The 136,903-nt window shown below is 55.2% G+C and overlaps 10 protein-coding genes across 13 annotated transcripts in view; 8 read left to right on the top strand and 2 right to left on the bottom strand.

Moving 5' to 3' along the window:
* The window catches only part of CFDP1 (craniofacial development protein 1), a gene marked incomplete at its 5' end in the record, with an annotated part of 65,701 nt that extends 54,925 nt beyond the window's left edge, over positions 1-10,776 (top strand). Inside the window, 2 exons of the mRNA XM_082005729.1 lie at positions 4,983-5,141; positions 10,593-10,776. Of these exons, the coding sequence (XP_081861855.1) occupies positions 4,983-5,141; positions 10,593-10,683 (250 nt within the window). The 3' untranslated portion in view covers positions 10,684-10,776. The remainder of the gene's footprint in view (positions 1-4,982; positions 5,142-10,592) is intronic.
* Positions 10,777-17,845: 7,069 nt separating this feature from the next.
* BCAR1 (BCAR1 scaffold protein, Cas family member) lies at positions 17,846-24,080 on the top strand (the record flags this gene model as incomplete). Of its 2 annotated transcripts, XM_082005925.1 has the most annotated exons (7): positions 17,846-17,857; positions 18,811-19,500; positions 20,775-20,936; positions 21,149-21,253; positions 21,709-22,857; positions 23,090-23,179; positions 23,565-24,080. In XM_082005925.1, 7 exons carry the CDS (start codon positions 17,846-17,848, stop codon positions 24,078-24,080), a joined length of 2,724 nt encoding a protein of 907 aa, XP_081862051.1. The 2 variants fall into 2 exon arrangements, with proteins under 2 accessions (XP_081862051.1, XP_081862050.1); XM_082005924.1 differs by lacking the exon at positions 17,846-17,857 and having other exon boundaries at positions 18,751-19,500.
* A 1,625-nt stretch (positions 24,081-25,705) lies between these two features.
* On the bottom strand, positions 25,706-28,902 carry LOC309409659 (chymotrypsinogen 2-like). Its single transcript, XM_082005857.1, has 7 exons — positions 28,625-28,902; positions 28,409-28,512; positions 28,213-28,292; positions 28,028-28,106; positions 26,889-27,069; positions 26,387-26,520; positions 25,706-26,311 (listed from the first exon to the last, which is right to left on the bottom strand). The coding sequence occupies exons 1-7, from the start codon at positions 28,692-28,694 to the stop codon at positions 26,150-26,152; spliced, it is 810 nt and encodes a 269-aa protein (XP_081861983.1). The 5' UTR covers positions 28,695-28,902; the 3' UTR covers positions 25,706-26,149.
* Positions 28,903-31,825: 2,923 nt separating this feature from the next.
* LOC309409702 (chymotrypsinogen 2-like) lies at positions 31,826-34,726 on the top strand. The gene is made up of 6 exons (XM_082005908.1): positions 31,826-32,103; positions 32,216-32,319; positions 32,436-32,515; positions 32,622-32,700; positions 33,659-33,839; positions 34,208-34,726. The coding sequence occupies exons 1-6, from the start codon at positions 32,034-32,036 to the stop codon at positions 34,576-34,578; spliced, it is 885 nt and encodes a 294-aa protein (XP_081862034.1). The 5' UTR covers positions 31,826-32,033; the 3' UTR covers positions 34,579-34,726.
* Positions 34,727-35,413: 687 nt separating this feature from the next.
* LDHD (lactate dehydrogenase D) lies at positions 35,414-38,971 on the top strand (the record flags this gene model as incomplete). The annotated part of the gene is made up of 11 exons (XM_082005671.1): positions 35,414-35,476; positions 35,596-35,708; positions 35,982-36,123; positions 36,233-36,374; positions 36,798-36,957; positions 37,025-37,224; positions 37,314-37,442; positions 38,220-38,347; positions 38,433-38,523; positions 38,614-38,725; positions 38,806-38,971. 11 exons carry the CDS (start codon positions 35,414-35,416, stop codon positions 38,969-38,971), a joined length of 1,446 nt encoding a protein of 481 aa, XP_081861797.1.
* A 1,954-nt stretch (positions 38,972-40,925) lies between these two features.
* Positions 40,926-59,367, bottom strand: ZNRF1 (zinc and ring finger 1; the record flags this gene model as incomplete). The annotated part of the gene is made up of 4 exons (XM_082005596.1): positions 40,926-40,983; positions 41,088-41,193; positions 41,879-41,974; positions 58,923-59,367. 4 exons carry the CDS (start codon positions 59,365-59,367, stop codon positions 40,926-40,928), a joined length of 705 nt encoding a protein of 234 aa, XP_081861722.1.
* A 950-nt stretch (positions 59,368-60,317) lies between these two features.
* On the top strand, positions 60,318-107,968 carry WDR59 (WD repeat domain 59; the record flags this gene model as incomplete). Of its 3 annotated transcripts, none has more annotated exons than XM_082005905.1 (27): positions 60,318-60,371; positions 64,404-64,453; positions 66,345-66,480; positions 69,998-70,083; positions 70,988-71,068; positions 73,001-73,038; positions 75,081-75,169; positions 75,633-75,749; positions 76,721-76,798; positions 77,845-78,001; positions 79,704-79,783; positions 81,952-82,084; positions 84,512-84,636; positions 85,529-85,693; positions 86,518-86,613; positions 88,002-88,158; positions 89,441-89,510; positions 89,785-89,938; positions 93,331-93,387; positions 99,311-99,444; positions 100,912-100,993; positions 102,857-102,969; positions 104,060-104,207; positions 104,300-104,372; positions 105,933-106,059; positions 106,478-106,620; positions 107,733-107,968. In XM_082005905.1, 27 exons carry the CDS (start codon positions 60,318-60,320, stop codon positions 107,966-107,968), a joined length of 2,979 nt encoding a protein of 992 aa, XP_081862031.1. The 3 variants fall into 3 exon arrangements, with proteins under 3 accessions (XP_081862031.1, XP_081862032.1, XP_081862033.1); XM_082005906.1 differs by having other exon boundaries at positions 104,300-104,389; positions 105,953-106,059; XM_082005907.1 differs by lacking the exon at positions 93,331-93,387.
* Positions 107,969-114,044: 6,076 nt separating this feature from the next.
* FA2H (fatty acid 2-hydroxylase) lies at positions 114,045-125,899 on the top strand (the record flags this gene model as incomplete). Its single annotated transcript, XM_082005595.1, has 7 exons — positions 114,045-114,333; positions 120,688-120,783; positions 122,492-122,634; positions 122,745-122,851; positions 124,169-124,341; positions 124,829-125,081; positions 125,820-125,899. Exons 1-7 carry the CDS (start codon positions 114,073-114,075, stop codon positions 125,897-125,899), a joined length of 1,113 nt encoding a protein of 370 aa, XP_081861721.1. The 5' UTR covers positions 114,045-114,072.
* Positions 125,900-128,434: 2,535 nt separating this feature from the next.
* On the top strand, positions 128,435-133,219 carry MLKL (mixed lineage kinase domain like pseudokinase). The gene is made up of 10 exons (XM_082005487.1): positions 128,435-128,906; positions 129,096-129,209; positions 129,313-129,487; positions 129,596-129,693; positions 129,812-129,947; positions 130,462-130,546; positions 130,966-131,114; positions 131,306-131,355; positions 131,824-131,964; positions 133,115-133,219. Exons 1-10 carry the CDS (start codon positions 128,450-128,452, stop codon positions 133,165-133,167), a joined length of 1,458 nt encoding a protein of 485 aa, XP_081861613.1. The 5' UTR covers positions 128,435-128,449; the 3' UTR covers positions 133,168-133,219.
* A 3,046-nt stretch (positions 133,220-136,265) lies between these two features.
* Positions 136,266-136,903, top strand: part of RFWD3 (ring finger and WD repeat domain 3) — a gene marked incomplete at both ends in the record, with an annotated part of 21,081 nt that continues 20,443 nt past the window's right edge. The window contains one exon of the mRNA XM_082005923.1: positions 136,266-136,642. Coding sequence (XP_081862049.1) covers positions 136,266-136,642 — 377 coding nt within the window. The remainder of the gene's footprint in view (positions 136,643-136,903) is intronic.

Here is a 136,903-nt window from a genome sequence, read left to right as displayed (position 1 = left end):
TTCAACAGCTGCGCCATGGGTGTTGTGAATAGGAGAGGCCGATTTGCAAAGACATGCGAGGTCTTGCTGTGTTGAGGGAAACGTGAGGGCAAACAGGAGGGACAGCGCAGAAGGACCAGTGCAAAGCTCTGCCTTGGAGTAGCAGTAATCACCAGTTGAGGAAGGAAAGAACTGCTTGGCAGCAGTGGAGCAGACAAAAGTCTCAGTGAATCAAGGCTCGACATGAGTCAGTGCTGTCAATGGCTGTGAAAAAGGCACACGTCATAGGAGGCCGCGTAAGGAGTTGCATGCTTCACAAGGCATCTGAAGCATTCCTCCTGCTCCTGGTGCTGGTAAAGCCGTGGCTGGAGCCCTTTCTTTCCTGTTTTGGATGCTACATTTGAGGAAGATGTGGGCCAAGAGCAGAGAGTCTGGGGAGAGCAGCGAGAGTGGTCAGAGGGCTGGAAACCGTGAGGAATGAGAAAAGCTTGAAAGGACCTGGGATTGTTTAGTCTAGGAAAGAGCAAGCTAGGGGGAGGGGGGAGTATAAAAAGCTTTCAAAGACATAAAAGGCTGCTGCAAAAAGTGAGGGAATGATCTGTTCTTAGTAGCTAATAGGAAGAAGATAACAAGTCGTAGGCTGAGCAAGGAAATGTAGTCATTGGGGAAAACTGACATAAGTGAAAGGCTGATGAAGTACTGAAACCTCTAAGTGCATGTGGGCTTGATGTCAGGAGGCCTTCAGAGCACCCATCTCTGGGTAGGTGAGAGAGGAACTCATCTTGCTTTGGCTGGTGGGGTGCACCATGAGATCTTCGTAGCCTTGTTTTCCTGTTGTGTGAAGATGATTTTATAAGGCTTGTGATGAAATCTGCCTCTTTGGAGGCAGGCCTGCATTTCCCAGATACTGCCAACCTTCATGTTACAAGGCAGCAGGGATTACACGTGACAGTGCCACTTTATCATTGGTATAGCAGCAATTCCTCAAGGTCCTGGCTGGGCTGCAGGCTCACACCGAGGTGGGAGGAAGCCTCGTTATTAAGGACAGGAATACAGAACATGTTTGCCTGTAGTGCGACAGCAAGGGAGCCCTTGGCTTGCTGTTTGTCCCTCTGTGTGACCGTGCTGGGTGATGCACAGGCACAGTCCTTGTCCTGAAGACACTAGGTGGGTGCAGGGGAATCCCCCTGCCAAGGCAGAGCTCACCAGCGTGCTTATTTGCTGGTTTAGGGGCTGAGTTGGGCTGTGCTTTTTAATCGTGGAAAGCAAGAGCCTGTCTTTGTGTCCTAAATAGGCGATTGTCCTGATTCTCATCCCCAGGATCCATTATGTCTTAGCAAATTACTTTCTCTTTTTTTAAATGCCTTAGTGATTAAAGATGCCACAGCAGATACCCTTAATGAGTACAAAAAGGGTAATAATAATTTCTCTTGTTGGCACCAAATGCAATTAATCAGGCCCCTTCACATGCTTTTTAAACAGATGAGGCATTTAAGGCCAAGCAAGTTTTTAATTGGACTTTAATGTTTCTCATTTACTTCATTTTGGCACAAGCATAGGAATTCCCACCCCCAGGTTTGCTGTTGGATTTGTTCAGGGTGATGAAAGGCTCACTGCAAAGTGAAGACTCAGCAGCAGACTCGAAACATGTCCTTCAGCCTGTGCCTGGCTCCATCTCGTTGCCTGGCTCAGGCTTGGTCCTGCTGCAAACAGCACAGAATTGTGCAGGCAGGAGCAGAGCCAAGTGTCATCCAGCCCAGGGCCTGCCTCCAGCGTGGGGCTGACAACAGATATTAGCAGTATTTTTTGAGTAGTCGTCAACGCAAGAGTGCAACATAGCCTGCCCTGTTCCGTTAGGTTCCCTTGCCTTGAAGGGACCGTTGACTTGCAGGTATCCTTGCAGCTATGTGGAAGCCCTTGATGGAGGTCCATCTTCATAACCTAAACTCTGTAGCTTCAAACATGGGGTGAGTTGTATCTTTTAAGGGATATTCCTGAGATCCACGGCCAAGAGGAGATACAGAGGCCTTGTGCACTGCTACAGATGGATGTGTGCATGTAGAGGTTGTTAATTTATGCTAGGAATTCCTGTGGGGGAAAAGATGTGTGACAACTGACCTTCACCTAGCCTGCAGCCCCTGCTCCCTGCTGTGAAGCCAGCACAGCGTCTGCTTCCACCTCTGGCCACGAACCATCTTGCCTTTGGTTCCCTTTGTTCATGAATATCCTCCACTGTGGTTTGGGGATGGCAGTTGCCAGTCAGCATGTCCCAGCCTGTGTTTCATGCAGGGACATGTGCTGCCACCCAGCCAGGCCGATTGGCCCCTGTCCCAACTCAGCTCTTCCCCACCGTCAGCTGGCAGCTTGAGGTTCAGCCGAAAAGACATCGATCTTGACATGTGCGAGCCTGCCTCTGAACCTGTTTGTCACTCTTCCCCAAAAACCATTTAGGAGACATGTAGGGACAAGGGACAACACCCTCCATTTCTGCATCACTGCTTCTCCCACTTCAAAGGTAGGCAGGATTGTAAGCACAAGTGAGTCTGGAAAGCTAAGTGTATTGCAAGAAATATGTAGTTGAATACCTTGTGTTAATTTAAATACCTTCTGCCTGCCACGTGGGGGGAGAAGAGTGTTGCCAGCTGGACCAGCATCATCAGACCATAGCACTTCTCTAGGTCTGTCTCAGAGCATCTTTGCTTTAAGCCTCTTGCTAAAACCCAAGGCCTCCCAGTGCAGCGTGAGGAACTGCCATGCATGAGCACCATGCATGGATGGTGCTCATCATCATGCATCATCGTGCTCATCATCGCCATGGACGGCTCTGCCATCCAGGCGGTTGCTCAGCAGGGACTGCCACAGGGGATGCTTGCTCAATATTTTGTTTGGTTTTGCCTTCTTACTTGTCATATCTCCTCCCACTCCCTTGCAACTTGAACACGCGTCTGATGCTGGGTTTGGTGGTTGTGCAAAGCTCACATGTAGTCCTGGATAGCCAGACGTGGGAACCAAACCCCTCCAGTTTTATCTTGTGCTGAGAACATCTTTGCACGTTTTGCGCCCTTGCACCACTTTCCTGCTACCTGCAGATCAGGATACTCAGAGCCATCACGTCTTGAAAAATAAGGAAGAATCGGAAGCTGAGCGAGTATCAAGGTTTTATTGCGTGATCATGATGTGAGGGCTGTAGACATCTTGATGAGACGTTCAGGGATAAAGATGAATAAAAGAGCATCCAGCTTGCTTTGTGTCCCCGCAGAGTGAAAAGTGTGGGCTGTTGGCACGTTCTCCAGCAGTGGGCAGGGACTGAAAGTAATAAGAGGGCCAGATCCTAGGATATTTCTGCTCCTCTGGGTGGGCAGTATTAGGAGGGGCAGGCAGCTCTGTCCTGTGGCTATGGAGCCTGCCAAGATGCCTGTAATCCAGGGTTTGTAGCCTAGATATATCTATGTCAGGAAGCTGCAACCCCAGGTGACCATGGCCAGCCATTCTTGCATTGAGAATCTTCTGGCTGAGGCTTACAAAGGTGTCATTTTCTTTGATTTAATTCCATATAAACTGCAGAATTATTTTCCTTTAGAGGCTTGCAAATTATGGAAGCATAAACCATGCTAATGATCCGATAAGGACAGCTTTGGATGCGTTCCTGAGAACAGCTACCCCTGGGGCAGGATGTGCTTGGAGAGAACTGATGGAGAGCAGTCTGCCATGCTCACCTGGCTGCCTTCCTTGCTCCGCGCCTCCCACCCCCCGCCAAATTCCTCAATCTCTCAGGAACGAGAATCATTTCCTCTCCGGCTTCTTGCAGAGGCAAGGGCCCTGCAGACCTGAAGTTATTTCTGGAATGTGTGTAAACACCGAGTTCAATGGGATGCTGTTTGCCCCCCTCTCCTGGGAGGGTTTAAGAAGGGGTTAATATGAGTTTGTTTTACGGGTTCCTAGCTCTGAGAATTGTCTTCCTCAGAGGGTGACCCAGCTGACCCGAGTCCCTGTGTGTGCATTTCCTAGCATAAAGGGGAGATTCGGGGGCCTCACCACGCGGGTGGGATTTTGGTCCTCTAAGAACAACGAGATGAAAGACCAAGGTGTTCTTCGTGCTAAACGGGGACCTGGGAGATGGTGTAGGATCACAGTGCACGTGCGCTGGGATGGTGTAACTAACAGCATTTAGGCAATCCTTGGACAGAAACAGATTTGCAGTCAGGAGAAGGGTGGGGGTTACTCGTGGTTCTCGTGTCCCCATCTTCAAAGACTGTTGAATGTAAGCAGGGGGACAAAACCTGAGAAATGGCGTACGGGCTGGGACAAAATGCATTTCAGCGAGAGGCAAAAAGAGCTGCATCTGTTCGTCAAAAAAAAAGAAAAAAAAAATCAGATGTAAGTTCGTTATGGTGTACAAGTATGTTACTAATGAGACCACCTGGGCACCAAATTACTCTTAAATTTAGAATAAGCATTGGCAACCACAACCTAAAGCTAGACAAAATCAAGTTAAAAACAGGCATACTGATACCAGTGAAATGGTTAATTCCTAGATGTGTTGTCAGCGCTGGTGACGCACTGAGGCTGGATCCCTTCCAGAAAACACCACTTTAAACCGAAGACAAAGAACCGGGCTTAGCACAGAGGTGATCAGTGGAATGGCTTGGGCTGGTATATACAAGGGGTCAAACTAGATGATTTAATGATCTCTTTTGGCCTGAAAGCTTTCTGTTCTCTTAAGAGGATAAATGAAAAAGCCCTTTCACAAAAAGCGAGCACTTGAGATATGTGTGTAATGAACTCTGCTGCTTCCAGGGGAACAGCGGAGCAGGATCTGCAGGAAGCATGACCTTGCTGCCTGCAGGCTGCCCGAAGTTGGTGGCCATCTGTTTAGTGGAGGTGGCTCACCACCATCAAGGCCACCACTCTCACACATGATGTTTCTCAGCTCCATTTTTAATTGCGAACTGACACTGTCTCCCTGCATTTAAGTAACGTTTGCTCTCTTATCTCTCCGTCAGGGTGAAGAGGCCAAGCGGCATGAGCAGCCTCCTGGGGAAGATAGGCTCTAAAAAGCAGAAGATGAGCACACTGGAGAAATCTAAACTGGACTGGGAGAACTTCAAGGAGGAGGAGGGGATTGTGGAGGAGCTGGCGATCCATAACCGAGGGAAAGACGGGTAAGAGGGCCTTTACCTAGTAGGAGTCCAGCATTTCCCACCACTTCCTATATATGTAGGAACCCCTCACTTGCTACAGAGTGTTCAGCAAACCCATGGGATTTCTTAAGGATTTATTCTAGGGATGTACAAAGCCAGTAGCTGGTCTAGGCATCACAGAGAGACAGGTAAGTCTGCAAGCACCTATCGCTCTCCGTTAACAACCTCGTGAGTTCTTCAAGTCCAGCTAAAGTAGAGTCTGGCTGGGCTTTATCTTCTCTCCTACTAGTGGCACAGATGCAGCGTGAACAGGTCTAATGCAGCACTTCCATGAGGAAACACAATTGCCTTTGCCCAGTTTTCCTTTGTTTAAAAAAAAAAACTTCAAAATGGGAGGTAGGTTTTTTGTCCGTTCTTCAAATGACATGTTCCAGCTGCGTCTGCCCTCCCTCCTCCTGTGTAAAGATGTATGCAAACCCAAAACAGCTGGCAAGGTGCATTAAAGATTATGGCAGCACTGGGTGTTGATTGTGTGCATCAAGCAATGTTCAGTCCAATGAAGTTAATGGAAGTATCGTAAAAGTAAATGGCGATGCTGTAAATAAAACAGAAAGTTAATAACACACACTGCAGGGAAAAGATCAGAAGCGGCGTTTCCACTACAAGTGCTTTGCTAAGCTATGGGAAAATGTAACTGGCTTAGTGGACAGCTCATAAAAAATATTTTTGTTGTAAGCTGCTCTTCTACTCTGCAGGAGAAACTCAGAGTTTCTGCATTCCATCAGATTGGATTTTGTATTTCAAATAGATACTTTATAACTAGGTTTTTTCCATTTGGTCTTGCACCCTTCCACAGCAGTCCTTTTCCATCAGATCTGCCCTGATCTGTTTCTGGACACTTGCCCTTGAAAAAGTAGAGCAATCCAGCAGGAGTGCTAGAGGGGGGCAGGTGTTCCTCTGAGATCCCTGAATCCAAGGAGGTGAGTGATTTACATCGCGTACAAGTGTGGCAGAGCACATGTGCACCAGATCATTGCTGATGCTGTCTGCGGCATGGCGAACGCTACGGTCAGAGCCCCGTACGCAAGGCTCCCCATTGAAACGGCCTGCGCCAGGAGCCTGGAGGCAGAGCCAGGCCGTGTACCAGGCTCTGTCTGAGATGGAGGAGCAGGGTGAGCTTGTCCCATGAAGCCCCATCAGGAGCTGCAGGCTGCTTTGGGAGAAAACAGGGAGAGGTCCTGTTTCTGTCTGTGACACCTGGCAGGTTTGTCCTGAGGGGATGTGGAGTGAGAATTTGCTCTATGCAGATGTCCTGAGTGTCTGCCAAGTGTGGTAACAGATTTGGGCTGTTTGCTGTGGACTGGGCTGATGGTGGTAGTACCACCATTAAAAGCCGGACCATCTCCTGCCAATTGCTGGGACACACTGTTTATTTCCACAGTTGGTGGAATCAGCCTGAATCAGGGTCCGTCACTCTCAGCTGGACTGTACACACCGCAGACAGGCCAGGGTGCCCTGCATGCATGTTTTGTGGCATCTCTTGCTTGTTCAAACCTAGTATATTGACCTTTCTTGGACAGTGCTGTTTCCCATCCCATACAAGCAGGACAGCTTGCTCTTCATGCCTGGCAAACCTTTCCGGAGACACTAACGTAATGGTCCTTGAAGGCTGAAGAAGGGATCAGCACATTGAAAAGATGAGCAAAGCAGAGCAGCAATTTTAAGAGCATCTGTAAGCTTGGACAGTTTTGGGTTTTGCTGCCTGTCACATCCCAGGCTAGAAAATCCAGGGGGATATATTGGCAAGTGATTTTTTTCATTAAACAAACAAGAAACATGATTAGATGCTCCCTCTGAATCTGTTTGTGCTAGTCAGGCACGTAGTGTGAGGGGATTGACCGAATATCTGCTCGCCATGAATAACATCCACCTTCAAGGTAAAGGAAGGGAGAAGGGAGGACCACCGATGGTTGTGCAGTCCACTGCATTTCTGCTTACAGGCCTCCTGTAAACGCCCATGGTGTGAAGCATACCGCACCATTAGGGAGCAGCCAGCCTGCTCGGGGGGCAGATCACGCAGACACAGCTGCCGCCTCTTCTCCTTTAATAATGTAGGCTCTGCTCACCCTTCAGTGGGCAATCATTTACACTTCTCTATAAAAATCGTAATGAGCGGTTGTTAACCCTTCAACCCAGGTAGGAGGGAGCGGGGCACTGCCTTTATCCCCGGTGCTGATGTGCTGTACGTTAGAAACCTTTGCTCCTCGTGTGTCCTGCTTTTTAATTGTAAATGCCTGATGAGGAAAGCCACAACTCGCTCCTGGAAGCGTCTGCCCAACGCCATGCCTGCCTGTGCGCTGCGGAGGAAAGCAGGAGGTGTTTCTTTTTATTCAGAAGGGAAGGCAGGATGAATTTCTCTTTTTTGTGGTAACCTTGCGGAATTCACTGTTAACAGCCCAGAGCTCCTTGTGCCTTGGACCTCCCCGGCCCTTCTCCAGCAGCAACATGTGCTTGGCCAGCATGCTGGTGGCCAATTGAGTAACGAGGCCATGGTGTCTTTCTGCTCCTGATGCCGGTTATCAGCCAGCTGCAGCCTGGCCCCAGGATTCCCGAGGCAGAGGGGACACGTGTGCCCCATGGCTGCGTCCACCCTTGCCTCTGATTTTCCACCCCTCATATCACCAGCCCCAGACGGTGATTTGCATTTCCCCAGCAGCAGGATACAGGCTTGTGCAGTCTGGTTGTGGCAGATCCTGAGGGCCTGTCCTGGATTTGACAGGAGGGGCTGAAGTAAGGAGCAGAGGCAGCTATCCCCTTTGCTGTCGCTCTCTCTGATGTGCTTTATAAATGGAAATGTGTAGCAGCCTCTTAAGTGGGACGCATTTGTAGGGCAGGCCCAGTAGGGGAGCAGCCCTGCTCCGGGTGCGGGGCCTGACCCGTGCGCTCATGCACTGGGTGACCGATGGTGACTGGCAGGGGACAGGCAGCACTAATGAAACCCTCCCCAGAGCAGTTTGCAGCTGCCCTCGTTAGCAGAGACAGCCTCTTCTCCCAGCAAGTTTACCTTCCTCTGCTGTGGATCACAGCTGCCCTGTTTCCACGCGGGCTGATAATTTACAGGAAGGTATTGATTCAGGTAGCAAAGGTTATTTAGACAAGCCCAGGACGGGTGTTTTTGCCTTGCTCACGCACTTTGTACCAGCGTTTGGCAGCACCTTGCTGTCAGCTGCACGGAGCCAGGTTAGGAACCAGAAACAGAGCCGTAGCTTGGGCACAGGGTTTGGGGTGCCGGGGGGCTTACGCCGACCCTGGAGACCTGCTGCTTTCCTGCTTATGTCCGTCAGCACCTCCAGCCCTCATGTGCATGCAGTACAAGCGGGACAGACTTGTTCCCAGGCTGCCTGCCCCACAAACCCCATGCGTGCACAGGGAATGCCTTGCAGGGTCTGCTCTGGCCCCTGCAGCGCTTTCCTGTGGCCGGCCAAGGACAACGCCACGGGGTAACGTCATGGTTCCTCCTCCATGCAAAGCCGCTGGCTGTGGCCGTGGGACCGCATTCCTGGTTCATGATCCGTATCGATCCCCCAGGAGCTAGTCCCTGCCTGCCAGAGAGGCACAGCAGCCATGGAGGAGGAGGAAGGCACTGACTCCTTGCTGGGGTCTGGGAGAAGGGAGGTGCAGAGGGGACGAAGGAGCTTCAAATTTGGTAGCTTGGGCTGTTGCTGCCTGAGCGGTTGGCGTGTTCCCAGGCTACCAGCGGTAACCCCTGTCCCTTGTCTTCCCAGCTGTGGTTGCGGTGGATGTTTAGCAGTGGATGGGGGAGGAAAACCACACGCCCAGCAATGTGACACGATGTAATATACAGCGTGACCCCCCCCGACTTCCTTCCCGTGGCCTCTCTGAGCCCGCCCCAGGAGTGGGTCACCTCCCTGCTTGCGGGGATGAAGGGAAGCGACACTCCCCTGCCCGCCTTTCCTGAGCCAGTGTGGGGCGGGGGCCTCAGCACACAGCCCTCCTCCAACGGCAAGGGGCAGGGGGCCAGAAAAATACCTCCTCAAGGCCAGCATGTCCTCTGTGTTTCGCCGCGCTGGGCCCCTGCCCCTCGCGGCTGGTGGAGATGAGCTGACCCAGTTGTGTCAGCGCAAGACGGGCTCGGGCTGCAATGGGAGTGGGGTGGCAGCAGGGGTGCGTGGGGCTGTTCATCGCTTGCTGAAATGAATTTGGATTAATTCATTTCCAAAGATGGTGAGGTGGGCAGGAGTGTCAGGGCTGTCCCTCACAGCAAGGATGAAAGCACCCTGGTGCTGGCAGCACACTCGGCACCCGTTCGATAGTTGTAGCATAAAGCAGAGACCTCATCACCAAAGGCAGTGGAGACCCTCTGTCCTGCAGTATGCAGGACCTTCCCATGCGGTATGGTCTTAGACACCTTTGTGCATGCTGCCAGCCACCCGGGAGCCTGGAAAACCCACAGCCTGGGGTACTCATCTTTTCGTTTAGCCTTCAGTTTTGCTTTCAAGCTGTGGGCTTCTCTGGTTAGCAGGTACCAGCTGCGGTGCAGGAAAAGCAGTGACCAGCAGAGAGAAGCCGAACGCAGCGGCTCGTGTATCTTGCACTGGTGCCCAAGCATAATGACCTTGTCATGACAGCCCAGTGTTTGCCACCCTGGAACAAATGCAAAACAATTGTGATGATTCAATTACAGCTCCTGTTTTGAATTGCAATTTCGCTCCCTCTGTAGGTTAATTAGTAGCACAGCCCTGGGCTATTTGTGGCAAGGGTTTGCAGCAAAGTACATTAAAAGTCAGCTGCATGCCATTAATGAGCAGCAAGGTGTTTTTCCAGGCACATGTGAGTTTGCCTTCTTCCTTGCAACACTTGGGTGCCTCGCTGAGAGGGAGAAGTAAATACTCAGTGGTAGTTAAGAGCTGGTCTGTGGCTGGGAAGCCCCCGAGCTGCCGCAGGCGTGCTGGGTGATGCTGTTTGCATCCCTAATGCTCCCTGTGCTGTTATCAGCTCGTGTCGTGGGTCGTGCTGCTGTGGTTGGGTTTGAGATGCTTTGCTGGGGGGCTGTGTGGGCAGGGTCACCTGAGCAGCCAGGGAGGAGCATCAGAGCTGCCTCTCCTGCCAAGGACCTGCCCTGAGCCTGTTCAAGTTGTTTGTGAAGGTCATTTCTCAGCTGTAAGAGAAGAGCTGGAACCAGAAGCAGCCAGCCCGTATCTCCAGCCTTTGGGGGCCCTTTGCCCCAGACCTCTGTGAGTCCCCCAGCAGACACCCAGCAGGCCATGGAGCAGTTTTGGTGTCCATAGGAGAAGCTCAGTGCAGTGATCAGCTCCTGGAGAGAGAGAGGGAGGGAGGCAGATGATGCCTTCTCTCGCCGCTTATCCCTTCGGATCGGCTTTTCCCTGGCTGGGGGCAGTGCTGGCTGCTGCGGACACTGCTTACAGCCTGTGCCTTTCTGCTTCCCTGCAGGTACATCGAGAGGAAAGCGTTCCTGGAGCGCGTGGACCACAGGCAGTTTGAAATCGAACGAGACATCAGACTGAGCAGGATGAAGCCCTGATGTGCCAGTGGTGGCCGCAGGGGATCCTGCTCCCTTCTGTGCCCGAGCGCTGGCTGGGGGCTGCCAGCCACTGCCGGATCACCAGGCATGGAAGCCATTCTCTACCCAAGACTCAGCCTGTATGTCTCAATGTACAGGTTTTTCCTTTTACTGTAATAGTTTGGGGAGGGTATTTGTCAGTGGGCAGGGGACACTTTGAGGGTTAAATGGCCCAGCAGGTGACAGAAGAGACCGGCGTGATTCTGGCAGGCAGCTTTCCAAGGAGAAGAGATGGTGGCACCCATCCTTTGCCAACCCGGGGTACTTCTGACAGCAGGAGGAGCCGCGAAGGCTGGGAGGGTGCTGGAGCCTGGCTTAAGGCTTGGCTGGTTGTGAGAGGAGAGCTGTGGGAAGGTTTCGTGGCTGCTGTGCCTGTGCAAGCCATGGGGTTTGGGGCTGGAGCCCTTCTCCCTGCTTTGCCAGCCCTGCAGCACTCCCTGCCTCTCCATGCTGGGCTCTTGCCTGGACAAAGCTGAACTGTCTGTACTTGTTTGTGGGGTCTGATGATGCTGGGGGTGGGTTTTAAGCAAGTCGAAGAAATCCTTCCTTGTTCATGCTGTCAAGAAAATGGGAGCAGCTGCAGCAGGCAGGACAGACCAGGATACGAGCGTTCACATAAATAAAATATTCCATCCCGACACTTGCATGCTGGCAGCGTGGTTTGTGCAGGAAGCGGAGGGCAAAGAAATTAAGGGTCACATGCAGTAACGAGCGTCTGACTGCGATCGTGAAAATCAGTGCCCGGTGTCTGTCTTGACAGCAGCCTGAGGGTCAGAGCAAGTGCTTGGATCGCTTTCCCTCTGCAGTACTGGGCTGCTGGTCGGATTAAATCCAGAATTGGGGGGGGTCATGAGAACAATATAGTCCTTCTGTAGCAGCGCTGCAGGAGTAAGGAAACACACCCAAGGCACGGCCACACAGGGACATTCAGCAAGTGAAGCTGCCTGATTGGGCTGACTGAGGCACCCGGGCACGGAACGAGCGGCCAGAGCTGGAAGCCGGCAATGCACTGTCATCTCGGCCGTCCCTCCTGCACTGCCTGGCTGAGTTTGGCAGCTCCCGATGTTTGGTCCGTGCATGTCCTCGAAGCAGAGGCTCACCAGCCTTTCCCTGGGGGATGCTCTGAGCCCGCTCAGCGGGGCAGCTTTGACCATCTCCTGTGCCGGTGCTGCGCTGGGGGGAAAGTGGCACAAGCCCCATCCTTCCTGCTAACAGGGTAAGCGATGCTGCCGCTGGCCCCTTGCCTGTGGCTCTGAGCGTGGTCTCAGCTTCGGACTCACGTGTCAGCTGCTGAGTCAGCCCTTGCTCTGTGGCTGCGTTGCAGGATAGACGAGAATAAAACACCATGTGCTCAGGGGGAGCTGCAGCCTTTGGCACCTTGTTATGTACAGAATCAGCTGTTACGGACCTGCTTAAACGAGCCTAGAATTGGACAGAAAGATCAAAAGGGGTGATGACATGTTTCCATCTCCACACACTTCCAAGCCAAGTTGCTGCTTTGGTTTTGGTTGCAAAAATAACTGGGAGTCCCTGTCTAGGACACTGTTGTGGGGACGTTTGAGCTCGGGACTCCTGGCTGGCAGCAAGCAGCCCTGGGCTGGACCTCGGAGGCGGCTGCGGTGTAAGGCAGGGGCTGCTCCAGTAGCTGGGCTGCCGTCCTGCTTAGGGTGGTGGTGCGGGACCACCTCTGGCCCCTTCTCTCTTCCCCATGTGCTGGGCTGGGGAGGCAGCTGGGTCCTGCCCTGCTCGCAGGGACCCTCCCAGCAGGGACCCCAGCGCAAACCGAGCTTGCCTTGCAGCAGGTCCTGGCTGCGGGCGAGATGCATGGGCAGCAGCTCAGCCAGGGTGGCTGCAAGCGTCAAGCAGGCAGAAGGGACATTATTTGCCTTTTGCTATACTTTGCTCTGCTGGGGCCTTGGAGGAGAAGAGGGGACATTGGGGATCTTCTCTGCGCTACGTTCCCTCATGACTGTGGTCCTGGGTCCTCGCACGCTGGACAGAGGTGGGGAAGGGCCATGTCAGCCCCACACAGGCTGGGTCCCCGTGGCATCTTGGCTCCCTGGGGGCTGCCTGCCATGTCGGGCCTCCGATGTGGCTGCATTTTAGGGCTCATTCTGCTCCAGCAGCTTGGCAGCATCTTGGGGTCTATAAGTGGAAGATTATCCCATGTGTTGTGTTGTGTTGTGGTGTTGTGTTGTGGTGTTGTGTTGTGGTGTTGTGTTGTGTTGTGTTGTAAGCAAGAGCTGAATGGAGATGCAACAGGGGAACCTTTGGAGATCTCGGAGTCAGCAAACCCAACCCTGATCTTAAAAGCCTTAAAGAGCTCCAGGCTGTGTCCAGAGAGAGCTCTGCAGCAGCATCAGGCTCCGGACGGCTCGGGCGGGATGGCTTTGGATTTACATGTCTCCCTCCCTGTATGCTAATGGTGTGTTAGTGGGATCTGGCCAGCACAGCCTCCATTGGCGCGCTGGTAAATTGGGAAAATCTGTGAGCCCAGTGTGAGGGATCCTGCCTGCCAGCCCAGCACTGCTCTCCAAAAGTGCTCCGGCCTCTCTTCGGGGTTTTTTCCTTCCCTTCAGCTGAGCAAACGTGGAAAATTTTGAAATCTTGGAAGCAACCTGACTTGCTGGAAAAGTGCAGTTTAACAGCGGTGGCTGGGAGCCCTGACTCCCCTCTCTGCGGTAGCATGGCGTGCCCAGCGCGGCTTGGAGAATGCCGGGCTGCGGTGCCAGCTCCTGACCCAGCAAGCTGGGACAGGCTCAGCGGGATGGCCGGGAGGCAGCCGCCAGCCTGGGGCTGATTCCTGGCTTCCTCCACGTGCGCTCCCAAGCGTCCTGCGTTTTTGCTTGGTTGGATCATGTATTCCTCGCCTCTCTTTCCTGAAGATGAGGAGTGATTTACAGGTCTCCAGAAAACAGCTTGCCTGCTTAAGAAGGAAAAAAACCCCAACAAAACCCACTCTGCTTGCTATTTCCATCGCCCGACTGCCTTCCCACGAAGCGGGGTGGCCCCGGTATCCGCCAGCCCCCAGCATCCCCCCCAGCCCTGAGCTTTCTGGAAGAAGCAAAGCTCCCCGGAGATGTGGGTCCCTCTTTTGAGACATTCCCACCTTTGAGCCGTCTTCTCCGGGAAGCTCACTTATCCGCCATGGGTCAGGACCCACCCAGGTCATTTGCTCGGGATAATTTTGGCCCTCCAAGGAGCCTCCATGGCCTGAGCATCACCTCACCCCGAGGAGCTCCCACTTCCCTGGCCGCCTGAAGGGGCCCCTTGTGTGGCTGGGCCCCAAACAAGGCAGCAATTGTGTCTGCGTGCCCGGATGGTTGGGGCTTCTGCCGCGGCGGCCACGCTCCGGAGCCGTGGTAAAACCAACTGCGTCCAACCAGCACCCGCGGGCTCGCCTTTCTTGAGCTGTTCGGTGGGGTTTGGGGAGGCTGCCCAGGGGAGGCTGTTACGGGACCGCGGAGGTAACATCATGCGTTTAAAGCGGCTTCGGCAACGGGGATGTGGGAATAAACGTCCGGCTCTCGGCGTGGGAGGAGGTTGAGAGCTGGCTGCATGCCACGGGCTGTCCTAAGGACCGCAAGGGGATTCGGGGCTGGCTGAGCTGCCATGGGGCAAAGTGTGACGGTGTGCTGTGCCGCAGCTGGCAGGTGAGAGAAGGAGGGAGCAGAGCGTGGGGCTGGCCCCGGCGGGCATCTCACCACAGCCGGGGCAGCAGTTCCCCGTGGTGACCAGGACCGGGAAGAGCTGATGCCCGGGAGGTGAGCCGAGCAGCGAGCCCCGGCCGAGGGCGAGAATCAGCGCCAGCCCTCGCCCGGGGATGAACGAGGAGATGAAGAGAGCAACTACTGTCGGGGCAGCCCGAGGCCCGCACTCCGCTTTGGCTCTTCTGGAGGCGCAGGGGATACCCCACCATCCCGCTCTCCGGAAAGGTGAGCAGTCTCCGCCACCGTCTCCTCTCCGCAGCTGAAAACCGGCCCAGCGCCACGGAAAGGGATAGGGACAAATCCTTGTTGTGATCCTGTTGGGTCCCGTGATACGACAAGCCAAGAGAAATGTCCTCATTATTTCCAGAATATTGAAGTCTAATAAATCCCGTCCTGCCTTATAGGATTTATTTCTCCGTTCATTGCTAGGAGACTCAGTCCCGTGTAATCCTATTGCCGCTCCAGGAGGTGGGAGGCAGCTTCCCGAAGCACAGCACTGTCAGGACCGCAGGCAGGTGCTGCGGGCAGGAGCAGGCAGCCCTGTCCGGAGCTGCTGGTCCCCCCTGGGGATGGCTCCAGCCCCACAAGTGTCCCAGTGCCAGACCCTCTCCTGGGATGCCCCACTGTCCCGGAGCTGTGCCCTGCCGTGAGTTCACCGAAATGCATCCTATCCGACGGCTGGGGCATGGCTGTGCCAATGGGGCATTAATCAGCAATTAGCCAATTAACATGGCATGGCACGGCACAGCCTGCTCCCCTGGCCCCATGCATGCCTGCTGTGCTCCCCCAAGACCACCATTTGGGGTCCTCCGACACCTTCCCATGCCAGAACGCCAGAGGAGAAGCCAGGAAAAGCCGGGCCCGGCACAGACAGTCCCCCGCAGACGCAGTGGCAGCCTGCCCGGTGCAGAGCTGGCCGTGCCTGGCTCGCCAGACGCTGGAGACTCTGCCGAAGACAATGAGGGACACATAAATATGGCTGGAAATTTTGCCGCCGAAGAGTTTTCCATAGCAACCGTTGCTGCAGCAACCTGCATCCCACGCAGCATCCATCCTGAAACGCCCAGCCCTGCGTCCGCTGGAGCCGGTGAAGAACTACGGTGCGGTACTGGTGGGGCCCTCGCCGTACCCCACTGCCAGCGGCACAGGGATGCTCCAGCTGCACCAACCTGGCTCTGAGCACCCCCCGTGCCGCAGGGCCCCCAAAATGCTCCACTTTTGATCTTCTTTTTGGCATTTCGTTTTCTTAGAGGTGGGAGAAGCTAAGGGAGACCTGTTGGTGCCTGTTGCCCCCCCCGGGCGCTTGGCTGCGGAAGCTGCTGCCAGCTCAGGGCGCTCAGCAGATGCAAGCAGCTATTTTGGCTCCGATGCACCAAAAATGGCCAGGATCGAGTATCGACAGGAGATGCTTTGATCCCAGTATCCCCACAGGGAGGGAGGGGAATAAAATCTCCGCTGCTTTTAAGTACCGAAGCGAGGAGCTCGTGGCCCCTCAGGGTCCACCCGAAGCCTTGCGATGGCAGGTTCCCGCTGGGGATGCCCCAAGGATCCCAGGAGAGACCCTCGCTGCCGGCCGCGCAGACTCTCGCGGGGCTCAGGGTCTCCGAAGCAAACACTCCATGGCCTCGTGGGATAGGCTGCGGTGGCAGGAGAGGGGCCAGGGAGCTCGGAGCTTGTCCTGGGAATGCCCGTGGGGCTCAGCCCCTGTGCTGTCACTGCTGTCTCCGCTGCCACTGGCAAGAGGAAACCACAGTCCTCCCACTGCGCCTGCCGGGGCGGCTGCGGTTTGTGGGCGCGACCGCAGCCCCTGCCGCCAGATATCTCCTACCCTCGGCCGTGCCTCAGTTTCCCTGTCCGCCAGCGATGCGCGGGGGAACCTGCCTCTGAGCCCTGGGGACGGTGCGGAGGGGTTGCTGGTGCCAGGGGACGGCGGTGGTGGTTCTCGGGGAGCAGAATGAGCCCCGCTTTTCAGGGAAGGGCACGTGTTTCGCAATCTGGCCTCAACTCTGCCGCTGCACACCAGCGTGGCCCAAAGGTAACCCCCGAGGGCGAGCACGGCCAAGAGGAAATGCCATGGCAGGGGAACGCGGCCGGGAGGCATGTGCACAGGCAGGGGTGCATTCCTGGCCTGCCTCCGCAAGCGCCGCTCGCTCGCAGGCCCCGCGGCTCTCACGCAAGCTCGCTCGCCGCCGGCTCACACATGCGCCCACGTGGCCCTGGGCACCCTTCGCACGCTCCCTGCACATGCACGTGCTTTGCGTGCTCACTGGGCACCCCCACATCCCGTCTGCTGTCCGTGCTCACATGCAGCCCCGTGCTCCCCGCTGCCGGCGCACACCCGGCTCTTGCACGCCACCGCACCGGGCCACGCTCGCTTTGGTGAGCAGCGTGCACAGCCGTGCAACTCGCACACGTGCCTCCCACGAGCTCCCAGCTCGCAGGGAGCCCCCCAGCCTGCTCCCGGCTCCGTGCAGATGCTGGCAGCACCGGGGCTGTGGGCAGGGACTGCGGCTTAGCGTGCAGCGGCGGCAAGCCCGGTCTTGCTGCCCGTCGAGGTGCCTGCAGGCCATGTGGCCGGGCCGTTGGAAGCGGCTGGGTGGGCAGCGTGCCAGCTGCCGCGGTGTGCCGTGTGTGCCGTGGCGTGCCATGGTGTGCCACCACCCCAGAGCAGCACCTGGGCTGACGTGGGACGTGCGGCCGTGGGAACACAAACGAGAGGGGAGAAGGGTTTAAACCCAAGGGGTTCATTTCCGATGCCACCCCCAGGCGGGACTGAGGCGACCCTGCCTTACACACCCATTACACACTCTCCCTTACACACCCATTGCACCTGCGCCCACCCATTACCTGCCCCTTACACACGCACCCCTACACCTCCCATTACACACCCATTACCTGCCCAGAACCCTCTCAGCTACACACTCGCTGGCATGCCTGTTGCACGCCTGTTGCACACCCTTTGCAGCCCTGTTGCACCCCCGTTACCCTTTGCACACCCGTTGCACACCCACTGCACACCCGTTACCCTCTGCACAGCCTTTGCACACCCTTTACCCTTTGCACACCCTGTGCGCACCCTTGGCATGCCCGCCACACACCCGTTCCCCTTTGCACGCCCGTTGCACCCCCGTTGCACCCCGTTCATCCCTTGCACCCCTCCGTGACACCCGGGCCGTCCCCCGCCGCCCCCGGTGCCCCGCCCACCCCGCCGCGGCCCCGCCCCCGGGCCTGGACCCGCCCCCGTCGGGCGGGCGCAGCCAATGGGGCGGGGGGGCGGGGCGGCCGGGCCGCGCGCGGTGATGATCCCCCCCGGCGCCGCCGCCGCCGCCGCGCCGCCCGCTCGCCCCGCCGCCCCTGGCCCGGCCCCGGCCCCCGGCCGCCCGGCGCTAGGGCCGGAGCCGCCCCGCGGGAAGATGAACTACCTGGTGAGCGGCCGCCGAAGCGGCGGGGAGGGGAGGAGGGGAGCTTCCCCGCGGGGCCTGGGGACGCGCGGGGCGGGGCGGGGACGCGCGGTAACGGCTCACGGCGGGGGCCCCCCCGGCCCTCGTCCCGGCATGGAGGAGGAGGAGGAGGAGGAGGAAGGCCGCAGCCTGGCCGAGCCGAGCCCCCTCGCGTGACTTTGGCCCAGCCCCACCGTGCCGGAGGCAGTGAGGCCTCGCCCCACGACCCGCCTGCCCGGCGGGCGACGGCTCTCCGGGGCCACGGGCCTCCCCGGGCCGCGGTGTCCCGGCCAGGCGGGGTGGGTGCTGGCAGCAAGCAGGGAAACACGGCAGCAGCGGGCAGCCCGAGCCTCCCTGTCCGGCTGCTGTGGGGAGGCGGGAGAGCCGGCGGGTCCGGTCCCGCCGTTCCGGGCGGTGGCGGGAGCCCGGCGCAGGCTGCGGCCTGTCCCACGGCCGCCATGGCACCGGTAAGTCCCGGCGGAGGCCCGAGAGCTCTGTCAGGTGCCTCCGTGCCGTGGCACAGACGAAGCGTCGTGGCACAGCCCGTGTCTGCCGTGGGGATGGCCGGCACCGTGGGCTGGAAGGGGCCTGGGCCCAGCGGTGGCTGGCGTGGGGATGGCTACGGCTGACTCACCACCCTGGCACTTCCTCCCCGGCGGCGGCGGGAAGGGGAGGGAAAGGCAGAGGAGGTCCCCCCGAAACCAGGGAGGCGGAAGGGCCCGGCCCCTTCCTAGCACCACCTCCGGGAAGGATGGGTTGAACTCCAGCGGGGAAGGAAAAGGCAGCTGGAGCGGGGAGATCCAGCCATTGGGCCCCGCTCAGCAAAGCCCCTGGCCCGTGGGGCTCCGTCCTGGTGCTGCGCACCGTCATCTGCCGGGATGACTCCCCACCGGCCGGCGGGGCCCAGCTCACCGTCCCGGCGCGGGGCTCTCTTGCAGAACGTGCTGGCCAAGGCTCTGTACGACAACGTGGCTGAGTCCCCGGACGAGCTCTCCTTCCGCAAGGGCGACATCATGACGGTGCTGGAGCGCAACACGCAGGGGCTGGATGGCTGGTGGCTCTGCTCGCTCCATGGCCGTCAGGGCATTGTCCCCGGGAACCGCCTCAAGATCCTGGTGGGGATGTACGACAAGAAGCAGCAGCAGCAGCAAGCTCCCGGCTCGGCACAGGGACAGGCGCCACCACAGCCGCCGGTGCTCCAGCCTGCTCTGCCTTACCACCACCCAGGGGGTTACACCCCGCTGTCGCCCGCCTCGCAGTACACACCCATGCACCCCGCTTATGCCCCCCAAGGGGACAATGTCTACCTGATGCCGGTCCCCAGCAAGGGACAGCAGGGTCTCTACCCGGGCTCGGCGCCCACTGGACAGTTTCCACCTGCCCCGGCTAAGCAGCTGCCCGCCTACCCGAAGCAGACGCCTCCCCACGCCTTCCCCAGCCCCGGCCAGGAGATCTACCAGGTGCCCCCCTCCCTGGGCCAAGTGGCGGAGGCATACCCCGGGGGCTCTGCCAGTCCCCCTCAGGACGTCTACCAGGTTCCTCCCTCAGCCGGTCAGGCTCAAGATATCTACCAGGTGCCCCCGTCTTTGGACGCAAGGAGCTGGGAAGGGCACAAGCCGCAGGGAAAGGTAGGATGGGGGTCCTGGGGGGTGGCAGCGCTGTTGCAGGGTGCTCTGCGGTTCGTGGTGGCGAGTGGGTGCCAGGGCTGTCGGGCTTCAGCTTATCTACCTGCCGCTGTCTCTTGAAGTGGGACGTCCTTGTGCCCGTTGCGGGGGCTGTATGGGCATCCTCCCCCATGCCACTGGCAGGCGTGGGCATGCCAGGGAGGTCCCTGCAGTGGCTGAGGTGCACCCATTGGCGTTGCCTCCCCAGCTCAGGGCTGGCACAGCGTTCAGCGCTTGCATCTCCTTGGTCTGTTGTGTGGGCTCTGCTGGTGTCACTGAGGGCACAGCAGTTGTGCCTGGGGTGGGCACGGGGTGCTGGTGGTCCAAGAGTCACTTGGAGGTGCCCGTTGGCCGGATCCTGCAGCTATGGAGGTAGCTGTGGCACTCAGCGTGCTGTTGTGATGTTTTCTTCCTCCCTGCAGTACATGCAGGGGCAGGCAGCTGGTGCCAGCGTGTCCTGGCCGTGCGAGGGAGCCTGCCAGCGCTTGCTGGCTGGGTTTCCTGGTGAGGCAAGGACAGACACCAATCTGTCCCCAACACGGAGATCCCAGTGTGGTGGCCCTAACAGCTACATCCTGGACGCTGGGCTCCTCCCAGTTCTGCCCCTTCCCTGGCATGTCACCCCGCTTTCAGCGTCGTGTTTTCCGGGAAGGCTACCCTGACTCATGCCCCTGGGAAGCAGCCAGTGAGGGTTGGGGGGGCTACCAAATCATGCCTAGGGTATGGGGAGCATCTTAAAACAGAGAACCTGCCCAGCACCTCTGCCAGTTGCTCAGCCCTTCTTGCCCCCTGGCACCGGCTGGACAGGATGCCATGACCCTCTGGGTTTGGTTATTTGCTGCTCGTTGTGTCCCCATGGTACAGCAAGGTGGGCACTGAGCTGCGGGCAGGGATCTGCCGACATCCTGCAGGCGCTGGCAAATCCCTGCCCACGGCTCGGTGCCTGAATCGGCCATTCCCTTCTGCACGCTGCGGCTCTGCCAGTTGGGCTTTGTCTCTCGCTGAGGCTCGCCGCTATAAATAACCGGTGATATCATCTCCCCCGTCCCCGGCGTCACCGTGAGAAGCGTGCACGCCCGGCTGGGGAGCGCCCTCCCGTGGGCACTGGTTTGTCCGGTGCCGGATGGTCTGATACAGGATTCATCGTCCATTCTGTCTCCAGCCCCATCGCTGGCGAGGTTGATGTAGGGTGGGGGGATGCTCAACGGTGCCCACCTCTGCCCTTTCCTTCTTTCCAGGTGCTGGTGCCCACCCGCGTGGGGCAGGTGTACGTCTATGACTCCCCCAAGGGCGAGCAGGATGAGTACGATTTCCCTCGCCACCTCCTCTCCGTGGGCTCCCAGGAGATCTACGACGTGCCGCCTGTCCGAGGCGGGGTCCCGAGCCAGTTCAGCCAGGAGGTGAGGCTGGGGGGGCGGGTCACTGGCTCCATCCCTCAGCCCAGGTGATGCTCCGGCACAGCCTGGGATCCAAACCTGGGCAAATTACACTCAAAGCTGGGCATGTTATGGGCCTTGGGGCTTCTTCTCGTGCCTTCATCCTTCCCGGTCCCTGGGAGGAGTTGGAAGCCCACGCTATCCCTGAGACTATGTCGTGTGTCCCCTGGCTCCAGGTCTATGACATGCCCCCCATGGCAGTGAAGGGTCCTAATGGGCAGGACCCAGGGCAGGAGATCTACGACGTGCCCCCCAGTGTGGAGAAGAACCTGCACCAAACTGTAAGTGCTGCTGGGAAGCTCCCAGCTTCTTCATATGAGACAGACACATTTTACAGTGAGAACAATCATTCACTGGAACAACCTCCCCTGGGACGTGGTGGTGTTCCTGGTGCTGGAGGCTTTCAAGATGCAAGGGGACAGGGGGCTAGATGACATCATCTAGGGGACAAGGTAGGACCAGATGATCTTTTGAGGTCCCTTCCAACCTGGGCTGCTCTAGGATTTTGTGATTCCCACCCCAAAAGGGACATGGGAGGCCGGGGGTGCTGCAGCAGGGCTGTGCCAGCCTCCCCGGAGGCTGGGGTGCCCATGGGGGTGGCACGGCTCCATCCGGGTGTGCATGCGGGGCTGGTGCTTACATGCACCACGGCATGGTGCAGCCTACCTGTGCGTCTACTCGTGACCCGGGCTGGCTCTCCCGGTGATGCTGACGGTGCCTGCCACTGCCCTTGCAGGTGTACGACGTCCCCCCCTCGGTGAGCAAAGACGTGCCAGACGGCCCGGTGCGGGAGGAGACCTACGACGTGCCCCCCGCCTTCGCCAAGCAGAAAGCCTTCGACCCCTCCCGCCACCCCCTCATCCTGGCCCAGCAGGAGCCCTACTTGCCAGAGGATGTCTACGACGTGCCGCCAGCGGCTGGGAAAGGCGCCCCCGAACTGCCACTCTCCCACGAGATCTATGATGTGCCCCCCAGCCTCAAGAAGTTGGGGGGGTTGGCCTTCCCCTCCCAGGAGGTGTACGACGTGCCCCGGGACCTGCACGCCCCAGGCAAGGGCTCCCTGGACACGGAGGGCGAGTACATCTATGACGTACCACCGCAAGTGGACCGTGAGGCCAAGGGTGCCGATGCCAAGCGCCTCTCGGCCTCCAGCACGGGCAGCACCCGCAGCAACATCTCCACGTCCTCGCTGGACGTGGTGCCCATGAAGGAGCCAGGCAAGGGAGCCGGCAAGGAGTTCTCCCTGGACTTGGACGCCGCCATGGAGACGCTGGCAAAGCTCCAGCATGGCATCAGCGGTGCTGTCTCCTACCTCATGTCCTTCATCAGTGCCAACTGGCGCAGCCCTGAGTACATGGAGGCCAACGCCGCCAGCATCCATGGGGCAGCCGAGGGTGTCCGAACAGCGCTCTGGGACCTGCTGGAGTTTGCCCGGGGGGCGGTGGGCAATGCTGCCCAGGCCTCTGACCGTTCCCTCTACACCAAGCTCAGCAAGCAGCTGCAGAAGATGGAGGAGGTCTACCAGGCTCTGGCACGGCATGGCCAAGCGCTGGACGCTTGCCACTGGGCCCCGAGTGCCCTGGCTAGCGGCAAGGCGGGCACGGATGACTTGGAGCACTTCGTCATGCACTCGCGCGGCGTCCCCGATGACACCAAGCAGTTGGCCTCCTTCCTGCACGGCAATGCCTCCCTCCTCTTCAAACGGACAAAACTGGTGGCGGAGAGTGGTGGCCACGGGCCCCCTCACCCCTCCGACAAAGCCAGCAGCATCCAGTCACGGCCCCTGCCCTCCCCACCCAAGCTGCTGGCCCAGGAGTCACCTGATGGGCCCTACGAGAACAGCGAGAGCGGCTGGATGGAGGACTATGACTATGTCCATCTCCAGGTGGGCGCGGGCAGGGGGGCTGCTCCCCACGGGTGGGTTTTGTGCCTGCAGCTCCCCGGCACCGGGGGATCGGGCTGCTCTGACTGTGGTGGTGCCTCTGCCACCCACGTCTTGCTTTTACCCTCTGGCTTGAGGACTGCGGGGACCAGGGGTGTCCCAAGGCAGGTGGGGGCTCGCTCCCAGCAAGGGTGGTGTTGCTGATCCCCATGTCACACCCCTTCCTTCCGTGCAGGGCAAGGAGGAGTTTGAGAAGACCCAGAAGGAGCTGCTGGAGAAAGGCAACATCATCCGCCAGAGCAAGGACCAGCTGGAGCACCAGCAGGTAACAGAGCTGGGGTGGGTGGGTGCTGCTGGGCACAGCTCTCGGGGCAAGCAGGTCTTTGGCTCCTGCTTCCCCTGTGCCCTCGCTGCTGGTCTGGACCCCTGTGGCTCTCGCCTGGCTGTCCTCATGGTGGGTTCTGGTTCGCCTTCCGTGCCAGCGCTGTGCCAGCAGAGATGAGCATTGGCACCTTGCTCCTGGAGAGGAGCCTGGTACGGCCATCCTTGTCCTGGGGCTGGCACTGGTTTTGCCAGTCCTGTTGGCTGTTTTTCCTGGGGCAGAGCTATCACCTGGGCCAGTGGCCACAGCCACCTGCGCTGGTGGCTCCAGGGAGGGAGGAGGGCCTGGGCTCAATGGCCGTCCTGCCTCACACCCCTCCCTCCCGCAGCTGAAGCAGTTCGAGCGGCTGGAGCAGGAGGTGACGCGCCCCATTGACAATGACCTGTCCAACTGGAGCCCCCCCCAGCACTATGGACCGGCGCGAGGCAGCGGGGCTCTGTGTCCTGCTGACCGCCAGCTCCTCCTCTTCTACCTGGAGCAGTGCGAGGCCAACCTCACCACGCTCACCAATGCCGTCGACGCGTTCTTCACCGCTGTCAGCACCAACCAACCCCCCAAGATCTTTGTGGCCCACAGCAAGTTCGTCATCCTTAGCGCGCACAAGCTAGTCTTCATTGGGGACACGCTGTCCCGCCAGGCCAAGGCCCAGGACATCCAGCACAAGGTGATGCACTACAGCAACCTCCTCTGTGAGATGCTCAAAGAGATCGTGGTGACCACCAAGGCGGCTGCCCTCCACTACCCTTCTCCCGCTGCCTCTAAGGACATGGTGGAGCGTGTCAAGGACCTTGCCAACAGCACGCAGCAGTTCAGGATGGTGCTGGGCCAGTTGGCAGCCATGTGATGGGGTTGCTGGGTTGCTGTCCCCTCCCCACAGCCCCCACCCCGTACCCAGACATGCATCCCCCTCCATGAGAGCCCTCTCTGCCCGGTGTAAGCAGACATGTACATAGAGACTCCCACGTGCACTGGGGACCTGGGGCTCCCCTGGTAGAGGGATGAGGGGCTGCGGCCATCATCCCCCTTCCTCTTCTTTCTCCCTCCGGCCAGAGGCCAAGGTTGGGGTTTGGAGCTGTGCCCATGAGGAAGCAAAGCTGGGAGGTGGATTCATGTCTGCTCCCTCCCCGCTGTCCTCTCTCTGTACCGAACCGGCGGGTGTTCCTGGCCTGGAGGCCATGGGGCCATGTCCCCATTGGATGGCAATTTGGGGCAATGCTGGGGCTGTTCCCCTTTGGGGGGGCTTCCTAAGGAGTCTCCTGCAACCAGTGGATTTTAATGGCGCGGAAGCCACCCTTTGCAGTGGGACAGGGGCAGGGAGAGGTTGTGCTGTCCCCCTGTGGGGCCGGGGCTGTGGATAAGGGTCCCCAAGGGGCTAAGGGGTGATGGGGGCAGGAGGAGTCTGACCTGTGCGTTCATGTGTCTCGGGTTTTGCTACCCTACCAGCTGTAACTGAACCGCAAACTGAAATTGGTGCCTTTTGAACACGCGGAAGCTTCCACTGGTTCCCGGAGCTACAGAGTCGCAGCCCCACAAAACAGCCCCCAGCAGCATAAAGATTTACCTAGAGATGCCCCCAGCTTCTGGGTAGCTGCCTGTGCCTGCCGTGGGGTGGGGCCCCTGGCGAGGAGCTGGCTTGTTCTGTCCCTGCAAAAGACATCATGGTGCATGGAGGCTGTGGGTGCCAAGGGGTTTATTGAGGGGGTTGGGATCCCTGACCCACAGGGGTGGGCACAGGGGCATTTGGGGGAACATGGGCCACCCCAGCCCTGACTTGGAGGCTGCTGTCCCCCCGCCAGCTCAGCGCCGGTGCCCCCTTCAGAGCGCCATGCCGGGGTTCAGGAGGTTGTGGGGGTCCAGTGCAGCCTTGATGCGGTGCAGGGTGTCCAGCCCCTCCTGGCCCAGCTCCTCCAGCAGCAGTGCCCGCTTGCCCAGCCCCACGCCGTGCTCCCTGGCTTCTCCCTATCTGCCCATCTAGGGTGTCCCCATCCCCACCTGCCCAGGTGCTGGGCGATGGCGTGGGCACACCGGGCCTTGCTGGGTCCTGGGGGTCGAAGACAAGGAAGCAGTGGAAGTTGCCAGGAGCCATGGTGCACCTGGAGGAGTGTGGCCCCCGCGGCCAGCCCCAGACTACTGAAGCAGCTGCAGGTGATGGCTATCACCTTGCCCAGGAACGTTGGGCAGGAGGAGGTGGCACTGAGCCCCTGATCCCTGGCCCCACGGCCAGCCCCAGAACTCCCTGATGTGACCATACCTGGCCTTGGCCCCACATGTCCACGCAGGTGTTCCCCATGTCAGGCCACATGCCCCCAAGCCTGGCCAGGTGTCCCACTCCCTGGCCAGGTGTCCCTGTGGGAGGCCACATGCCCCCACATCTGGCCATGTGTCCGCACACCCAGTGTACAGCCAGGTGTCCCTGAGCCCGCTCAGCTGTCCCTGCACCTGGCCACGTGTCCCCACCTCTTGCAGGTGTCCCCAGGGGCTGTCCCCCAGCCTCCTGCCCTCCTTGGCCAACGGACGTGTCCTTCCTAAGCCCAGCCAGGTGTCCACAGCACGCTCTGTGTCCCTGCACTCGGCCACGTGTCCCCCCGCACCTGGCCACGGTGTCCCTGACCCCACGGGAAGCTATGCGTCATCATACTCCCAGCCTTCCCGGCCAGGGTCCCCGTGTCCCCCAGCCTTGTGTCCCCCAGCCTCATGTCGCCGTGCCCATCCACACGTCCCCACCAGCCAGGTGTCCCCATGCCTCCAGCCATGCCAGCCAGGTGCCCCCATGCCCAGAGACGTGTCCCCATGACCGCTGCATGCCCGGCCACGTGTCCCCCAGCCGCCTGGCTGCCCTGCGCCCCTCCCCGCCCGTCCCGGTGACGCAGCGAGGACGCAGCATGGTGGGGGTGTCAGCATTTATTGCCGCGCTCAGTTGGCCGCCAGGACGGAGTTGATCCAGTCGCGGAGCATGGTGACGCGGGCGTAGACGCCGGGCACGTTGGGGTCGCAGGTGCTGCTGCCCCAGGAGACGATGCCCACCAGGGTCCAGGCGCCGTCCTTCTGGCACACCAGCGGGCCCCCGGAATCGCCCTGCGGGCAGCAGGTGAGCGCAGGGACCGGGGTTGGGGGGGGGCTGGGGAGCAGGGGGGGCGCGGGGGCACTTACCATGCAGGAGGAGGCACCGTCGGCGCCGGCGCACACCATCACGTCAGCGATGCGGTACCCCCAGAACTGCTTGCACTGTGCGTTGGTGAGCAGGGGCAGGGCCACCTGCTGCAGCACCGTTGGCGTCGCCGAGGCTGTGGGGGAGCGGGGCCGCGTCAGCGCCCGCATGGCCCCCGGGGGCCCAGGGGACGGGCATCAGGATGGGAATGGGGACAGGGATGAGGAGGAGGATGGGACTTGGGATGGGGTTGGGGCTGGCGCCGGGTCTGAGTATTAGGATGAGCTCTGAGGGTGAGGATGGAGGATTGGGATGGGGATGAGGATGAGGATGGGGAAGGGGATGGGGATTGGAGATGGGCATGAGGATAGGGATGGGCATGAGGATGGGGAAAGGCAAGGGGATGGGGATGCGGATGAGGGCGGGGATGGGGAAGGGAGAAGGGGTGGGGATGAGCATGCGGATGAGGAGAGGGATGGGAATGGGGACGGGGAGGTGCGGTACCGTTGGGGTCAGTGAGCCCCCAGCCAGTGGTGACACAGGTCAGGCCCCCGAGGAAGTCATCGGCGGCCTGGGGCAGGCAGACAGGGGACACACGCGCCGACAGCCGTGCCGGGGTGGCCAGTTTGAGCAGGGTGATGTCGTTGCGGATGGTCAGCATGTTGAACTTGGGGTTCTTGAAGACCTGGAGCAGGCGGCACCGCTCCCAGCGCCCGCACCCCTGGCTGGCCAGGGTGCTGGGCACTGGGGACTCCACAAGGACTGATGGGACCCCAGGGACTGGTGGGGACCCGGGGGAATGGCCCCGTGGGTCCCCGGCTGACTGGGTCCCTGCGGTGCAGATCCCAGCTCCTGGGGCCCAAGGGAATCACAGGGACCCCAGGGAGCAGACCCCAACCCTGGGGCAGATGGGTGGCAGGGACACCCCAGGGACAAAGGATACCAGCAGGGACCAGGGACCCCCCAGGAACACCCCCCAGGGACACCAACAGGGAACAGACCCCAAGTCCTGGGCTGATGAGGACCCAGGGAGCAGACCCCAGCCCCTGGGGCACTGGGCACTGGGGACACCCCGGGCACCAGGGACACCAACAAGGAGTCAGGGGGACCCCGGGCGAGGCAAACTCCAAATCCCTGGCTGAGGTGCACCCAGGGAGCAGGTGACAAGCCCAGGCACCAATGGGCGCCAGGCTCCAGGGAGCAGTGGCCAGACCCCGATGCTCGGGACAACGAGGCCACCAACGAGCCCATGTCCCACCCGCAGTTGCTGCTGCCCCACAGGGCATCCCCCAGCCCAGGGGCACTGGGGAGTGGGGATAGCCCAGGTCACAGCACCCGCAGGGGCTGATGAGGACCCTGTGTTCCTGACCCCCATCCCTTGGGGGGACAGGGAACAGGGTCCTGACCCCTGGGATGAGGGTGACCCTGGACAACCCAGGGGACACAGACCCAGGGATGTGGGGCTCCGCGGACACCCCTGTGAAGAACCTCTCACCCTGTGAGAACCTGATCCTCACTCAGGATAAGGGGACCAAGGGACCCCCGTGGACCCGATCCCCAGGACAAGGGGCACCCGGACTCGCAGGGCTCCCCGTGGTGGCTGTGGGACCCTGCAGGCACACGGCCCCCCGCGCCGGCAGTACCTTCTCGATGGCCAGCTTCTGCTCGTCAGCGGAGGGTGATTCGTGGTCATACGCGCCCACCACCACAGTGTCGGTGGTCCTGGGCATGGGCAGGCGCTGAGCACCAGGCACCGGCATGGGGATAGGGGTTCCCTGGGGATCTCGTGCCCAGCCCCGGGCCAACCGGCAGCAGAGCCGGTGCCTACCTGACGCCACAGTGGGCAGCGGTGACCACCCAGTTCTCGCTGATCAGCGACCCGCCGCAGAAGTGGAAGCCGTTGTAGCGCTGGCAGGGAGAGCTGCCGTCAGCACCTGGCACCGCCGGCACCACTGCCGGGGTGCTCTGCGCCCGGCCCCTGCCCCGGCACACACCCCGGCACCCAGCCCCCTGTGAGCACTCACCTGGAGGGAGACCTGCCATGGCCAGGACCCCGGCACCGCTGGCTCCCCGTTGACGATGCGGTTGTAGCCGTGGATGACGGGTGTGATGGCCGGCACGCCGCAGCCTGCGGGGCACAGGCAGCCATGGGACAAGGGCCCCGGCCACCCCGGCCCCACACCCCCCCACCGCTGCCGCCACCCCTCGCCCGCCCCGCCAAGCCCTGCAGCCCCACGCACTCGCCAGGGAGAGGGAGGCATAGGCAGAGCCTGCCAGTGCCAGGCAACTCAGCAGCCACAGCAGAGCCATCGTCACTTGTGGGGACAGACCCTGCCTGGGGCTCGGCGCCTCTTATATCTGCCGTTGGGCACGGCCCCGCCGCTGGCCTTGCCGCCACGGCCTCGGGAGATAGCGTGGCACCCGGCACAGTGCCAGGGCAGGGCCTGGGAGCATAGCACCTGGAGCTGGTGGCCTTGGCTGTGGGACCGCACTGCTGGGGTCTAAGTGCTGGCTTCAGCATGCTTCTTGGCTGAGTTCATGGGGTGGGTTGCCACTGGGCCACGGCATGGTGGAGGTTGGAAGGGACCTTGGAGCTCACCTGGTCCATCCCCAGCAGGGCCACCCAGAGCAGCTGCCCAGGACCGTGTCCAGGTGGCTTCTGAGTATCTCTGTGGATGGAGACTCTACAGCTGCCCTGGGCAACCTGTGCCAGTGCTCGGTCACCCCACAGTGAAAATGTGTCTCCTGATGGTAAGAGGGACCCTCCTGAGTGTCTGTTTGTCCCATCACCTCTGGTCCTGGCACGGGGGGGGCACCACTGAAATAGGCTGGCTCTGTCCCCTTTGCACCCTCCCTTTACAGCCAGGAGAGATGCTCCTGTCCCTTCCACAGCTCCCTTGCCTTTCACTGGACTCTCTCCAGTGTGTCCCTGTCTCTCTCATACTGGGGAGCCCAGCACCAGACCCAGCACTCCAGGGGTGGCCTCCCCCCTCCCCAGCGCTGAGCAGGGGGGCAGGAGCCCTCCTTTAACCTGCACCAATGCGCTGCCTTGTGCGGCCACGGCTGCTGCGAGGGCTCATGGCTGGTGCTTGGGCAACCCAGTGCCCACCAGCACCCGGGGTTTGGTCTGCAGAGCTCTTCCCAGCTGGTCTCCAGACAGGGGCACAGAGTCTCTACTTGTTCCCAGGGCCAGGCCCCCACAGCACCCAGGGGTTGGGTCACAACCCAACCCAGTACCCATGGGTTGGGTCACAACCACAACCCAGTACCCACGATCATCCCTATGGTCGGGGAGGACTTCTGTGCTTGTATAGGACTCTCTAGGCGCCGGCACCCCATCTCTATGGCCCGTGGGTCACTCTAGTCGTCCTGGAGGTCCATCCTTATGGTCTGGGAAGACTTCCAGGCTTGGAGGCGCCCTTCTAGTCGCCGGCACCCCGTCTCTATGGTCCAGGGGTCGCTCTAGCCATGCCGGAGGACGTCCCTATGGTCTGGGAGGCTGACATGGCGGTGACTCTCTAGCCGCCGTCTCCCCGTCTCTATGGTTCCTGGCGCTCGCTCTAGTATCCCGGAGGTCCATCTCTGTGGCCTCAGAGGACTGTCTAGCCACCGGCACCCCGTGTCTATGGTGCATCGGACGCTCTAGCCATCATCGAGGTCTCTCCCTATGTCCCCAAAAGTCTTCCGGATACGGATGCACATCTCTAGCCACAGGCACGCCGTCTCTATGATTCATGGGGGCACTCTAGCCATCCCAGCGGTCCGTTCCTATGGCCCGGGAGGACTTACGGGCTCGGTGGCGACTCTCTCGTCGTCAGATCATCCCTGACGGCTAGAGCGACCCGCACACCCTAGAGACGGCATGCTGGCAGCTAGAGAGTCTCCTCCGAGCCCAGGAGTCCTCCCGGACCATAGGGATGGTACGCCGGCACGGCTAGAGCGACCCCACGAACTATAGAGGCTGGTTGCCGACAGCTAGAGAGCCGCGTCCAAGCCCAGAAGTCCTCCTGGACCATAGGGACGGGCCTCCGGGCCATTTACAGCGACCCCTTCGACCACAGAATCGGGGTGCCTGCAGCTAGAGAGTCGCGTCCGAGCCCGAAAGTCCTCCCGGACCATAAGTATGGACCTCCAGGACGGCTAAACCAACCCGTGCACCACAGAGCTGGGTGCTGGCGGCTAGAGAGTCGCCTCTGTGCCCGCATGTCCTCCCCAACCATAGGGAGGACCATCCCTGACGGCTAGAGCTACCCGTGGACCATAGAGATGGACTGCCAGCATCTAGAGAGTTGCCTCCGACCACAGAAGTCCTCCCGGACGATAGGGGATGGGGCTATGGGACATCTAGAATGACCCGTGGACAACAGAGATAGTTGCTGGCGGCTAGAGTCGCCTCTGAGCCCAGAAATCCTCCCGGACCATAGGGGGCGGGCCTACAGGTGTCTAGACCGACCCGTGAACCATAGAGACGGGGTGCTGGTGCTAGAGAGTCGCCTCCAAGCCCAGAAGTCCTCCTGCCCATAGGTGACGGTGCTCCCTGACGGCTAGACGGACCCGTCGACCATAGAGACAGGGTGCTGGCGGCTAGAGAGCCATCGCCAAGCCCAGAAAGCCTCCCGGACCATAGGGACGGACCTCCCTCGTGGGAACAGACGCTGTCTGGGGCTCGGTGCCTCTTAGATAGTGTGGCACCTGACACGGCACAGCTGGCACAGTGCCCGTACTGGCACCATGGCCATCACCTAACCCCTGGGTGCTGTGGGGGCCTGGCCCTGGGAACAAGTAGAGACTCTGTGCCCCCGTCTGGAGACCAGCTGGGAAGAGCTCTGCAGACCAAACCCCGGGTGCTGGTGGGCACTGGGTTGCCCAAGCACCAGCCATGAGCCCTCGCAGCAGCCGTGGCCGCACAAGGCAGCGCATTGGTGCAGGTTAAAGGAGGGCTCCTGCCCCCCTGCTCAGCGCTGGGGAGGGGGGAGGCCACCCCTGGAGTGCTGGGTCTGGTGCTGGGCTCCCCAGTATGAGAGAGACAGGGACACACTGGAGAGAGTCCAGTGAAAGGCAAGGGAGCTGTGGAAGGGACAGGAGCATCTCTCCTGGCTGTAAAGGGAGGGTGCAAAGGGGACAGAGCCAGCCTATTTCAGTGGTGCCCCCCCCGTGCCAGGACCAGAGGTGATGGGACAAACAGACACTCAGGAGGGTCCCTCTTACCATCAGGAGACACATTTTCACTGTGGGGTGACCGAGCACTGGCACAGGTTGCCCAGGGCAGCTGTAGAGTCTCCATCCACAGAGATACTCAGAAGCCACCTGGACACGGTCCTGGGCAGCTGCTCTGGGTGGCCCTGCTGGGGATGGACCAGGTGAGCTCCAAGGTCCCTTCCAACCTCCACCATGCCGTGGCCCAGTGGCAACCCACCCCATGAACTCAGCCAAGAAGCATGCTGAAGCCAGCACTTAGACCCCAGCAGTGCGGTCCCACAGCCAAGGCCACCAGCTCCAGGTGCTATGCTCCCAGGCCCTGCCCTGGCACTGTGCCGGGTGCCACGCTATCTCCCGAGGCCGTGGCGGCAAGGCCAGCGGCGGGGCCGTGCCCAACGGCAGATATAAGAGGCGCCGAGCCCCAGGCAGGGTCTGTCCCCACAAGTGACGATGGCTCTGCTGTGGCTGCTGAGTTGCCTGGCACTGGCAGGCTCTGCCTATGCCTCCCTCTCCCTGGCGAGTGCGTGGGGCTGCAGGGCTTGGCGGGGCGGGCGAGGGGTGGCGGCAGCGGTGGGGGGGTGTGGGGCCGGGGTGGCCGGGGCCCTTGTCCCACGGCTGCCTGTGCCCCGCAGGCTGCGGCGTGCCGGCCATCACACCCGTCATCCACGGCTACAACCGCATCGTCAACGGGGAGCCAGCGGTGCCGGGGTCCTGGCCATGGCAGGTCTCCCTCCAGGTGAGTGCTCACAGGGGGCTGGGTGCCGGGGTGTGTGCCGGGGCAGGGGCCGGGCGCAGAGCACCCCGGCAGTGGTGCCGGCGGTGCCAGGTGCTGACGGCAGCTCTCCCTGCCAGCGCTACAACGGCTTCCACTTCTGCGGCGGGTCGCTGATCAGCGAGAACTGGGTGGTCACCGCTGCCCACTGTGGCGTCAGGTAGGCACCGGCTCTGCTGCCGGTCGGCCCGGGGCTGGGCACGAGATCCCCAGGGAACCCCTATCCCCATGCCGGTGCCTGGTGCTCAGCGCCTGCCCATGCCCAGGACCACCGACACTGTGGTGGTGGGCGCGTATGACCACGAATCACCCTCCGCTGACGAGCAGAAGCTGGCCATCGAGAAGGTACTGCCGGCGCGGGGGGCCGTGTGCCTGCAGGGTCCCACAGCCACCACGGGGAGCCCTGCGAGTCCGGGTGCCCCTTGTCCTGGGGATCGGGTCCACGGGGGCCCCTGGTCCCCTTATCCTGAGTGAGGATCAGGTTCTCACAGGGTGAGAGGTTCTTCACAGGGGTGTCCGCGGAGCCCCACATCCCTGGGTCTGTGTCCCCTGGGTTGTCCAGGGTCACCCTCATCCCAGGGGTCAGGACCCTGTTCCCTGTCCCCCCAAGGGATGGGGGTCAGGAACACAGGGTCCTCATCAGCCCCTGCGGGTGCTGTGACCTGGGCTATCCCCACTCCCCAGTGCCCCTGGGCTGGGGGATGCCCTGTGGGGCAGCAGCAACTGCGGGTGGGACATGGGCTCGTTGGTGGCCTCGTTGTCCCGAGCATCGGGGTCTGGCCACTGCTCCCTGGAGCCTGGCGCCCATTGGTGCCTGGGCTTGTCACCTGCTCCCTGGGTGCACCTCAGCCAGGGATTTGGAGTTTGCCTCGCCCGGGGTCCCCCTGACTCCTTGTTGGTGTCCCTGGTGCCCGGGGTGTCCCCAGTGCCCAGTGCCCCAGGGGCTGGGGTCTGCTCCCTGGGTCCTCATCAGCCCAGGACTTGGGGTCTGTTCCCTGTTGGTGTCCCTGGGGGGTGTTCCTGGGGGGTCCCTGGTCCCTGCTGGTATCCTTTGTCCCTGGGGTGTCCCTGCCACCCATCTGCCCCAGGGTTGGGGTCTGCTCCCTGGGGTCCCTGTGATTCCCTTGGGCCCCAGGAGCTGGGATCTGCACCGCAGGGACCCAGTCAGCCGGGGACCCACGGGGCCACTCCCCGGGGTCCCCACCAGTCCCTGGGGTCCCCATCAGTCCTTGTGGAGTCCCCAGTGCCCAGCACCCTGGCCAGCCAGGGGTGCGGGCGCTGGGAGCGGTGCCGCCTGCTCCAGGTCTTCAAGAACCCCAAGTTCAACATGCTGACCATCCGCAACGACATCACCCTGCTCAAACTGGCCACCCCGGCACGGCTGTCGGCGCGTGTGTCCCCTGTCTGCCTGCCCCAGGCCGCCGATGACTTCCTCGGGGGCCTGACCTGTGTCACCACTGGCTGGGGGCTCACTGACCCCAACGGTACCGCACCTCCCCGTCCCCATTCCCATCCCTCTCCTCATCCGCATGCTCATCCCCACCCCTTCTCCCTTCCCCATCCCCGCCCTCATCCGCATCCCCATCCCCTTGCCTTTCCCCATCCTCATGCCCATCCCTATCCTCATGCCCATCTCCAATCCCCATCCCCTTCCCCATCCTCATCCTCATCCCCATCCCAATCCTCCATCCTCACCCTCAGAGCTCATCCTAATACTCAGACCCGGCGCCAGCCCCAACCCCATCCCAAGTCCCATCCTCCTCCTCATCCCTGTCCCCATTCCCATCCTGATGCCCGTCCCCTGGGCCCCCGGGGGCCATGCGGGCGCTGACGTGGCCCCGCTCCCCCACAGCCTCGGCGACGCCAACGGTGCTGCAGCAGGTGGCCCTGCCCCTGCTCACCAACGCACAGTGCAAGCAGTTCTGGGGGTACCGCATCGCTGACGTGATGGTGTGCGCCGGCGCCGACGGTGCCTCCTCCTGCATGGTAAGTGCCCCCGCGCCCCCCCTGCTCCCCAGCCCCCCCCCAACCCCGGTCCCTGCGCTCACCTGCTGCCCGCAGGGCGATTCCGGGGGCCCGCTGGTGTGCCAGAAGGACGGCGCCTGGACCCTGGTGGGCATCGTCTCCTGGGGCAGCAGCACCTGCGACCCCAACGTGCCCGGCGTCTACGCCCGCGTCACCATGCTCCGCGACTGGATCAACTCCGTCCTGGCGGCCAACTGAGCGCGGCAATAAATGCTGACACCCCCACCATGCTGCGTCCTCGCTGCGTCACCGGGACGGGCGGGGAGGGGCGCAGGGCAGCCAGGCGGCTGGGGGACACGTGGCCGGGCATGCAGCGGCCATGGGGACACGTCTCTGGGCATGGGGGCACCTGGCTGGTGGGGACGTGTGGCTGGGCACAGCAACATGAGGCTGGGGGACATGGGGACCCTGGCCGGGAAGGCTGGGAGCATGATGACGCGTAGCTTCCCGTGGGGTCAGGGACACCATGGCCAGGTGCGGGGGGACATGTGGCTGAGTGCAGGGACACAGAGTGTGCTGTGGACACCTGGCTGGGCTTAGGGAGGACACGTCCGCTGGCCAAGGAGGGCAGGAGACTTGGGGCCAGGTGTCCCCTCCCCTGGGGACACCTGCACGAAGCGGGGGCACGTGGCCAGGTGCAGGGACACCCGAGCGGGCTCAGGGACACCCGGTTGTACACTGGGTGTGGGGACACGTGGCCAGATGTGGGGGCGTGTGGCCTCCCACAGGGACACCTGGCCAGGGAGTGGGACACCTGGCCAGGCTTGGAGGCACGTGGCCTCGCATGGGGAACACCTGGGTGGACACCTGGGGCCAAGGCCAGGTATGGTGACACCTGGTGAGGTGTGGGACACCTGGGTGGGCATGGGGATCCCCAGCTCACAGGCTGGAGGCTCATGGCCACCCGTGTCCCAGCCCGTGTCCCTGTCAGCTGGAGCCACCTTAACGTGGCGCCATGGGAGGGGACAGAAGGGACAGCTGTGGGAGGGCAGAGTCTGTCCCTGCCCCTGGCTGGAGGCTGGCCATCCCCACCATGGCCCTGTGGCGGGTGCTGGGGCTGGGGCGGGCCCTGGGGCGCCGGAGCTGCTGCTCCAAGGTGGGGCTGGGCAGGAGCACAGAGAGGCAGGGGGCATGGAGGGACACAGGACCTGGCATGGGTCCTGGGCTGGACCCTCCCGCCCCTGCCCTGACAGGGCCCTCTCCACCCTCCGCCAGCACTCGCTGCCCCCTGACTTCGTGGAGGCCCTGAGAGCCGTGGTTGGGGGCCCCAATGTCTCCACGGCCATGGCAGTGCGCGAGCAGCACGGCCACGACGAGTCCATGCATAGGTGGGTACCCGGGGCTGGGACCACTGGGGGGAAGGGTCTGGGGAGGGGAAGGGCCACGGGAAGGGAAGAAGCATGGGAGAGGAAGGAGCATGGGGCGGGGAAGGGTTCTGGGGAAGGGAAAGGTCCTGGGGAGGGGATGGTCCATGGAAAGGGGAAGGGTCCTAGGGAGGGGAAGGGTCTTTGCAGGGGAAGGGAGAGGGGAAGCGGCTGGGGAGGGGAAGGGTCTTGGGGAAGGGGAGGTCCGTGGGGCAGTGGTGCCACCCTGTCCCCCAGCTGTGCCCCTCCGGATGCCGTGGTGTGGCCTCAGGCCGTGGGGCAGGTGCAGGAGCTGGCGGCACTCTGCTACCGCTGCCACGTGCCCATGGTGCCCTTTGGCACCGGCACCGGCCTCGAGGGTGGTGTCAACGCCGTGCAGGTATGGGCCCCCCGGCCCCTGAGCCCCCCTGGCACTCCCCACCTGGCCCCCCCGCATGGGGGCTCTTGGTGCCTGTCCTTGCCCAGCTAAGCCAGTGCCCCCGTGCCAGGGTGGCGTCTGCTTTGACCTGAGCCGCATGGATGCCATCACGGAGCTGAGCCTTGAGGACTTCTCGGTGGCGGTGGAGCCCGGAGTCACCCGCAAGGCCCTCAACAGCCACCTGCGTGGCACCGGGCTCTGGTTCCCCGTCGGTACTGTGGGACCTGGGAGCAGCCAGGGGCTGTGGCACTGGGGGCGCCGGGGATGCCTGTGGGGCTGGGGGTATTGGAAGCACTGGGGGTACTGGGGGGAGCCTGTGGGGTTGGGGTGCTGAAGTCTGAGTTCCCCATGGGGTGCTGTGGTTGCAGCAGTGCTGAGGGTGCCCATGCATGTGCCAGGAATCCAGGAGTGTCAGGGTCCCCACTGAGGTGCTGTGGTCCCAGGGTTGCCCATGGCGGGGGGGTGTGTGATGGTCCCGGGGTGCTGGGGTCCCCATAGTCCTTGGGGTGAAACAGGGCTGGTACAAGGCTGAGCTCCCAGGGTGCCGGCCAGGCTTGGCATGGGGTCCCATGGGGATGTCCTGTGGCCCCGTCCCTGCACCAGCCACCCACCCCGTCCCCATCACCCACCTGCAGACCCCGGGGCAGACGCCTCGCTGTGCGGCATGGCGGCCACGGGCGCCTCGGGCACCAATGCGGTGCGCTACGGCACCATGCGGCCCAACGTGCTCAACCTGCGCGTGGTGCTGCCGGACGGGCGCCTGCTCCACACTGCCGGCCCTGGGCGCCAGGCCAGGTGGGCACCGGGAGGCCGGGCGGGCTGGGTGAGAGCCGCGTGGGCACCCACTCACCGGTCCACGCAGGAAGCGGGCAGCTGGCTACGACCTGACCTCACTCTTCGTGGGCTCTGAGGGCACCTTGGGCTTCCTGACGCAGGCGACACTGCGCCTGCACCCCCTGCCTGAGGCCACCGCTGCTGCTGCCATCGCCTTCCCCAGTGTGCGGGCGGCCGTGGCCTGCACTGTCCAGGTGCTGCAGGCTGCTGTGCCCGTGGCCCGCATTGGTGTGTTCCGGGGCTGGCAGTGGGGCTGGCAGTGGGGCTGGGGGGCCAGTGTCCAGCAGTGGGGCTCAGCGCCGCCTCCTCCTGCCCAGAGTTCCTGGATGAGGTGATGGTGAGCGCCTGCAGCCGATTCAGCGGGCTGGGGCTGCCAGCAGCGGCCACGCTCCTCCTGGAGCTCCACGGCTCCCGGCATGGCCTGGCCGAGCAGCAGCGGCAGGCGGGTAGGGATGGCACTGGCACAGGGACGGAGTGCCTGGGGCTGGGGCCATGGTGGGCACCCTGGGGTGAGGGCAGAGGGGTCAGGGGATTGGGGGTCCCAGAGTCAGGGATGAGTGCCTGGGCTGTGGGTCTGCTGTGGGGCCCTGGGGATGAGTGCCCAGGGACAGGAGATGGGGGGACCAGGGGTGTCCTGGTGTGAAGGATGGTGCTGGGGGGCCATGAAATGGCTCTGCGGTGAGGGACGGGTGCCCAGGACCTGGGACAGGGGGACCAGGCATGTCCTGAGGCAAGGGACGGGTGCCCAGGGCCAGGGATTGAGGGACCTCAGGGTCACCAGAGTGAGGGACAGGTGTCCAGAGCCAGGGACAGGGGGACCAGGGTCCTGGGAGGTCCCGTGGATGTGGAGAAGTGCTCATGGACGGGAGGACCAGGGCTGTCCTGGGATGAGGGACGGGTGTCCAGGACTAGGGCCAGGGGTGTCAGGGATGGGTCTCCAGGATGGGAACTGGGGAATGATGGAGGGGTCACCGGAGTGAGGGATGGGTGCGTGGGCTGGGGGTCTGCTGAGGGTCCCAGGTGCCCAGGGACAGCGGACGGGAGGACCCGGGGGGGTCACAGCATTATGGGTGGGTGCCCAGGGACAAGAGCAACCAGGGCTGTTCTGGGCTGTGGGATGGGTGCCCAGGATGGGCACTGGGGGTCCCAGGATGAGGGCCGGCTGCCCGGGGCTGCTGCGGGTCCCGGCCTGGCCCCGTCCCAGGGCTCCTGGCTGCTGGCAGAGGAGATCGTGCAGCTGAATGGTGGCTCTGGCTTGGTCTGGGCGGAGGAGCCGGAGGAGCGCGGGCGGCTCTGGGCCATGCGCCACAGCGCCTGGTACGCCGCCCTGGCCCTGCGGCCTGGCTGCCAGGTGAGGGATGGGCATGGGGACAGGGACAATGGTGGCAGCACCCCATGGAGCTGCGGGTGCCACGGCTCTGCCCTGCTCGGCCCAGGGCTACTCCACGGACGTCTGCGTGCCCATCTCCCGCCTGCCCGAGGTGGTGGTGGAGACCAAGCAGGACCTGCAGGACTCCGGCCTCACCGGTTAGCAGGGCCGCAGTCCCCCAGGGCGGAGGGTCAGTTGGGGGGCTGCCATCTTCCCCACTGACGCCTGCCTGACCTGTGACCCTGCAGGCCCCATGGTGGGACATGTGGGTGACGGCAACTTCCACTGCCTTCTTGTCTTCAACGCCCATGACCCGTCCGAGGCTCAGCGCGTCCACGCCTTCGCCCAGCGCCTGGGCAGGTGGGGATGGGGACACCCTAGGGGGATGGGGATGGATGGGGGACAGCCCTGTGCCGTCCCTTGATGCCCCTGTCCCACAGGCGGGCGCTGGCGGTGGGGGGCACCTGCACTGGGGAGCACGGCGTGGGGCTGGGCAAGCGGGCGCTGCTGCTGGAGGAGCTGGGCCAGGAGGGGCTGGACACCCTGCACCGCATCAAGGCTGCACTGGACCCCCACAACCTCATGAACCCCGGCAAGGTGCTCTGAGGGGGGCACCGGCGCTGAGCTGGAGGCGGGGCGGCAGCCCTCCCGAGTCAGGGCTGGGGTAGCCATGCTGCCCTGTCCTGCCACCCTCCCTGTTCCCCCAAATCCCCTTGTCCCCACCCCTGCGGGTCGGGGATCCCAAACCCCTCAATAAATCCCTTGGCACCCACAGCCTCCATGTGCCATGATGTTTTTTGGGGGGCCAGGACACCCCAGCCCCTCCCTGGGGGTGTCCCTGTCCCAAGCAGTGCACACGCTGCCACCCACAGCGCAGGGGGACTGGGGCAGGGACCCACTTTACACTTCAGCTGCTTCCCCAGAGCTGCGGTGCCGGTGGTGTGGGGCTGGGAGCCCTCTGGGACATGCTGAGCACCACCGCAGCCATACCCACGCCAAGGCAGACACGAGGAAGGAGCATCGGCGTGGGTGGGGGGCTCCGGCACCCCAGAGGCATCGCTTGCTTCACCAAGAGAGCCAGTGAAATAAAATAACAGTGAATATTTTATTGAACATTGTTTTAATACCATATCAAAACACCTTGACTAATGAAGGAAGCTCCCCTCAAGCTCTTAACTCTTAGTTTCCCCCCCCCCCGTTTTTTTTTTAAATATATAAATACAGAAAGGTTTCCCGCAGGGGCACGGCCACCGGCAGGGGAGGTCTCATCAACGAAAACACGCCTGCCGCACCGGGAGGGGACGGGGATGGGCTGGGGGGCTCACTGCCATGAAACAACTCCATCTTGGCACCTCCGGCAAAGCCACCCCTGTGGCCAGAGGAGTCCAGGGGGGCCGTGGGGGGGCCTTTCCCCCCACACCCTCCTGGAAAGGGTTCCACTCAACGGCGATGACGGAAAGGGCTGTGGGGGGTCGGCAAGAGGAGCCCGGCGAGGGGGGCGGCAGGAGGGGGCGGTGGGGATGCTGCGGCTTTCCAGTCTCTGAGTGGTTATAGCTGAGTTAAAGAGTGACCAGTCTGTAAACATCACCGGGGCAGGGAAGCTCAAATCGAAGAACACACCAGTCAACACGAAGCTTCAGTTGTGGTTTGTTGTTTTTTTGGTTTTTTTTTTTTTTTTTTTTGGTCGGTTTTCTCTTTTTTTCTTCTTTTTTTCTTCTTTTTTTGTCTCCTTGTAAACACTTGAAAGACGAACCCTGCAGCTCAGCAGGGGGGAGCAGTGGCCCCACTCCCAGCGTGGGACAGAGTCCCCATCTCACGCTGCTGGGGCCAGAGTGGAGATCTCCAAAAGGGAGATGGGAGAGAGGTGAAAATTCCCATTTAGTCAGTGCAAAAAAACAGAGCAGAGCCCCCAGGTGAGTCCGGGTGGGAGGTTGGGGGGTTGCCAGTGAGAAATGCCACGTGCTCCGTTTGGTCGGCTGTCCCCCGGCAGCTTTCCCCTTCGTTTCGGGGAGAAAAGCCAAACATCATGGCAGGGTTTCGGCCGAGGGCATCCCCAGGGCCTCCCTGGCAGGCAGAGCTCTCCTGGTGACCAGCGGCTGTGGAGGGGAAAGCAGGTCGCTCTGCTTTTCTCACACTGTCTTCTCCTGAATGTTTCTTTTTTTTTTTTTTTACATCTTTTAAATTAAAAAAAACACCCAAACAACCTCCCCCAAAACAACAAAACAAATAAAAATAGTAAAATAAAATAAAAAAAATTCGCTGTTGTCCCAAGTGGATTCAAGTTTCTGGGTTTTATTTTTGTCGTCTTGAGGAATTTAAAGTCAGCCCAAAACTCCAGGCGGGGCAGGGGGGACGGGGGGAGGAGGTACAGCAGGTATAGCAAGGTGCCCTGCAAAGGCAGCGAGATACGATGCAAGGTGAGGAGCAGGAGCCACGGCCACCCCATCCCACTCCGTCCTCCCCTCCTGGCCCAGGATTTAAAGCCAGCATGGATAAATCACACTTGAACAGCCCGCCGCAGGCTCACCTTAAAGAGAAGTCAGCAAGCATGCCCGGCAGGTCAATCAGAAGGATGCTCCGGGCAAGATCTGTTCACTTCAAACCATGAGTCTATACAGCTGGAGAGAGGAGAGCGTGTCACCACTGCGCCACCGAGCCTCGGGCTGTCCCCGCCTGTGCCCCTGCCACCCGCCTGGCTGCATCCCCTCGCACACGGCGGTACCTTTTGTGATAAATGCAGAGGCAGGGCAGCCTGGCTATCGTGTCCCCCTGCAGCAGCTCCTCCAGGCAGATCACACACTCGCCGGCATCCTTGGTCAGCACGTCATCTAGGAGGGGAGGAGAGGGCAGTGGTGAGACACAGTCCATCACAGCATCCCTCTTCCCATGATGGAGGGGATCCAGCAGAGGCAGCTGGGATGGGGCTGTCGAGCAGCGGCAGCGGCAGCAAATGCTGGCAGGAGGTTCAGGTGGAGGCACAGGGCAGGGAGATGGGGATGCGGCAGCTGCAGCAAACGCACCCTCTACCCCGGCTTCCAAAGCAGCACCACCGAGGAGGGGGTGAGCATCACTCTCCCATGAGTGGTCAGGGGAGAGGATGGGAGATGCAGGAGCCTGCAGACCCTGTGTTCAGCCCAGTACGCCTCGCTGCCAGCAGGGAGGAGAGGAAGGCAACGACCCTTCAGAGGGGCAGCCCAGGAGGACACACGTCCCCTGCCCTAGCCAGGCAAGATGCCTCCGGCACGGCACAGCACACCGTGCTGAGCAACACAGGGAGGGGGCTGCGTTACAAAGGGTGCCCAGGCAAAAGCAGCAGGGCCGAGCCATGCCGGGGTAGCGGAGCAGAGCAGGGACCATGAGCTGCGCTGGTCCGCTGGAGCACGGCCCTCTTGGCAAGCCCAGCCGAGCCACCTGCCTGCGCAGCCTGCGGCAAACGTCTCTCCAGCCTGCCCGGAGCCATCCCAAGCCGGCAGGACTCTGTGTCCCCCACAGAGCCTGGCTGCCAGCCCTTACCATTGTAGGAGAGGCGAGGTTTGCTCAGACACATGATAAAGTGCATTTCCATCTCGTCAGAAGCCACGGATTTGGAGCAAATGGGGCACTTGAAACCTGGAGGGAGAGCAGAGAGACAAGCCCTTAGTGAGGGGAGAAGGAGAGTCCATCCCACATCCTGGGGAGTCCCCGAGGCCACAGCAGTGCACGGCAGTGGACAGCCCCTCACCTGCTGCCTGCATGGTGGCACGCACCCCACGCAGCGCCTGCCGGGCGCCCGCTCATCCTGTGCCAGCCACCAGCAGCGCCGGCGCGGGGGACAGCCACCCAACGGGGGACAGCCGCCCGAGCCGGCGCGCCAGTCGTCCCCGTGCCCGCTGCGCAGAGGGCATGGAGAGCGTGCCAAGGCAGCGCACACGTGGCCGTCAGCTGCTGCTGGGCCTTAAAGGGCGAGGGCACGCAGCACCCAGGGCCGGCGAGTGCAGAGGCGCATTCCAGTGCCAGGACGGTGCTGTCCCTGTTGCCATCGCTCAGGCCCACAGGGCGGAGCCAGAAGGGCTCAGGAGGAAGGTTTTTCAGTGGGGCCACAGCAGAGGATGGGCAGGCCGGAGCCACGAGCCCAAAATTGCTGCTTTTTGCAGGAGCGAGGTGGGTGCTTGCTACCCCAATGCCTGTGGACGGCCCCAGGAGCAGGGGGACCCCACAGGCTGGTGTCTCAGCTCGACCTTGGCCCTGTCTTGTCACCTTAGACCTGCCTGGTGACCTGGACTCTTGGGTGAAGCTGGCCATGATGTCCAGACCTGCTCTGCATCCTTGCTTGGGCGTGAGGATGAGGCCTGGCTGGTGCCAGGGTATCACACCAGTGCCACCGCCTGCTTGAGCCATGCAGACCGCCACGGCATCGTCCCCAGCGCCGCCCCAAATCCACGTTTCTAAGCCCCAAAATCCCAGGGATGAAGTCCCCAACCAGCCCGGCAGGTCACCCACCCGGGACTCCCCACCCTCCTGCCGCAGCCAGCTCCAGGCCATGCGGTTTGTCACCGGCCAGCGCAGCAGGGCTCAAGCCGATGCAGCCGAACACGTGCATGCTACCACCGTCACCATGGGTTTGCACTAGAATATCTAGCAATTCCCTGCCAGCAGGGAGTGAGAGGGGTAATTTAAGGACCTGTCTTCTAAAAGCAGATCAGGTTTGACTGCAGTGCTGCTTAAGAGCTTTCTTCATATATATGCAAAGGCTGCTCAGGAAAGAAGATAAAAGGAACATACACAAATTATCGAAGGATGAATCAGGTTCTTGTTTGCCACCATGTGGATGTGGCGAGGGCATTTTTTTTGCTTCTTGGAAGGGAGAAAGCGCGGGTGGTTTTAATGAGAGGCAGCTCAGACCTTTGCTGTGCAAACAGCCAGGATAACTGCTCAACACCTGAGCACCCTCTCATTAGCAGCAGGGATAGGTACAGATTACTTCCCAGATCCCCGGATGAAAGGCTAGGACAGGGATGCCAACTCCTGCCCCTCTGGAGAGTGGTTATTTCCCAGGAGGGCACAGCAAGGATGAACATTATCAATTGTGGGGGACTGGCTCTAAAAGGACCTGCTAAAACAAGGAGCCCTCGAGCCCAGTGGCCCCTCCAGCTGGCCCACAGCGTGCCACCGCAGGGACACATCGCTGCCCCAGCCGGGCCGAGCCCCAGGGTCTCCGCTGCGAATCCCGGCCCTGTTTGCACCGAGCCCAAAGGGGCAACACCGGCAGCCAGAGCCTCGCGGGCAGCAGCGCCCATCTGCCTTCTCCTCTCCAGTCTAATTTTACTCCTGACCGATTTATACCTTGTGGCAGCAGTGCCCGTTAACTGAAATAGTCGGGTTTTTTCCCCCCTCCCAAGTGTTTACCCGCCTGCTGTATTTATAGAGCGGGCTCAGATAGCCTGGAGCCTGTCTTCTGCAAGACCCAACTAGCCTCCCCTCGCGAGACACCTTCCCCGTCCCCCAGCTCCCCTGGCAGCCTGCCCGCCCCTGTCCTGGGCTGAACCCATCCTGCTCGAACACGGTCAGTCTGCCAGCGCCGCAGGCGCCGGTCCCTACCGGGGAAGCTCCGGGGACCCGTTTCCAGCAGCGAGCCCCTGGCTGCGAAGGGCTCCCTTTGGAAAAGGTGTTTCAGCTGCAAACTCGGCATCAGGGCAAGGCATTCGCAGAGGTTCGGTACTGTCCCCCGCGCACCGCACAAGAAGACCTCGTTTTTTTCTCTGGTTTCCCCCCTTTTTCTGTGACAATACGTTATTTTAAACAGCTGCCCCAGATCTGCTGGCTCCGGCAGCACCTGAAGGGATCCTACGAGATGTGCAATGGGGGCAAAGGGAGAGGGTCACGGATGAGACCGCCCAGCCCGCGGCTGCTGAGGCACGACTGCTGGCTACCAGCAAAGCAGCAGAAGCCAGTGAAAGTGCAGGGCCCTTTGCAGGCTCCGGCGAGCGGCTGTTGCCGTGTCTCCCGGCCCCTTTGCTAGCTGGGGTAGCTTTAGCACATTTATAAATAGTTGGCACAAACACCCGTCACGCTCCTCGGTGCTCTCTGGGCAGCCGGCTGGGGGACAGGGACCCCCGACGCAGGGACGTCGCGCAGACGGAGGGGCCCAGGCTCAAACCCCGGCACGTGCGCGGCGTGGCCGGGGTCTGAGCCAAGCGCAGAAGCACACGCGCTTTCCTGGCTCCGTGTTTTGCAAGATGGAGGGGGGGGGGGGGGGGGGGGAAACCAAACCCAAACAACCCCAAAACAAAGCGATGAAAATGCAATTGCATAAATTCCTGGGTCTGAGCGGGAGCAAAGAGCCAGTGTGGAAAGCGCCCTGGGGCAAGCGGCCACCCTGCACCCCAGCTGTCGGCACAAATACTTGACATTGCCAGAGCCACTGCTGGAATCCCCCTCCACACAGGCATCGGGAGCCACAGGGAGCCCGCCGCCAGCAGACAAGGGGGTCGGGCTCCCTCACCCCTTCTGTGGGAGACTTTTGGGGGAAGGGAATGGATGGGAAAGCCACTGAGGCCAGGGGACAGCTGGCACCCGACAGCAGCAGGCGCCGAGCCCAGCACCTCAGCGCATCCCTCTGCGGTTCAGGCAGCCGCCGGGGCCCGGATGCTGGTCCCGCAGATAAAAAGGGCTGCTTGCCATGCGGCCGGCCCCCTCCGCGCAATGGTATTTTCCACATTCCCCAAAATCCCCTTTAATTCATCCTGCCTAAGCTGCCAGCCCGAGCAACACAGGAGATTACATTTTGACAGCTGCTCATGGAAAATTCAGCTCCCTCCCTCCTCCTCCAGCACTTTCCACCCTCCTCCCACATGCCTAAAAAAAAAAGTAAAAATGTGAGAGAGAGGAAGGGCCCAGCTATTCCTCCTCACCTAGACCTCCCGCACCCATGGGGAGGCTCAAGGGATGCTCTGGGGAAAGGCCATGGACGCTTCCTCCCTCCCAAGGCGCCCGGGGTGGCTGGCGACGCTCCTGCCTGGGTCATGTTAAACTTGAAGCTGGCACCATCTCTGCAAGCAGAGAGGTGTGCAGGCAGGCACCAGCTCCCGCCGGGAGCAAGCGAGGAAGACAAGGGTGCTGCAGGAAGCGGGCTGGCCCGGAAAGGCAGGTTCTGATCCAGACCTGGACTCTTGTATCCTGCAGGAGGCTTTGAGAAAGCCAAGGGCTTTCCAGAGCTGCGAGACACACGCTGCCAGGTGATCTCATCTCTCCGATGGCTTGGTCTAGAAACCAGGAGCAAGCAGCGCTGGTGCCCTCCAGGGGCTACTGCCCTCTGAGTATTTTTAGGAAGGTTACATGGTTAATTTTAGAGAGACGGGTGAAGCAGAGCTGGGATCCTCTGAAAACCTTCACCAAGTCCCATAAAAGCTGAAAAAGCCCCATGGTTAACTCTCACGGTGCCAAAAGCACACAGGCTGCCAGTGCTTTGGTGGTGGGAGGGTCAAGATACCTTTACAACCCATCTGTAAACATCTCAAACACAGTTGCTTCTGAAGCTGGGGTAAGAAATTCCTGTCACTTGTGTCTACAAGTGATGCCCAGAGCAACCTGCGCAGCTTGGGGAAGCCACTGAGCGCTACAACAGGGTCAACCACACCACGTTCTGCGAGTGGAAGTGGCTGCTCCCCTCGGGCATGGGCGACACTGTGTCCACGGGAGCTGCAAGCCCATTCCTGACCGCCGGGAAAGGCATGTGCCATGACTGCATTCATTCACCAGACCCTCTGCTAGGTGGGTATGCCTCCAGACGGATTACTTACAGGCTACAGTGCCACCAGGAGGCACGGCATCGCCCCAGTGGTAGGAGACTCTGGTCCTTATCGCTAGCAGATGGTCAAAACGTGGGGAGCAGCAGCTTCACTGCTGTGCCTCCAGTGACAGGAGGAAGATGCAGGAGGGGAATGACGTGCCCTGAAGGCAGGGGGAAGCAGCAGCCCAGGCACAAGCGAGCGAGGGCAACCCCAGCAACCCACCCCATACAGAATAGCATTCACCGAAGGGATCCCTGGCTGCCCAGGGCCCTGCTACTGCAGTGGGATAAACCCTGCGTCTAGGAGCAGCGACACAAACTCCCCAAAATGCGCCCACCCCAGGAGGGGTCCCTCCCCCAGTGCCCAGCCACCCCGCAGGACACCCTGAGCGCCAGGGAGCTCAGGGGTAAGCCACAGGCTGCCTGACATCCATAGGAGATCTGGAAACCTCAGCTGCACAGCCCATCTCCATGTCTCCGGAGAGCATCCTGGGTGCCCGGCCAAGGGAGCTGGCTTACACCAGGTGAGGATGCATCCGAGCACGAGATAAATGCAAGGAATATGTGGTCCAAGCACACAGCTGAAGGAGAATCCTGGTGCATCCTCCTTGCCGAGCATCCCACCTCCTCCCGTGGCTTCCCCGACATCACCAGCTGAACCGGCACCAGGTGGAAGCTGGAAGAGGTGTATCACCTTTAAAAAAAAAAAAAATCACAACACTAGCAATTGAAGAGGAGGGCAAGACTGAAAGACCACATATATGGGCCCAGACAGTCAGATTGAAGCAGAAACACATGGGGTTGGGCAAGGAGAAAGGATGACACATCCTCTACTTCCCTTACCCCTTGCGGGCTCCAGCGCAGCCCCAGGACGGAAGGGATCACGGAGGACTTGTCCTCCTTGCCAGTCGAGCGAAGGAAACCTGCAGAGCCAAGATATTCAGACCCGACACGTCCTGGAAAATAAATTCCCTACTGGCTTAAAGCAGCCTCATTGTTTGAAAGCGATGATCACAGGACAGCATGTTGGAGATGGCACATGGGGTGCACAGAGCACATCTCCAGCACTTGAGCACCGCAGGGACGTGGCAGCTGAGGACCTCCACGGGTGTCCTCTTCTGAGAGCATCACCCACCATGGAAGTGATGTGCCACCAGCCTCTGAGAGATGCAGCCATTGATGTCACCTTGCACCGAGGCCAGAATGAACCTTGCAGCTGCACCAAGGACCCATCCCAACAAGGACCATGCTCCCTCAGCCAGCAGAGCACTTGCACTGAGCGTCTGGAGGCCAGGGCACCCAGCAGAATCAGGCCTGAATCCACTTTCCCTTGCAGAAGGAAAAGGCATCAGCTGCACAGGCAGATACAGGAGCCAAAGCCCAACACAGCCCCATGGCCTGCTGCCCCAGCAGGACACAAGGTGCCGGGTGAATGCCGCAACGGTGCTCGGCTATTTGTGCAGCGCAGGCATTGACACAAGCCAGGACACGTAGGCAGGAAGGAGGAAAGCACTTAACTGGCCTCATTTGCCAGCTCCAAAAAAGGGCCATATGAGCGTCCTTCCCCCTGATTCAAGGCTGCAGGAAGATGGGGAGAGCATAAAGGATGGGTCCACGGTGGAAACAAGACATCCCACCTCCCTGGGGGATGCCAGCAGGCCAGCCCCGGATGATCAAGCCAGGCAGCGGGGACGTGGCTGGGATAGGACATCCCTGGATGACACCTCTTGGAGAGATACCCAGTATCTCTGCTGCCCCGGCAGAGGGATGGTCCTGCTCCATCCCTATCCCACACCAGCATGTCTTTGCTGATCAAGTCAGTTCAGCTGGCTGAGCTGGGAGAAGATAAATGTTCTTAATGTGAAGCAGCACCCCAAAAAGAAGCCGTTTCTGTGCAAGGACAGGTTTTGCAATGCCTAAGAAAAGCTGTCCCTGACTCCTGGCAAAGTCCCCATCCTGCAGGTGTTTGCTGTAAGGTCAGCCACGCACCAGCCAAAGGTGTCAGGGACGTGCCATGGACCACAAAGCTGGCCAAGGCCAGCACTCCCTATCACTTGAGGCATTGGGTTTTGGAGACACCTCTGTCCACTCCCACCTGACTCAAGCCGTGAAGAGCAGATGCAGCAGAGAGGAAGAGGCATTGGTGCTCCAGGTGGGATGTGGGGAAGCCACTAGGACCAGAGGACGCAGGACATGGAGCGGAGGGGCTGGGTGGCATCACGTGGCAGCAGCCCAGGGCTGGCTTACTGCAAGCCAGGAGGCAGATTTTTTTTTTTTTTTTTTTTAGCCAGCTGGTTTCTAATGGGGGTGGTGGGGGAGAATGTGAAGAAGGAGAACAGATTGCAATACAGGGGCTGAGGAAAGCCAGAGAGTTGGGAAGGGGCAGGAGACGAGAGAGGGAAGCCCAGAGGGACATTTGCTCCACAGCACCCAAAGCCACTGGGCAACTGCAGACGGACACACCAAAGCCTTGGAAGACACCTCCAGCACGGCCCATGGACACCGAGAAGCAGGAGGGCAAAGGGGCCTGGCTATACAGTCGCAGGGTGTCCAGAGCCACCCTCCTTGCACACATCCTCAGGAAAGACACGCAAACAGCCTCTGCACCCCAAGCACCCTCCTGCCCGTCTCTGAGTATTGCCCCTTTCATGGCTGCAATTGCAATTTTTGAATAAAAGTACCTATGCTACAGGTAGAGAGCATCCCCTTCCTATAGCCCAGGCTATGCTGCAGAATTGGTTCCCCCAGACCTGGATGAGAAAGACAACCTCCTGGGGTCACCCTGCCTTCCAGATAGTCCTAGTTTACTGCAGGAACACTCCCCCAGCTGCTCAGAACAGGCTTCATAAGGAAGAGCGTGTAGCCCAAAGCTAATTTTAGCATCCTGGAGAACAGCAAAGTTAAGCAGAGGGGTCCTGGGCGACAGCCCAGCAAAGGCATTAACACCTTAGAGTCCTGCTGTTGGGTTGTAGGGCTTGAATTTACCGAGTTACAAGCTCGTTCAGGGCTCCTGCTAGTGACAAAACGGGACTGGGGCCATCTCACCATGCAGAAGAGCTGCAGGGATAATCTGGTGCTGCCTCCCCGCCTCTCAAGGGATGCTTAGGGTTTCAAATTCACTGCCCAGAGAGGAAAGGGATCCTGCAGGCACACCTGGGAATTTCCAAAGGCTTTGCCTTTGTGCCTGCTTTTTTCCTGCCAAATATTTCTTGTGCAAGGGAGGAAGCCCAACTGTGAGCCCTGCTGCGGGCAGCAAGCATCCACAAGACGCACGGAGCCAACAGGACAATGGGAGGGGTCCCGGATGCCGAAATGAAGGAGCGCAGGGGATCCTCTGGTAGTACTGTGGGATGCAGCGACTTGGAAATCGGAGGAGAGAGTTGGATGCTTTAGCAGGGGCTGGGAGGGAGCAGTGAGGCAACATCATGCGGGGACCGACGGGGTGAGTCACTTCTGACTAAGCCATCCGCTGGGGAGGCTCCCACGGAGTCCCCGCTGCCGGGCTCCAGCCACTGCCAGGCTGCTAGAGGAACTCCCGCTTTGAGGAAGGCTTTAGCGCAAAAACCTGACCTGAGCCACTCCCAAAGGCAACCGGATCCGACCTGGTGGGATGAAGCAGCAGCTCCCTGGCTACCTCCTTCCTGACCCCCGGGTTTTTCCAGAGCAAACGATGCTCTGTCATGCCTCGGCTGATCTCATTGGGAGGGTGAAGGGACACTCCAAAGACACGCAATGACATGCCCCAGCTTCGCAGTGCTGGCAGAGGGAGCAGAGCCCAGCACGGATCTCAGCCATGTAACCCCTCCTGCCAGGAAGCGATCCCAGCTGGCCATGAGGATGCCTCCTCCCCAGGGCGTCCCACCGCAGCACCGCACAAACAGTGCGGTGGAGGGTCTCCCGTGGCACTTTGTGCCTGGGCCACGGGACAGCCTGTGCAGGTAGCAGGAGTTACTGGGGGTACAAGCCCCCCAGCCCCAGGGCGTGTGGGAAGGACGGAGCACTGCTTTTCAGGGTAGAGAAAGGGCAATTTTTATGTAGCGGGCAGCAAACAGAGCACGAAAGGCACACGCGGAGCTACGCCCACAGGCAGCACATGGCTGGGAGCCACGGCCAGTTAACACTCATTTCTGCAGGACGAAAGACACCATTGGGAAAAAAACCCTAGGGAGGAGCTCACTGCAGAGGCAAGCCCTAACCTCACCTGCCTCTTGCATGGTAGGAAGAGATGCACGGCAGAGAGCACCTCCCTGCTCGTTCCCCAGGAGGGTCTGCAATTGCTGAGGGATGCCTGGGGAATCCCCCCCAGGCTACTGGGACAGCAGGAGGGGAAAAAGCAGGGCGCAGACCTGCAGGATGATCACATACCTCTGCCGTGCGTGGCACGGGAGTGGGGGCGATGCTCAACAGCACTGAGCTGCCCAGCCAGGCAGCGTGAGCTCCCCTTCTCTGGCCAGAGGCTGGGGATTTGGGAAGATACCCCTGTGCCAGGAATGAGGCCACACCACACAACTCGCTCTCACTCCAGAGCGGGCCTGCCCAGTGCGCTTCCCAGCCTTTGCAGCATGGAAGCGGCTGGCAGGCAGAGCCAGCTTTCTGCAGCTCCAGGAGCCGAACCTCTAAAACACAAAGCACGACAGCTCGGAGGAATGAACCCCTCCGCGAGCAGCAGGGTCTGCCCATGCCAGATCCTGCTAGAGAAGGCAGGAGGGGCTGCACAGCGTGCCACAGGCAGGAACAACCCTGCCTGGCTGTCCCACCTTCTCTGCTCCCGCCTCCCCTTTGCTTCAACAAGTGCCACTCTTGAATTCGGGAAGGGCCAAGCTGTCTCGTGGCCAGCGGCTGCTGGGAGCAGGAGTGGGATAGCGGGGCTGCAAACAACAAAAAACCCAGCTGTGGGATTTCAAGCTCTCTCTTCCCCAGGAGAAAGGCAAAACACCATGGCAACACACATAGAAGCACAGTGTACACCCACTTCCAGAGCCGGGCAGGGCCTTGGGAAGCAGAGTCCCCCCATGAAACACCCACCTGGGGCAACCCCAGGACCAGCTGCAGGGTGCTGTATGCTTCATACCTGTCTATGGGGAGCAAAAAGAAATCAAAGGCGTCTACAGTCACCCTCAGAAGGGTAAGATCCAGGCAAATAGCAGACTTCAAGGGCTATGAAATCAACGCTGCAATAAATAAGCGGATGGACAATAGCTTCAAAGCAGCAAGATCCGGGCTTATCCGGGCAGCAATAACCCGAAATGCTGAGGCAGCTCAGTCAGAGTGCTCAGCATCACCCCATCCCGCTCAGCACCGGCTTAACAGAAGGCTGGCCCCAAAACTGACCTCAACCCATATTGACTCGACCTCCCTGCAGATGGTAATTTAAGCCATCTGGCTAGGGCCAAACCCCTCGCCCCGATTTTCCCCAGCTACAGATGTACAGGCCTTGGATGGATGGATGGATTGAAAGGTGGATCTAAATCCCGCGCAGCACTTCTGACAAAACGCAGCTCCATGGCCTTGCAGGGAGAGCTCCCAATGAATTACTGCAACTACCCCAACTGCAGGAGAAACTTCAGGTTTTCCCTCACTGGCAACAAAGATTTCTCAAAAAAAACCACCCACCACACCAAGCTGTAATGCAATCATTTGGGATGCGCAGAGGGGAGCCCCGGACACCACCCTCGGGCTGCTGAACCATGATCAGAGAAGTACACAGCCATGGCGAAAGCCGAGGGGAGAACATAGCCAGCCACCTTTCCAGGCAGCAACAAGCAGCGAGGCATGGAGGACATGGAAACCCCTTAACACCAGCAGCCCCGGTCCATGAGGAAACAACATGCTGGCCAGGGATGCGGGACAGGGAGAGCATCACTTGGTTCTCCTGCCTGACTGCTGCTTTCCTTCTCTTGCGTTGCAGGCAGCTGGCCTCTAAAAATACCCGCTGTTGTCACGCCGTCCTGCCTGCTGGGGCCAAGAAACAGCTCTGAGCGGCTTTCAGTTCAATTCTTCATCTGTGCCGCCATGCCTCCCTTGCCAGGGCCCCCAGCCCCATTTCTGCGCCTGGTAGCTGACAGTCTCTCAGAAACCGTGGCCATAACCCGACACAGCCTCAACAGGCCGAGGTTGCTCACTGGGAATACGGAGCCCTGGGAAACTTCTGCTAGCATTGCTGAAACTAGCAAAAGGGTAAATATTTCCACTGCATCTCTCCGCTCCTCTACACAGTGCCACAAGAGCATTGCACAAGGCACGCGGTCTCGTTTCCGCACCGCTGATGGGAGGCCCACAGCTGCACGAGTGCGCACACACGCAGAGAGCCAGGAATTTCCCGAGCTAATTTGGCCCGCGCCCTCCTGAGTGGCACAACACCGCAGCTGTCCCAGGGGCCGACCTGCTGCCGACACCGGCCCGTGCAGCTCGGCTCCACGGGGACAAAAGGAGAGGGGAGAAAAGTCCGCTCCAGCTCAGAGGCACGCTGCAGCCTCTCCAACAGCGAGGCACCATCCCTGCCAGCAGATCTTGTACCATACACCTCCAGCTGCCCATAGAACGGGGGTCTGGGGAAGGACAACGCTGGCACCGAGCGATGTTCAAGCTCAGCCGGCCGCGTGCGGCACAAACCTGGCAGAAAGCAGGCATGGGGACCAGGGCAGCGAGCACCGATGGACTGAGCCCTGTGCCGGCAGCACAGAGACCTGCCTGCCGGGTTCCCAGCTCTCCCTGCCGCCCTCCTCAAACCCTGGGCTGTGTGGGAGCCACGGTGGGCTGGAAAAGCTAAACCACACCAAGAGAAAAGCAACCTTTGTCCCCTGCCACAGGCACTCCTCCCCCCTGCCCGCAGCCCGGCAGGGCAGGAAACCCGCCAGCAGCCCACAGGAAACGTTGTGCAGCAGCACAAGAAGAGGCCCCAGGCCAGCTGAGCTTCCTGCAGCCGCACCTCCCAATGGCCTCCCACCGGAAAGTGCCAAGCAAAAGCGTTTGGCCAAGCAGCGCCCGCAAGGGACAGCAGGAGCATCCCCGGGGGGAGACCCAAGCCCCTGGTGGGTTTACCCGCATTTGAAACCTGCCTGGTGGGACCAGCACTAGCAAGACCTCTAAAGCCCAACTTTAACTGCTCCTGCTCTATCTGAAATAAAAATTGGGTCTGCCTCTACAGGGAGAAGCTTGTTGTACCTCAATACACAGCCACGCCAGAGCAGGCGGGTAAAACGCTCTGCATCAGGGCTTGCTGCTTTACAGCATCACTCGGCTGCTCGTGCAACTCACTCATGAGCCCTTATGATTTCAGTTTTCGAGGAGAAAGCCAGGTCACATTTACTCAGACCCAAGTATTTACACATCTGGGGCTTCAGCGTACCAGCAGCAGAGGCAATGAGACACACCTCGTGGTTGCCCACCAGCTGGACGGCGTGCCACGGGACCAGTCCCTGCAGAGGGAATTCATTCAAAGAGCTCTTTGCTGCCTGTCTGATTTGTCACATGGGAGATTACGTTGGGAGGAAAAAAAAAAAGCCGCTTTTTTTTTTTTTTTCCCCCCTCTTCCTTCCTCCAAAGTGGGTTTTTCTCCTTCCCTGCATTTCTCTTGAAATTAATTTTTGGCATTTAGCAGCGTTTTCCCATGACTCTCCGCAGTTCACTTGGCCAGGCGCCAGCCCTGGTACCACTCCTCCACCAAAGATGTCTGCATGTGATCGATCCTCTGGCCAAAAGATGTCTGCATGCGATTGATCCTCCGGCCAGCGAACGGCGGAGGGCAGAGAGAGAGGGAGGAGAGGAGCCCTAATAGCACATTAATAAATAAGAGAAGCCTTTACGGTTATTCCAGTCACCGGAACAAACATCTCGGCAAAAGAAACCAGCATGGGATAAACTGACGTCACGGGCCATGAAAACAATCCTGGCTGGGAAGTGGGTCAGCCCAGGGAGCACGAGGGCATCGTTCTCAGCATCTCTGGAGCGTACGTGTGCAGAAGGTGGAGAGGGCACCCAGCTCCCCTGCGCTGATTTATGCACAGGTTTAGAGAGGAGCGAGCCCAGCCAAGCCAGTTAGCACACAAGTGCAATTAGTGCCTCGCTCCTGGGTAAGGCGGCCGAGAGGGCACCGGAGCGGCAAGGCAGCGCGGTGACAGCCTGTGCTAGCTCTCACTGGGGAGACTGAAGATAACCGCCGCCGCTGCTGGCTTCTCACACAACAACGCCAACATTGACAAACTTGAACTTCATCTCCAGGCTGCGGGTCTGGCATGCATTTAAAGCTGCCTTTGAGTCTCCCATCTTCTGGTATTTGGTGCTTTGCTCTTCCAAGGTAGCTGCTGCCTCTTCCCCCGGCCCTGGCCGTATGCTGTCCTGCAGCCAGCTCGGAGAAGGCAGAAGCAGAAGAGCAACCCCTCCAGAGAGTCCAACAGCCGAATATCACCAGCCTGCGGAGTCATCAGAACTATTCCTTGCACTGCTTCCCAAACAATCTGTGGGCCCGGCAATGCTGTGGGTGCCTGACCCAGGTGTCAGGAAGTCACCAGCACCAAACCCACAAAAAGATGGTTTGAGGATGGTCTCCTTTGGAAATTTCCACTGGCAAAACCAGATTCTCAGTGGCAAGCTCCTGCAGACCTTGGGGTGCCCTCCCCCTGGCCTAGCCCCTGTAGACCAGGGAGGGAAGCATGTATGATATCTGCATGTTGAAAAGTTGGTGGCAGGAACATCAGGGCTGAAAGTGGACTCCCTCCAGCAGCTTGCTGACTAGCCAGCTAGAATTAAAGTCTTTAGGTTTTGGTGTAGAGATTGAAATGGCAGGACAAGCTCAGGAGTCAGGATCACTAAGCACCGGTGAGAAAAGGCTCAGGACTCAAAGCCATCGGAGCATAGCAAGGGTACACCACAGACCTGCCTCTCTCCAGCTCGGCAGAGACCTGGGCTGCCCAACTCAGGTGTTCAACACACCCCTTCAGCTCACCTTCCAAGAAGCGATCCCTATTTCATATCCCTTACTCCAGAGCTAGATCAAGAGCGCTTCCAGCTTGTTTCACTCCCTAACCCTGCCTGGAGAAGGACCCAGCCCAGCACCCTGGCTGCCATTTGTGCATTGGACATCCATCTGCCCCAGGCTGGGCCCTCCTGCTACGGACAAGGCACTGCTGAGAACGAAGCAGCTTGCTTGGCAAAGGAGACCTCCTGACCTTGCCGCTGCCAGCATCCAGGACAAACGGCTTGTTTTGTCAGTGCACCGAAAGCCTGCGACATTCCTGATGGCACCACATGAAGGACGAGCTAGGCATTTCCTTGGGCTAGCCAGCAAACAAGGAGATAGGAATTTATTAGAGCTTCAAACACTCAAGGGCTTTGGGTGATGAGGGCGATTTCCAGATAAACTTTAAGCTACTTACAGGCTCTGCAAACTTCCAGAGATCCTCTGATGAAGATGAGTAACACAAGTGATACCAAGAGAACGACAAAGAGCTGGAGACATGCAGCATTAAACCACACGTCTCCTTTTTCTCCCTTCTTCCTGCTAGCCTTGGCGGTGCCGAGGAGTCCTAATGGTCATGAAGCTACAGAGACAGGGTCAAGTGCTACAAACTCACTCCAAAGTTGCAAAAGATGTTTTGTCACCTTCCACCCACGTGGGCCAGGAAATGGATCTCAGAAACCCTAGGCAGACAGGAGAATCCCACAGCAGTTTCAGGTGGAGCTGGAGCACTCCAGCAATTATGTCACTCGTGTGGATGGCAGACACACCTGAGAAAATCCCCATCAGGAAGTGGGATCCACTTACCCAGGTAGGTGCTGTCCCCTCAGAGAGGGACCAGCTCCACTGCAAAGGTCAGACTCCCTCGCCTATCCCATTTGAAAGATGCATTCAGGCTTTGCTATTCATAAGAGCAGCAGCTCTCCTTTCCCAGCCCTGGAAGGGCTAGGGGCCATCAGTACGTAGCTGCTCCTCCCATCCCCGTGCCCTGGCAGCCTGGAGCAATTCAGCAGCAGGCTCTCCTCACCGACCGTCACGACCCACAGCACCCTGCAGTGATGCTGCAGCATATGCTGGCCCTGGGGACCACTTCTCAACCCCGCTCTGCGCAGGCTTCCCAAGAGCAGCCCTCCTCTCTCCCTCCCTGGGCACTCCCAGCTCTTCTAGGGGAAGGAGTGACACCAGCCAGGGAGAAGAGAGCTCAGCGCGGCCCAGCTCACTCCTCGGAGTCCCTGTTGACGAGCCAGACGAGCCACGAAGCAGCCAGAGAGACGCACAACATCAGCATCGCAGATAAAGGGAGTAGCGAGGCGCCAAGCCTATCTGTGCACTCCCGTTATCACAGATGCTCTGCTGCAGTGACAGCGCCTTATCGTCGGTGCTAAGCCAGGGCTCCTCGCTGTCCTACTGAGGTTCCCACAGAGCCCAGGTTGCACTTTGAGGCTCTCGACTCTTCCCCCAAACCCAAGTACTCCTGGAAGAGCAAGCCCATGGACACAACCTTCCCCACGTGCCAAGACTGGCACCATCCAGGTTTCCAGCCTGCGCAGAGGCAGGAGGAAAGGGACAGGCAGGGCAAGGATCCTGTCTCCAGACCTGTTAGCCACGGATTTTGGGGGGGCTCCTCTCCTCGCAGCAGTACAGCAACTCGAGTAGATCCCTGAGACCCCCGAGCACGCCTCCTCCTGAACGGGTTCGGTGCATCAGCGGGTCCCCCTCATCCCCAACCTCGAGTCATCCTTCAAAGGGAGCAGGGACAGTCACACACAGCAATATCAAAGCTCCTCTCTATTTACCAGAGCGCTGCTGCTTCAGCACTTTCCAGTGGCTAATGGAGTGGCTCAGTGCCGCCAGAGGAGCGGGTCGATGGGGAGGGAAGAAGCAAGTACCTCCTGGCTGCCCTGCTGTAGGTTAACCAGCTGCAATGGGAGATTAGCAGGAATTTTAGCAATCTTGAGGTGGCTTACTTCCCCTTGGGTCTCCAAATCCTCCACTAACCTCTTACACTAAGAGGAAGAATGCAAAAGTTTAATGAGCTCTGACAAGTTTTCAGAACGGTTTTTAAGCATCCTCCACTCCTTTTGCTATTAATTAGCAACAAGGAAGAACCACCACCAGGAGAGGCTTCAGCATGGACTGAATGGCTCTCGCTGCTGCCCGCACACACTTTGGTGCGGCTCAAACGCTTTTGGAGGTCCGCAAAAGAGGCACCAGAGAAACCAAGCTCTTGCAGCACTTACCACAGCTCGTGCTGCAATCTTCCAAGGGCACCGGGATTAACTTAGCGGCGTCACACTAACTTGCATGAGCAGCTGGAAAAAGCTTACTCCATTTTGCAGCTGTCTTTTTTTATGAACAGGTTTTTGCTTCTCAGCGTTGCAGTTTGAGAACTATCATTTAATGTAAGTGATACTCTCTGACCAACCATCTCTACATGCAGATTAGCTACAGGGTGTCTCTCTAACGAAACCCTCCTCGCTCCAGCACCAGCCGAAGGCCTCGTGGCACTCATTCACACATGGGCTTGCAGAACACCTGGAAGGATGCTGCACCTTAGTTTCCTTGTGTGTTTAAAAACCAGAGCAGTGGCACAGTCTTGCGCAAGGTCACAGAGCAAGAAAGTTTGCAGAAGCGCTTGGTATCAGCTCCAGCGCCACATGCCAGCCAGTCCCCCCCATGTGCCAGGAAGGACTGCGAGTGCCCAGCTTATCTGGATCAATAGGAACCGGGCCTGGGGCATTCTGTCACTGAGGATGCAAGGCAAGACACACAGTTTCGATCTAATTGAGAGGAGCAGCCCCTAGAGGGTGGGTAAAGGGGAAAAATCCCGAGATGGAAGATCACGTGAGCCTCATCTTGCACTTTATTCTTGTCCACTCGTTCAGTTTCAAGCCTTCCTGAAAATGAGGCATTGTCCCAAGGCGTATTATGAAATTCCCAGACCACGTCATGCAAGGAGAAGCCTTAGAGCGTTTGCAAGGGGGCTGGGTGGGAGAGAAATCCCAGACTATTCCAGGAAACACAAGGAGACATCCCTGAAATGACTTCCCCTCTAGCCGGGAGGCGAAAGGAGGACCTCCCACCTCACTCCCTGTACCCAGCCAAAACTAGGTCAGTGACACAGCCCTGTTCACAGCCGGAGCTCCTCTCCAGACACCAGGGCACACAGAAGGGTTAGAATGGGGCCAGCATTGCCCCCTCCTTTAGCCTGACAGGTTTGCTGCAAGGGAGCCCAGCCAGCTCCTCAGCCCTGTTAGAGGCAGGCAGTTCCTCCTCTGCTTCCTCCCCGGCACAGCAACGGTGCCAGCTGGCTTGAATGAGAAAACCCACTTCGGCCTCTCCCTGGCCCTTTATCAGACGAAACAAAGGAGAAAAATTCCCACAGCTCACTTTCAAAGGCTTCCTCTGCCCCTTTCCCAGTTCCTAAGGCACAGGAACTGCTAGACCCGACTGGCACCCCCCAAACACCTTCAGAAGAGGAGCTCAGCCTGGTCCTCCAAACCAATGGCTTCAGCTACAGCACCCTCAGACCACTTTCCCCCAAGTTGGGTTTGTGCCCATGCACTGCTTCGCATCCCAAAGCCAAAACACCTCCCTTCCAGAAATCCTCCTCCCTCCACAGCCCCTTCCTCCCTTGACCTTGACACAGATGCCAGCCCCAGTGCTCACCCACCCGTCCTCTCCAGGGAGGGGATGGGAGAGGGTCCTTCCTGCAGGCTTGGCACAACACGGGGCAGCCCCTCTCCCCTGGCGGGTGAACCGTACCCACCGTCGCCCCCCAGGCCCGGGAACCCGCTGAGGGAGGGGAAAGGCTCCGGGGAACGGGTACTCACCACTGTGCGAGCTGAACCACCGCGGTGCGATGTGGAGCGGCAGCGCGTCGGCCAGCGAGGCCCTGGCACCCAGGTACAGCATCCCGTCTCTATGGTGACCGCCTCCCGTCTCCTGGTAACCGTTGCCATGGGCGTACGTGGACTCGGAGCCCGGACCGCCGCCACCGCCGCCCGGGGCCCGCTCGGCCTCCCCCGCCGCCCGCGCCGCCGCCGCGTACAGCCCGAAGGGGACGGCGCCGGTCGCCGCGGGGTCCATGCCCATGCCGGCCACCGAGCTGACGGAGCGGCTGCGCAGCCCCATGGCACCGCCGCCGCCGCCCGCCCGGTAATGGCCGAAGGGGGGCGGCCCCCCCCCTCCTCCCGGCGGCGGCACGGCGCTGTCATCCGTCGACACCCCCGGGAAAGGGCCCCGCGAACGGGCCGCCGTGCTCTGCTTGCCCCCCATATGGGCGCCGCCGGGCCGGAGAGAGCCGAGCGACAGCCCCCCGCGGGGAACGGGGCCGCGCCGCCCCCGGGAGGCGAGAGGGGGCGGAAGGAAGCGGGGGGGGGGGGGGGGGCGCGGGGAGCTACGGGCGAAAACCCATCCCCGCCCCAGGCATCCTCCCCCCGCCGGGCCCGCAGGGGCGAGGGCGCCCCGAGTCCGCCGCCGCCGTCACCCCCGGCTGGGGCCGCCGAGGGCTCCGGGGCCGCGGACAGACGCGGGGCGGGGGGGAAAAACGGGACGGCGGGGGAAGGGTGGACGCCGGCCGGGTCGCTCCGCCCGCCTCGCTCCTGCCCGGGGCGCGGCCGGCAGCCGGGCGACGATCAGCTGCGGCCCATGGGGCGGCGGGGGGCGGCGGGGGCGGCGCGCCCCGCTCCGCTGCGCTGCGCCGGGCACGGCCTCGCTGCCTGCCGCCGCCAGCCGCCTGGGTGCTCGGCGCCGCGCCGGAGACAATAGAGGCCAGCAGCACGCATGCTCCCGCCCCCGGCCCGCCGCCCTTAACCCCTGCGCTGCTGCTAGCCTCCGCCGCCACGGCGGAGTCACAGAGACGCCGCTGCCCCGCGGAGTACAGGCCCCGACCCCCGCCTCCACACGCAGGCACACCCGCGCTCCGCAAGGGCCTGCAGTGGGGCCGTAACCGCCCGGAGGCCGCCGCAGCGGTCCCCTCCGGGGAGGCCGGACCCACACGGGTCCCGACGCGCTGCCCAGGCCGTGAGGCCCCGCCGGTTCCTCGGGACACTCTGCCCCCGGTTCACCGGGGGGTGTGAGGGGGTGCGGGGGGGAGGGGAGTGTAGAAGATGGGAGGACTACATTTCCCAGCCGTCCCTGCGCGGTGCGCCACGCTGTGCGCAGGCGCGTTGCCTCCGGCTCCTCCCCTGTACCGCTAACGTCGGGGGTTGCTGGGGCGGCCCAAGATGGCGGCGCGCTGGAGCAGCGAGAATGTGGTGGTGGAGTTCCGTGACGCCCAGGTTGGGGGGGGGGGGGGGGGATTGCCGCCGCTGCTGCTGCTGCTGGGGGGCTGCCGCTCTGACCAACCCTCGGGGGGCCGCTCGGGACGGGCCTGGCCGTTCCTGTGAGGAGCGAGAGGGGGGGTCCGGTTCGGCCACCCCGCGAGGCTTTTCGCCTGGTGTGGACGGGGCTGAACCGGTCTCGGAGCCGTTTGCGCCGGGATAACGCCTTAACTCACGAGAGACTTTATTTCTCATCTTAATTGGACGTTGCTGTTTTTTTTTAAACTATGTTGGCGGGCCTAATAGAAGATATTGCCACTTCTCACACACATTACCTCATTTTTTCTCTGACACCATTATAGCTGCTCTCTTGGCTGCGATATAAGTTATTGAGTATTGCTCGATTAGCAGGGAAAGCGGGTTAGTTGTGGGGTTTTTTTAATAAATAGTAAGAAGGTTAGCTTTTGTTTTTGAAGTTACTGTTATGGTAGAACTCCCCTCGGAGATTGCTTACGTGCTTTCTTAGAAGCTATTTTAAGAACTGTGTTTTTTTAAGATGTTGGCAGTTGCTTAGCAAAGCTGGATATGGTGGGTGAACTATGAACTACTTCAGCAGGAAGCACAGAAAGATTTAAAAAATAGTTCTGGAAGCTCATTTTCTAGTTTGTCCTCTTGTGCTGGAGCAATGTCAGCTCAGCGTTCACCATTGCGAGTAGCAGCACTGAATCGTATGTGCCACATCCAGCCTATCCTCTGTAAGCTCACAAAACTTTTTGCTTTTATACCTCAAAAGCTTTATGTTGGTTTTGTTTTCCTCCTGGAAGAAATGTTAAAGCAGTCTTGTCTGCTGGTGAAGATTTATCCTTGGGAAACTGGTAATGAGATACAAAAGTATGTCTTCCTAGATCACAGATTCAGATTGCATCTGGCTCAGGAGATATGTGGCGTCATGATTTGATTGCTTATTTATAATGGCTGGAATGTGGGAGCAGAGAGAGGAGAGAGCAGGTGTTTCCATCCTCTTTGGCAGCCACTGTTTTCAATCTCTCTGTTGTGCAAGCATATACCTTAACAGAGAGGTTAACTATTCAGTATTTTGGTCGCTTTTGTTTACTCTGGTGTGATCTTTCTTGAGCCTTTCTGACCTGCCTGGTCTCTCATACGAAACCAGAGAGCTTTAGTGGCTGGGACTGCTAAACTACTGCTTCAAGCTAAAATCATTTATATATTTGTGCTTGAGCTTTTTTTAGGAGTCTGCACAAACATTTTTGCAGATGGGAAACCTGAGCTTGAGAAATTGAAACACCTTGGCTGTAATCATCCTGTACCAATCTTGAGCTCTGCCTGTAGGCCACACTATCTCCAAAATCCCTACCCCCAAACCAACTTAAATGGAAACAAGAGTCAAAAGAGTGGGAAGCTGTTGCATTTATAGTCCATATGTGTCTGCAAACACTGCAGTTGTGTTCAATCACCATGCCAGAGTGTGTTGTGTGAAAAACTACAGCACCCAACCTATAACACTTCAGAAAATATCTGGGTAGTTTGGGGCCGGTATTGCCTGCAAGTGTCATCTTTCCGTGTAAGCTGACAGAAGTGGCAGTCTCTGTACTCTTTTGATTAAGACGTGACCCACAGTTTCTTGTCAGGCTGTCCGCGCTATCAAAAGGAGACTAAAGCTCACCACATCCAAAGGTGAAATAGTATCATTTGTAGCAACCCACCGTGTAGACTGGAAATAAGCTGTGCAGGGAACTAGTCTTTCTTGCTAAGGATTTGCAGCTCTTGGAAACCAGTATAGCCCTGGCAAACGGGGTTGGTCTATTGCCTTTCAGGTGAAGGCAGTGAAGCTAGATTCAAAACTAATATATGTTCAGGCATGAAAAGGTGTCTTCCTTGGCTTGCCTAGCAGAAATCGAATGAAATGCCAAGTAGATGTTTGAAGTCTGAGAAGATGCTGCCTGGGCTGTCGGCACTGGGCTGGTTTTCAAATGTGTGGTACTTCTACTGTGCTTATTCACACAACTGTTACTCATAAACAGCAATTCTTGCTATCCTGATTGTTGTTTTAGGATAAAAACTGCTTTCAGGTTGGTTTGTTCAGTTTCAACTCCCTCCTTCTAGAAGATAGTGCTGTGAAGACTGACATATCAATACACCAAGCGCATTAAATGATAGCCAATTGTGTTTTTTTTTTTTTTTCCTGTGGCCTAGATAAGACTGTAGTATTGTAGGGAACTGTTTATTGCCATAAAAATACTTAATTTGTTATCCACCAGAGTAGCAGCCTGACACGTGAAGCTTTTTATTTCATTCTGATTGCTCATTACATTTTTTGATGGTTCGTGCCTGGAAAAACAGTTTACCAATGTTAATTATTAAAAACAATTTGTAAGGATTTATGAAGTCCAGAAAAACTAAACTTGTATATGAAACTTTCAATCACTTTAAATTGATGGGGTTTTTTTCTGTTTTGAGGCAAGATGGCCACAGCTGTATGAAATATGTTGGCTGACTAGCTCATCATCACATGAGAAAGTTCTGGTTCCAGTAATGGCTTTAGTGATCCTCATTTTAATTCCTCAGAAGTGAAACGTGTATCATCTGGGAAAACTTCCTTCTCCTGCTTGCTTTTTTTTATAAATTCAATAACCTGCTTTGTTGTTTTGTAAGATGCTGTGAAATCTAGGAACCTGGAATTATTTCTTTACTATTCAGAGATTTTTAAACTGGCTTCTTATTTACAGCATTAGTTTTAGGACTAGGAAAACCTTGTGAGAAGACTGGATTTTCTACCTAGGAAAAAGCAATGAAAGCAGGTCATTCCTGGAATGGGAAAGCGGTGAAACTCTACTTGGTTGGGATATAGATATAGACCTGGGGTTTACTGCAGAACCCTGCTGAAACTCTATGCCTGGCTGCAGCATTTGTAGCTCTTTCCCATGTGGACTCTTGGTCGCTAGTGAATAATGAGCCCATGATGCTGTTTTTCCCTTAGTTGGGGTACGTGCAAGCAGGGGATGGGGCCCTCATTGAAAATACTAGGTTTTTGTGATTGTTATTCTCCTGTCAAATCTGATTGAAATGGAGTGAGACTGCCATATTGTCTGTCTGGTTTTAGTGATGCTTATAAGTAGTAGCTGTGGGACATCCTGAAGTCTTGTTACACCCATGCTGAGGGTACTTAGCAGAATCCTGAACAGCAACAGAGACATCCTGAGCCTTCAGAGAGGTGGCTTAGAAGATGACAGCAGTTAGTTTGAATAATATGGGGCGATTCTGATTTTGTACTCTGAATGCTAAAAACTGCATTGAAGTCACATTTGTGTTTATGGGCTAAACCATTCAGCTTTCCAAGTAAAACTTTCCTTTCGTTCTCTTGGCAATTGAACGAGATGGTTGGCCAGTTCCATTTTGAACGAAGAGGGGAAGACAATGTTCAAATGGTCTATTTTTTTTTTTTCCCTTCTTATGGCATTTAAGTTATCTCTTAGCCTTCTTTACAAGCAATACCAAAGTAAATTCTGATGCTTCTTAGCCATCTCTCATTTTTGGAGACCAGCCATACACAAATGGTTACACTTCTATCTCCCAGTACATATATAATTAAAACTGGCCCTGCAATGGAAGAGAGAGAGACTGAGAAAGCTTCTGAGCAGGAGCAGAGTCTGATTAATACAGATTATTAGAGATTGCTGATTGAAAGGCTGCAGCTGTGATTGCCATAGCAGGGAGAAGGGAGCAAGGTCTTAGTGTTTGTAATGGTGTCTGTCAGGCCTTGTCTTCAGGTTACTCTAACAAAGATGTTTTCTGTGTCCTATCCTGCAGCCCCAAATCAACCACTACACCACATCACCCCTCTGTGCTTCTTTAAGGGGATGCTACTTCTGCCACCCCTGACAGATCTCAGCCTTGACTTTTACCATAGCAGTTTATATCTTCAAGATGAGCTGGCAGGTTTTCCTGAACTCCTCCCCAAAGCTGTGTGTTTGACCAAGAAGCTGACCTGACAGGTATAATTTATTTTTGTTCTCTCTTTCCCTTTAACAGGCAACTGCGATGTCAGTGGATTGCCTGGGACAGCGCGCAGTACTCTCAGGGTGAGTGTGACATTAGAAATGTATGACAGTCATTTCCACGAGCCAGATCAGCAACCTTCAGGTTGACCTCAATTGAAGGGCTGACGTATTGTTTCAGAAAGGTGCAGCTGAGTTCTGTTCAAGGCTTGATGGAAAGGATTCTGTGTCACATTTCCAATGGGATACAGAGTGGAAAGTCAGGAACAACAGCACAATAAAATACTGGCTTTCCTGATGCACACTTTCCCAAATCCACTTAGAGGAGGTGGAGCATCATGAAGTACTGTTTGGACTATGCTTGAAATACAGATTAAATCATTTCCTTAAGACAAAACTTGCCCCAAATATTCCTGTGCTGTGCTTGGGCAGAGGAGCCAGGCTCTCTGACCTGCTCCTCTGCTGGTTCAGTGTGGGATGATGCTCAACAAGAGCCGTAGGTGCCATAGACTCCAAGCTGCCAGAGCTCCCAGGAGGGCTTAGCATTTTGTAGCCACCTCCAGGGCAAGTCTTCAAACAGCTTGGCAGTTGCCTGCCCAGCTGCCACCTTTCAGTACTAATGGCTGTCCTGCTGTCAGTGACACAACTACCACACCAATTAGGATGTTCATTTCAAATTCAGGATCACCTGGGTGCAGCTGACCTTTGGTCAGCCTAAGAGGAAACAGGTCCTTTGGTACAAAAAACAAGCCTGCTTGCTTCCATGTAAACCCTTAGACTGGCAGCCCTGTGCGGGAATAACCATTGCAGCAGCTTGTTTGGGTCTAACTTGACGCCTCTTCCTCCTTACACCTGCCTAGTTTCACAGCTTGCTTATTTGGGCCAACAGTGAGCTGGGGATGGCCTGTCTGCAATTCAACATAGAGTCTGTGGCCCTCTGCTTTTCAAGCTGCTTCTGTGTGCTCAGCAGCCCTTCAGGATTTGCCTCCTTTCTTTTGAAGTGATGTAAGAGCCTCAGAGGACTCAGCATCTTTACTTCAGAGTAGGGAGCCCTGAGGACTTTGGTCTGGAAAGGCAGCAAAGATATTCTTTGTGTTCCTTCTCTTGGGAAAATCCATAGTGCTCAGAGTAGCTGTACGCTTGCTATGCAGCTGACATACGTGATGCTGGTGTGGTTAATTATATATGGTTCAATATGTTTTGCTGCTGGTCTTCTATTAAAGTTCAGCTGGCTCACAGTTATTTCTGGGCGGTTTATCTTGCTTGTAAGATGAATCACACTCTGGAGGGAATGATACCTTGCCTAGCTTTGTGTGGAGTTGGCCACATCCAGCAGGATGTATGAGCTCAGGTTTAGCAATGTGCAAATATATCTCTGCTGCCTGTAGGGTTAGCTCAGGTAAGTAATATAATCAGATCAGTGCAGTGCTGTGTCCACCCATGTTAACAAGCTGCTGTAGCTGAGCTAACTCTGTGTGGAGAGCTATCTGTGTGCCCCCCCAAACAGTGTGGTGTGGAAACAATTGTCTTATGTTTGTCAAGGCTCATTAACTCCTGCTCAGAGCAACCTCTCCAGACTGAAGCTGGCTCCTGTGAAACTACTGTGTTGCATTCCCAGCCCTGTGCCACCACTATTCTACCGCTGTAGCATTAGGCCAGCAAAGCATATTTGGATGTGTTTGCACCATTTCCCAGCGCTTCTTTTTGTATCCTATTTATCTGAGGTGTTCTGTGGTCTGAGCTACCCCTTACATTTGCAGTTCCTGTCTAATTTCAGTGTGTCTTTTTTTTTTATGTAGCCTTTTTTGAAGTATGTGGACAAATGTAGCATTCTCAGGAATAGTATTTTCATCTGTCTTGTCAAATGCTTCTCTTCTTTGGTCCTCCAGACACAAGGCTGTGAGCTCCATGGGAGCTTGGGGTTTTGAGATCAGTCCTGTGTGCTACAACCCCTTTGTGTCTCTGTGTCTTGCAGCCGCCGTTTCCTCTACATAGTCAACCTGGATGCACCAAATGAGGGTCATCGAAAGATCTCCCGACAGAGCAAGTGGGACATTGGGGCAGTGCAGTGGAACCCGCACGACACCTATGCGTACTACTTTGCGGCTTCAGTAAGTTCACTCATTTAAAAGCTGTAACTCGTAGTCTTGCCCAGTCTTCAGTGGGTGGACTTCTGCATACTTGGAAGGCTGTACGGAGCTGGTACAGGCATGCCCCTGCAATTCACATTGCAAGATCAAGGCCTAACTCTGATTTACTGCCGGTGAGGTATTTGGCTTGATGATTCTCAGTTACTGGTCGGTCAGTGTTGAATCTAGTTTTGCTTGCCTGTCTTTTATAAAACACCTTGCCAGATAAATCAGGCATCCAAATGGTCCTTTTCTGGAAGAAAGGGGATGATGTGCCTGCTTTCTAACTTCCATTCTGTAATGAGATTTGTGCACTTATTTAATTTCTTGGTCTGTGCTGGTTTTTTTTCACCTCCCTGCCTTCCTGGTGGGATGCGGTGCACCAGGCAGTCTGTAAATAGCACAAGTCAATAGTGGCTCACCACTGTAACAATCTGGGTTTGCAGATGGGCAGGGACCGAGTCAGTGAGGAGTTCTTACTCCATGTGTGGAGAAGTAAATAGGCTGGTCTGAAGAAACAGTAGTGTCCATCTGAGACTTGAGTGCAGTTTTTAGCTCTGATCTTTACTCGGGCTATCATGCTTTATAGCTTGTTCACCCAGAGTCCTGAGCTTCTGCTAGTGGCAGTCTTAGCCATCAACCACAGCGCTGCAGCAACTGGCACTATTCTCATGGCGAGGTGCTTTTGCTGCTGTGTTGCATCTGCTTTTATAGCCTGAGCGTCCTGGAATAGCTGGGGGTGGAGAGATTTCATCTGTTTTTTTGAGAAGACACTTAGCTGAAGGTGTTTTCCTGGGATTTTTGTTCCTTTTGCTTCCTGGACTGGCTACGATTGAAATTAAAGGCAGTCTTAAGAGTGGACCAGTGTTACCACTTAGGAGCCTTTGTTTGCTCTCTGACATTACCCAGCTTTTCTCCTCCCAGCTCTGGTCCATGACTGACATCTTCAAGTTGCCTTCAGCAGCTGTCTGCCTCTGAGTGGAGAGTTAATAAAACTTGCAAAAAGGTGTCCTTCAGGGCCACTTCTGGATACAGGCTGTGAAAATGAAAACTACATAAGGAAATGTGCTGTGCAGGCTGTGAGTAGAGCAGGAAAGCGTTCCTTCAAACACACTCTGAAGGGTAATATCCAGTGATCGGTTAATGCTGATCTGAGCAGGACCCTGCTGCGTAAGGGAGCTGTGCCCGTCCTCCCACCTGAGTGCTCCCATCTCTTGCTGCCCTGAGGGAACACAGGAACCCATCTTGTTCCAGACTGAAACTGGATGTAGCTGGCATCAAACCTTGCTGCTCCCACTTATAAATTAAGATGCTAAAATACTATGGTGATTTAGTCGTAGTTGTTGACATACATCAGGTGAGGAATCCACAAGATGAGATCAGACAGCTTTTCCAGTTTGAGTCAAACCTCCTTTCCAGCCATCTCACAGTTGGCTGGCGTTTTGGTGCTGATGCATTACAGCCCGTCCTAAAACACACAGGCTAAATTCTAGTCCTAGAGGTGGAAAGCAGACTTATACCATGTGCTCAGGTTTCTGTGTCCCAGGTCTGGTCTGGAGGCAGCATGGATGTGTTTGAGGGCCATATGTAAAGGGGCAAAGATACATTGGGAGGGCTAAATCAACTTGGATTCAGCACTGTGAAGATATGATTTGCTACTTCTGGACTCAAGCTGGTTGTCAGTCCCCCATGAGTCTGCTGTTGAGGCTATCATATGTTCAGGTATACCATGTGAGTGTTGTGGACAGCCCTGAGGGTCTTATCCCTCTGCATCCCTGTGGATGGAGAGCGAGTGTAAAAGGCTGCCATCCTGTTTGCCAACAGCTTCACCCAGTTTGCAGTGCTGTTAATTTGAAGTGGTGCAGGCAGGGGAAGTCTGTCCTTGTGTTTGGATAAGGGCTTCTTGTTTTTTTTAGCTTCTTTCCAAAAGAGCTCAAACATACCCTCTTGCTGTGCTTGGCTGTGTTTGCCCTCTGGCTCAAGCACATTTCTGAGGACTCCTAAGCTGTTGTTTCAGAAATGCCATTGTTTTCTGTCGCAGATCCTTGTTACTTCTTTTGTGTGTTACAAAAGCTTGAACAAGAGGGTGATGAAATTTTTGGAAGTGTATACTGATACTTATCATGGGAAGCACATTTTTTAGAATATGCTTCTGATGGGGGGAGCTGTCATTCCCCTACACCTGGTGCTATGGGCAATGCTTTCCATGTAAGAAGCCCCGCTAAGAGTCTGAGAAACTGCTGGTGATCCTTATATTACAGCATCAACTCTGGAGTCCTGGACAAATCCTGTTGGGTACTTTTGCTCTACTCTCTTAAGTCCTTCTGTCAATCAGAAACATGCAAGGAATTTTCCTTGCCCCAAGCTTTTGTGCAGCCCTGCTGTGAGCTATTAGAGAAATGCCATATATTATTGCTGAGCTTGGAGGAGACCTTCCATTTCAGGGAAGGATGGAGTGTTTTATCCATCTGCAAGTTCAAATTCATATGAAGCAGCTTTGGCATTAAAAAAAACCCCCAAAACCCCACCACAAAAACCTGTCCCGAAAACCGTAAGTCTTTTCTCTATTATCTTTCCCCTCATCTACTGGTAAGTCTGAAAACAAGAGGCTAATGAAGATCAAATTTTGAAGTCATGTTATTTCTCTTTTTGCAAAATCAACATGAATTTCCAGTCATGGCCCAAGAGCCACTGTGCTTGGTGATCTATATATGCACCCAAAAAGGCATTTCCCGCCCCAGAAAGATTAGAGTCTGCTTGGGCTGAAGTGAACCTTGACTGAGGCAGAACATGATCTTAAAACACAGTAACTAGTTTCAAGTAACTTTGTGTGTGGCTGCATGTGGGGGAGGATTTATTCCTGGAATGAGTGAAGAAGCCCTAAATAATGTTGTCATTGATTCATCTGGTTTGCTCCTGTGGTTTACAGTTAGTGATAAGCACTTAAGCCTTTTTTCCTGGGCTGGCAAGGATGGAAGTACCCTTGAGAGGAGGTGACCTTGAAGCCATTAGACTGTATTGTTCATGTTTGGCAATGGCCCTGATTATCCCAGGAGGGAATCGAGGGAGAGTTGAGGAGAACCAGTGGCGATCCATCATCCTCCTCACTGAAAACTCCATTTGTGAATCTGAACAGACTGGCAGCGTATTCCTGCAGGGAGGTTTTGGCTGCCTGTTGCCTGCAGTTCCAGCATGTTGTTAGGAAATAAAAGCTCGGATAACATAATTTCATGGAAACATTTTGCAGTGTGATGTTTTTTCTCCCATTCTTGTTTATCACCCATTTTAAGTGGGTGTAATTGAAGTGTAAGCTTTTGAGAGTCCTTGCAGCCTGTAGGTTCATCTTTGCTCTTCTGTCTTGGGCAAGGACTTTGCTAATCACAGTGCGACTCATCGGTAAGTGAGGTTGTTCAAAGTGAAGGGAACCTGGTCCTGACAGATGGATTCCTGTCCTACCTTCTTCGCCTGACACTCTCTCCTTTCTTCCATCTAATTTCAGAGCAATCAGCGAGTTGACCTGTATAAATGGAAGGAAGGTAATGGTGAAGTTTGCACATCGCTGCAAGGACACACACGTGTGATCAGGTGAGGAAGAAGTGATGCTGCGGACTGCTGGGTGGAAAACGATGGGTTGTTTCATAGAAAGTGCATGTTTTGGTCCTGGCCCCGCTCAGGCTCTACTCTGAGCCTGTTTTTACTTACTTTTTCTGGACTGTCCGTGTCTGTCCCTTTGTCCTGCCTTCCCATTTGGAGATATGGGGAAGCAGCTCACCCTTTCATGGCTCCCCCCAGTATATCAACTTAGCCTTTGATGGCTTGAGTGTCATTGCCTTAGGCTGCTGTCCTTGTAGTGAACAGCAACCATCATCTAGAAAACAGTAGCATGCTTGTTAAATTGAATTGCAGCCATGTTTCTGTGTGATAGCAGCTTAATTAAAGTGGGTAATCCCAAAGATCAAGTTCAGTGTGTTATGGTGGTGCATGGGAGATTTCTGCCTCTGGTTCTAGGGGTGTATTTTAGTGATGGGCTGGAAATGCAGGTGAAGGACTGTTTTTACTCCAGCTCCTGACTATGGAAAGTAATTGCAGCCCTTGAAATGGCTGACTGGAGGCTGTTTGTGTCCCAGGTGCACCTGGTGAGCCCAACAAGAAGGCATCCCAGAGTGAGAGGTTGATGCCAAGAATGGAGGGTAACTAGGAACTTGCTGAGACAGTGTCCCTTTTACTGTGGAGGGAAGAGCACACACATGATAGCTGTAAAGTTCAGGGCTAGGAGGATGCTTCACTGGAATTTACTTAGAAGCATTTCATTGCTTCTTGGAATTTACTTGGAGAAATGATTAAGATCTTGCTTTTCACTTTAAAAGTTTCAGTAGGTGTCATGGAGTGGCCATGAATTTGTCAAAGAAACGTGCTGGGGGCTTGTGAGAAGTTTTTGCCAATTGCGTACGCTTTTCTGTGCTGACCTACTATGATTTTGCATTTGCAGCGACTTGGACTGGGCGGTGTTTGAGCCAGACCTGCTGGTCACCAGTTCTGTTGACACATACATCTACATCTGGGACATCAAGTAAGAATCAGTATGTTTCTGCACTGCAGGGAAATCATTGGACTCCATTCCATAATTAGCAGCTTGAAGGGCAAAGTATGCACTGATGGGTCCTGCTTTTCGGCTGCGCTTGCAGGGGCTGCATCTGCTTCCCATAATCTCAAAGATGGCTTCTATTCCCCTATTTTCAAGCCAGTTCAGAGTCAATGAAGGATGGTAGAGTGGTGCAGTTAAGACAGTCATGCTCCTGATTGGAAAAAAAACCTGATTGGCTTCACTTGCTACTCATTTCATATCTTTCCTCAGGAACTTTTCCTAGAACCCAAGGGTGATCCTCAGGTTGTTGGGTTTTTTAGCTGAGTGAATGAGCAGCACTTCATGATCCTGCAGCCATTTTCCACTAAATTCAGTGATTGTTCCTGGCTGTCCCTCAGTGGGAAGACTGGCAGTGGTATTCAGGGACATTTTCCTGTTTGTGCCTTTCCTTGATGCCTGGTGCTTTCTATTTTGAGTAGTTTCAGGGTTGCAGATCTTTCCAAAACCACCAATATTAAAACCCCTTATTTTACACCCGGGAAGCAAGGAGCTGGTACTTGGGACTGCTGGGTTCTCTTGCAGGCCATACAGCAACTCTTTATGGCCCCCAGCAAGTCGCTTTGTTACTTTCTGTCTCCCTTGCTCAGTTGTAATAGGAGGATAATTCTATAACCCCACTGCACCAGGCTACCCTGAAGCTTGTTTAGCTCCTATGAAGCACTTAGATCCTTGGTTAAATGGTGCTTGAGAATGGCAATATATTATTAATGTGTAATTAAAAGACATATAGAGACAATAACTGCTGGTTGTGTTTTCCTGCGATACTATCTTAGTGCCAAGCAAAAAATAAGAGTTCTCTGAAGGTTGTTACCGGAAGCCCTGATTTAAGTCTATTGTGCTCTTCCATCATTTTGTGTCCACATGCATCACTTGTCCAGAAGCGCTTGCTTAGGCAGTCTCTGAGTAGCCTCTACAATCCACCTGTACTAGTGAGGTCTTGGGGCAGTGTGGTCCTGGGGCTGCTGGCCTCCAGGAAATGAACATCCTGTTGAAGTGTCTGTCTCTAATGACACCCTAGGGAGGTAGCCCTGCAGTAAGGGTAGCTGGAAATTCCTCATTTAATTTTTCATAGAAAATAACTTTTTGTTTAGGCAGAAATTCTTAGGGGGAGAGATGGCGGTCCATTCCAGAAAATGTTCTGCTTTTCAGCAAACACAAAAAGCTGAAGACAATATTCCTTATTTTCCTGGCATTTTTCATGAAAAGGCAGATGAATTTCTGAGGAACAAGGTCAAGGAGCGAATTGTTGCCTCGATCCATGTCCTGGCTGTTAGGAGTTGTCATGGTGCCACACTGGCATCTACCACTGCAGGGTTTGGTCTGTAGTGTCTGCACATAGCTAGTCTTATTTCCTACTAATTTTGTTGTTATATGCTAAACATGAAGTCTTTCCTCTGAAGTCACTGCCCCATCTGCCTTGAATCAGGGTCTGCAAAGGCTTGACAAAAACATCAGTGGCTTTTGTCGAGTTTTTCCACAGCTTTGTTCCTTTTAATTCTCCTGGGAAAGGCTGTTTTGTTGCTTCCTGCAGCAACACTTTGTGAGCCCAGTGTTTCCTTGCCTGCCCGGTTGCAACTTGCCACACTTCGCATGTGTTTCTCCTCCCCCTAGTCCCTTCCAACTTCATCTGATGTCCTAAACTTCCTGCTGTATGTGGTGACAAGACAGAATGGCTGCTGTCCTCCAGCTGGTCACCTCTTTATTCCATTTAACATGGTGTATTTTGGTAAACAGAAGGCACGTTTGCTCCCAAGAGGCAGCAATAAAATTAGTCCTGGCATAGCAAGGAGCTCACTGGGGAGGCTGGACCTGCTGGGCTATGCTGTGGGTGCTCACATTAGCCATGTTCTGTTTCAGAGACACCAGGAAGCCTACAGTCTCACTCTCTGCGGTTGGTAAGTATGGGAGGGGGGTGGGGGGGTGGTATAGGCTTGTTTAATACTTATGTTTAGTGTCGTATGCCCCTGCTGTTACTCCTCCCTTCCTTCATGCTCTGAGCCTGAACGTGGCAGAGTACAGAAGTGTCACCATGTATGATTGTCCTGCGTACTAGCAGTCTGAGAGGTTCCAGTGCACAACTCCTTTTAGAGGAGCAGAATTTAGAAGGGATGTGGAGCGCTTGGACGTTCCCAGGCATGGAGGGCGGTGGTGGTGCTTGGACTGTCTGTTGCAAATTAGTGGACAGTCACATGGCATTTGTGCCTTCTAGACGTGAGTAGCTTCTTCACTGCTTAACCACCCCGCTGCACTGCTTGTCCTGTGTTGCCTGTCTGTAATTTCTCCATGTCCTTTTATGTTTGATTGAATCAGCTGAAAAACTAAATCACACCCCAGGCAGTGGTGTTGAATGCTGCCGACTGCCAGCCTGCCCCCTTACTTACTGAGGGGCTGGTACATTAACCGGCTGTATCTGCTTCCCTGGGGCACCTTCAACGTGCAGGCAGCTGCAGCGGTGACACAAAGGTGCTGTGTTTGGGCTGCGCTTGCTCTGGGAAGGCATTTGTCATGGCTCTTGGCAGTGCAACTGTCCAGTCGCCTGTAATGCTGCTTGCTGGAAAGTGCTGTGTGTCAGTCCTCATCAGCTGCACCTTGGAACTGCGCAAAGTATGGATGATGAGCAAAACACCCTTTTCCTGAGTTATATTCTCAGTACTATAGCAGTCCTCATAACATGTCTCTCTTATGCTTTGCTGCTTAAACCTTCTTAGGCTACCCATCTTCAGTGGCTTCTCTTTCCCTTCCAGCCAGCAAACCTCTCTATCGCAGCGATGCAAAACCTTACTGAGTCAGAGAGAAGCAGCATTTGGTTCTGGTGCCTGGGCTGCTGAGGGTTAGCTAAGCCAGCCCAGCAGTTAGCTCCCCAGAAAGCTTCCTTCTTCCCATGTCCAATTCTGTTTAGTGCTAGTCCAGACGTTTGTGTACCCTTCAGTGAGTGGATCAAATCAATCAACTGGCAGCCTGTTTGCAGCTTTTTCCCCCCTGAACTAGCTTTTTGCCAGGTTGTCAGGATGAATCTGCTCACTGTGCAGGAGGAGGTGGGTAGTGAAGGTGGGGAATAGCAGCAGGCTGAGATCTGTTTAGCTTTATTGTGGACCTCACCTTTCTGATAGCTTGAAATGTTTTCAAAATACTGGCAGAATAAGGATGAACAGAACATATATTTCTCTTGCAATATCTGAACAATCCACATCAACTGAAGCTGTATTTTGCTTCTTATTAGAAATAACCAACTAACTTCTGATTTTAGGCCCTTGACTGAGTCCCTTGTGATATCATATAATCATATCTGACCTATCATCCAGTTCCTTTATGTGATGTCTTTGACTTCTGTGGTGTATTTTGATAGTTGGGCCTTCTGATCTACCCAGTGGGTCTACCTCCAGCTGGCCAGACATGAGGTCTACCTGCAATGCAGCCTTCTCCTACACATGTATAGGTCAATAACACTGGTTCCCTGTATAGCATCGGATAGGATAGAGGGTGTTGGGGAGACAAATGAATCAATCCTTGAATACCTGGAAGCAGCCTGAATGAAAACAAAAGGGATTTGGGAGGGGGATGATGAACCTGCAGTTCTTGTCTGCAGGAATTTGCTCAGAGTTGCTCCATCTGAGCTAATGGACATGAGTATTTTAATCAGGTACAACCCATGGCTAGAAATTGCGATGAAGATCTCTAAGCATGTAACTGGAACACTCTTGCTTTGAGATCTTCATGACTCAAACACTAAGCTGAGGAATCAGGAGTTAGACATTTTCATGCCGTCCTTCATGCTGGCTTCTGGGATATCTTTCCTCCGAACTGCCTTTCCTGTGCTAAGAGCAGCAGCTCTAAGCCCAGGAGGGGGCTTAGGGTTTACTAAGGGTAGACCTATAAGGATCTACTCTGCCATTTACTTTTTAATTGCTTGTTTTGACCTGCTCTGTTTGTGCTGCAGCTGGAGCTTCCCAGGTGAAATGGAATAAGAAAAATGCCAACTGTTTAGCAACGAGCCATGATGGGGATGTCCGAATATGGGACAAAAGGGTAAGCTGAGGGTTTTTTGAGCAGTCTGTGCATATTCCCACCTACCCGATACAGATATCCCTCTGGTCACAGATAAATACTGAGAAAAATGTACTACTTTATCCCAGATCTCTCTTGTGGGCTGATTTAAAGTAGAGAGACTTGGGAGCCCACAAGCCTAAAGAGAGTGTGTAGGTAGCCTTCTTCCCCAGAAGTCATGTTCATTAACATCTTGCTTTTGATCTCCTAGTACTTAACTGTTTTACTGAGTATAAAGTATGGTTCAGGGCTGCACTTGGTGACTGGAATTTGCCACACCTTCACAGGACCTTTCCTTCAACTACTTTTGCTGAGCTATTTGTCTTTTCCCAGCAGGAGGGTGCCCTACCTGTCCTGCCCTTGTTAAAGTGGCTCTTGTTATGCTAAAGAACAAGACCAAATTTCAGGAGTCCTGTGCTGAGAAGAAAAATGTCTCTCCTTGCAGAAACCCAGCACTGCAGTAGAGTACTTGGCAGCTCATCTCTCTAAAATCCATGGTCTGGATTGGCATCCTGACAATGAGTATACGCTGGCCACTTCCAGCCAGGACAACTCTGTCAGAGTAAGTGTTGCTTCTGGGACTTCTGCTTGGGAGATGTCAGGATGGTGGAGCAGATCCCTTTCTACTACTGCTGAAGTCTTGGGGAGTGCTTGCCATTGGCAAGATCTGGATCCTTATTATTTTATTTCTGGCAGCCTGTGTGTGTTGAGCCAGGGGTGTGTTTACAGAATAGGCAGACAAGTCATTTCAGGATGGGTGCACATATGTTTGCCACATATCTGTGGTGGTTTGGGCAGTATTGAAGCTGAAAACAAGTGCCTCTGCCTGTTGCTTGCCAGAAGGGAGCTGGTCATGCTTGCCAGAATAGCCTTCTCCCCAAAATGCAGTGTTGTTAGCCTCAAACTGATTACAGCAACTTGGGGGGAGACATACTGCAACCCCTGGCATTTCCAAACTCATGTCGAAGTGGGTTATCAATAAAAGACTGCCCCGCAAGCATTGCCATGCGGGGCCGTTTACTTGAGGGGAAATAGTGTGCTTTGTCAGCCAAATGGAGTTCATCCACATTTAGCTAAGCTCTGAGGCAAATGCAATTGATGTGTATTCTAGCAAAGCAAAAGGTTAGATTCTTCATTACAAAATTAGCAGTAACAGCAGGGTGGGCCTGCCTCCAGTCTGGACTGGCACATTGGCTGGGAGCCTGCAGGGTACCTTGTAGCTCTGAAAGCCCAAGCTGGCTGCCTGTCTCTCTGCTCTAATTACTCAAGCTATGATCACTGTGAATATGACCCCAAGTCACTCATTGTCTAAGGGATGCTGCCAGATGCTGCCAGCTTGATATTTGTCCTTTGGGGCCATCTCTGCTGTTAATGAATGGGATTACTAATGATGCTGTGGGCACCCTGGCATGTTTTTTGCTCTGTTGTATTTGCAAGCCACATGGAAAACTGCAGCCTGAAAGTGTAGCCAGCTGACTCCTGCCTTTGCTTGTCTTTTTGTGGTTGTTTTTTGTTTGTTTCTTTTTTTTAAAGTTCTGGGATTACCGTCAGCCTCGGAAATACCTCAATATCCTTCCCTGCCAGGTTCCTGTCTGGAAGGCAAGATACACAGTGAGTGAGAAACTCCCACCAGCCTCACTTGTGCTACGAGAGCAAATGCACAAAGAGACATTAAATAAAGAACAACTGCTGAAGGGCTTCTCACCAATTCTACTGCTGGACATGATTAAGTTGATTGTAAAAATCCTTCCTGATGCTTAAAAAGGCCCAGAAAAGCAATGTCTGCAATGGGGGCACTTGGGAGAAGGAATGACTAGCAGTGTGAGATCCCAGTCTTTGGCATCGTCCTCCTGGCAGAGGAGGTGGGAACCTAGGTGCAGGTGGTTGGCTCTGGGAGCAGGAGGCTCAGAAAGTGGGTGTTGCTCTTGCTGTCCTGTTTTTCCACTCGGCTCCAATATTGGTACCTCTTGCACAGAGCAACTTCCGCCGCTCAGAGGCTTCTGCCTCTCTGAGTGCCGCCTCCTACTCCCAAGGTTTCCAAGTGTGCCGCAGTAGGCTCTCACAGCGTATAAAATCCAAGAACTGTTGCCTTTTATAGAGTAAGCATCCAACCATGTGAAGCTAAGGCTCTTCACATCAGTCATATCCGTTCTCCTCCCCAGACATCTGAATTTGGCCTGAAGCCAGTGCTGTGCCTTGAGTCTTTGATCCCCTTTCCTTGTCCATGGTGGGGGGTGTAGGACTGGGTTCCAGTGTTCCTCTGAGTGTCATGACCCTGAGCAGCTGCTGGGGCTCAGTCCCCAGGCAGCAGTTCTTGCAGCTCCAGGCAAATTGACCTAAGGATCCCATATGAAAAGTGAAGGGTGAAATCCCTCCAGCCTCACAGCTGGAAAGTGGGGAAGCAGTGGAAAGAAACGATTAATCTTAAGTGAGCTGCATTGATTATCTCAGTGTACTACATCTTATTTCTTGTAAGACACTGTTTTTGCACAACAGTTGCCTTGGACCCTCCCAGTTTTAGGCCTGGTTCTGTTTTGTGCTGAGCTCCTTTAAAACCCACATGGTCTTCGTAGGAAAAGGCAAAAGTTAGTGTGTGATAAAAGCAGCATGCGAGCGTCACTCCCCAAGGCTAACTGGAAGGGTGTTTCTCTCTCAAGCCTTTCAGCAATGGGCTGGTGACAGTGATGGTCCCCCAACTCCGACGGGAGAACAGTCTCCTTCTCTGGAATGTCTTTGACTTGAACACGCCTGTCCACACTTTTGTGGGACATGATGATGTGGTGCTGGAGTTTCAATGGAGGAAGCAGAAAGAAGGTGAGTTCAGGGCTGGATGTGCGCTCTCCCCTGCACCGTGGCCATCGGCTAATCCTCAGTGTGGAGGCCTGGCTCCTGGCTGCAGTGCTTATGCTATCACTATTTTCCCTTTCCTTGGAGTAGCTCCTACCGGCTTTCCTGCCCCTGCTCAAGCTACAGCTGTTTTATGCTTGTTTTATGGCGCTGCCCGCAGGAGCATTGCCCTGTTGTTTCCATGCTAACAAAGCAAATCCATCAAATGCTGAGTGGGTCAGTGGTGTCTTTAGTTGCTTCCACTCTCCTGTTGAGTCTATTTTTAAACGTGTCTTTCAGAATGAATTGTACAAACTATTAGATGGGTGCATGAGTGCAGGCACCCTCACACTGCTCAGAGCTGCCCGCTAACCAGTTAAGCCCTCACATCTCTGCCTGGATCAGCAGTCTCCAGCATATCCCAGACCATAAAACCAGCGAACCCACCTTATCTGTGTGCTGGCAAAGGCAGGGGAGGAAGAGTGTGGGATAGAGAGGCTGCTGTTAGAATTCTATCCTGACTAAATTTTCCCTTGTAGGCAGCTAAATATAGGAGATTCCATATCAGAGGTTAGATAACCACACAGCGCACAGCTTTTTTCCAGCACCTCAGCTGCCATTGACAGACCAAGCATGTCTGGCTTTGGTGTCACTTGTGGCACTGCTTTGCAGTGCCATGTAAAAGCTCTGGTCCAACCCTCTGACACCAACTGCTGGGGCAATTCAGTTAAGTCACCTTCTTCTCTATAATTTGCTTTTCTCTTTCAAAAAGATGAAAGCGATATAGAACTGTCTTAGGATCTGGAGGCACAATCTAAGACAGCTTGTGTATGAACATTCAAGCAGGCTTGAACCACTGTTGTCTTGTTTTAGCTGAGTTAATAGATATACATCTGAGGCTGGATGTCATGCCTGTCTCAAGCAACATAAATCAATCATACAAGCATTCCAAGTCTGCTTCAGTGCAGGGACAACCAAGATAGCGCAAATCTCCTTGCACAGAGGCTGCTGTGCTGTATTTAGACAGCCCCTGTGGCTCAGCAGAGGGGTGTAGGAAGCAGCTGTGTGGCAGCAAGTTCTTAAGCATAGCAGCTCTTTTACAGGGGAACCTTAAACTGTATCATAAGGCCTAAACATGGGCATAAATAAGTCTGTGTACCTTGATCTGTTGATAGATAGTATGTGGCTAGATGTATTTTATTATGATCTGAATTTGTCTTGGTATCATCCAAGTGTTTCAGAAGGAAAAAGGGGGAAGGGTAGAACCAGCATCGCAGCTTAGAAATGTTTTAAAACCTCTGCCTCTTGAAACAGCTACAATGAACTAAGGATATTTATATTTTGACTTTACAGTTACTGTAAAAATAAGTCTGTTTCTCAACTATATTATGTCTTGTATTTAAGTATTGTAGTAGATCTTGTTCATTCCTAGTTGGAAAACTTGCATCACATTCATTACACTTAATTTGTGCTTTTCACCTGTAAATTTAGAGGTGTGGTAAACATGGTGCAGGAAGGCATAAAGGCTGATGCACCTATGTCTGTTCAAAGCAGAAAAGGATTCGCCATGCCTTTTGGTTTAGTGCCTTATCCATTGGATCTCTCTGCTGGCTTGCTTGAATGTGTTTACACTAAACATAGGGCTGAGAGAGTTTCTGTTTTCAGATGGATGTGTTTCTGTCCTCTTTAGGTTCGAAAGACTACCAGCTGGTTACATGGTCCCGTGATCAGACTCTGCGGATGTGGCGGATTGACTCTCAGCTGCAGAGGGTATGTTAACACTTTTGCTCTTGAACTGTAGACAGTTTTCTTGCAGGCTGGATTCACCTTCCTTTCCTTGTGCTCCCAGTCACTCCTCTGATATCCTAGAGCTGCAGACACAGCAGCCAGCTTCACTTTCCTTTTCAGCTCTAGCCCAGAAACATCCCCAAGGAGACCTGTGATAAGGCCCCACTGTGTCTGTGCCTCAAAAGCTTCTGTGGAAGTGCAAGGCCGCTTTGTTGTATGACAGTAAGTGTAGAAGTCACTTGGGGAAGGTGGAGATCAGTTACTGCTTGCATTGCCTCTGAAGATGCTACCTCCATGGCTGCAAGACTGTATGTCTCTTTCTTGGCATTTTAGATAGCAGGTAGGGATTGTGCCCTCCACTTCCTCCCCTTGTTTCCATTGCCTCTTAGCCTGGTGCAGGCAGTGTGAATCCTGTTCTGTTGTCTGGCAGCAGTTACAAATTGCTGATGCAATTGCTAGATCTGCTGTGCTGGGTCAGATCAGAAGTTCGTATGGCCACGATGGCCCATATTGCCCTGCCTCATCTTCAGCCGTGGATGTCTTGGAAGAGGATAAGAACAAGGCAAGTATGGAATGATGTTTCTTTCAAAAGCCCTCCCAGCCTCCTGCAGTTTGCAGATTAGAGGATCATTGAGTTTGGCATCTTTGTATTTGACAGAGCTTGATGAGTTTCACTTCCATAGACTTGTTCTGTCTCTTCTTGGACCTGGGTAAATTTTGGTCATCTTAAACATCCTATGAATAAGGAGTTTCATGGCTTTTTTGCATGTTGTGTGGAAAAACAGCTCCTTTCATTTGTTTATTTTGTAACCTGCTAGTTTCATTACATTGAAGGTGAAATGGGAAGCCATCTTGTCTGTGCTACTCATGATTCTGTAGAACTCCATCATATCCCTCCTCAGCTGCCTCCTTTTTCAAGTCAAAAGGTCTTGATTTACTTCATTCCTTGTGCGAGAACTTTGATTATCCTTTTGCCTTTCATGACCCTTTTTCAGTTCTACTATAGATTTTTTTTCGGGATGGGGATCTGAACTTTGTTCTTTCCAAATAATTCTCAGTACTCACGTTGTTTTTTTAAAATTGTCGGGCATAATTCCGTGAAAACATCAGCATAGTCTGGCCTCTGCGTCGTGTTCCCTCAGTCAGCTTGAACTTGCCATTTTTCCCCTGTGCTTTATATTTATCTGAACTGAAGTTCATCTTTCATTTTAATAGTTACTCCTGTAAGGTCCTCCTGTGATTGTTTGCAGTCAGCCACTCTTGTTACTACCCTGAATAACTTGGTGGAATCAGCAAACCTGGTCATGAACCTATTCACCTCCTATTCCAGGTTTTTAATGAATATGTTGAGAAGCATGTGTTCCCAGCACAGATCCTGCAGGAGTCCTGCAGGTCTGTAACAAACCTTCTCTGTGAAAAATGACCCCTTACTCCTACCTGATATGTTTGTTTATATTTTATTTCTTTCCTGTCTTTAAACCAATTGTTCATCCATGTCAGAGCCTTTACTTTTCCTCTGCTGGCTCCCACTCTTTTGTCTTTGTCTGGATCAAACTATACACGTGACGGCATGTTGCTGATGACAAATACTGTAATTTGCTACATTTGCACCCTTATCCTTTCTCGTCCCCTTGTTTCTTCTCTTCATCTTTCCTGTTTTCTTGTGCTGAACTTAAAACAGACGTTTTCATGGTCTCCCTTTGATACAGGGTCTAGAACACTAGGGCCCCCACTATGTACCTGGTTCTCTAGACCCTACTGGAGTGTAAATATCAAAAGCAGACAGTGTGCTAGTATTACAGCTGATCTAAAAAATAAAACCAGCTTTGACAAATTAATTCAAGGAATTAAAGTCATATCAGCTTTAGTTTTGATTAAAGTAAAACCTCTGTTACTTAGACTAGCCATGTCAATTAAGTGGCTTTGTACGTGAGCAGGAGATTTGGCCAGGCTGTCTGAGGTGACAGAACTGAGGATGCTGGAAAGTGGAAGATCACCTGTCTTTGTCACAGAAACAATGCTGAGGTCTTAGTCATGACTGTTGCATGGACAGATGCAAGTCCAGCTCCCTGGAGAAACGATTTTAGTGGTGGCTCTCTGCACAGCTTGATTTCTATTGTGCAGCCTGTGGGTGTGTTTGTTCTTTTCAGCTGTGTGCTAATGATATCCTGGATGGAGTGGAGGACCTCATCGATGGGATTTCTCATCTGCCAGAGCCAGACAAGACCCTTCACCCCCAGGACTCTGAGCCCCAGCATAACTCTGGGCATGTGGATGAGGAAGGTGAGACAAGTGACAGATCATGGAACTTCAAACACCAGCTCTCTCTGTATTGGGAAGATGATGCACCTTGGTGTAAGAAAATAACATTGTAGGCAAAGCACAAAGTGATGCTGTTTCAAAGATGAATGGATCCCCAACACTGGGTGTTTCTCAGGATGGTCCTACCAATTTCTCTTCTCCTCTAACACAGTGATGTCATACTAGCTGTAAAATAGAGCTCTTTCTTGTCACTAGTAGCATTTAATTGAATTGTCTTTAGGTTATAGTTGTAGCTTCCTGCCAAAAATAAGGTAATTGGAAAGTCAGTTCTGGCTCATAAGAAGGTAGTTCAACTGAAGCTGAGACATGAGCCCACAGAAGCGGGGAGCGTATGGGTAAGGCAGGCACTCTGATGCAAACTGCTTACATCATGCGTAGTACCTAAGCACTTCTGCTGGCGTCACTGTGTGAACTGATCTAACATGGAGATGCTTGCTGGTGTCTTCTCCCATCCACCAGCGGTAGTATAGAGAGAGATGGTGCATTTTTGTTCATCGTATGCTGATGAGAGGTGGCTGAAGGCTGTCAGAGCAGAGGGGGAAGGATGGTACCTCTGACTGCTGATGGGAATGGGTCAGAGGCTTTAAGAGAAAGCATTGATTTGGCTTTATGGAAGAGAAGGCAGACTTGGAAGGAATGCAAAGGAGGGTTTGTGTGGTTAAGGCTTTGGCCAAGTTAAATATTCAGGATATTAGTGTTTGAAGAGTGTAAGTACCAGAATAGAAGAGATTGCAGCAGCTGAGACCCGTGGTGATGATGTGCATGTGAAAAAGCTATCTAAACAGATTTCTATATCTAACAAGGAAGAAGAATTGAGTGCTTCCATGCCTTTGTGTTGGCTTGGGTTTAAATTCGCAGTTCCTTTCTGTATTGAAGCAGGTGCTACAATGGATCGCCATCCCTTACAGGAAAGCAATTTGATTCTCCCTTTGACTTGCCAACAAGCTGGAGAGAAGGGGAGGAAGTAGTCTAATATCTGTCCTCTGAATAAAGGAGCCAGCTGTGAGGTCCGTTAGAGAAGATGTTTCTTCCTAACTGGAAGTTTCCTGCTCAGCAAATCCCAGTGAAGTTCCTCTCTGCCACCTGTCCTATGTGGCAGCAGAACAAGTTTCTAGAAGCTGTCAGCACCACTGTCTACATGAGGGTTTTATAATGGGATCAAAAGAGCCCCGGTTACTTGTGCTCACCATGAGCAGTACTTTGTGGGGAAGCACAGCTTCTCTTGCTCCATCTGGGAGCTGTGTTCTCATTCAGGCTGCCTGACCTCTCTTTTTCCACAGGAGAGAGTTAACTCTTTCACTGTCCCTGATGAGGTCACATTCATACATCCTGTGTGGTTTCTCTGTGGGTGTAGCTTTGGTTCAGACTGTTAAGGTTTCCCTTGTGGCCAAAGGGAATGAAAATGGCTTTTCTGTAGCAAGGTGGATTTTGCTGCAAATACCACGACTGCAGGATCAATGCACAAGCAAGTCCCTAGGTAGGAATTTGAGTTCCTTCTAGCCTAAAAGCTACTGTGGGCTGTTGATATTTCACCCTAGAGGTGGCTGCATTTCAGCTGTAGGCAAAGTCTCTGTGTTGTATTAGTAAAGCACTTCGGGGCATCTTTGAAGAGAAATGTGTTCTGCAGATAAATCAGAAAGCCCACCAGCTGTGTCTTCAGTGTACAGCTCTCCTCACTGGCTGCTGCCTATAAAGGATCTTTAGGAATCTAGACAAAGATGTAGGCTTTTGGGGATTAGAAACTAATTGGAAGGGAATGGGAGGAGAAGATAAAAGGAGGGTACTGCCCTCATGGACAGCTAGACGCAGCATTTAGGTGCTTCTTTAAAGACCATTAAAGCACTAAGGTGCTTTGCAACATTAAATGCAAATGGCTGCCACAAATGAATTAAGCCTCTTGTAGGGCCAGAAATACCCTCTTCTCTCTCCAAAGCTTTGGAAGCATTCCCTGAAAGCCAAGAGTGGTGGGGTGTGAGTCCCAAAGACCCGAGGTCCTCCTGGAGGCTGTTTTGGCAGCAGTTCTTTCCCGCTGAACTGAGAAGCTCCAGTTCAGCTGTTTGTGATTCTGGCAGTACTGTATAGGGAGGAGAAGGGATCTCAAATAAGTAGAGACAGACTATTTAGGGCTGTACAGAGTACAGGAGGCTTCTGTAACCTTCCTGGGAAACCTGTGTGCAGACAGGTTTGTTTTTTTGAAGAGCAAGGCTCAGAAGCCTTTAAACAACAGCTGAGACCCTCCAGCTTGCAGGTCTTTGCCAGGTAAAACTCATACCTCCACATGTCAGAAGAGCAGAAGAAAGCCTGCTGTCTTGGCTGCCTCTTGGCATCGTGTGCCAAAAGTCTGTCTATTACAGCTTGTCTCAACCTGTTGTCCATCTTTCCTAACAGCCTTAAGAGAAGATTTCCTGAATGACCCCCTGGTGGGAAAGAAAATGGACCAACTGGCGCTGCCTCAAACACTGCAGCAGGAGTTTTCACTGATCAATGTGCAGATCCGAAATGTCAATGTGGAGGTAAAGAGTTTCCTTTTGCTGGCTTCTTAGGAAGGGATGTGGGCAGGCTGACCCATCAGAGCTTTTTGAGGGGAACCTTCTTTGCTGCAGTGACTGCTGTCTATAAACAAGGTTTGTTTTGAGGTGTAGCGATCTTCTTGGCCAGGGGTAGTAGGAAAGATGATAATCCTAGACACTGGGAGTGAGGGAAGTATTTCAGCACAGTAAGTACACTGGTGCTGGAACCTAGAAGGCTGGATGGCGTTTGCATCTCTGCCTAGACTGCAGAGTGGAAGGTGACTTGTTCCACTATATGCAGCTGATTTCATTTCAACTGTTTCTGGACCCGTTCTGCTGAGCCCTCCTTATGCTGCACTCTCTCCCTCAATTTTGGCATCTCCCTTACATGCCAAACCTTCCTCTGTGCGTGGAAGCTGGCTGGAGGCACAGCACTGTACTGGGAAGGGAGGGCTGAAGCAGCTGCCTGTCTCCTTTCCCCACCCCTGTGGTTTCACAGCTCATGTCATGATCCTGATGTACTTTTCTGGCTGGTATATATAGTGGCATATGATCTTAGACGGTGCATATTACTGCTGTGCTGGGCCTGGAGCTCTCCACAGCCAGGGGAAGTGGGCTGGGGTGCAGTGGCTTTTGAGAGCAGAGCCTGATTCCTGGCGCAGCCTGGGCTGGCTGTGTTCTCCGCATGACGGACTGGCAGTTTGCTAGTGCGAGCTGAGTCTGTCCCCATCTGCCTGCGGTTTTTTGCTGTCACTGTGTTCACTGCACTGGAGAACAGCATGGCTTTGTCTTATGAATGTGCAGAGGAATCAGCCCCTTGGCATGAATTTAAGGCACTATAAGTGTAAAGGTCCTTGGAGATCTAACTACAGAGCAATTGCTTTTCCTCACACAGATGGATGCGGTGAGTCGTAGCTGTACGGTGTCAGTGCACTGCGGCAACCACAGAGTCAGGATGCTGGTGATGTTCCCTGTCCAGTACCCCAATAATGCTGCACCGTCCTTCCAGTTCATCAACCCGACGTCGATCACTGCCTCCATGAAGGCAAAGCTGCTGAAGGTGTGTTGGGAGTGTATGCTGTCTGCATAAATATACAGATGCTGGACACTTGGTGTCTAGATTAGTGACACAATAAAACATCTGACCTTACTGGACACATACCAGTTGTCACTTTGAACTGATACATTGTGGAGCTCCTAGGATGAGGTTTTTGTTGGGCTTGCAGCCTGGTATTTGCCTTTCTCCACTGATGCTTTTTTGAACATGTGTTCTTCACTGCTACTGTATTCCTGTGTGATATATGTTGCGGGAGGATCCATAGTATCCATCTCCTCATGCAGTCACCCCCAACTCCATAATAGACAAAATGACCAGCTAAGCATCCAGCCGCAGAAAGATAGTATTTTTGAGCTGGGATGTTGCTCTTTGCTCTCCTCCACAAACTGTTTTAAAAATGAGGGGACTTTTTACATGGGCCCTGCTAATTCCAGACCAGGTGTTTGATCATTTGGCATAGGAAGTCCTATTGCTGATGAAATCCCTTCCCTGGCAGCAAGTAGATGGATCAGTTTGGGTTCCTTCCTGAAAAAAAACCTCAGTTTGTCACAGACTGGTATGGAACCTATGAGCTGCGTTCTATACAGTAATACAGAAGCCCAGATCCTGGTTCAGAGTGTGGTGAATCTAGGTGAACCCTCAGTGCTCTGATCAAAGCTCAGTCATTCCTCACAGCACACTGGAGGGTCAGTGTGGCTCCAGTGGATGTTATGGGATGTCTTTGGCCTCTCCAAATCCTGGCATCTTAGCTGCTCTGCAGACAAAAAAGGATGTGGGGAAGGTGTGGACGTAACCATGACTCAAGCTGCATCTTTTATGTATTCCAGATATTGAAAGACACTTCTCTGCAGAAAGTGAAGCGGAACCAAAGCTGCCTGGAGCCCTGCCTGCGCCAGCTGGTTTCCTGGCTGGAGTCTGTTGTGGTATGGAGAGCTGCATGGACTTTCTGCCCTAGTTTGTTGTCATCTTCCATGTCCCAGACTTCTGACTCTGCAGTGAGAATCTGGCCTCATTAGACATGTAAATAGCCCCCTGTGACTGGCCATTACATTTGTGTAAGCACTTCTGGTTAATGTTGAAGAAAACTGAGCAGATAATTAGATGTGTTTTGTTTCTGAAGATCAGGCCCTGAAGGTTTGCTGCTTTGGGGAACTCTGCATGCTCACTGGTAGTCAGGTTATCGGGAATGACTGGGGGTTGGATTATCTTAGTGTAGTGCATGGTAGCTTCCCAGCTCAGAGTATCTCTTACTGAGTGCTAGGGCATGGTTATCATCTGTGAGAGAAGATAAAAGGCCTCAGGGAGCTGATGGATTCATTCTTGTCTGAAGACAAGAATGGCAGATGTCTTTACCTCTTCAGTTCTGGTCAAAGATCCTGCTAGTCCTATTCTAGGGTCTTTGTTTTCTTTACTTAACAGACTTTCACAGCTTTTTTTTTTTTTTTATTTCTGAAGCTTTGTGCTGAGGTTTTTTGGGGATGATACTGCAGATAAATCCAAGTCACACTCTGCCCTTAGCAGAGACACCTGTGATACCTGCTCAGCATCCCAGTGTCAGGTATTAGGTCTGTGTGTGGGTGAAGTATACCAGAGTGGGTGTTTTTAGTATTCGGGATAAGATTGGAGAGTCTGCTCAGGTTTCTTTTCCAAGACGTTTTGTTTATTCATCACAAATGAAGGGCTTTTTTCACATGGAAAGGCTTCATTCCGTTTGGTTTCAGTAGTAATGTTGTAAGAGTGGGAACTTTCTCCATTGTATGGAAATCTGATGACTCAAGCCAGGCACCGCTGCCTTTAAAGAATTCTTTTAAACCTAAGCTGTAGTACTCTTTATCCAAATAAATGCAGATTTCTGCCAGAATTCCTGTGGATGGGCCTAAGGTCCCTCAGTATTTCACGCCACCTGCCTTCCTCACTTCAAGACTCCCAACCTGCATTTGACTTCCTACAGTTGTGTGGTATTCCTATTTAAGGAGACTTTGTCTCACTTGCATCGTTGAGGTATCAGGTTTAGCTCAGCTCCCTGTGTTGAGTCATACTGTTTCACCCCAAGTTAAGCTCTGTATCTCAACATGGCTGTGGTGAGAGAGAAATCTCTGGACAAGCAGCCAGAGAAGCCCTTTCCTCAAAGGTAAATGTGATTGCAAGTGCCTTTGCAGCCGGAGCAGTAGCCATGCTCTGTGCTTGATCTGCTCTGGCTCAAAGGATGAGCACCTTCCATGATGCTGCTTGGCACTGAGATATCCAGTGCTCTGGCTGGGTTTCTTTCCTTTGGCAGCGGGAGTGTGACCTTGGGTAACTTCTGTTTCAGAACCAAGAGGACAGCACATCCAGCAATCCCTACGCTTTGTCAAACTCCGTAACACCCCCCTTGCCTACGTTCGCTCGGGTCTCCAATGCCTACGGCTCCTACCAGGACTCTAACATCCCATTTCCACGGACTTCTGGAGCCAGGTTCTGTGGTGCAGGTTAGCCCCATCGCTGATATGTTACAACAGCTACCTGGGGAATGGACCTTTTGATGTCTTGGGGAGCACTTGCCTCTGAACCAGATGAGGCTTTGGTCACTGCCATACAATGAGTAAGAAATAGTATTGAAGTAGCGATGTTATGATAAATTTATAGATAATGAGACTAGTTAGCAACTGTTTGCAGTTGGTGTTGCATGTGGGTTTTTAGGATTTGGAAATCGAGGGCTAGTTGAAGAGATGGCCTTTGGCTTGTGGCATGCCAGAGGCATTGGCAGACCTTCTCTTTTACAGAGGACTGGGAATAGCTGGTTCCCTTGCCTAGTTCTCTCATACCAGCATCAAATTGCTGGACATATTCTGGTCTTCACAAAATTCCTGTGATTTGGTGTTGAACTTGCCCCTTGCTGAAACCATATTCTTGTTACTAGCCACTCTTTTCTCATTCTGCACCCTATCTGTTGTCCAAAATAGCTTTCCCAAGGTCATTGGGAAAATTCTGCTAAATGGGAGAATAATAACCTAAAACGTCCAGGTTTCCAGGTGACTGTACAGTGCAAAGACCATCCTTAAAAAACAGTTTAAGGTCTGAGGAAGAGCTGTTTAACTTTCACTGAGCTGTTTGAGATGCAAGCATGCCTGCTGTGGACCTGACTGTGTCCCAATTTGAACATGTTTTGAAAGCTGCTTTTTGTACAGGCCTCACCGAATTCCTGGCAAAAGTAAAACAGAATAGTATTGCATTGAACAGGCTCAGTGAAACCTGCTAAGTCCTGAAACTCTTGCAAGAGCGAGTGACTGAAGACACTGGAGATGCTGTAACAAATGGGAGAAGGCTTGTGAGAGAGTGCTTGGGAGTTGGCTTCAGATGGCTTGGGTTATCATTTTGCAGAGAAGAGTCGTACAAGCTGCAGTGATTTCTCTACATAGCTAAACATCACCTCACTTGGCTCTAGAGTATCAAAATGTTTGACAAGTTCTGGTGAAGAGTTAAAACATGAGACTGTATTTGCTCATTTTCTTTTACTGTCTTTTCTTTAACATCTGTAAGCCACTCGAGTGGGTGCTTTTAAGACATGCTCAACAAAACATGCTCTTTAATGGGTTTACAAGGACTTAGATTTGGTTTGAGGATATGAGATTGTCTGTCTGTTGTTTAAAAGCACTCAGGGTAGTGGATAGGCACCCAGCCCCTTGACTTTCCCTTAAGCAACCAGGTTTCCCTGTGTAAGCCACCCCTGGGTAATCTGCTTCTCTCTTTATGCCATGTCTGTCCCTTCAGGGTACCTGGTGTATTTCACGAGACCCATGACCATGCACCGCGCAGTGTCCCCGACGGAGCCTACCCCCAGGTGAGTACCCTGCATCGCATTTGAGGTGTATTGCTGTCATGGGCAGGAAGGCAGGGCAGTATCATATCCTACACTAGAGCTACTGACCCTCAGAAAGTACTGACCATTAGTGTTAGCTGTGCCCTCGTCATGGAGAGGCTTGTCCCTTATCAGAGACCCTTTCCTCAACACACCTGAAACATTACTAGCAACTTGGATTCGTGGAGATAATGGTGTGAGCCTCCAGGGCAATTGGTGGGTGAAAGCTCCTGAAAGTGTATTCTCTTGTTTCTAGGTCCCTGTCAGCTTTATCAGCATACCATAGTGGCCTCATTACTCCAATGAAGATCCGTACAGAGACTCCAGGTAATCTGCGTTTGTACAGCGGGAGTCCGACACGCAGTGAGAAGGAGCAGGTGTCCATTAGCTCCTTCTACTACAAAGAGAGGGTAAGAGTACCAGACCAAAAAGCCTTTCCTAACACTTCAGCTTTTGTGATCTGTATTCCTTTCATATAGCTGTTAGCATTGCGGGTAACAGAAGCTTCATATTCCTCTCAAGAAAGCATCGTTTTACAGGCAGCTCTGTCAAAATGTCTCATGGATTTATCTCCTATTAGTAACTTCTTTACTGACCTTCTCTAGCATTTGACCTGCTTATTTTGGTATCTCTCTACACTGACCATCACAGCTTCCTGTCTCCCTTTGCATTACATAGGGCTAAAAATCTCACACTTAAGAACTTGTAGTCTCCAGACAAGTACATATAGGCAACTCTGTTTTTCTCTGCACTCCCTGATGTATGTAACTGCAAAGGGTTGTGGCTCTCTGCAGCTTACTGGCAACCTCTCCTGGATTATGGGTTATATATATGGGTTATTTCTATTACAGATGTCTCAGGGATATGTACCCCTTTGGACTGTCTTAAACAAAAATCATTCCTACATGATTCTCCAAAGATCTTCCAATCCATGTACTACTGCTTTAGGTGTAGGTCTTGCTGTCATTGGTGTTTACAAGCAAGGCTTTGGGGGAGAGTGGGATCATTTCCTTCTGGGATATAGTGGGTGAGGAAGATCTGTTGGTAATTGTAGGATGGCCGTAGGGTAGTTCTGAAGCAGCTGAGGGCCTGGTATGCCCAGAGCAGATGCTGTGGGAGTAATCGGCTGTGCAGCTTGTTCAGAAACAAACTCTCTGTGCTTTGGCAGAGGGTGAAGTGGCTTACAAAAATATGGTAAGCTTCCACCAAGAGCCTGAGAATTCAGGGCATTCGAGTAGCTTGTCCATGTTGAGGGCACACATTTGCTGCAGCAACGGAGAGCTTCCAGGTACCCCAAGGAAAGCTGAGAGCTGTCTGCACTCTGCTGCAGTGGAGCTTGTGAACTGCTGTCATGGGAGCAGAGGGGAGGTCAGAGCCCTGAGCTCTTATCCTTGCTGGGCACTGAAAGAGGTCTTAATGTTCCAGTAGTGCTGGACATGACCACTGACCCCTCTGGGACTGTCCTGCTTACGAGATGCGAGTTAGTCATTACACCTACCAGCCATGGGGCAAGCCTCCCTCTCCATTGCAAGCTTTGCCTCCATATAGCCCCCAGAGGTCTCTTGAGTCCTCGTTCTGTTTTTTTTTTCCAGACAAACTTCTTTTTGATGAGAAGAGAAAATGATGCTGCCTGGTACAAGAATTACAGTCTGTTGTAGCAAGGAGAGTTTATTTAAAAAGCTACCTCTCTCCTTTGCAGCGTGCTTGTCTCTGATATGCAGCTCTCTAAGGTGACAGGCAGGACTAAAAATAACATGTGGGAGCAGCTTGGTGCAATTTCATGTGACCTGTCTCCCCAGCCCTTGTATTGATGGTGACAAGATTTTTGTTGGGGGAAAAAAGTCAAGAGAACAAAGCATGTGTGTAGCCATGTCTGCTGAAAGACAGAGAAAATGCCTATGTTCCTCTTCCCTCTGCCAAGCTATCTCCTTGCATGCTGGGTTGAAAGAAGTGTAAGTGCCCTAACACGGAGATAGCCCGAATGTTCTTGCAGATGAAACGGTTTAAAAAAAGCCCAAAAATCTGTATCTCCCTTCAGCAGTGATTTTTCTGATTCTTCAGGAGTTGATGTCATGGCCTGTTAGATCAATGCTACATATTTTAATGTAGTTTCCTTGAGAGGATTTTAAAAAGCCCAGACTCTGACTCTAGTTATCTCCTTGCTCTGAAGCTTGGATTTTATATTTGCATTAAATGAAAGTTGAAATTTTGTGTGTTAGACTCTCACATTATGTAACTTCAGCCACAAAACTGAATTTGTCAGCCATAACCAGGTATTTAAATCCGATGTAGCAACGATTGGCATCGCTACTGTTGGCAAACAAGCAGAATTTGTGCATTGCTAGACAGGAAATGTGAGTGCAGCTCAGCCTTGCCTGAGGGACAGCCATACACAGGGGTGGTGACTGAGGTGTCCTCATGTTTCCCAGCGGGGAATTTGGCAGGGCTTGGAAACTGCTGCTTCTCAGGACAGCCCTCAGACTTTGCCTGGTGCCACCTGGTTGCAGACCTCTCAAACTCACAGCACACGGCAGTGTAGGCTAGCAGCAGTGTCTGCCTACAGGAGAGCAGGAGTTTGTAGTGGGACTGCGCTTAGTTTTGCTGCTTCTGCACTATACTGAATTTCCTTCTACTAATCCTTTTCTCCTTCCCTTGTGAGACCTGGTGGAGGAATGTGTAGCACAAGGCTGCAGTCTTCTCCTCGCTCCTTCTGTGAGGCCCTGCAGCCAGCCTCACCTCTCGGCTCCCTGTCTGCAGGGTTCTCCCAGCACTGAGATGCAAGGGAAGGTAGAGGCTGAAGGCATAGCTGGAGGTCCTGACTGCATATCATCAGCTGAAAATTAAGTTTAAAATACATTGCACACGACACAAAAAAACCCTATTCTTTCCCTTTTTGTGTTGACTCTTGCAGAACTATAACAGAAATTTTTTTCAAGTGAGCGCACAGTAATGTGCTTTGAGAGATTACATTTATTGTTGCCATAATAATGCGTTGAGTACTTAATGAAATGTCTGCAAGTTCGAAATGAAAGCCTACTTTGGAGCTATTCTGCATGAGGCTATCAGTGAATTTGTTCGCTCAACCTGAATGAGTTCCTCAACCCATAAAGGCAATTTCCACATGGCCCTGCCAAGTAGCAGGGTCTCTACATCCCTTCTAATATCCTGGCATGTGGCTTTCATTGTTTAAAATTAAAGTGAACAGTTACAGCAGGTTCCAGTGAATGAAGTCCTGGAGGATGCTGGATGTTAAAGGGATGTCTGAGTAAGAAGGAGTCTTTCTTTAGATTCCTGCAGATTTCTGTGCCAAGGCACTGGACAGCTGTGTCAAAAATGATGCAGTTTGTATTAGCTGCCTTCCTCTTCAGCCAAGAGGAGTAAAACTGGTTAGAGTAGGAGCCTGGCATGGCGGGCACCAGGGTGTTGTCCTCTGCTCTGCTGTTAATTCCTGGTATAAACAAGGTCACATCACTGCAGCTGGGTGCTTCTTGCGGTACTACAACTCTGTGTGGAAGACTTCATTCTAATTTGTGGTTGCTGAAGTCTTCCACGGAGGCTGGTGTGGGGCACAGACACAGCAGTCCTTGCTTTGCCAGGGCCGTAGGAAATGTTGTATAGTACAATTGCGTGTGGATGAAAGGGGGGAAATCTTTGTTTGCAACTGTTCGTTGTGTAACAGAACCACTGGGAATGGTATCTTTTACTCTGCTGGTTCAGGGCACTTTTCAGTTTATTTATCTTTGTCTTTAATTTTCTTGGTGTCTTTCTTCCCTTTTCCTGGGTATAATGTTTTCACATACAGATGTCTCCTCGTTCTGCCCGGCGACGTTGGTCCATACAAGCAATTAACGACTTCCCGGTACTGTGCGCTGTGCTAATACTGTCCTTGATATAACCCTGTCTTCAGCCCAAGGGCCCAAGAATAAAATGCCACCTGCCTGCCTTTGAGTAACCTGCACAGAGGTGGGGGACTTGCACTCCACACAGGGCCTAGGGCTTCAGTAAGACTGTATGCATGTGTAAGTGGACAGGAGCAGACAATAGTCTGAAGGGTGCGAATACTGACCTACAGCGTGCCTATTGTACCTGGCCTAGCAGTCAGGAAGGGATGTCAGGGAGCAATTTGAAGTGTAAGAAAGGATCGACGTTTTACACAAAACAGAGAGGGCATTGCAGAGGAGCTGAATGATTATTATGCATCATCAACCAACTGATGAGACTGACAGTAGAGCACCTCATTTCTGAAAAAGATGAAGCATTGCTGGAGAGGGAGGGTCGCTTAAGAGCTGTGGAAGAAACAAACTGGTTGAGTTGCTGACAACAATGTGTCATCTCATTAATATGAGCTGCCTATTCTCAGTGCAATGCACCATAAAGTCTTGTTTCCTGAAGCAATAAATAGAATTTCTCCTTAATTTGCGGTCTTCTCCAGGCCCTTGGTGTCTCACCACCCTGTATTAAGTTCGAGTGGCTGCACTTCCAGCCACCCTGGCAGGTCCTCCCTCCTCCTGGCACTTGCCCTTCTGAGACTGCTTTGACAGTTGTTTTCCATTAGTCAGGTCCACATGTCCCTCAAGCTTGAACATCTTGATGATACCAGCGTTGCTCAAGCTGTGCTGTAAATTTGGGCAATTGCTATCTCATCACTCATCTGCCAAGCATAGGCAAAGATTAGAAAACTCCATTTCAATTTAAAGATGATCTCTTTAGTCCATTTTTCTTAATGGCTGTGTGAACAAGTGGTTTTTCACAGCTGCTGTCCTTCATGCTATCTCTTCATAAGACAGCAGGGAATAAAATAGAATCCTGTAACACCTAATTTAACTTGGTATAATAGGATCAAGCCTTCCTAATTACAACAGCTCTAAGACTACACTAGCAAATAATAGGTGAAAGAAACAAGAAGTAATTTACTTGACTCCATCAAGGGTTTTTGCAAAGAGCTAATAAAGAAATGTGAGCAGTGGAGGCAAGAAATGAAGTTCTGTCTTGGATCAGGAACAGACTGAAAGAAAGAAAACCAAGCAAGGAACACACCCTGTGCACAAAGGGCCATTAATTCCGTTATAACTGGCTTGGAAGGAAGAGCAAGTAGTGGTGTGATAAAGCTATAATTTTGTGTAAAGTATACTTAAAAATGATACGTGAATTAGTCCAAGCCTTGAAGAACCGATTGTATTTGTGGATAACCTTTGAAAGAGGCTAATCATGCTCTCTAAAGTGGGCAATAGTGCCCACGGCGAGGATGCAGGCATGCACAAAGAGAGGTGTGGATTATTTGTGCAGACCAGGTTCTGGAAGGAGGGCTCAGCATTGCTGAAGGTGCTCAGGGAAGCAAGGGCTCAGCAAGTCTAGAAGAAGGAATAATTCCTCCTTTTTTCTAGGTAATGACTGGCCTCCACTTCAGAAATGCCTGTGCTTTAGGGCAGGTGCCAGCTATTCATTGATGGAAGCTATAAAGAAATATTCCTGCTGTGGGGCACTTGATTCAAAAGTGCCTCAGATTTCTTAGCCCCTTTGTGGAAGTTGGCTGGTACTGTGGGAGATGCTGGAATAGTAAACGTTGATTATCTTGAAGAGAAAATCCAGGCAGTGCTGCGTGACCTGCATGGGGGAGTTAATCTGTAGGCAGTTGTTCAGAATAAAGGAGCGTAGCTTTCTGCAGGGAGGCAGAAATTTTTAAATTTTATGAAAAAAAATAATATTAGAAGCAGCTTTAACCTAACTTTGAGCAGGTTTAACTCTCTTATTTTGTAAATGCCTTACTGCAGCTCAGTCTTTGGCATCAAGTCTGTTCCCTTCTGTCCGCAACCCTTATATGCTTATGTGAAACAGCACTTTACATTTCATGATGCTACTTACAGCGCTGCCTGCCTCAGCAGGATCCAAAGACACACACACCCAACTGTTCAGCATCCTTTCCGAGCAGGCATGCAGCATTTTGTAACTACTTCTGCTGAGTATGCAGTGATGATGGTGGTTGCTACGAAGCAGTTGGTGGCTTATTCTTGGGCTATCTGTTTCTACATGTAACCCATTTACTGCCATCATTATCACCTCAGATTGCAGCAAATTACAGCCTTGGGTATGGTAGTGCAGGTGCAGGCTAGCTTTTTTAGTCATTATTCAGTGCTGTTCCCCGCTGTCACCTCCAACCCCATGATTGTCATAAATGCTCTGGTTTCTTTCCTTCTGCTCCTCTGAGGAACTTGATGAGCCTTAATTTGCTATCACTGTAGCTATTTTATTTCTTTTCTTCTTCTCCTTAAACTCTCAGGAGCAGCTGGGTAGATGCAGTTCTCCTTGGCATGGATTCTAGACAGCAGAAAGAGCTAGAAATATTGGGGACAGTGCAGAAGACCTGTGTTTTTGACCTTCTGCTGTCAGTAGTTAGCTTGGTGCATGCTTATTGATTTCTGCTTCAGCTCCAACCGTTATGTTCCCTGCTCCCCCTTGTGATCTGTGCTGCAGCCCCTAGGAACAGATGTGTTTTCTGTTCTACCCTAATGTCCATGTGTCTTGGTGACACCTTTTGATAACACCATAGTGGGAGCTTCTTAGCACTGCCAGAGAGACCCAAGCTAGAGTGCTTTCCTTGCCTCTGGTAATCCCTCTTAAAAGTGCTCAAATATTGCCTGGTGGAGAGCTACTCCTTTAAATTAACACCAGCAATTATTTGGTTCAAAGTAGAGCTTCTGCTGTCAATGGCGATGAGCTTTACCTCATCCATGATGATTCCCATACTTCTAATTGTATTTTTTTTTTTCTAACCCTTTGTTGGCTGTAGCTGAGGCAAACCTGAATTGCAAAAAACCAGACCATTTTAAATGGTGATTCTACCTGTGGATTTTCTTCTGTCACAGCTCAAGGGGCAGAAGTAGTGGTTGTGGAGGTGTAGTATTGGCAAGGCATATGGCCATCGACTGACTCTACTCCAGGAGCTGCACCAGTAAAGAATTAGGGGTTCCCTTTTTACCAGTAAATAGGCAGTGCTAAGAGGAAGAAAACAGGTCGGTTTTGTTGTGAGTCCAAGTTTTCAGGGGATTCTGATGCATCTGGTGTCTTCATTTGTCTGGTGATATGCTAACAGCAAGCAGTGGAAACCATTCATGGGATCTCTTTTCCATCCTCATCCTCATTTGTTGTCATTCTCCTCCCAAAAAGACGTGACTGAATTACCTGTGGAAAGTGGTATGTGTTGTCCATGTTTCTAGTCTTTGAAACGCCTGTTGGGAGGCTTCTTCAGTCCACTCTTGCAGAGGGCAGGAGCAGGTTGAATCTGTTCCTGATGACGAGGCAGTGAACCTGCCTTGGTCAGAGGGAACTCTCCATCAGCTGCGAGTCGTCGGGGCAGCAGACTTACAGATGGTCAGGAGGTGGCAAGTTGCTCTCCAAATTACCTGCCAAGTCCTAGAAGCCCTTGGTGATAGCCCTGCAGAATGTCATTCTGCATCCACAAGCCTCGGTTCAAATACCTGCTCAGACACAGCACACATAATGGCTTTTGTTGTGAGGAGCCTGGTAACCCTTCCGGGACAGTGCCTGAGCTCTTGCCCTGATGGCATGTCGTTGTGCTGGGGCTCTGAAGCTTTGCTCAAGTATTGGTTTTGGCAGCATCAGCTGCTCCTCGCTGCACCTAGGAGACAGTGTTTGCCTGCCCTGACAAGGAATGAGGCACAAGTGCCACTGTTGTTTGGGAACCTTGTTGTAATACAGCCCAACATCCTTCAGCACAGGAAGGGTAGCTATGTTTTTAGGCGTTATCCAAAGAGATGTAGTCTGCCCAGTGGTAAGAGAGCCAGAGCTGATCCAAACAGTGCCTTGATTAGGAACTGATGGACTGAAAGGAGTTTGGTCTCCCACCTGAACGTGTTCTAGCCACCTTCCACTGCATAATACTTCTCAGCTTCAGAATGATGTAGCAGATAAATACTGCAGGCAAATTCTGCTTGGATGAATTAAGACTTGAGGGATGTGGCAGAGAACCAAATTAGGCCCCAATCAGCCAGCTTTTCCATATCACTGAATGCTGACAGCCCTGTTTCCACCAGCGTTTGGTACCTTTGAATATTGGGCACCATGCAGGCTCTGCTCCTCTTTACTCTGGGGAATGGTGGAAGATCAGGGGAACTGGTGATGCTTTGTCATTTGAGCTTCCCTGGAAGAATCCACCTTCACCTCCTTTAAGTCTGAAATGCCTTCTTCACTTACTGTCAAGCCTGTGCTTGAGCCTCTGAGCCCAGGTCACCCAGTGTCCAGAGCGACTTCAGGAGTACATCCTTTTTTCTTCTTGTGGCATGTGCTAGTGGTGTGCTCAGCATGGCAAGGTCCCATCAGCATGTTGGCCTAAGCTTGGGCCAGGCAGGCAGTGAAGAAAGGATTGATTCTTAAGGTTCTTAGGGTGTTTTTTAAGGTCATATTGTGGCTGTGATAAGCCTGCCCAGGTTCTCACAGGACTGCATGATCATGGTCAAAGGCAGTTTGGCACCCAACCATCATAGAGCTGGCCTGACATCCACAGTAGAGGTGACCCTGTTTGCAGGCCAAAGATTTGCCCTTCCCGTAGCCCAGCCTGCTCTTCAGGAGCACCAATGTGCTGCCTGTGCAAGCTCTGCCAGCCGTGCAGAGCCATTGGCACAGGGCTACTTTGCTGGCCCCTCCAAAGGTACGGTTCTGCTTCAGATAGGGGTGTAGGAAGCCCCACCACAAGTGTCTCAGGGGACCCTCCATAACTCAGTATGACCAGGAGACACTTCTGTGTAGGAGCCTCGACTCCATGTGTCAGTGAGGGAACACACCACAGGGGAGCAGCATTGCAAAGCATTCTTCGCTGCATGTAGGAGCCTTGCCTTAGCAGACAGTGCTTCCCTTGGTAGAGCTCCAGTGCCTTCTGCCTCTTGTGCTGCTGCACATCCTCTCATCCCTCCTCCTCGCCCTCCTAGAGTGAGGAGCTGGAAGAGGCCAGGGTACCAGCCAAATATTCTACGGTGTTTCACATGGCCAAGGTAGCTTTATGCAGCTTGGCATTAAGGTGGCCTCTGTGTCTGTTACGGGGAGTATTTGGGAATCTTGGCTTCTTGGTTTTGTTCCCTTGTGTCAATTCCTCTTCTTTCTCTCCCCACATCTCCCTTATGTCCTGAGCCAGCCGTAAGTAGCTGTGAGCACGGTAGCTAAGGATCCTGGCTAGGAGAACTTCGGCCCTGCTTTATCATCTGCCAGTTATTTCTTTGAAGCTGTTGATAAAGCAGGAGGTGGGAACCCTGTCCTGATGCTAAACAGGGACGTACTCAAACACTGAAAGAGGAGATCAAAAGAGACAGTCTGGAGCTGTCAGCTTGCCCTGAAGTGAAGGACAAGCGGAAGCTGCCTCCCACATGCCTCTGTGCTGAGCGTTGGTTGAAGTCAGCAGTGGTCTGTGTGCAGAGGGTTCCCAGACCTCTAATGAGAATGATAATTGAACTGTCCTCCTGCCAAACCTGCCCAGGTTTGATTGGCATCCAGATGCTGATTTGTTCTCTTATTGGCTTTCACAGGGGAACTCACAAAATACTTTTTGAGTGAGTTTGACCTTGAGCTCGCTGCCTTGACCTGCTTTTCACTTCCTACAGATGGAGATGCTTGTTCTCCTGAGCATGTCATGGATGTTTTCCAGGGTAACACAGAGCCTTCTGAAAGGCAGGTTTGGGTGCTGCTTGCATTATTCCTGGCCCTAGTGCTTTGTTCCCTGGCCCAAGCAGCCTGCTGTCCTCCTCCCCAGTAACACTTTGCCGTTTGTTCTGCAGAAATCGAGGAGGTGGAAAAGCAAACGAGAAGGGACAGAGGCCAACAACCGGCCCATCAAAGCCGCTGGGAAAGTTATTATCCAAGATATTTCCTGCTTGCTGCCTGTCCACAAGCTGCTGGGAGAGCTCTACATGTGAGTACAGGCTGGCATCCTTTCCCAAATGAAAGCAGCCGATTTTCACATTGCTGCGCTTTAATCCTGAAATCAGTCTGCACTGATCTTTGAATGTTTCTGTACCTTCTTCCTCTGTTCTTGCCTTGCTGCTTTTTTACGGTATCCCTCTCTGCCTGTGAGAGGGGTCTTGCCTCCTATAAACCTGAAAAGTGTGATGGGAGAAATTTGTGATGGTGTATTCTACACAGAGTTTGAACTGATACTCCAGCATCATCACTGCAAATCTTACAGGTTCAGGTTTTCGTCAGCTAAAGAGAGAAATTACTAGTACAAATTCTTTTTCAAATTTGATGTTAAACTCCACACTTAAATGTACAGGCTTAAAAATCCCAATACAGGTACATTTTCATACTATAAAATTATTACTAGCTCATAAGGTTTTTAAATTTCAGGAGTATTGGGAAAGCCTCGTTCACTTGTGGACTTAGTTCTACATGTCAGTGTCTGTACAACAATTTCTTCTGCTTTGATGTGGAGGATGGAGAAGTTCTGTGGGGGTTTTGTTGGTTTTTTGTTGTTGGTTTTGTGTGTTGTGTGGGGTTTTTTGTTTTTTTTTTTCTAAAACAAGGGGCTGCTTTTTCCAAACCATATAATTCAGGTAGTTACAAAATCTCTGTTCCTGAATTTTTTTCTTCCTTAGCTTTGGTAATACTGTCTGGCCCTTCACCGAATTTCCAGTCTATGAACATTCAGAGAAGAAGCAGGCTTCCCTTTTTACAAGGGCAGGGGGGAGAGAGAAAAAAATCTTCTCTCTTTTCTCTATTATTAAAAAGAATGTTCTTTAAAAGACCTGTTGGAACTTTTTTCCCTGGAGATCTCATGTGTAAACAGCCTGACCCTTTTCCATTTGCTGTAAGATCTTAAGCAGTAAAAGTGTCAAGTGTCTCAGGAAGATTTCTGACCATAAGCAGGAAAGCCCATGTGGGTTTCCTCAGCCCACCTTGCCAGCCTCTCGGAGAGTCCCCGGTGGATGCGTTATCCTACTGGGGAACAGGCTGAAGACCAGCCTGCTCCTGCGCAGCGTACTGCCATCTCCCTCCAGGTCAGTCAGAGCAGACTAATAGGCTGAATGGGAACAGGACTGTGTAACTGATGGCACCAGCTTCTAGTGACAAGAAGGAATCTTGGCTTGGGTGATATCCTGGCACAAGTTTGATCCGGTATCTTCTTGGAAATGGTGCTTCTTAGGATCAATCCCAGCTAGTTTGGAGCTGGATTTGACGTGAAGATGAATAACTGGGGAAGGATGGCAGTGACCCCTGAATAACAGAGAAGGAAGGGATGGGATCCTGGCCATCCTAGCAGGCTCGTATTGATCAGGAAGTTCTGGGCTACTCACTGCTGCCAGTACCACTTTCCCCACATCCGTCCCTACCTTTGTAGGTAATGTGCCAACCAGAGCTGAACTATCTCCTTTCTTTTTAGACTGAATGTGAATAATATCCAGGAGACTTGCCAGAAGAATGCTGCCTCAGCCTTGGCTGTGGGACGGAGGGATCTCGTACAGGTATGACGTTGAATGAGAGCTCTTCCTCAGCATGCCGTGTTACCCTCAAATGGCTTGTGCTGTCACCTTGATACCCAAACAGCCACCTGGGTTCAGCAGTTGTTTCAGGGAGTCTCTGGTTGGTGAAGAGCCAAATGCTTGGGCAAGGTGCACAGGTTCCTCTGGCAGTGGCAGAGACGGGACGGAGGTGGTCTCTACCTCATTGACTTGGCATTGAGAGATTCCTTCCCAGGGCTGCAAGCAGATTGTTTTACACTCTTTGCCAAACTGAGTGAAGCACATTTTTCAGGAAATTCCTGCAGGCAAAGCGAGGAACGCAGCGTACTTTTGAGTCAGCAAATGGAGTAACTGTGCACACAGTTGCCTAGCTGCTGTCAGCATTTTGACTGGTGATTTTGTCTTTCTTATGCAATCATTCCCGTTGTTCGGCATTCATCTGCACTGGCACTGGGTGCTAACTGCACCTAGCTTGTCCCCAGGAGGGCCCAGGGACCCATCCCCAGATGTCCATCGCAACAGGCAGAACATTTGACAGGACTCAGGAGTGCCTGAAGGACATGGGAGTGGGCTGGCACTGCCAGAGGAGCCTGTGCACCTCTCCTGAGCATTTGGCTCTTCCTAGACCTCGGCAGGGAACGTGCATAGGCTTACCTGATCTAAGCAGAAGCAAACTAAAGCTGTTGTCTTGCTTCTTGGTGGGTTCTGCTAGACCAGGAGAGAGAAGGTAGGTCTAGTTCCCCCCTTTGTTTGTGCTTCATCTTGCTGTCTGGTTTGCCCCTGTTGGACCAGAGCTTGGGTGAAATAACTTCAGCAAGATTTCTCTGAGATAGCTCAGTTTCTTGCTTGTTTTTCCCTGTCTCTTCTCCTGTAACTCCAGCCTGGAGTTACAGGAGTTCCCTGTCCTAGGAACTCCAGCTTGCCTTGTTCCTAGCAGACACGGAGGCTTGAGTTGCAGGTTACATGTAAGATGTACTCTATAACAGTGTAGGAAGTGGTATCTTTCCCATTTCCTTTCAGTGCTCTCTTGTACTCAACCCTGTCCTTGTTTCAGTTTCTCTCCTGTTTCTTTCTGGTTTCACAGTTAACAGCTAGGACTACTGTTCCTGGCTGTTCTTTGTACTTGGAGCATGTGTTTTTTCTTTACTTTTCCATATTATCAGCTCTCTGATTTCTGCTGTTGTTCCAGCACTGTGCACCTTTTCCTGTCCTACTCTTTTTTCATGCCAAACTAGGAGCTTTGCTTTTCCCTGGAATATTCTAGTTGCTCCATTTTAAAAGGCACAGCAGAAAAAACAGTCCTAGATCAGTGGTATAGAGACTGAAAACATGGAACCATTTTCAGAGTAGAGGATGATAAATAAAGGAGAAATGTCATGTGAAATAGTTAAACTTTTGGAGTAGAAATGGCAAACCGTACTCCTGTCTGTGCCGGGCTGTGCTAGGAGAACGGAAGTGTTCAGTAATACAGCTAATCAAAAGATACTTTTTCATGCAAATAATGATTCACCAGTAAACTTTCTGCCACCAGACATCTCCGAACCCAAGAACTGCATCAAATTTAAACCCTTAGGAGGTTTGTGAATACAAAATGCACTAATAAATCTGTTGAGCTACCCTGACAGGTCTGTCAACCCAAACTCAAAGCAAGTGGGACAGGGAAGGCTTCAGGTCTGTGTTACTCTATATATTATTGGTGACACAGAAGCTGAAACTGTTCCCTGCTGCTAGGAGGGAGGAGGAGGGGGCGAAAAAAAAAGCAAGATCCATTATTATCTGTCTGTGAGTGAATTTGTGCATGCCTGTGCCCTGGGAGTGTGGTTATTTCTAATTATGGCTTTGATGCTTTTCCTTCCTGTCTGCCAGGTTTGGTCACTGGCCATGGTAGCCACTGATCTCTGTCTTGGACCGAAGTCTGACCCAGATTTGGAGATACCTTGGGCACAACATCCATTTGGACGTCAATTACTGGAGTCCTTGTAGGTGTCTGAATGCCAGGGAGGGGCTGGGGAATAGTTGCTGAAGCAGAGCCCTTCACAACTATGTACATTGTATGAATCATTTTAGACTTGGAATAGGGTCACAGCTTGGGTTTTTTGGGTTTTCCCCCCCCCCCCCAAGCCTGAGATGCATCAAGAAGGGAGGCTGCAAGTGTGTTTATGGCGTGCAGGAGGCAGCATTTGGCCTCCCATCTAGCACCCTGGTTGTCTTTGGCTAACATTGAGTAATAGGAGCTCTGCTTTCCAGCATGCCTGCAATGCCTGACTTAGAGATTTTGGTTTTCTGCTCCCCACCTCCTAAATGAGTGTGTTGGTGCAGCTGATTTGTTCACCTTCAGACTCACTGTTGCCATATAGCATTAAGTGGGAAGTCATTCTGGCTAGTCTCAAAGCCAAGTGTTAGCTGCAAATGTCTTCCTGCCAGTGAATCTGTTCAGGAGGGGACATAATTAGTAATTGATATTATCTGTTGATATACCCGATTGGGAGGCACAGGCTTTGCATGGTGTATTTTACATACTGTTGCTTGACCTTAGCTCTTTCCTGCTGTGTGGCAGCAGTGGGAGGGGAGGACAGGTAGTTCTTTATCACTCTGAGTCTTCAGAGCAATCTAGAAATTTCACAGCCATCCAGAAAACCTGTGGTGGGGTTTTGCCTTGTGATCTAGACATGGAATGCTTGCATGTAGAGGGTTTTGTCAGAAAGGCATTATGGCTGGGGGCAAGTCTAATGGCTCCAGCTTTACATCCGGTTAACATCAGTTCTATGGATGTTGTTCCTGAAGCTGCACAAACTTGGGATAATCAGGCCACAAGCACTGCTGGATTCCCAGAGCTCCCATCTTTTTCCCACCTGTTAGGCCACAAGTGTTTTCAGAAGGAAGACTTGGCTCCTCAAAGCTGTGATTGGAAAAGACAGCGCAGTCCTGCAGAGCGCACAAGCCTCCCGTGGACAGTAATGTGACCCGAATCAATTTTATGCAACAGGCTGGAAATTAGTTGCCCTGGAGTCTCCCATGCTTTTGCCACTGAATTCTGCTTAGTCTCATACTGTCTGTCTTTTTTCCCAGGTTGGCTCATTACTCGCAGCTCCATGATGTGCAGACCCTGGCCATGCTCTGCAGCGTGTTTGAAGCCCAATCCAGGCTACAGGGCTGTCCAAACTCCTACGGCCCTTTTCCTCAGCGTGCCTCCAACCTGGCCTCCCACAGCCGATATGTATGATCACCATTTCTTTCCTATTTGTCTTGGATATCTTTGAACATCTCTCATGCAGCTGACATGATTTCCTCTCCTTTCCCCTTCAACAGCCCAGCTTTACTTCCTCTGGCTCCTGTTCCAGCATGTCAGATCCCGGACTTGGCACCGGAGGCTGGAGCATAGGTACTGAGACCTGGGTAGTAAAGAGAGGACTCTCCCTCCCTTCTGGCCTAGGTTTTAGATGGCTCCTGTGGTGAGGAAGGAATGGAGTTAGCACTGGCAGTGATTGCAGATGTGCTCTGCCAGAGCACCTTTCCAGGATTTGGCCAATGCGATGTGACTCCATGGCTGGAATTGAGCAGGGCTTGCAGTAGCCATGTCAATGCTCTCACAGTCCTGCCCCTTCTGACTTCTATGGCCTGCTGTCTGACTGGGCTGTGAAAAAACTGTTACAAACACTCTAGACATACTGAGCTAGGTCCCTGGATCGCACGTTAACCCAGAGCCAAGAGCTTCCACTGCTGCCTTTTCCAGTTGGAGACAAGTAAAGAGACAGACCAGTTTGTGCTGTTTTGCTTCCAGCCTGGCTATAGCAAGCACGTGGAGTGACTGCCTCAGTGCTGCCTGGTGCCGTAAGCTTTCCCCAGCACTCCCCTGCACTTTGCACAGTTTGAGGCTCTTACCCATGCCAACTACTCCTGGTAATTTCCTTGTCCTTTGTGTGCCTGGGCATGGTTCCCAGGATTAGTTGCTCCATCACCTTCCCAGGGCTTGAGGTCAGGTTGACTGGCCGGCAGTTCCCTGGGTCCTCCTCCTTGTCCTTTTTGAAGACAGAAGTGACATTTCTGTCCCTCCAGTCCTCAGGCATCTCTCCCAGTCACCGTGATTGTTGAACCGTTATCAAGAGCAACCTTGCAATGTCATCAGCCAGCTAATTCCACAGGGTTCAGGAGGAAAAGTGGTGCTGTGCTTTCTCCCGTCACTGGAAAAACAGCAGCAGTTGGGAATGCTGGGTTCTTGGTGGCATGAATACCCGTGGACCTAAGGACGTTTTCTGCTGAGCTGTGAAGGTGTCAGAGACAAGTCACTCCTAAGGGCTCCAGTGTCAGAGTTGAAGCTGTTGGCTGATCCCTAGCGATGTATATGTCCTGGGGCAGCATCAGCCCTGTTAGCACCAAAGCTGTGACTTTTTAGTGCCATATCAAGGCATCTGTGACACGAGGAAGAGCAGAGAATGGGGGTTAACAGAGATGATGTTGTCTTGTAGTGGTTATTAGCAGTCTTCTCCCTGCCCCCAGGGCAATACCTTCCATACAGAGGCCCCTTTGTGTAACAGCAGCCCTGGTGAAGAGAGTCTTCCCTGGCTAGGAAAGAGGAACCTGGCCTGCTGGGAATAATGTCCCCAAGCAAACTCCATGGGATTGATTGCCTGGATACTTTCTGTCTAAAGCGGAAGGCAAAAGGGATTCTTCCATATTAGATTTCTCTGCCTGATGATCCCCATTCCACCCTGTGGATGGAAGCGCAGTAGAAGCACTTGGCAAGTAGAGGTTGGTACTTAGTTTTCTAAGGCAGGGCAGTGTTTGTAGGAATGCAGAAGGTGATACGACCATGCCTTAGGGAGAAAACTGGGGTGTGCGAATGTGTGGTCTTCCATTTCCTTCCCCGCCCTGGTTTTGAGGAGGTTGTGCTGGTGAGCGCTATGCTTTCTGAGGTATGCTCACAACCTCTTGATGCTTGCAGCAAACAAAGACACGGAGCAGGCCTCCACTCCCTGGTGTGAGTCTTCTCCAGATGACTTCCGCTACGGAAACCTAATGTATCCCGATCATCGGGAGCGTGAGAAAGACCAGCATGAGAAAAACAAAAGGTAGGTTATAGCGTGCCTTGGGGGTATTCAGAGATGCCTGACTCTGTGCCCAAGTCACCTGGAACTCTATAGCCAGGTCTCTCCTCGTGCTGTGAAGTAGCACAGCTGCTCCTAGACCTTTTCATTCAGATAGTCATTTGGAGAAGTGTCACACTGCACTTCAACTCTGCTGGGATTGCATCTGTAAGTGGCTGTGGTGGGGACCCTAGATGGTAGTCCACCCATTCGTCACACCCTTGAGTGTAAAACAAGTGAAGGCCAGACCAGTTAGCGCTCAGCAATGTTTAAGCAACACGTGGGAAGTAATCCGCTGCTCTTCTAGCGCTATGAGCTGGTTGCACAGCCATCGTTGGGAAGAGGATTGCAATCAGCGTCTCAGAGTCAAGCAGGTGGATGGCAAATCTGTTTGTTCCTCTAGGCTCCTGGATCCTGCCAACACTCAGCAATTTGATGACTTTAAGAAGTGCTATGGAGAAATCCTTTATCGCTGGGGCCTGCGAGAGAAGCGGGCTGAGGTTCTGAAGTTTGTCTCTTGTCCTCCTGATCCCCACAAAGGAATTGGTGAGTGCCTGCTTTGGTCTGCTCTGGCTGCCCAGGCAGAGTCACAGTTCTGCCTCAAGAGCTTAGGAACATGCACTCAAGCAGGCAGGATGAAAAGTGTCCATCGGTCTGCCCTGAGGTTAGCTCTGCCAGCAAATGGTTCTAGCTTCTTTGCAGCTCTGGGTGAAGACGAGGCTTGCAGATGTTGGTTCAAGGGCTTTGTAGACCATAACATCTCTCCAGCAAAGCTGGAAACACACATACCGCTGTGCTAGCAGTGTTCAGCTATTTATGCTGATGGCTATTCTTTATTCCCTCTGAATAAGAGTCCAGACGTGCACTGTCCTAATCTCTGATTCTGGGCTGAAGTGTCCTTATAGTGCATGCATAAAATTACAAGATCGCTAACTGTAGGTGAGTTAGCCAAGAAATAGGCAAACAGAACCTTTCTCCCAGAATATTTTCAGAAGCATAGCTGCCCAGAACTGGCACTTGAGGACAGCTGCCGAAATGTCTTCTTCCTAGGTCTCTGGGAGGAGAGAAGCCCGTGAGAGGTGCCAGAGAAGCAGTGGTTGCTTTGCTTAGCTCTTGTTCCAGTCTCACCTCATCACCAGGGACTCCTCTGGGGAGAAACTGGAGTGAAAATTGGTGACTTCGACCGCTGCCATTGCCGCCCCGTGGCTAACAGTCATGACACTGATACCGCACACACTGAGCGTGCTCTGTGCTCTCTCTGATGAGAAACAAAGGCCATTCTCGTTTGCTCTTAGTTACGCTTCATAGTGATGAGAGGCAGACAGAGCAGCGGGAAACCTTCATCCCCGCAGCATATGTCAGCGTGTCCCAAGCTAGAAATCTGAGACACGTTCCCAGCCGACGACTGTTTAGCTGTCGGTGGGCCAGTCTGCGCCCTGGCACGCCGATTGCCCGTGTCTTTGCTCCTGTATGGAGACCAAACTGAGGCCTCTATAAGATACCGTTCTCCCACGCTGAGGAGATGTTGAGGCAGATCTCTTGAGCAGGGGATGCATCTGTCAGATGGGGTGGCGGGGGAGAGCTGTATGCAGGGCTTCTTTGTCCACAATTCTGCCAGCACTAATTGTCTTGCTCTCTGTTTCTTTTCCTCCCGCCAGAGTTCGGCGTGTACTGCAGCCACTGTCGCAGCGAGGTGCGTGGCACCCAGTGTGCCATCTGCAAGGGCTTCACCTTCCAGTGCGCAATCTGTCACGTGGCGGTGCGAGGCTCTTCTAATTTCTGCCTGACCTGCGGACACGGAGGCCACACCAGCCATATGATGGAGTGGTTTCGCACCCAGGAGGTGTGTCCCACAGGCTGTGGATGCCACTGCCTGCTCGAGAGCACCTTCTGAGCAGTGGTGACAGCAGGGCGCCCATGAACTGGATTTAATATTTAATTCCCAAGCCATGTTGAATCAGCTCTGCTCCACAGCGTCTGGAGGAGATGCCACAGGGAGCTGAAGCAGGATGTCCTGGCGGGGCACTGCAGTGACATTTACAAGTGCTTCCAGTATTCCTATGCTTCCCAGGTTGCTTTCAGACTGATTTGACCAAACTCCCTGTGTCCATTGCTGGCGATGGATGCCAGACCAGAAAAATTGCACTCTCCTGCAGAAGGGTGTGTGAATATTGGCTAGTCTCCGTTGGGATGAGAAGGTGTTGAAAAGCTCCTGTGGGAAGGGCTCACCTGGCAGAGCCAAACTCACTCCAGCTACTTAGTGTCTTTCCAGATGCCTCCTTACAGGGCCTCAAAGTGAGCAAAATAGTTGTCTTTGCACAGTTAAGGCAGAAATAATTTGCAAGCAACAGTGAGCTCTACAGGCAAACTGTAAACTGCGCTCGAAGAGCAAATGCTCCATGGGACTGTGCTCAGAGTTACTTTTGAAAGCAACAGGGTCCTTATTTTGAATGGCTGTTTACGTCGTTTAGACTACCCCATAAAGCAAGAGAATGAAATTACATTTTTCAGGATTACTTCCTAAATAGCTTCCTACTCACTGGTCAGTATCTGTGGCCAGTGTGAAAAGCACAGCTGCGCACCCAAGATCATGAGGATTAGTCGCTTTCTTCCAGCAGTTCTAGTACCATTACTCTTAAGGTGTCTCTATCTTCTGCTCTGACCGGGTGATATAATGCACTTTAACTTGCCTGTCCCTGCCTTGTCAGTGATGCAGCCTGCTGACTGGGAAAGGCATTTGCCTTTTGAATTTGGGATCCATGCAGTGTTTCCATGGATGGTGGCATCTGAGGGTGTTTTGGAAAGCCTTTGCTTCCTTATTGAGAAAACGTAAGGAGGACGCTTGCTCCTTTTGGCTGTTTTCTCTAGGGTCTACTGGGGGAATCGGTGAATAATTTGAGATTTGCTGCCAGTGTGCTGGAGTGACAAGGCTTCTGAGCTGGGGAAGCAGCAATTTCTAGGGGAGAATGGGTTTTGGAAGTTTGGTGGGATTCATGGAGGCAAAAGGCTTGTGCCTTTTCTCCCTGTGGAGCTTCAACTGGAGAATGTACTGCATCGGTCTGTCTGGTTGGGGCTGTGCCTGCTGGGCTCTCCCAGACTGGGGATGCTGCTGTGCCACTGCCTGTGTGGTTGTGTGTGCACCCTGAGCATGCAGCCTCTGCCTCTCTTGAGCAGGCTTCAGTCTGAGCTTTGGCTTTGGGCAAACGTGTGGTCAGGGATGAGCCCACTGGAGCTGGTGCTGGTCCTTTCCTTCTGCCCTTGCCGGCTGAGCAGGGCCACGGGCTGTGCCCGCACCCAGCCTTTGTGCTGACTCAGGCTGTGGGATCCTGCTGTGGAATAAACAGGTGGGGTATCTTAAGCATTAAAACATTAAAACTATTTTTTTAAGTGCTATTCTGTTACAACTGGTGTCACTCTGCTAGCTCTCCCTTTGTGGGGAACTCCTGGCAGCTCTCCCTCCAACTGTGTCAGTTGGCGTTGCACCCCCATGGCCCTCTCCCTGCACCCCACAGCAGGGGACCACCTCCGGATACCTGTGCCCTGGGGGGCTCACCAGCTGCTGCCAGGACCCCCCAACTGTGGCTCTTGCTGCAGTTGTGCAGGGACAATGTGCCAGCATGTGTGGCACTGTCATGCCAAGTCGGCCTGGGCACTGCCTACAGGTTGTGATGCACCTCTTGCAAAAACGAAGCTGGGTGGTGTCTGAGCTGCCGGCGAACTGAACCCCGTGTCCTGCGGTTTGGGGAGGCCCCGGGCAGCGTCTGTGCCCCCAGCAAGCAGGCAGGCATGCTCAGGTCCTGCCCGATGCCACAGCGGGCGCTCTGGCGGATGCCACGCTGGCCCTTGGGCGAGGGTGCTCTCAGCCTGGAGACGCGGGGAGAGGGCTCACGCCCTCTGCCTTCCTACGTGACAGCCATTCAGCTCGGAAGTATTTTCATTTCCATGCTTGAGTGCGTGTAGTTTGTAGGGAAAGGAGACTTGTTATTTAAAGGTGGCGGACCGACAGATCGTGGGATTTATGTGTGTTATTACAGTTCATTACAGTCTATCTCCATAGTATCTGAATACCTCTGAGGTGGAGGGCGGCTGGTGCTTCAGAGGAAGGCAGAAAAGCACTTGCCCTGGCTGTTTGTGCAACCCTGCACAGGGAGGTGGAATTTCTTCCCGGACGCTGCGGGCATTTGTCTCACACCCTGCAGCATGTGTGGTGATTGCTTTGGGAGCGGTCGTGTTCAGTGCAGAAGTGACTAGTGCAAGGAAACAGGAATGGCTTATTCTCACCTGCCTGGAGGCCGTCGGGAAGAGAAATGCATTGCCTTAGCTGCGCTCAGCAGCCCCTGTCTGGATTAAATGATCAGAAATGGGGCGTGCTGTGGCGCTGGTGACCCACACCAGCCCCTTCAACATGCTTTGCCCCCCAACTGCTTGTCCTCTTACCCACCTGCTCTTTGGAATAATTTGGTAAAATGCAAAAAGTTCCCAAATATGGCCAAATCTCTCTCTGAATTTCAGGCTTTAGAGAAGGGAGCGGGAGGGCAAGAGGAGGCAGGCAGTGCTGGGAAAGCAGGTGTCTGCACAGAGCATGCCAGTTTGCACTGAACCCACTATGGGGACGCCGCCGTGGTCGGACCAGGCAAATCCAGCATCCAACTGAAGGACAATGCCGTGGACCATGGTCAGTCGTGCATGCCGGGGTGGGGGGTGACCCCCTCGTGGTTTCTGCTTGGGGCAGGAACTAGGGGGCATCAAATTAAACTGGCTTCTTGGGGTGAGGCAGGAGCGAACTCTGCAGGCCGCGTGGGAAGGGTATGAAACCACTTCCCTCGGGGCATCACTGGTGCCACAGGTTTGTCAGGGCTCCAGGAGCAACCGGGCACTTCCAGGGAGGGAAGCTCCATCCCAGATGACCACCGATGCTTGCTGTTGGCCGGAGACTGCTGCCCGTACATCCCCGGCCGGCAGCGCTCTGCGGAGATGCTGCTGCAGTTTGTGCCTGCCCTTGCGCCCTTCCCTGCCTGGGGCTGCTGGCCACTGCAGAGGAGGCAGAGTGGGGGACACCTTTGGGCTGACCCCAGGTAGGTGCTTTGGCAAGACTCGCTTCAGCTGCCTGCTGAGCGCATCCCCAGGGCTGTTACCAGTGCATCCGCGCTGGCTTTCCCAAGGATGGCTGGAAGAGAAAGCTCCTCTGCCAGCCTGTGCTGTGCCCTTGAGGCCACTGTCGGCTTTATAAACCCTTTCTGTGCTCTGCAGAGCTAGCAGCAGTGTAACAAGGGCAGGGCACCGTCCCTGTCCTCGCTGAGGCTCTCTGTCCATGGAGAAGGAAGTTTAATCCCCGATGATCAGAGTTTGGCAGAAAAACGAGGAATGATGATATCGGAGAAGGTGCCAAGGAAAATCTTTCCCTGTGGATGCTGCTTCTTGGCAGTGTCTGTATCGGTCCCCTCCTCCTCTGTGGCCACAGCCCCATGAACCCAGCGTCAGCCTGTGCCAGTGCTGCAGGGCCTGATCCTGCCCAGAGCCCAGCGGCGCATTCCTGCTGTCTCCCTTGCGCCGGCCCCAGCGTCTGTTCGTCTGTCTGGTGGGTAAACCAGTTCAGGAACTGATGAGCCAAAACGATTTGGCTGCTCTCGTTTCGGCCAGGCTGATCATCAGCGAGCTACACTTCCCAACACTGCTTGCCCCAGGGGCCGGGATGGGGTCGGGAGTGGGGACTCGTGGCCATTGGCAAATTTGGTGCTGTTACAGCACTGTCTGCCATACAGCTTGGTCTCAGTGCTTGGTGCATCCCTGCTGCAGGGAGTGACTGGGTCCCCTGCCCACCCTGGGGACACCCCTGTTCCTTGGTGGAAGGGGGAGGGATAGAGCCCCACCACAGAGCCCGGGTGCCATCAGCACCCTGTAATGAGAGCAGACAGGGTGTCAGCTCACAACTGGCTCGATGATGTCCCCGAGCCCTGCTGCGATGGAGCTGGGGACAGCTCGGGAGAGGACGGCAGCAGAGACCAGCAGTGCACCCAGCAGCTTTGCACCCTGTGCTGTGCCACAGAGCCCGGGACTGGTAAAGGCTGGACCCATCTCTGCCCCGAGCTGGGACCACAAGGGAGCCCCTGTAGTGGCCTTTTGCAGCACGCAGTGCCCAAGGGACCTGGACGCCCCTGAAACCCAGGTATGCAGTGCATGCCCCTGGCTCCTGGGCCATCACTGTGGCGCCTGGCCTGCTCTCCCTTGCCCTCTTCGCCCACGAGTGCTGGTTGGGGCGTGGGTGGGAAGGGAAGGAAATGCCTTTCCCTGGTTTCACCGGCCCCTGCGGCTGTGGGGAGAGGCTGGGACAGGGTGGGAAGTGCTGGGGGCCATGGGACGCAGTGGCAGGGATGGGCTGCAAAGGACATCCCAACCCACGCCGCTGGCAGGACCGGCTAGGGAGGAAGCATGGTCCGTGGGGATGGTGTGGTGGGGTCGTGGCTGGGGGCCCTTTCTGCCTCCCCCAGCACCCCATGATGGGGTGGTGGCCATCGTGTCTGCCCTGGGCATGCTTGGGGTCTGGGGTGCCCAACTGTTTTGGGATGTGGGTGCAGTGGCCTCCAGCTGAGCACCCTGGCTTGCCTGGATCCGCCTCCACCCCCACCTCGCCCCCACACTCACCCGAAAAACCTTAATCCCCACCCGGGAGCTGCCCTGACGTGCTGGAGGGCTGCCGGGGCTGAGCTCACCCACCGAGAATCGGGCTGCCCCCGCTGCGGAGGGCGTTGGAAAGCCCCTGGGCGAGCGGGGCTGACCACACACCCCCAGCACCTCCTTTGGGGTCTCCTGGCAGCTTCTCGGGGCTCCTCCCACCCGGCCCCCAAAGAATGTTTTTGACCACCACCCCAAAAACCCCTCTCTGGGACCCCTCTGCACCTGCGTACTGATGCACTGAGGCTGCATCGCAGCAGCCCCGGCCGGGGATGTGCCCCCCCCACACCCCCCCGCTCCCATCAGGCTGGAAAATTAACCCATCCCCCCAAAAAAGAGACTTTGTCCCCTGAGCTGGGGGCAGGGTGATGCCGGGAGCCAGGCAGGGAGGTGGAGGCGACACGGGCTGCCACAGCGAGTTTGGCGTCTACCTCGATTAAAGGCTTTGCCTAACGCCTGGCCGGCCGTGCCCGCCGGCACCCCGCAGCCGGGGGGGCCGGGCCAGGGCCTGGGGGGGCTCCTCACTCCGAAGCTGCCGAATCTCACCTTAATCACCGGCTGCAGCCCGGCGCGGCTGGTGATGCCAAAATTTGCCGGCAGGTGGCCGGCCCCTGTGCTCGAGGGTGTCACCCCACAGCGCGCACCCCCCCGGTCCCAGCGCCGGCTTGGAGGGGAGGCTTTCCCAAAAACGGGAGGAAAAGCTCCAGTCTTGTCATTCTTTGTGATTTATTTCTCTGGAGGTTTTGGGGCTGCTTGGCCCTCCCCTCCTCCCCCCCCCCCCCGGCTGCGGTGCCGCCCGCCTGGGCTAATTGCATGTGTGAAATTTAATTAAGTATTGAAATAGATCCGCAAACAGCCGAGGGGGGATATAGCGCCTCACCACGCCGGGGTGGGGCGGCCCCCGGGGCGGGGGACCCGGCTCTCCTGGCGGGGTTCTGAGGCGGGACTGGGGTTCCCTCTGCCTTGGCCATCGCGGCGTCTGCGGGGGGGGGGGGTACGACGGCGGCATCCTCGTAAGGGTGATACACCCCGGGGGGTGCCCCATACCTCCCCATAACTCCTTAGGGTTGCCCTATTACACCCCCGGAGTTCCCCAGTGCCCCCCCCATAACCCACCCGAACTTCCCTAGACCTCCCCATACCGCCCACCCCTCCGGAGCAGGGGCACCTGCCGCGGGGGCGGAGCCTTCCCCACACAAGCCCCGCCCCTCCCCGGCGGGTGGGGGCGTGGCTTGACGGTGGTAGGCGTGTTCGGGGCAGCATATGCATGTATGCAGATGAGCAGGTGTCGGCAGAGCGCGGCGGGACGGGCAGCGGGACGGGGCCATGGCGGCGCCGCGCTCCTTCAGCGCCGCCGAGGTGCGGGCGCGCTGCGCGCAGGGCGACTGCCTGGTCCGCTGCCGCCGCCGCCTCTACGACCTGAGCGGCTTCGTCCGGCTGCACCCGGGCGGCGAGCAGCTGCTGCGGCGGCGGGCCGGCACCGACGTGAGCGCCGCGCTCGACGGGCCGCCCCACCGGCACTCCGCCAACGCCCGCCGCTGGCTGGAGCAGTACTACGTGGGAGAGATGGAGCCCGGCGAGGAGCAGGTACCCGATCTGGCATGTGCAGAGTCCATTGGGAGGCTCAGGTCCAGGCTGTCCAGGGTCCGGCATGTACAGGGTCTGTAGGGTGCCCCAGGTCCTGGCTGAGCGGGATCTGAGCCATACAGGACCTAGAGGGCACCCCGTGTCTGGGCTGTGCAGGATCTGAGCCGTACAGGGTGTATAGGGCACCCCGGGTCCGGGCTGTGCAGGATCTGAGCCGTACAGGGTGTATAGGGCACCCCGGGTCCAGGCTGTGCAGGATCTGAGCCGTACAGGGTGTATAGGGCACCCCGTGTCCGGGCTGTGCAGGATCTGAGCCATACAGGGTGTATAGGGCACCCCGGGTCCAGGCTGTGCAGGATCTGAGCCATACAGGGTGTATAGGGCACCCCGTGTCCGGGCTGTGCAGGATCTGAGCCATACAGGGTGTATAGGGCACCCCGTGTCCGGGCTGTGCAGGATCTGAGCCATACAGGGTGTATAGGGCACCCCGGGTCTTGGCTGTGCAGGATCTGAGCCATACAGGGTCTATAGGGCATCCTGGGTCCGGGCTGTGCAGGGCCTGAGCCACAGAGGATTTGTAGAGCACCTCAGGTCTCGCCTGTGCAGGATCTGAGCCATACAGGGTCTACAGGGTGCCTGAGGTTCGGACTGTGCAGTCTGAGCCTTACAGGTTCTACAGGGCACCCCAGGTCTGGGCTGCTCAGGGTCCAAGCTGCACAGGATATGCAGAGGCTGTGTAGGGTCTGGGGTGTATGGGGTATGGAGTCTTTGGGGTGCATGTAGCATATAGGGTGTACAGGGCACCCAGGTCCAGGTCTGAGCTGTATGGGATGTAGTGTGTGTTGGGCTTGAGCTGTACGGGATGCTCGGGGCCGAGGCTGTGGAGGGTCTGGGGCGTACGAGGCATGAGGGGTGTGGGGCAGGAGGTGTTTGAGGCTCCCAGGGTCCTGCGTGGATGGTGCCTGAGGTGTACAGGGTGCAAAGGTCCCTGGTGTATGGGGCATGGTGGCCCTGCAGAAGTCTGTAGGGCTGTCAGCATCTGTGGGGCTGGGGTCTGTGGGGCCTGAGGTGTGGAGGATCCCAAGACACATAGGGTCCAGGCTCCTCAGGGCCTGAGATGGACTGTGTCCCAGACGCACGGAGTGCAGTATCTATGGAGTTCCACCCCACAGTCACGTCCTGCCCTGGCCACGCCGGGAGGCAGGGCTGATGGGTGACCCTGGCGTGCCAGCGCAGCATGGAGGTGTGGGGTCTCCAAAGCGGAGTGAGAGAGGGGAACGTGCGGCTTGGTGTTGATTTTGGCAAGGCCATGTGATATGGGGTGGAGCAATGGGCACTTTTCGCAGCACTGCCGGTGCTCAGCCAGGGACCGGGGTGCTGAGCACCGGGGCTTGCTGGCAATGAGCAGCCGCTGCTGGGGAGAGGGAGTCCAGCCACCTCCCTAACTGTCCGGCGTGGGGCAAGGGTGGCCGTGACTCAGCACTGTCCCTGCCATGCCAGCCCCACGCTCGGCCGCTGCCCAGGCAGAAGGAAAACGCCCCGGGGAAGCACCGTTGCCGCCACCGGCTGCACTTCCATGAGGCAGCGTGGCACTGGGCACTGCCGCCCCCGTTACCGGCCCTCACCGGCATGCTGCGAGCAGGGTGCCCAAGCAGTGTGGCCAGCCCAGTCCCCTTTGCCAGCCCAGTGGCTGTTTATCCCGCCAGGCCATCCCGGCAGGGTTGGTGACCGGTCGGTCCCTCCGGGCTGGTTGTTTGCACTCGCTGGTTCTCCTCCCCGTGGCACAGCCTCGTCCCCGATCGGCAGCAGCACCACAGACGGGGCTTTGTTCAGCCTTGGTGCAATGCCTGCTCTTTCCCCGAATCCTGACGATGGCAACTCCTCGGTTGGGACATTCGTTGCCGCCTCCTCCTCCTCCTCACAGGCGTGACAAGCCCAACGGGTTGGGGCAAAGGAAGGTACCGGACAAACGAGTTCTTGAGCCGCAGCCCGCGCCAAAGGGAATTGCCACCGTCCCAATGCAAATACACGGCGTGATAACGTCGGGGCGCAGGGAGATCAGACACTACCTGGCACTAGATAAATCGTCCTGGGCTGTAAGACGGGGAGGGGAGGAAGGAAAAAACCTGCTTGCTGCACAGTGAGGCTGGCCATGCAGTGTCCGGCATGCACCTGATGTGTGGGCATGCACCTGATGCTGCTCTGCTGGACTTGTCGCCCCCCAAATATCCCCGTTGGAGGGAGATGGGCGAAGCTGACGCCCTCGGCAGCACTTGGGTTCTTGCTTTGGCTGCTTTCGGGCAGGTGCAGCTGAAGCAGCTCTTTCAAGGAGGTGTTGCGTGGCCCCGGTCTGGCTCCAGACCCACCATGGCTTTGGCAGTGCCTCTCCTTGCCCGTCGGAGGTCCCAGGACTGCACCGTCCCCATGCTGAGGGATGCGGGAGCCTGTGGTCCCGCAGGCGTCCAGCATCGCCCCTGCTTACACCCAGGGGACTTGGAGAGTTTTGGAAAGGGGAAAAAAAAATGTGTTAATGCAGGAGGGGCAAAGAGGAAGATGAGAGCCAGCCTTCATCCTGGTGGCACACCTCTCCACGCCCCCTCCTGCGGCTCTCAGGAGCTTGGCTCCATCCTTCGGCCGCAGGTCCCTCTTCTGTGTCACCCAGCCCCGTTTGGCTACAGACAAATTAACCCCCAAACTTTTTATCTATGCAAACAGAACTTATAGGGGAGATCAAAGGGAGAAGCAATAATTATCCAAACTAGACGGTGGATTTTAACAGTCTTGCTAGAGGGAAACTGGATCATCTAATTACCCCTCCGGTTTAAGCAATGAGAGGCTTTCATCACAGCCTCTTCGGGGTGTGTGATGTGGCCCTGAGTCACGGTAAATCCCCCGCTCCCTCTTGGGGTTGGTGTCCTCCCCTTCTTCTCGCCCCCATTGCCGCATGTTGGGCTTGCCCTGGGTCTCCGTCCCAGCCTGAGCTTGCTTGGACATAGGTGCTTGTGCGTTATTCGAGTGTGTTGTAACAAGAAGTGGCTTTTTTTTAATCATCATTATTATTATTATTATCATAATCATTAGAACAAGTTAAATTCAACCTCCTTTTAACACTCCTGCTATGCCCAGTGTTTAATGGGCTGAGACACAGCCTCGTGGGGCTCTGCCAGCCGCTGCCCGGGGACCGCGATGCTGGTGGGATGGTGATGCCAGGCGCATGCCCTGGCAGGTGGGGACCTCGCTCGGGCTCCCTGCGCCTTGTGGGGTGTCCTGGTGCTAGGTGCCTACATTGCCGACACAGCTTGCCCAGTGTGGACACCAGCAATTTGCGTTGTTCAGGAGCCCAGTGAAGGTGCTGGAGGCTCCGGGGCGATGGCGAGGCATGGCAGGGCTCCTGCGGGGTTTGACTCACTGGGAAAATGGGCACGGGTGGAAAAACCTGGGTCTGGGCTGCTGGCAGAGCACTGTCTGAAGGCAGCATTGCCCCGCTTGGGACAGGGGGAGGTTCCCAGCTTCTCCTTCCTGCGTCCCAGGCATGCCTGATCCCCCACTGGACCACCCCTCCTGTCTGTACCTGCAGCCGGATTTTGTTCTTCTTTTAACACCCTGAGCCCTGATGTGGGGCAGCACCGGGGCGGCATAGCCAGTGCTCTCCAGCCAGCACAGGACCGGCGCCGAGCTCTTGACCTGACCCGCGCAGGGCAGCGGGATGCTCAGAGGCAGATGCTGGCTCACCCAGTCACCGCGTCACACCATGCCCTGGGTGTCTGGTCCCGTTGTCTCCCAGCAGGAGAGCCGGCACCTTGCTGGGGCTGCCGCTTGCCGGGGCGGTGGCACGGAAAGATGGTGCTTCGTAGGCGTTAACTTTCCCTTCGTTACATCAGGCCTCTTGCACATCTTTCCTGGCAGGACCTGTTTGCCTGGGGATGATTCGGATGCATCAGCATCCCCCACGGGTGACGGGCAGAGCCCGGTGCTCACAAAGACCCCTTCAGCCTCTTTTAAACCCACCTTTTATCTTGTAGAGGAGGATGGACAGAACTGCCAGCACTGGTCCGGGTGCTGGTGCTGCTTGGTCCCTAGAGGCCAGCCACGCACTCGGGGCAGGCAGGAGCCTGCCGCTGCTCTGGGGAACGAGCTGGGGCGTGCAGGCGTGGTTTGCACCCTGGTTGCGCCACGGCTGCTGGTCCTTTCGGTGCCAGCCCCAGGGTGAACAAGAGGAGAGCCTTCCTTCTGCTCCCTGGACGAGGAAGAGGAGGAGGAGGTGACTTGGGTGAGGCTGGGCGCTGGAAGGGAGCTGCCGTGGCATGCAGGGTGATGGCATGTCATTGGTGGCACCCGTCCTTCCCAGCACGGGTGCTGCCGGTGAGGTGGGTTCCGAGCCCCCCGTCTGCCTCCCTGACCTGGGAGGACGGGGAAGCCTCCAGGAGTGACGTGGTGCTGGGGCGTCCGTGGGCAGGGGAGTTGAAGGCGTGTGGACATTTTGGAAAGGGGAGGAGAGGTGCCGGGGTGTTGCATCAGCCCGACTTTCTTAAGCATCCTTCCTGCTGCCGGTGAGGCTGCGGTGCAAATGTTGAGGTGGAGAGCACAGGCTTGTTTCTCGGGGAATGGAGAAGCTGTCTCTCTCTCTTAAAGCCAAATCGTCTTCCAAAGCACCCATGGGGAGGAGGCGAAACCATAACTTGACCATCCCCAGCTGGATTTCAAGGCATCCCACCTCCCCCGGGGTTCTGGGATGTCTGGCTGAAGGATGGAGCATGCTAAGCCGAAAATATCCATGGGGACCCTTGCAGAGGGAGGAGCAGTGGTCTGCAGCATCAGCTCGTGCCCGGTCCTCTTCCTGCAGTAAAACTGATGCCTGCTCAAGTCCAGCCTGGCCGGAAATATCCCCGGCCCTGCCCTCCCTGCCGGCCCCCCCGGGGCGAGGGGCTGCCTCTGGGCTGGGCAGTGGAGCTCCCGCACCAGCGGGATGAGGCTTGAACTCCGGCTAGTCCAGGAAAGGGGATGGGAGCCCAGCTGGCAAGGAGCTCCTGGTGACAGCAAACAGCACCGGGGCCCTGCCTCGGCATCACGAGCACAGCACGGAGCGAAGTCCCGTCCGCCCCGGCAAGGTGATGCTGGTTCTGCTGCATCCCGGCTCCTCCTGTGGCTGCCGGGAGAAAACCCTTCCAGCTGGAACCCCCGGCGGGCATTGCTGTGCCGGGGCTGCCGGGCCACGCCGTACCCTGCTGCCGGGTTAATGGGTAACTCACGGCGACAAAGTGGGAGAAAAAGCATGTTTGGCACGTCCTGCCCAGGGAGCTTGGGGCTCGCACAGGCATGCTGTCGCCGTGCCAAGCCCCCCGCCGGTGGCAGGGCCGGTGCCGGAGCTGGCAGGGCCACGGGAAGGAGGCTGGTGCTGGCAGCCGGCGGTGCGTTGCTTTCCAAGCATCAGACAAGGCAGGTTTCTCCTGTTTCTCAGCCAGCCCTGGCAGCCGGGCCACAGCCCGGGCTCCCTCCTGCCGCTGCTGCGCCCACGTGTTTGCCGGGCCTTGGCATGCTCTCTCTAGCCAAAACCAAGCCCCCAGCCCGCCTTGCACGGCCCGTGGCGAAGGTGCCCCTCCCAGCGCTGCCCTGCAAAGGGCACTTTGCCTTTTCCCCCGGGGTGAGCTCCCTCCCGCTGCAGTTTTTTCTCCTGTGCCCGGAGCCAGGGTGGCGGCACTGGCCGTGCCGCGCTCCCCGGCACTGGCCGTGCCGCGCTCCCTGGCACTGGCCGTGCCGCGCTCCCTGGCACTGGCCGTGCCGCGCTCCCTGGCACTGGCCGTGCCGCGCTCCCCGGCACTGGCAGCCCAGCTTCCTTGGGGACCGAAATGCCGAGCCGGGCTTTTTCTGGAGAGCGGCGGGGCGGGGAGGAGGGAGCCCGGCGCCGGTGCCGTGAGCGCTAACGCGGCGATGCCCCTCGCCTTGCTGGCAGCAGTGCCGGCTCGGGCTGGTGCTCGCTGGGTGCTGGCCTGCGGGAAGGTGAGCCGTGCTACGGCACTTCCCGTCTGCAAGGGGAAAGGCTGGCCGAGGGCCCAGGAGCTTGCCACAGCAAAGCACCGGCACCCAGGGCCCTCCCGGCAGCACGGTGGGGTGGTCCAAAAACTGGGCTCGGGGGCAGGTTTCCAAAAAGACCCAAGCACGCGATGCTCGGTGCACGGCTCGAAGGGCAGTGCAGCTTGCCGGCGGCGGCATCCCTCAGGAACCTGCTCTGCAGGAACTAACTGACTTAAATTAATCCGATTTTTCCCCTTATTTATTTAGCAGGCAGGCGCGAGCGAGCTCTGCCCATGCCCCTGCCACCGGTGCTTCACCACAGGGTTTTCCTTCTCTTTCCAGAGCCTCCCCGAGCTGGTGGATGAGAAGGCGGTGGATGCTGCAGCACAGACCGCAACGCGGATGGATCCCCGCTGTAAAACAGTGGACGTGGAAAAGGTAAGAGCTGAGGATTTCTCCGGCACGGCATTTGCTGGAGGGCTCCTAGGGGAGCTGGAACACCTGATCCCTGCGGGAGTGCTGGCCTTCTGCTGGCACCTGGGATGGGAGGGAGGCCGGGAGGGAGTCGAGCCGCTCCGGCTGCTTCTGTCCTTTCTCCCGGAGCAGGCGGCATCGCTCGTGCTTTATTGCCCAGGCACGGCCACGCTGAGAGGCTCCTGCTGCAGCGGCACGGGCGAGATGGCTTTCTCTGACAGCGGCTGTGCCCTTGGAGCGGGACGTGCTGCCAAACCACACCTCGCTTGCTTTCTTCTTTTTTTTTTTTTTTTTTTTTTTAATCATTTTTTTCCTTTTGACTGAGCACCAGTAATGAGTACTAAGGGATCCCCTGGCCCGGGCAGTGTGATCCCCATGTGCACAGGGTGTTCCCTGCCCTGCCAGCTCCTCTCCGAGCATGCCGTGGGGATTTGTGCCCAAGGTGCCTTTGGACGTCCCTGCCTTCCGTGGCACCATCTGGCTGTGTGCCTTGCGCAGTCCCGGCTCATCGGTCAGCGTGCTTTTACCTTGCAAAAGGATTTTTTTTTTTTTTTTTTGAGCAGGAGAACACCTTTCACCACCCCGTCTTAATATTTTGCTGCTGACTGCCTTTAAAAGTGAATCTGCCATCCCAAAGTGACCTTTTTGCTCTAACAAAGGGTGTCCCCATCCCCATGCCGTGCACCCACTGCAGGCTGGGGTTGTTTCCCCTCCTAGGCGATCATGTCTGTCCCCGCCTGCCGCAGAGTCCCAAAAATGCCCATGGCCACCTCAGCTCCTTGCCCTGAAACGCCCCGACCCGAGCCATCCCCCCCGCCACCGCTGCCAAATGACTCGGTGGCACAGCCCCGGGTGCTGGGCTGCCGCGCCGGCGCTGCGCGGCGCAGGACGGCTGATGGAGAGCTGCCAGGCCTGGGATTCAGCCAGGCGGAGCGCGGTTTCTGTCCCAGGGCAGGGGTGGGACCAAGAAACCACCTTATCTGGCCAGGCCACCAGCAGACGTGTCCAGGGATGCTGAGTGGCGGCAGAGCTGGTGCTGCCAGCCGGACCTCTCTTATTTCCGTCCCGTGCAGACATGCTCTCCCGCACGGGTCCCTTCTCGCTCTTGCAGCCATCTGAATGCAGCGGCCGGCGTTTGCGTTCCCATCCTGTATCCCTGCTCCCCGTCCCTTTCCGCTTCGCTCCTTGCTGCCGAAGCACTCAGATGGCTGCGGCCGCCCTGCGCGTCCTCTCCACAAGGAGGAAAGCCCTTGGCCGGGGCAGTGCCAAGGGGAAGGGCTCCACGTCCTGCCGGTGGCACGGCTAGTGAGCAGGGAGTATCGCTGCTCGCTATCTAATCTTGGCAGCGCCCGGCGGGGGAAAGAGCCTCGTTTATCAGGACTTGCTAAGCCAGGTCTGGGTATAGCCGCCTTCATCTTGAACCGCTGGCAGGTACCCGGTGGCACAGGGGCTCAGCCCCACGTTCGTGGGTAGATGTGTGTCTGGCTCCGCTTGTCTGCCCCACACCAGTGCTTGTGGGGAGCTCGGGGCTGTTTGGGGCAAGAAGCAGCTGCTTGTGGGGCGCGGGAGGGGGTTTGCAGCCTGAAATCCTGCAGCTGCGGTGCAGCTTTGTGGCTGGTACCGGGCCAGCGTGTGGGTCCCACAGGGACGCAACCGCTGTCTGCTCCCTCAGGACCTGGTGGACTGGCAGAAGCCCTTGCTGTGGCAGGTGGGCTACCTGGGGGAGAAGTACGACGAGTGGGTGCACCAGCCCGTGGATCGGCCCATCCGCCTCTTCCACTCGGATATCCTTGAGTCCCTCTCCAAGACGGCATGGTGAGCCCCTGGGGGTCTGTGCCGTGTCCCGGCCAGTCCCTCCGCGGGGGGGGGGATGTCTCGCCGCCCCACAGGACGCGCTCCCTCTGACATGTCTCTCTACCCTGGAGGTACGTGGTGTTCATTGTGTGGGCTCCCGTGGTGCTCTATCTCAGCTGGGTCAGCTACACCTCCCTCGCCCAGGGCAACACCAGGCTCTTCTCCTCCTTCACCACAGGTACGAGCAGCGGCAAAGCCTTTGGGCTCAGCTGGCTGCCTCCCCTCTGGGTCCGGGGGCAGGACAGCCATGGGCAGGGGAGTCCTCTGCATCCTTCCCCCGTCCCTCCTCCGGTGCATGCTCACTACAAGGCACATGCAAGAGCAGCGGGTGAGCCCCTGTCCCCACGGCCACCAGCATGTCCCCCGCACGAAGCTGCCTGAGCTCACCCATCTCCATCCCCTGCTCTCACCCACACGATTAGGTCCTCCTGGAGGCATCGATAGAGGCACAGAGCCCGCTGGCCCAGGCTACAGCCCACTCCCTCTTCCCTCCCTCCCCTCCATCCCCAAAACCCAGCTCTGCTGTCGCTGCGGTGCGTGCCACCCACCGCTGACACCCACCCCAGGCCATGGCCGCACGCCGGCGCGGCGGGCGAACAAACGCGGCTCTCAGCGCTGCAGGCATTGCACAGTGCGGGGCTTGTTTGCCCGAAGCGCCTGCCCTTGAATCTCCCACTGTCTGCTCCCCCGGGAATAACAAGTGTGGCTGGGGCAGGCTGTCTTCTTTGTTGTGCTTTTTGTTTTTGGTTGGGTTTTTGGTTTTTTTTTTTTTTTTTTTCCTGGGCTCCCTATTTTTTTTTTTTTTTTTTTTGCAAGGTGCCACCCGGTGCCAGCTGTGCCCGGCTGTAGGGCAGAGTACCCGCTGCACCTTGCAGCTTTTGGCACCTGGCTGCCAAGTGGTTTGTCCTTTCTTTTTTTTTTTTTTTTTCCCCCCCCTCCCAAAATGGATAAGTTTCAGGGGATCCAAATACCGCTAACTGGGATGCAGGGCTGGCAGCCAGCCTCGAAAGGAGGAGGTGGCTGAAAAATGCTCTGCGGGGGAAAGTGCCCAACAAACCTATTCTTTTTCCCTGAAAATAAAAAAAAAAACCTAACGCCAGCAACACTGTTTAACTGTCACGAGCGCTGCCTGCGCAGATAAGGTCCCTCCTGCCTTGATCTGGTGGGCAAAGCAGCTTTGTAAGGACAGGGCTGTCCCTGGAGTGCATGTCCAAGCCCCCACTGGCATCTGGGATGCAAGGACCCCCCCTCGCTGGCTCCTTGCAGCCGCAAGAAGCCGACTGTTTCCTTAAAGAGTGTAAATGAACGGGAATCAAAGGAAAATGTGGTTTGGAGCGGTGCTCGGGAAGGTAGCTCCCTGGGGAAGCTTGGGGCAGACGAGAGGTGAGAGGGAGGGAGAGCCAAGCTCCACCTGGATGCCGATGGGAGGATGGCGATGGATAAGAGCACCCGCATGTCGCCTGCCCTGCTGACCGCTGCACGTCTCGTTGTGTAGAGTACTCCATCCCTGTCCACAAATACTACTTCCCCTTCATCTTCCTCCTGGGGATGTTCCTGTGGTCCCTGCTAGAGTACCTCATCCATCGCTTTGTCTTCCACATGAAGCCACCCGCTAGTAACTACTATCTCATCACCCTGCATTTCTTGCTGCATGGGCAGCATCACAAGGTGAGTCGCAGCTTACGCCTCCACCGGCGCCCGCTGGGCCGTGGGAACGGTGGCCTTTGCTCAGGCAGAGCCTGTTTGTGCGTGTTCAACGTGACTCGTGGCATCTTCGCCCCAAGCAGGGCCCTTACCTAATACCGATGAGGGCTGCAAGACGGGCTCGGAGGAGCTGGAATTAAACCTGCAAGCTCCGGTTGGGAAAAGGGGAAGACCAAAAAATCCATGGGCTCCCTCTAGCTTCACTGGTGGGAATGTTCCCATGGAGCTCGGGGACCTGCCAGCCAGAGCCACCGGCTGCCCGGCCACCTTGGTGTGGGCGAGGGGCTGCTCTTGCCACCGGGTACATCTCTTGGGGAAGGTTTCTAGGGGCTGCTTTGGTACTGGCTTTTCCTGAATGGACATCCCCAGTGCTTGGCAGGGATGTTCTGGGGGCTGGGAGACGTGGGGTGAGCTAGGAGCTGCCCGTCCCACCGTCCTTCTCCGCTTCCAGTCTCCCTTTGACAGCTCCCGCCTGGTCTTCCCTCCCGTGCCGGCCTCACTGGTGATCGGCTTCTTCTACGGCGTCCTGCGGCTCCTGCTGCCGGAGGTGCTGGGGCTCTCTGTATTCGTCGGGGGACTCTGTGGCTACATCATCTACGACATGATGCACTATTACCTCCACTACGGCTCGCCAAAGAAAGGCACCTATCTGTACGGGCTGAAGGCTTATCACGTCAAGCACCACTTTGAACACCAAAAATCAGGTAGCCGCCGCCTTTCCCGCGCGTGCCGGCGGGCGCGAGGGCCGTCGAAGCCCAAGCCCAAGCCCAAGCGCAGCTGGTGCTCCGAAGCGGTCGGCATTTGGGATTTGGGGTGGGGAAACCCAAGGGCTGTGCGGAAGCGGCATCCGAGGCGCTGCAGCCCCGCGGGGCCCCGTTCCCAGCTGCCAGGCTGAGGGCGGGGAGCCGGCATGGCGTGGGGGTGAAGGTGAAGGGGGTGCCCGTCCCTGCCCGGGGTAGCATCTGCTCCTGCCGGGAGGCGTTGGCGTGTGCAGGGTGAGGCCCCGGGCTTCCCCGGGCCCACCCCACGCCTTCCCCAGCGCGGCGCTTGCTCAACCTGCCCTTTGCCCGGTTTCCTGGGAGAAAACGCCCCGTCCAGATAAGCTATCACCCATGGGGCTGGTGGCATGGCCCAACCAGCTCCTCCTGTTCCCTCCGCTCTTCCTCCTCGCCCTTGCTTTGCCTTCCTCCCTCCGTGAAACATGGGCGCTCCTCTCTCGCCAGCCTCTCCGGAGGGACTGCCTGGCCCCGGCACTGCTGTCAGCCATCATCACCTGTGCACCCCGTCCTGTCCACACGCCCCTCGTGCCGGCTGCTCCCGGCCCCGCTGGTCTCGGCGATGGTGGCACCGGCTCGGTTAACGTCAGTGAGCTGTGCCCGGTGCCCGGCAGCGTCCCGGTGACGGTGGTGCCACGGGCTGAGCGCTTTTTCCCCTGCCCGCAGGCTTCGGCATCAGCACACGCTTCTGGGATCACCCCTTCCGGACGCTCATCCCCGAGGAGACCTTTGAGAAGGAGGATTGATGGCCCCGGCATGGCACCTGGCTGCTGGCTCCGTCCCTCCCAGGCAGGGGCTGGCATCCCTCCCCAGCCCTCGCTGAGGCCGGCTGGCCCCTGCCCGCTCCCGGGGCTGCGCTACCGCCATGGCCCCAGGTCGGAGCGTCGCCGCGGTGCGCGCCGGTCCAGCTGCGGCACTGCTAAGGGGGACGGGGGCGGGCAAGGGTGCGGGGAAAGGGGAGGAGGAGGCTGCGGGGCTCCTGCCCCTTCCTTGCCACCCTCCTGGTCCAGGCCACGGATGCGCGGGCAGGTCTGCTGCCCGAGAGATGAAGTGCCTGGTGCTGCCCTCCCTCCTCCGCCCTGGCAGCTCGCTGGAGCCCCCCCACCCCGCGCCCCCCCTCCCCAGGCCATCCCACACGCTGCGGTTAACCCCGTCACCTAACTCGTGCCAAGGGCCTCCCGTATCCCGGGTCTTTCTCCTGGCCCAGTCCTAGCACAGGGTTTTCTTGGCCTGCGGGGTAAGGATTCCACAGGTCTGGATTTTGCCTTCTTCTAACCAGCGCACCTGTACGGCTCTGCCAGATTTATCAAGTTCATGGTTTTTGTAGACATTGGCGACTTGAAACTCAAACTCCAATGAACAGAATTGCTACGAGATGCCTTTTTTGGCTGATCCTGTGATTTTTATTTTTTTTCCTAATGTTTACTGCGGATATTTAAAGGTTTGGAATAAAGTTATATGTAAAACTGTAGACACTACAATTGTAAATAAGCTGTATATTTTGAAAAATAAAGCGTTTTAAAAAGGGTCTAGCAAACATATCCCTCAAGGCTGCTCCCACGTTCTCGCACCCTCGGTGCATCCCTTCCCAGACACCGATGGCCCCCGGTGCCGTGGTACCTTGCGGTCACGTTTCTCAGCTCCCCGTGCTGACGAAAGCCGTGCCATCCACCACGGAGGGGGCGAGGGACACGCTCTTTGCAGGAGGGAACGGCAGCAGACCTGCGTGACCCGGGGCTCTCGGGAAGCGGAAGCTGGCCAGAGCCGCCGCTCACTTCTCCGAAGTTGGGCAACGGCATCGCGTGCCGCCTCACGCTTCCCCAAATCAGCCTGACCCTCTGACGAAGCCAGCTGCAAAGCTTCCTGCGCTCCCAGCAGAGGTCAAGCGCCGTTTCCAGCACTAGCGCCCGCAGCCCTCTTCCTTGGGTGCTGGGGGGTCCTGGGGGCTGCAGGGATGGGGAGGGGAGGGGAAGGGACTGGCATCCCTTCTGCAGGATGGGTGTGCCGCGGAGGGTCCTGCGGCCGAGCGCTGAGCTGGTGCTGAGGCTGTTGCCGTGCCCTGGACAAGCCTTGCCGCAGCTGAAAGCGTCGGCATGGGGGGCACAGCATCCCGCGTCTCCTTCTTCCCCATGCGCTTCCCGTAGGCAATTCCTTCTTGCAGCTGGCAAAACCCAGCGCCCCGGGGGACACGGCTCGCCTGGCCGCTTCCTCCACCACCCCGCACAGCTTTCCGGTAACGGGGAGCCGGGGCAGCGTGGGAAGCCGCCGCGGGTTGCACAACGCCCCTTCCGCCGCCCTCAGGAGCAGCGTCGGGGGGAAAGCACCCCATAAATTTGCCCCCATCCTGCCGTGCCTCTCCAGTCCGCAGAGGCAGCTGAGGTGGAGGCGAGCGAAGGAGAGCCAGGTAAACCCAGCTGACGAGCTGCTTCCTTGGGGACCGTGCTGGAGAGAGCCTGAAGGGGAAGGGAGAGTTGCTGCAGCTTGTTTCTCGGTGTGTTTCCGTCTCCTTTATAGCCGGCAGAGCCTGGCATCCCTCTCAGTGCTGGCTGCATCAACGGCATGGGTGGCTGCTGCTAATTTCCCCGCAACCAGGGCAGTTTTCTGTCCCTGCTGCTTGGATGCGGGCTGGGGAGCACGAACTCTCCCTGCGGGGATGCTGGGCTCATAGAGTTTGATTTAAAATCCCAAGTGGGCAATGTAGGACTACAGGGAGAAAATACGGAGAAGTTGGGGATGCCGGGCCTACGAAGATGTGAAAGCTTTTATTACATGGGAGATAACAGAGAGAGACATTGGCTAGAAATGAGAATAGATTTTTATGGTCGAAGATGCATGATCTGCAGGCAGGACCCCAGGGTGGTGCGGGGCCGGTGCCAGGCAGTGCTGCCTGGGGGATGCTGCTTGGATCATCACTGACCCTGCTCCATCTGTGTAAGCTCTCTGGGTATGGCTAACATTAAATTAATTTACATAACCCAAGTCAAAACTTCTCTTGTTAAACGCGGAGCGAGATGTGCCAATACTGCCGTCGCCGATGTCTGCTTGCGTGTGCCCGCTCCCGTCTGCACGAGCGGACGTGGTGCCGGGCGAAGCAGAGAAAGCAAAGCAGCAGCAGCTGGAGGAGATATAAGGGGCTACAGGAGACCTGAAGGGTTGTGTGTCATGTTAAGGCTGTTCCTTCAGGGCGGAAGGCGTGGAAAAGCCACATCCGGCTGATCTCCGAGTGGTGCCCGAGGCTCACCTCCACCAAACGTCAGCAGTCCACATCCCCAGTGGCCAAGCCCTTTGCTGCAAGCATGGACATTGTGGAGAGGGTCCTCTCTGTGGCCCAGGCCATCCATGCCCAATTCGAGCAGGTGAAGTGCTGTAAGCACCAGTGCCAACGTCTCGTGGAGCGCATCCAGATCCTGCTGGAGCCCGTGAGGATCCTCAAGGCTCAGCCGCCAAAGCACATCTCCCACCATGAAGAGGAAATGTTGAAGAAGCTGCTCTGGGCGCTGGGGGAAGCCCAGAAACTGGTGATGAAATACAGCCAGACCAGCTGGATCCAGAAGTTCTTGAGTGCCCACAGTTCCGGCGAGGAGTTCATCTGGGTGAACGAGAGCCTAGAGGACATTGCCCAGGGGCTCTCCCTCCTGCTGCAGGCAGAGCAGAAGCAGGCTTTCCTGGAGGCTTTCCAGGCAAAGACCCGTCACAGGCAGGATGCCGAGGACCTGAAGGATGACAAGGCTTTCTTGGACCAGGTGATCGCAAGTAAGTGTGCATTTAGCAAACTCTCTTTCCCTGAGACCAGTGGTTGGCACCTCTCCCCAGCTGCTGCCCAGCTTTGGCTTGACGGTCATGGCCAAGGAAAGCCAAGGGGACATTTAAACCTCAAGAAAAACTAGCCACATCAGTCCTGCACGTTCATCACGCCCCATCTCTGTGCCTTTCTCGCCGCAGGTACTGAGAAGCCCAAAGACGCGGCGAGGGAGATCTACATTGACAGGCAATGTATGGAGAGCAAGGTAGATTGGATGCAAAGTGAGCTGAACAAAATCGTGCATGTGATGGAGTGTAAGTTGGCGTCGCGCCTCTAGGCACCTTGTGCGCTGTGTCCTTTCCCCCCGAGCCTTGCCTAATGTGTCCCTCATTCCCTCCTGGTGTATGGTGCGAGCAGCCTTGAAGAAAGTCAACGTTGGTAAAAGAGAAGACATCACCGAGATCGAGCAGGACCACCTCACCTTCTACAGACACCTGCAGGACACCGAGAGCTACGACCTATATGAGGGCGAGTACCTCAAGTACCCTGTTGCCATCAAAACCTTCAAGAGGCCACTGACTACGGACCCAGTGTGAGTTGTCCTGTGTGGGAGTGACGTAGGGCAGCCAGGAGGGGAGGGTGGCACAGCACTATGTCATGCTTTGTTCTGTGGACCTCACCGTGCTGTCCCTTTCTGCAGGAAGGTGAGAGACATCTTCGAAAAGGAGGTTCAGACTCTGAAGAAGTTTGAGTCTCCAAACATCCTGCGCATGTACGGGATCTGCATTGAGGAGAAAGGTAGGGTCACCCTTTCCCTCCCTGGCCTGTCTCCAGTGCTAGCTGGTGGCAGACAGGTTGTCATGGTCCCCTCCCAAGAGGTGGCACAAGGTGGGTTGCTTAAGGTTTTGCCTTGCAGATGGGAGCCCCTGCTTCTCCATTGTCATGGAGTACTGTAAGCACGGGACACTGCGGGATGTGCTGACCAAGCAACGGCATCTCTCCTGGGAGGTCCGCATTCGGATGGCCCTGGGAGCCGCCAGAGGCCTTTACAGGTGAGCTCCTGCCTAAATCGGTGAGTAAGTCCACCTGATGATCCACAAGCCATGTTCAGCTTCCTGGTGTCTCTCAATAAGCAGTGGTAACCTGTTAGACACTGTTTCCACCGCTTTGGGACACTGGAATGGGAGGCTGGTAAAGAGGTAGGTGGGGGGTTTGGATGCAGTAGCGCCCATCTCCCCGGTCACTGGCCCCGGCATCTGGCTTCAAGCCTTCAAAGGCCTGGAAGGGAGAAACACCCTTCCCCATACCCATAGGGCAGCTTCCAGGACCACCGCCTACAGTACGGCCAGTTCTCCTTCCCGGTCCTGCTCATCCACAAGACTCATTATTTTGCCCACAGTGGATCTTTCAGCAGCTGCTGGAAAGGGTTGGCCCGCCAAGACAGGCAGAGAGCTGCTGGCTTCTCTGGGTGCATGTCTGTCCATTCCCTACACAGCGGGAGAGAGCCCCGAGGTGGGAATGGGTCCATCACCAGCATGTGTTGCCCTTGGTTCTGTCTGGCTGCAGGTTGCACCAGACAGAGGAGAAGTCCCGACTCCACGGCTGCATCTGCAGTAGCAAGTTCCTGGTGGCTGGAGATTACTGTGTGAAGGTAAGGACCACGCTTGGAGAAGCTTTTGAGAGTTTTGCATGCTTTTGTGGATGTCTTCCCCCACCAACTCGAAAGGGAATCATGATGGCCCAGAATAACACCTGAGGCAGAGAGATAACCCTGTCACCTTAGACACTTAATGTCTCAATTCATCATGATCTCTGTCTTATCATCAGCAAAGCCATCCATCCTGAGATGAGTTGAAGCTAGGGCAATTCACCTGCCTCCACCTATGGTTTTGCCTGAAGAAAGAGCCACGTGCCAGGCAGCGCAGGTGGCTGCATGCCAACCTTTGCTGCCCAGGGCATCTTGCATCTTGCTCTGGTTTTCCGAGCTCGGGGCAGTCCTCAGCTGTGCCACAGGTTTCTGCAGACTGTGTTTCAACGATTTCTCCCTCTCTCTCTCATTCTCTCAATCAGCTGTCAGGATTTGAGCTGTGTGAAACGGAGTCATCCATCAAGAGGAAAGCCAAGAAGAACTGGAAACAAGTCTCTATGTTGGCTTATGCCGCCCCTGAGAACCTGAAGGACATCAACTACCCCTACAAGAGGCCCTGTGAAATATACAGGTGTGTCTAGGAGAGATGCCCACAAGCAGGCAGATGTCTAGCAGGGTAGCTGTTGAGCTATGGAAGAAGGCCAGGTTTTATTGGACTCATAAGCAGCTGTTTGTGGTTGGCATAGCCTGACAGTCCCTTCTGTTAGAAGGGAGGACGAAGTGGTGGGATGAATGCTGAGCCTCTTGCTTGTCTCCTTCCAGCTTTGGGATCGTGCTGTGGGAGATTGCGACCTCCAAAATCCCATTTGAAGGTGAGACAGAAGTAAAAGCCACACAGGGACCGGTGCGGCTGCTGGCTGGCATTGGATGCCCCCTGCTCCTTCCTGGAGCATCCCGCGGTGTGCAACTCCCGATGGCAGTGCCTGGTGTGCCTGGCTCTGCACAACAGCTTCATGGCTTCTCCTGGGACTCCAATACAGTAAAGCAACTTCAGCGACATGCTTAAACCACAAACATGCCAGTAATTTTTGTCTCTATTTGATGTCCCTGTGTACTGAAGCATAAACACATCTCTCTGCTTCACTGGAGCCCAACACTGTCATGCCAAACACCAAGGGGTTCATTGCAGACATAGTTTGGGTGGCTTCTCTGCTGGCTTCTCCATGCCATAGGCTGCAGGAAGGCTCTTGGCATGGCTTTGCACTGGCTTTCCTCCCCAGCATCCTCCTGTGGCAGCATAGTTCTGTCCTGACACTCCTGTTCGCGTGTGCGTTGTCTAGGCTGCACTCCCCAGGAGATCACAGAGAAAATCTGCAACCACCATTACTGGGACCCTGTTGGAGAAGACTGTCCTGAAGACCTGCAGAAAGTCATTGACCAGTGCCGGGCCTTTGACCCTTCCCAACGCCCTTCTGCCGAGGGTAAGCGTCCTGGACATCTGCTCCCCACTCCACAGACCCTTTGTATCCCTCAATCAGCTGCTTCAGTGGTCAGTTTGCACCTTATTTTCCGTACGAATTTGTCTGGCTTTGTGTTTTGGGATCCCTCCTTGACCTATCTTCTTATGCTAATGATTCCCCTAATACTAGACCTCTCTCCTGGAGTGTGATGGTTCATACAGTGTAAAGTTTACCCATGCCGTGACAATAATGGCCAGGTTGTTCATTTGGCACCACATGAAAGTAAGCTTTTTCTCTCAGACAAGCATCGAATTGGGAGTAGGGGTGTGTGGGTTAATCCCCGCTCAGGTCCGGCAGATCCTGTAAGCTGTGAGAGCAGCCATGACATGGTGCAGGAACATTTCCTGCCTTGTTGGCTGGGCTTGGGTTCCAGCAATAAATCGCAGTCTTGGGAATTGCTCCCGCAGCAGGGAAGATTTCACTGTCTTTCAAGTTGATCTGGGTCTGATCAGATAAATAATTGGTCTCCATTGGAAGATTTAACAGAAATAGCAGGAAAAGATAGAGGAACTTTTCCAACGTGCTTGAAGGCACAGAGATTGTACCTTTCCCTCAGTTCATATCTCTAAGGGGAGAAAGCTTCCTTCAAACTCACCCTGCCCATCTTATGGGGATGGTTTCCATACAAGAGATACGGAGACTGCCCTTAAGAAACCACTCAGCTCTTGCTCTCTGTGCCTCCGTTTCCCAACAGCAGCTCCCCCAGCACACCCTGCCGGAGCCAATTTCCCCAGCTGAAGTGAAAACGCAAAAAAAAAATCATCAGAGACATTGGCAGAGCTGCACTGGGGATACAGCATGTCTTTATTACTCTAATCCAATGCCCAGCCGTGCCTGCGTGGTGCTGAGCTGGAAGGATGTCTTCTCACACCTGTTTCCACGCATCTCTCCGTTTACATGGCTGCTTCTCTTTGGGCCGTACTCACCTGTGTCCGCTCAGGGCTGTCCCCTGCTGATGGCTGCCCAGTAGTGCTGTCCTGAGGAGAGAGGGACTTCACGTCCTGGTTGTTATCAGTGAGGGAAAGCCATCGTCTCATCGGGGTGGGGTGAGGGGGAAAAAAGCCTACAACAAGTATTCTGTTTTGATTAACGCCATCCTTGTGTTTTGCAGAGATTGTTGACTTGCTGGCTGACCTGGAGAAAAGCAGAAACGAAGGAAGTTAACTGTGGAAAGCGGGATCGGGTGACCGAAGGCAGCCGGGTGCCTTGGAAAGCAAGCCAAGGGAAAGCAGCGGGCCTTCCTCCTACAGGCTGAAGCACAGTGCTTGCCCCTCTTCCCGCCTTCGCAGAGACTGATCGTTCAATACATCTGTATTTGTTTCTCTATGCCGAGACCTTCACCTCTCCAAGGGGCCTGGGTTCGCTTCGGAGTGGCTGATGGGCAAAGGCACCCTGCCACAGGCTCTGCACCCGAGCGGCTGCCCTCAGGGGACTCAAAGGGGAGGCCGGCAGGAACCCTGTCAGCCGGGGAGTCCAGGGGGAGGCTACGCGACCACCTTCCCCTCAGCCCCGCCGCCCGCGGGGCGCTGGGGCCTGGCTCCCTCAGGGCTTCCGGAGGCCGCGGCGTACCCCGCCGCCATGGCAACGCCCCGCCCACCACCGCCCCTGTTTGAATCCGCTCGAGCTCCCGCTCCTTTCGCCGCAGGGGGGTCCCCCAATGGAAACGCGCTCCCTGGTGCTTGCCCCGCCCGCTACGGCCGTCGCCGCTTTCACCACCCAACCATCCGGGCGCTCCCAACGGCCCTCTGGCCAATCAGAGCAGGCTCTGCCTTCCTTCCCTTCTCCCCCTTTACCCCCCTTTCCCCTGGACAGACGGACGGAGCGGCTGGCCAATGAGAAAGCGGGCCTGCCCGCGGCTCGCCCAATAGAAGCGGGCGCAAAGGTGGCGGTCAGGCAACGGGGTGTCGGGGGCGCCGTGGCGCGGCGCGGCGCTGGAGCGGGGCGGTTGGGCTCGCCGGCAGGTGAGCGAGGGACGGTGGGGACGCTTCCACCCGGGTTGGGTTCCCCCGAGCAATGCGGGCGCGGCTGGGCCTCCGCGGTCGGCCGCTGGGGAGGGGTCCGAGGGCCGGGCCTGGCCTGGCCTGGCCTGACCTCTCAGGGGGCCGGGGGGCCTGAGTGATGGCGGGCCCTGGCCTGAGGAGCTGTGAGGCACCCGCGGGGAGGTCGGTGAACGGCTTTCCCGAGAGCCTGGGGTGCCTGCGGCTGTCGGAAGAGAAATCTCCCACTCCCGCGCCGGTTTTGTGACCGGTTCGTAGTTAAAATAAGCGATCTCTGTAAAAAGGCAAAAATAAACGCAAGCTTGTGGAGCGTGCACTTAATTTTGGGTGGCGTTTGGGGTTTTTTTGGCTAACTTTATGTTAAAGCAGGTGCAGCATAGTAATTCCTGGAGATGTAGAGTAGGGTCTGGGTTTGCCTGAGCAGTGCCAAGTGCTGGGTGGTGAGCCCCTTCGTGAGGAGAGGCTTGTGCTCCAGCTTTCTGGTTCGTGTTCCAGAGGCTTCTGTGAAGCCGCCTGCATGCTGCGTCTCAAACTGTCCTGTGACAGAACCGTTTTGTTGTTTGGCTTTTTTTTTCCCCTCTCATCTGAGCCGAAGAAGCTTGTTTATGGAGCCCTTCCATCTGCGGGCTCCTCCAGTGACTGCCAGCTGGGCAGTTGGCTGTCTGGAGAAAGCACTTTCAGGAAGACTCCAAGATTTAATGGTGAAAATACCAGAATTCACTTTTTTCCCACCCCACCCCCCTTATTAGGAGTTATGCAGGGTTAGTTAACTCACAATGGTGAATGTGTGCAGTATTTTGAAGTCTTACAATTTATGTGGAAAATAAAACATCTGTTATGCTTCTAGGTGACAATTTCATTATGAACATGAGTTTAGTGCTAGACAAGCAGTACTTGATCATTGAATATTATCACATTTTGACTGTATGACTGTTCCGGTGGGAGGTGGCACCTAACATCTATTTTTGGCCTAACTTAAGCTGAAATGGTAATCAGGATAAGAATTATAAAATTATTTGTAAGTTAGAACTTCTTAAAAGGTCTTAAAAAATATGTGCGCATTACTACATCCCCCTCTAGTAATTCTTGTATACATTTTCTAGTTATTCTTTGTAGTAAAAGCAGCCTTTGCACATCTCCTAGCCTAATAAGTTTTGGTGTGTGCTTTGGGCTCTTAAGTAAAGCCCCTATTCCCAACGGCTTTCAGGTTTATGATTGCCTAAGTATTTTTTGAGAATGTGAATGACCTTTAGCAGCTTGCAGAATCTAATCCATACACCTCCAAAAAAAGGACTTTTTTTGGCAAGCCTATTTATTCAATTAATGAAATAATCTTGATCTTTTTTGTGTTGTATGACTGCCTATAGAACAGGGTGACTAAAGTGCTCTGATTAGGTGTTTGATTAATAATTAGAAATGCTGTGTAATAATTAGCAATGAGACTGCTGTCACCTGTTTTTCTTCAAAACATGAGGTAGTACTTCTATTTAGGAGGTAAAGTGAAGTCTTTATCCCAAAGATGTTTGCAGGGCAGCCATCCTTAAATAATATATGTGAAGTTTTAATGCAAATTTCATGTTTATCTAGTCTCAGGCTGAATATGGATCCACAAATGCTGTAGCTAAGTGGCTACCCATTACATCTCAGTCATGGGTTCTGCTGTGATACACTTTCTGTGTTGGTGAATATGAAGTGACTGAAAGTCCATTTAAGTGAGCTGTGGGTAAGGGTCGCAGTGATCTGTTACCATAATGGAATTTCATTTGAAGGAACTTGAAAATGAATCCACCTCCTGAGAGCAATGCAGCAGGTAAAGGACTGTATTGTAGAGCTTGTTTTCTGGCTGTATTTCTGGGTGTTTGTGCAGTGCTGCTCACCATGGAGAATCTCTTGAATATTTCTGTTCTCCAATCCACGTGAATTTACTGGCAAGTTAATGATGCTAGCAAAAAATCTATAACTTCCCATGTTCATTTAAAGGCTTACTTAAATCGATTTTGCAGTGTGCCTTTGGTGCTAGCTGCTCTTGAGCGAAAGACTTTGAGTCGAGGCCTCTGGGAGGGTGCTGCCTGCTATCCCAGCTCGCATACCTGTATCGACTTGAGACAATTTAGCTTTGCTGCAAAAGGCCAAATATTTTCTCGAGTCTGAATTCTAAAGGCTTTTGTAGTCACTGACTGCTGCACCTGATTCTTGCCACAGTCAGGCCAGAAGTAGGGCGCAGACTTGCAAATAAATACTGGTTTTCTTGAACTCTTTGCAGAAATGGCTCAAGAAGAGATGGAAGTTGACCTTCAGCCAGTGGCTGGTTACTCTGTAGAGAACATCAGGACGCTTCCCACAGAGCCCTCTGGTGACGCAGCGCTGTCGTCCCATGCACCAGTGCTCGGGGAAGGAGGAGGCAGCGTTACAGTTCTTCCTGCTGATGGTGCTGTTGTCATGCCAAGTGCCGGTACGGCAAGGGCAGCAGCTGCTGAGCCTGACCAGCAGCCAAGTCCTTCCTCGGCTCTCAACGGACTGCGAAGGCTACAAGGGGCATTTGATCAGAATCGGCCATTGCCAGAGGTTACGCAGCGTCCGCGAGTGAGGAGAGCTCTCAGGCAGCAGAGACTTGGTGGTTCCCAGAGGACTGTCAGTGCCAGGTAAAGCAGAAATGAAACTGGCTCTGCACTGCACTCTTATCAAGCCTGGCGTCAGTTTAAAACTGCCTTGCTTCCTGGCTTACAGAGCCCAGCTCAGTCGAGGTGTGTGGTTGTGGCCAAATTCTGGGCAGCTCACATACCTTTTAAGCTCAATAATGGCACAGCGCGCTCTGATCTCTTCTGGCAGGATCTTTGCTCTTGTTAAGTGAATCCCCCCCATTTCTTGTGTTGGCAGTGGTGTTGTGGACTTCTGAGCCCTTC

Source organism: Phaethon aethereus (assembly GCF_964289735.1).
Source record: "Phaethon aethereus genome assembly, chromosome: 13".
NCBI lineage: Eukaryota > Metazoa > Chordata > Aves > Phaethontiformes > Phaethontidae > Phaethon > Phaethon aethereus.
Note: the sequence above shows the minus strand (reverse complement) of the source record. Positions and strands in the feature narration are given on the sequence as shown.

What these genes read in the sequence shown, in the direction of transcription:
- LOC309409702 (XM_082005908.1), top strand. Translation starts at nt 32,034, where the DNA reads ATGGCTCTGCTGTGGCTGCTGAGTTGCCTGGCACTGGCAGGCTCTGCC. An exon ending in CATGGCAGGTCTCCCTCCAG is followed by an intron (nt 32,320 to 32,435) that starts GTGAGTGCTCAC and finishes TCTCCCTGCCAG; the next exon opens with CGCTACAACGGCTTCCACTT. An exon ending in AGAAGCTGGCCATCGAGAAG is followed by an intron (nt 32,701 to 33,658) that starts GTACTGCCGGCG and finishes CGCCTGCTCCAG; the next exon opens with GTCTTCAAGAACCCCAAGTT.
- MLKL (XM_082005487.1), top strand. Translation starts at nt 128,450, where the DNA reads ATGGACATTGTGGAGAGGGTCCTCTCTGTGGCCCAGGCCATCCATGCC. An exon ending in GATCTGCATTGAGGAGAAAG is followed by an intron (nt 129,694 to 129,811) that starts GTAGGGTCACCC and finishes TTTGCCTTGCAG; the next exon opens with ATGGGAGCCCCTGCTTCTCC. An exon ending in CTCCAAAATCCCATTTGAAG is followed by an intron (nt 131,356 to 131,823) that starts GTGAGACAGAAG and finishes TGCGTTGTCTAG; the next exon opens with GCTGCACTCCCCAGGAGATC.
- LOC309409659 (XM_082005857.1), bottom strand. Translation starts at nt 28,694, where the DNA reads ATGGCTCTGCTGTGGCTGCTGAGTTGCCTGGCACTGGCAGGCTCTGCC. An exon ending in CATGGCAGGTCTCCCTCCAG is followed by an intron (nt 28,293 to 28,408) that starts GTGAGTGCTCAC and finishes TCTCCCTGCCAG; the next exon opens with CGCTACAACGGCTTCCACTT. An exon ending in AGAAGCTGGCCATCGAGAAG is followed by an intron (nt 27,070 to 28,027) that starts GTACTGCCGGCG and finishes CGCCTGCTCCAG; the next exon opens with GTCTTCAAGAACCCCAAGTT.